The 144,179-nt window shown below is 43.4% G+C and overlaps 3 protein-coding genes across 3 annotated transcripts in view; 2 read left to right on the forward strand and 1 right to left on the reverse strand.

Annotated features, from left to right (window-relative positions):
* Positions 1–5,482, forward strand: part of ALDOB (aldolase, fructose-bisphosphate B) — a 9,976-nt gene extending 4,494 nt beyond the window's left edge. Inside the window, exons 2-9 of the mRNA XM_084277873.1 lie at positions 1,969–2,091; positions 2,375–2,586; positions 3,098–3,152; positions 3,307–3,467; positions 3,691–3,774; positions 4,241–4,415; positions 4,571–4,770; positions 4,981–5,482. Coding sequence (XP_084133999.1) covers positions 1,980–2,091; positions 2,375–2,586; positions 3,098–3,152; positions 3,307–3,467; positions 3,691–3,774; positions 4,241–4,415; positions 4,571–4,770; positions 4,981–5,076 — 1,095 coding nt within the window. The 5' untranslated portion in view covers positions 1,969–1,979 and the 3' untranslated portion in view covers positions 5,077–5,482. The remainder of the gene's footprint in view (positions 1–1,968; positions 2,092–2,374; positions 2,587–3,097; positions 3,153–3,306; positions 3,468–3,690; positions 3,775–4,240; positions 4,416–4,570; positions 4,771–4,980) is intronic.
* A 1,660-nt stretch (positions 5,483–7,142) lies between these two features.
* Positions 7,143–8,772, forward strand: MRPL50 (mitochondrial ribosomal protein L50). The gene is made up of 2 exons (XM_084278598.1): positions 7,143–7,397; positions 8,252–8,772. The coding sequence occupies exons 1-2, from the start codon at positions 7,306–7,308 to the stop codon at positions 8,640–8,642; spliced, it is 483 nt and encodes a 160-aa protein (XP_084134724.1). The 5' UTR covers positions 7,143–7,305; the 3' UTR covers positions 8,643–8,772.
* A 6,504-nt stretch (positions 8,773–15,276) lies between these two features.
* On the reverse strand, positions 15,277–89,567 carry PLPPR1 (phospholipid phosphatase related 1; the record flags this gene model as incomplete). Its single annotated transcript, XM_084278924.1, has 7 exons — positions 15,277–15,309; positions 17,160–17,291; positions 19,169–19,345; positions 25,730–25,980; positions 38,129–38,261; positions 50,904–51,092; positions 89,505–89,567. 7 exons carry the CDS (start codon positions 89,565–89,567, stop codon positions 15,277–15,279), a joined length of 978 nt encoding a protein of 325 aa, XP_084135050.1.
* Positions 89,568–144,179: the final 54,612 nt, after the last annotated feature.

Raw genomic sequence — 144,179 nt, forward strand, 5'->3', positions numbered from 1 at the left:
GAAATCCCACTGCTGATTTGGCAATCTGTTAGCTTTGACCTTGGGCAAGATCATGTTCTTGCCAGATGACAATTTCCCAGTATTTTCCAGAAAGACCATGAACTGCTGGAGTGATTCCTCATCATATTGCATTTTAATTTATTTAACACTGCTTTGGTTTTGGCTGAAGTGCTTACAACACCAACTATCATTACAGGAGTCATAATTTGTATCAAGCCCATTTCCTGTTTCTAAGAGACGTTATCAGGCACAGAAAGCAGCTGAGGGATCAGGCAGGTGACAGGCAAACTGAATTAGCTGCACAATACAAGCCACAGCTCTGCAAGTTCTTTCAGGCAGGCCAGACAGTGAGAGCTGGGAGTAATGGGGCTGTGGTCACCACTGTAGAAGGATGCTCACCACAGCCTGGCAGACGGAGAGAGGAGAGCAGCAAACCTGCTTCCCAGGAGCACAGCGAGGCCTTTCAGCACTTGCAGAAGGAGGGACCCCTCCTGCATCTGACACAGGCCTCATCATGTGCTCCTTCCAATTCCCTCTAACCCGAGAATGACTTGCTGTTGGTAAGCTGCATAGGAGTAATTCCAGTTTAAAGCAAGCAACAGGACACTGCATCTGACTGGTCTGTACTGGTAGAAAACACCACTGCAATCTTGAACAGTAATGTTACTGATGCCAAAATGCCTTCAATGATAAATCAGAGATGCAGATTTACAGCTGTCCCAGTCTTGTGATGGTACTGTTGCCAGAAAATTTTGGCACCATTTGGCAGGGTGCACAGAACTCCGTTACTCTATCATGAGTTGCAGCCAGGCTCCTAATCGTTTCTCCCCACTACACCCTTCAGCAGGGAGGGCAAGATCCCCTGGCAAGGCAGTATCTGTGTGCAGGGAAAGAAGATAGAGGACACAGCTGTGTATGAGCTTTCGTGGGAAAACATGATTGCTGGTCATCTCTGGCATGTGGTGAAATGGCACTTTCTCACTCCCCTTTATGGCTGAGTTTAGGAATAGAAAATGCAGACACAGCAGCCCCTCTGGACAAAAGCTTGTTACTGGACATCTTTTATGTTGTCTTTAATGAATCATCTTGTGGTTTTGCCTCTGGCTGATAAAACATTAGGTGCTGTTTTAGCTATAGCATATGATTAACAGAGGGAAGAGAGTGTTTATATCTCAGACTTACTGGCCTACATACATAGGGAAGTAACTTGCACTATTCAGATGATCTGAGAAACTGTAATTTAATGCCATACAATCAAAACTTTAATAAGGTCAAGCATTTTGTCAAAAGAAGACAGAGCCTGGATTTCATGTGCTGGGTATCTGCAGTTAGTAAGCCTCTGCCACAGCTGAAAAGACAGACATGGGTGGTAAACCCCTCCAAGCCCCCACGTCTCACAGAGTAAAGGATGCCCTCTTGTGCTGAAAAGCAGCTGGTGTGGGGAGGGGTCTGAGGAGGGGGGACAGAGAAGGAAGAGAATTACAAAACAAGGCAGGAGGGTGGGGATAGAAAGTCAACTAGACAAAGTAATCATTGCTGCCAACATAGGCCAAAGCATGTAAGAGGGTAAGCACTGTGATAACTGGCATTCTTCTGACTGGGACCAGAAAGTCGTTAAGTGCTTTGCAAAGAACTCTGCAGAGTGTGTAATCTGGAAGCTTGTTAGCAGGTTTTTATGGCAGACTGACCTGCCTTTAGTCTCTGTGCAAACCCATCTAAACCACCAAGCCTTTCCCACTTTGGTCCTAGCGTGAGGACGTGGCTCCTGCACATCTCTCTTCTGGTTTTGCCAGATGCCCCAAGCCAAGAAAAACTCCAATGGATTTCTGGGGTTGTGCCTATGATAACTTGGACCAGGCATGGAGAGCTCTCCAAGAGATACCCCAGTGGTGTCTGTCTGCGCAGTGTCTCTGGTTCACAGTTTGTGTATAGTCTCCCTCAGCTTCTAACAGTAATTCTCTTCCACAGGTAAAGTCAAGATGACCCACCAATTCCCAGCACTGTCTTCAGAGCAGAAGAAAGCTCTCTCAGACATTGCTCAGCGGATTGTGGCTTCAGGAAAGGGGATCTTAGCTGCAGATGAATCAGTGGGTGAGTTCTGAATATCAATCAATTAGAGGCACCAAAAACTTTAAATTTTTTTTCATCTTTGAATGAAAAGTGAATCAAAGTGTAAATTAAAGACACTGAAAAACTGTTGACTGAGCAGGAGCAGCACAGCCAGGCAGGGCTGTGTCTACAGCAACAAAAACTGAGAAACTGTGGGTTGCAAAAGGAAGCTCTGAACTGAAGCCCCAGTTATTGCTCCATACTGGGAACCTGGAGACCAGCCAAACCTAACACCTCTTTGTCTGACCTCCATCCACCTCACTAGGTACCATGGGGAACAGGCTGCAGAAGATCAATGTGGAGAACACAGAGGAGAATCGCCGGGCTTTTCGAGAGATCCTCTTCTCTTCAGATGCTTCCATCAACCAGAGCATTGGGGGAGTGATCCTCTTCCATGAGACCCTTTATCAGAAGGACAGCAGTGGAAAACCATTTCCAACCCTCATCAAAGAGAAAAACATTGTGGTGGGAATAAAGGTATCTGTACATGCCTGGCTGGGAGCATAATCTCAAAACCCCATTTCCAGTGAAAATTATGTATGGGTCTGCACTCTCTCTGGACACATTTTTTTTTGTCTTTTATTCTGCTTGGTTTTAAAATCACTACAGGATCTCTGCCACCAATCTCCACTTTGCTTTTGTACAACCAGGGGCACATTTGCATTTGATGCAAAAACCAACTCAAATCTATTTGCCATTCGCTGCAATTAAATTGCTGCATGCAGTGACCTAAATCTAGTCCCTTCTGCATCTAACAGAGCTTTTGAACCATTCCCTGCAGCCATCTCTACACATTACCTCTTCTTCCTACCCAGTTCACTCTTTTTCTTCCCCTTTACTCCAACATCTCCTTTGCACCCTTAGAATGTTCAGCCCCACACTTCACTGACAGTCAGTCTGCAAAGACAGTCTAGCTGTGGGTAAGAAGATAAGGATGAGACTGACCTCCACTTCTCTGTAACCCTTCCTCTTTTTCTGGTCTCCACAGCTGGATAAAGGCACAGCACCACTAGCAGGAACAAATGGAGAAACCACCATCCAAGGTAAGAAGAGATCCAAGAGGCCTAAGCCATGCATGGTGCAGCAGAAGCCATGGGGGGACTCACCTGAGTCCCAGTCTTGGCTGGTATCTGGGTACTTTTCAGAGCTATGCCCTGAAGAAGAGCACTCAGTGAAGCACTGTTCTTTCATCTGCAGGGCTGGATGGGCTGGCTGAGCGCTGTGCCCAGTACAAGAAGGACGGTGCTGACTTTGCCAAGTGGCGTGCCGTGCTGAAGATCACCCCCACCACACCCTCTCAACTTGCCATCCAAGAAAATGCCAACACACTGGCACGCTATGCCAGCATCTGCCAGCAGGTACCTATCCTCCAGAGACCTTTTCTGAGGTGCTGTTGCCCCTTCTCACTGATCCTGGTGATAACACACTAGGTAACTCGGAAAGCGGATCTTTGGGGGGGTTTTGGAAAAGTTGAGGAGGAGGGGCAGTGAAGCAGGAAGGAATACCACCAAAGTCAGGGTAGACACCAAGGACAGTTTTTATTCCACACCCCTAAAGACTTCCCTGATTTTCTTTCCTTAGCATGGCTTGGTGCCCATCGTGGAGCCAGAAATCTTGCCTGATGGAGACCACGATCTCCAGCGCTGTCAGTATGTCACAGAAAAGGTAAGAGATTTCTGACCCTCTCCTCCCAGTCTCAGATCACTAGTTAATCTTAGGCTTCATGAATCTCAAAGAGTTTTGACCCAAAAGGTACTCTGTAACTGCAACACAAAAACGAGTTGCTCAGTCAAGTAACAAGTTAGGAGCAAACGAAGAGCAGAATCCATGCTTTTGAATTTCCACTCAAACTGCCAAATAATAATTCTCAATCTCAGAACGATGAACAAAAGACACTTACCCCTCTTTCAGTATATCAGTTTGCAAGGACATGTCCCGCAAATATGAAGAGTGGTACCCCAGTAATCTCAAAAGCAGTGATGCCTGCAGGGCTGCAACCCTTGTGATAAATTTAATGAGAGAGCAAAGTTCAATTTGATGCTGTTGCACTGCCAGGCGATAAGCTGTCTTTCCACAGAAGGCTGAGGTGAAGATTTGAGCATGGGTCTGTATAAAACCCTCCTGTTTTCAGGTTCTGGCTGCTGTCTACAAGGCCCTGAACGACCATCATGTGTACCTGGAAGGGACACTGCTGAAACCCAACATGGTGACGGCCGGGCATGCCTGCCCCAAGAAGTACACCCCTCAGGATGTAGCTGTGGCAACTGTCACTACACTTCTCCGCACCGTTCCTGCTGCTGTTCCTGGTGATTCCCAATTCATTCCTAAGTGTCCCTGCACACTGCCACTCTTGCTGGCTTTGCTCCTACATCTGACACGCTCGCTCCTCTGACATGTAAAGGTCAGGGGTTGTGGTGGCTGAGGCACTTAGTTTCTGCAGCTCAAAATCTCTTTCTTGCAGGGATCTGCTTCCTGTCCGGAGGTCAGAGTGAAGAGGAGGCTTCTGTCAACCTGAACGCCATGAACCAGTTACCTCTGTCTAAACCTTGGAAACTGACCTTCTCATATGGGAGGGCCCTGCAAGCCTCTGCCCTGGCAGCATGGGTGGGCAAAAGTGAGAACAAGAAGGCTGCACAGGAGGCCTTCCGCAAGCGGGCACAGGTACAATGCTATCCCCACCCCTCAGTACAAAGAGGAGCTGCTTGCAATGAAGGGAGACATGCTGTCACCTTCCTAAGGCTCCTCTCCTTCCTGTCCCTCCTGTGCTCCATGTTGACAAGAGATGTCACTCTGTGATACAGGCCTTGCTGTCCTTCCATGTCTGTCTTACTCCGAGCTAACTGCTTTCTCTCCTTTTTCTTTCCTTTTCAGATTAACAGCCTGGCTTGCAGAGGACAGTATGTCATGTCTGGGAAGACTGACACAGCTGCCATGCAGTCACTTTTCACTGCCAGCTACACTTACTGAAAGTGCAGAAACCTTCCTTCTGACTCTCTTCACAAAGTGGAAGATGTTCAGAAATGCAAGCAAACAGATAAATCTAATTTCCCCTGCCCTGTACAAAACTGGAGATAAAATATATTAGCTTCCTTTCCACCCTTCAATCCTACAATTTAGTGAGGGAATATTCCTGTTTCACATGCACATTCCAAATAAAGGGGATTCTTTCCATACAACTAGCAGCTGCTAATGCATGTGAATCCATTTTCCCTCTGGTTTAAATTTAGCCCTCAGAATAGTAGGCAGATTAAGTAGTTCCCTAGCAATTCAAATACATACCCTTGCCCATCACCACATTTTGTAGCCAAAATCCCAAATTACGAAACCTGACTGTGTCTTCAATCATGGGAATAAAACAGTAATTGAACACTAATCGCCATCTCACAATTCTTTGTTCTGCATACACTTTACAGTCTCTTTCACACATCTGTGGTTTTCTGTAGCCTATGCAAAGATCAAGGGACAAAGTGTTACTGCTGGTGAGCACGGGAAACCCTGGGGAGATCAAAGGGAAAGTCCAGTAGTGATACAGCTGGAGATGTTACTCCTGCTGACTGAAGCCTGAGAGACACTGAGGAAACTTGAGAGATGTGTATGATGAGCGGTGCACTGGATTCAGGCCACAAATGGGTAACACTACCTTCAGAAGCTTCTCATGTCTCTGAGAAATCACTGTTGGTGTGATTTAGGGTTGCACAGGTTGAATTAGTGCTGTACAAAGACTGTTCTTCCAAAGGGCTTTAACAATGGCATTTTCCGCACTAACGACATAAGACAGGCAGGGAGGCACCTTGGTGTACTCTGTTGGCACGGCTTGAATAATTAGGCTTACGTTGAAGGCCCACAGTTTGACCTTTGATATGTTGCTATGTACCTGTTATAGAGACGTAAGCTTTGTTAGCTGAACAACAATTAGACAGATGTTAGGAAAAAAGGGCATAAATGGCAGAAATTGCAGAGTTAAAGTTATGCAAGAACATTAACCCAGCAACATGCTACACCAATCATCCAGCAACACCTTGGAGCAGCCCAGCAACCAGCAAAGACCACACAGCACGAAAGACATTCACAGCCACCTGGGACCCAGCCTGTGCTGCTGGAGCCACCCCACTTTGCAGGATGCTCCTCCCAGCCACAGGTACCCACTGCCCAGCCAGCCAGGAAAGGGAAAACAGGACAAATCATTGTCCTGCAACCTCCTCATGTCCTCTGCATTAGTACCTGCTCTTCCACACAGCCGTGCTCCTTCACAGGGATCCGACTGTTGCACAGCTAATGCACGCATTTACTCTGTCCTCAACCATGAATGAAGAGCACGTGGTCTGTCAAAACCCACTCCAGGGCCCAATCCTGGAGTCAGGAACAACACTTCTTGCCTGGTTTGGTTGTGGTTCTCTAGGTCTCCACGCACACACGTTGAAATAAAGCTGTGCTCCCTGTGAGAAGCACCCTACGGATCGACCGATCTAGGCAGATCTCCTCTTTAAAATGGGAGTGGGGAAAAAAGCTGGCAAAAGAAACCCTCTCAGGCTTTATAAAACCAGAGCTGTGGCTTTACTAAGTAACTCCCACTCCTCTGCGGGGCATGTGTCACACAGGCCGTGCTGACGGCGGCTCTGCCCAGGGCCCTTATGGAGCCTGAACAGAGGTGTTTGTGTCTGCTCATGGCACCGCCCTGAAGCAAAGCCAGACAGGTGAAGTGTTACTTCCCACTTTAAAAGGAATGAACATCCTTTGAAAAACACACAGAATAGGGAAAGCGAGACACCCACACAGCCGGGGGAGAGGCGTAGACGCCCAGTGCAAGCGGCCCGGCTGACACAGGCAGCCGCCCCGCCCCGGAGGCGGGACGCGAACCCGTGGCGGCAGCCGCCCGCCCACAGCCTTTGACTGCAAAGCCGCGGGCGGCGACATGCGTCCCTACCTCTCGTTGTCTTAGTGCCACACGCTCTGCCGCCCAACCTTCCCGCGGCCTCTGCCGTGCCCGCCCCGCGGCGTGCGGGGGGCAAGAGGAGGCGACGGCCACCCCCACACCTCCCGGGCTAAGCGGGGGCGGTGGTTCGGGGGGCGCGGCGGGCAGCGGCTGGGACCCTTCAGCCGTGGCGCAACGGGACTGCAGTTCCCGCCAGGCACTGCGGGCAGCGGCTGGGACCGCCTCCTCCGCCGGCTGCCGGGAAGGGCTGGCCGTCCCCCATCATGGCGGCGGTGGTAGGGTTGCAGGTGGCGGGTCGGCGGCTGGGTCTCGGCCTCGGCGCTCCGGCGCGCAGGGCGCTTTGGGGTGGCTTTAGGTAACGGCGCGGGGGGCTGCGGGGTGTCTTGGGGCCGATTCCCTGGGACGGGCAGGCACTGGCGGCTTCCGGCTGTTGCCTGGCCGTGCTGGGCCTGCGGCCGACCGGGGGAGCTGAGTCGGGAGGCTCGCCGGTCGTTCGGACCCGCCGTCCTCGGAGCTTTGGTGTCCGTGCTGCGGGCAAAGGCGAGTCGGGTGGCGGCCGTGGGGCCGTGCCGGCGGTGCCCTCGCCGCGTCCCCTGGCAGGCGGCGCGGCGCTGCCGTCAGGCGTGTGCTGCGCCTGCCCGCTCGGGCAGGAGCTTGCCGGGGTGGGGAGGGAGGCACGTCGGGCCCTGCACTGTGGGCATGAGAAACAGTCGCCTCTGCTCGACTTTCTTAGGTGAAGCCGTGCTTGTGGCGTGGGCTGTGTTGTGGGCAAGTCAGGTAACCTCGTTAGGATTCAGGTGAACCCATTTCAAATACCTAGGGGCACTGTTTGGTTGTTTTTTCTGTAGCAGCTGTTATTTTCTGTTACCCTTTATCTCCCAGCAGATTAGGGAATGGGGCTGTCACTGGGAAAGTAAGTCACTACACTGGCTAGAATACTGATTACACTCAGGCCAATACAATAAGCTAGGCGAGGGATTGCTGTGGAGAGACAGCCTGTGTGGTGAGCAGCGTTAGGGGGGAGAGCAAAGGTGTGGCCTGTGGGCCTTTGTTCCTGTATGTATAACAAACCTGCAGTGTCCATGGGATGTGTGAATTCTCTACAGGCTATGCCGAGCCCAATATTGAAAAGGCTATCAATAGAAATGTGCTCTGACTCCAGTCTGAAGTAGCCCGTGGGCTGAAAATGCTTCTGTTTGGTCTCAACAGGAAAAAGGAAAAAGAAGTAGAAGCAGACCAAGTAATTGTCGAAGAGAAGAGTGAGCCCAGCCTGATCTGCCCCCCACCACGCAGCCGAAACTATCTTCCTCCAGAGAATATACAGAGCCGCCTCGAGTTGTATGTCAAGGAGATTTTTGGACCCTCCCTTCCTGATAATTGGCAGCAGACACCCCTCAAGGAAAACAGGTTAAAGTATCGTCTCCTGGCTCAGCTGGCAGAAGAACTTGGTCACACTGTCCCCAATTCACAGCTCCACCTGATGTCCAGTGCTGGGGATGTGTTGAATTTCTACAGCACTCCTGTGAAGGATATGTCCAAGTTTGATGAACTTTCTGCTGCAGAACTACCCCCAAACCTGAAGATAGTCTGGAAGCAGTGAGTTGCACCATGAAGCATTGCTTTGCTTTGCTTGTGTTCTCGAGGAAGGACTACAGAGCAGAAGCAGAGCCCCTTCATTATGGTATCAAGCAAATATATAAGTATCACTAATAAAAGTTCATTTAATTGTCTTCAGGTTTCATTGTTTCTGTGTATTATATATGAAAAAAGACCAGAAGTGCTCCCTGTGAAACAGGGATGCAGTGTGGTCAGTGGCAGTACCAATGTATATGTTTTGGCCTTTACTGTGCTGCCCAGAAGTTGCAGGGTCCAGTGGGGATAAACGGAGGAAAGTAAGGCCCCAGCTTCTTCCCTGCACCTTGTAAACTTCTCTGGTTCTGAACTGTGTAATGGGCTTTTGCTAGTGCAACCTGGCCACAAAGGCTGGCAAACCTCAGGAAGAAAAGGGGACATAAGCCAACATCTTTTTTCTTTTTTCTTTTTTTTCTTTCCTTTCTTTTCCTCAAATTGAAAAGAAGGCCCTGTTATCGATTGTGTTTCTAAAAGCCATCACAGGTGCTGTCTTATATAAAACTCCAAAGTTTTATGTGAAGATAGATCTCAGAATTCCATCTGGCACTAAGTAGGTGATGGTGACCTGTCTCAACAGCCCTGTAAAAATTGCTGCCATCAAGGCAGCTTGTAAAGATTGTCCATGTCTGTCAAAGGGCCCCCTTTTTCTAAGTCCTTCTAATTGCTATCGGTCTTTCTTCTGTTAGGTATGCGTTATGGAGAAACATGTAATAGCTATATGTTCGTTTTTCTTGCCGTGTAACTGACAATGTAGGTTTGTTTTTAGTCAGAGCAGGCAAGTAGTGAAGTCAGGGGGACAGAATAACTGCTAAAGTCTGAGAAACCTGTATGGATTGTTCGCAAAGACCTCAGACCCTGTATATGTGGTATTTATGGGAATGATCCAGAAGTACCCCGGTTATACCACTTGTTCTGGTTTCTTTTATTTACAGGTACCTGAAGCATGCTTAGAAACTGCTGGCTCCCTGTCTTACAGTGATTGGTTTCGTTATTTGGTGGAGTCCTCAAGTGCCGCTTTCTTCTCGTAGCCCTGGAGAGATTTAAGAAACCCATTCTTTTCTCCTTCTGAGTCCTGGGGAATTGGGGAATAGCTTCAGTGTGCTACAGCGTGTTCCATTGCAGAGTGAACATGAGGGAACGGGATGTTTGGCCACTGCAGAAGGCTGGCTGTTCACAAATCCCTTCCCTGTAGTTTATGGGGAAAATACAGTGTGAAATAGACAAATCTATGTCATCCTGTCTGCTTCAGAGGCTATTTGGCATTGAGGAGCTGGAAGTGGGGTTTTTTTGTTAAATTCTCTCCTGCTTTCCATCAAAGGAGAGGTATTCACAGAATCACAAGGTTGGAAAAGACTTTTAAGATCATCAAGTCCAACCGTTCCTCTCCTATGCTAAACCATATCCCTAAGTACCTCATCTACCCTTTTTTTGAACACATCCAGGGATGGTGACTCAACCCTCTCCCTGGGCAGCCTGTTCCAGGCCCTGACAACTCTTTCAGTGAGGAACATTTTCCTGACATCTAATCTGACCCTACCCTGACATAGTTTGGTGCCATTTTTGGTCCTATCTTCAGGCTGAAGAGACCATTACCCACCTCTCTACAACCTCCCTTCAGGTAGTTGTGGGTGGTGATAAGGTCTCCCCTCAGCCTCCTCCAGGCTAAACATCCCCAGCTCCCTCAGCCGTTCCTCATAGGATTTACCCTCCAGCCCTTCCACCAGCCTGGTTGCCCTTCTCTGCACTCGCTCCAGGACCTCAATGTCCTTCTTATGGTGGGGAGCCCAGAACTGCACACAGTACTCGAGGTGTGGCCTCACCAATGCCGAGTACAGGGGCACAATCACTTCCCTAGACCTACTGGCCACACTGGTTTTGATAGAAGCCAGGATGCTGTTGGCTTTCCTGGCCACCTGGGTGTGGAGAATAGCGATGAGCAACACACGATTCAATATGAATTTTAGGTGAAGCCATCTTATTGGGTGAAATCACACAGATTATATATCTTTATTACTGCAAACGTGGCAAGCTAAAAAACTGCTAATTGGTTACATACACTGTTCATACCATACTGATTGCTTAGTGATTATAATGAGTTCTGATAAACATATCTTATAGCTAAATATCATTGGTTTACCTTTGATGCCTAAAAGCATCGGCACACCGGCTGTTTTGACCATCTTAACATGTTCTGTTACTCCCAAGTACCTTCCCATCACTGCTTCTTGGTTTAGGGTAGCCTGTACCCCTGTCATCAAGGCCGCTGTTTTGAGAATGTGATTATTAAGATCCTCTCAGCATGAGTAAATTTTCCTGTCTCATGGGAACAGGAGGATATTGTCAGGGCCTAAGTCTTGAGAGAAGAGAACTAGGCCGCTAGCAGGCCCGCTGTCTCCCCCAACACCTGGGCACACTGCTGACTCATATTCAGCCAGCAGCCAACCAACACCCCCCCAGGTATTTCCACCTCCTAGTTTCCTCTTAGTACCAATTATGCAACTTTCATAGTTCATGTAATACGATCAGGAGAGGGAGTGAAAAAAGACTGAAAAGTGGGAGGATAGGAGAGAAAGGAGCATGACAGCAGCCCCACCTGCTTTGCTCTGTCCAAGTTGCCTCAAATTCCCATTTCCTGAACCTCAGATACTTTGGTCTCTCAGAGGTCGAGTTCTCCTACTTCCATCAGCACACCTGTGCAAGAATCTGCAGGACTAACGTACAAAGATCAGACATGGTGTTTGAGACATGGAGCTTCTAACTGCTCACAACAAGCTGGAAAAGCATGTCTGCTTTGCATGTCTGGTCAAAGTCTTGCATAAAATACCTGTGCCATGGAAGGGCTCAGTCTTCTAGGTGTTTACATGATTGTGGTTTGGGGTTTGTTTTTTTTTTTAAATGCTTGGGCTTTCAGAATTACCTAATATCCATTTAATCCAATTATAAATAAAGCAAGCCCCACCCATGCATTCGCAAGAGGGCTGATGTTCGTTTGCTTTAGGCATAGCCAGTAGAAAAGATCAAAAAGTGTAAAGTAGCCAGGTGAGGCGAGGGTATCTCTTAACAGAGAGACTGGATGCCAGGCAGGAAGTCAGAAAGCTGTGGAGCCCTACAAAGAGGCTTCTGCCAGTGTGCAAGCAACGGTCTGAGGAGGCTGTCCTGCACCAGCAGTCAGCATCTTCGAGTTTGGGGGAGGATGCACAAACATTTTTGATGATGTGTCAACTTTCTGACCATACAGGAAGTCAAATAAGAGTGGGCAGGTTGTCCTGACCCTGGGAGTCACATTGCAGAGCCTTTGCACAAGCCCACAAGCAGGGAGTCAGGCACTGCTGCCAGTCTCATTCCTGAAGAGCTCATTCCTGAAGAGTGTGAACGTAAGAATGACATGGAGCTATTGGAGTGAGTCCAGATGAGGCCTCAAAGATGATCAGGGGGCTGGAGCACCTCTCCTGTGAACACAGGCTGAGAGTTGGGCATGTTCAGCTTGGAGAAGGCTCCAAGGGAACATACAGTGGCCTAACAATACATAAAAGGGGTTTACAGGTAAGATGGAGAAGGACTTTTTACAAGGGTGTGTAGTGACAGGACAAGGGGTAATGGACTTGAGCCGAAGGAGGGGAGATTTAGCCTAATTATTAGGAAGAAATTCTTCCCTGTGAGGGTGGTGAGGGTGGTGAGGCCCTGGCACAGGCTACCCAGAGAAGCTGTGGCTGCCCCTGGCTCTCTGGCAGTGTTCAAGGCCAGGTTGGATGGGGCTTTGGGCACCCTGGTCTAGTGAAGGTGTCCCTGCCCGTGGCAGGGGGGTTGGAATGAGATGGGCTTTGAGGTCCCTTCCAACCCAAACTGTTCTCTGATTCTATGAAAGCACACACAGCTCATAAAACCCTAAGATATGATCCAACTGCACCATGTTTATTTTACATTGTTTGTCATAACACTGGACTACAGAAGTCAGTGTTGGCTGTCTAAGCTCACTGTTCACAGCATGTTGAGAATGATGTGCCTCAGAACACGAACTAAAAAAAAAAAATTAAATCCAAAGACTAACTAAAGACTGATTTTCCACCAGGTCACAGATTCCAGGAGGTAGACACATGCTGATCCTGAAGGGAAAGGTATGTAGAAAAAGTAAATTGGGTTTTGCTATTAAGTTTAGACTTCCTGAAAAAGGCTGAGAGTACCATAAATCTAATATGGTAGCAAACACAGAACTTGCTAAAAGGAAATGCAGTCAATGTGTGTGATAGGTCTAACTTCACCTAACCAGTCATCCAAATCTTAGGCACTTGGAAACAGGCATGCCTGCCCCTGATGATCTGCAGCTACCTGCAGACCCCGCCTGGCTGTAGGCATGCCTATGCACCATGTCAGAGAAGACAGCAGGGTTCACTTGCTTTTTTCAGAGAAAAGAAGTCCTCTTACCATGCTGCACTGCAACTGGAAGTATAAAACTCCTTCAAGAAGTGGACAATTGAGATTCAAATCCTTCTTCAACTTGGGAGTTTGGGGAAGGAACACAAACCCGTATCTTCTGCTTTTAGAAAGACTGCTTGTGCCATCATGCCAGAGGGTAAGCAGGGGAGTATAATGTCACTACTAGTTCTGTGTAAGCTATTGACAGAGAATACCAAGGTTTGTGTTGTAGTAACAGCACACTGGGGAGGAACACAACCCCAGGGTCCACAGTTGCAACATCCAGGCTACAGAATATAAAGGTTTTATCTTCACATTCAATTCTCTGCTCACCCTTTGCAGGATCAGTGGACTTAGGTGCTGCCGACTGGGCATCTTGAATAGCTCAGTATGCATTGCTGACAAGCTTTCCTAACATTGCTCCTTTCCTAACACAGCAGAACTAGGACTAGTTCCACAGCAAAATTTACCCAGCAGAAATTTTCCCTGTGGAATTTGGATCAAAGTCGTTGTGAGGGACCTAGAACACTATTGATGGTTCCTCATGGTCACAGAAAGCCCAAGCCTGGTCCTTATGTTCCTAAGGCTGAAGCAGACCTAAGCAGAGTCAGAAGAAAAATAACAAGCTGGAAGAAACACCACAAGACCAGATACAAACAGACATCCCATTTTTTGTGTCACTGGCAAATGAGAGAGACCAGGCTACACAGTTTGGTTTTTTGATAATTTTTTTTTGCATTTGTTTTGGAAAAAATATACAAAAAAAAGCCAAGAAGAACCAACATGGAAATGTGAGGTAAACATTCCAGTAAAAGTACAGACAGAGGCTCCATTCCTTAAAGGAGACATACAGCAGTTATCACCATGCTAGAAGAATGAGATGCAGGAAAATCCTAGAAACAGTGAAAAGTCATGTAATGAAGCCTTTGCCCCAGTTGTAGCCATTATAAACGGGCTCAGTTTTGTTCTCCTCCCCACCCCACTTAACTGTCTTTTTACTCCTTAAACAAAGTTGTTAAATTGTAAAATAGCAGGTTTTCATATAAATTCCGTGCGGCAGAATTTACAAAAAAGCAGACTGCTACTGGCAGGTTTGGTTTTGTATTTTTTTTCTTTACTTCCCTTTTTTTGACTTGCCAAAGCCCCTCAGTGAAAAACAACACTGAGAGGGGTAAAATCAACTTCTTGGTTCTGCCAGTTGGCATGAGGAGTAACACCGCTCCTCTGAAGAAGTGGTGTCGCTTTTCCTTTGTTACCCCACATATCTATGATGAAATTATGAAACACTTAGAGCGCAGCCTCAGCTCCACAGTGGTGGCTGTATATCCCCATAGTCAATTCCTGAAGCCAGGTTTCACTGGGAGCTTTAGCTGGGCCTCAGGGAGGAACGAACGGAGATCTAGGGAGATGATATAGTCAGCTCACATGCTATCAGCTACTACTATAACTTCTCATGTCCAGTCCGTCTATACTGCAGACTGCGTACATTGTTTTAGTTATTCTTCAATAACCAGCACAATCACCCACACCAGAACAATCAGGCTTTGATTCAGTAAGCTGCTTAAGGATGTACTTCAGGTCTGCCAAGCAGTCTGCAAACTGGATGGCTTGCTGAAGTCCGTAATGCTAAGGAATGCTTGAGTAGCTCACTGAATCAAGGATGGATGCTTATAACTTGTTGATAGTATACTTTGGGTTAGATTCCTGATCACCATTATTTTAATCTCAGCCCAATATATGCAGTTACTTCAGATCTATGCTGAGCTTACTCAGATCAGAACCTGACCCACTGGTAGAAGCACTTCTCATGGTAAGAAAAGGTAAAAGTGATTTTTTGTCCCCCCCAAGATATATAAATTCAAAAATGAAAAAAAAAATCGTGTACAAATATCACATAACAACATCAACAATTCCATAAATTTAGTTCCTCAGTGCACACTTTAAACAAGAAAATGGTTTTTTTGTTCTTTTTTCCATTTTGCTTTTAAAGTCTGGCATAATAATATTAAAGCTGACAAAAAATCAGGGCAAGCTACATCACTTCCTCATACAAAAAAAGTACAAAACATTAGCCTCTAACTAGACATAACATAATACTGGTCATCACAGTTAGACGTTTAGTAACTGTGTGTCTTGGAGTATTGTACTGGAGGGTAATAAAAAATAGCTTCTGTTGCCAATCTTCCATCTCAGGTTACTTCAGTCATAGAGGCAGAGTGATTCTGCAAAGAGGAAAAGGCAAACACGTGAACATTTGTATCCATCTTGGCATTTACATATCCCAGGGTGTAAAAGGAATGAGAAAAACCTTCAGGAACAAAATCTGTTGCCTGGCTGATGCAGGACTCTAAAATGAGGAGCTCACTGCAAACGTGCTGCAGCCTATCCTGAGCTCAGAGTGGGAACTGCTGAAGTCAAGCCCTGCTCCTGGGCTGGGAACACTGTCAAACAGCCTTGAGAAACAAGGGGCTGCTCCTTCAGCAGGGACTTAGGGGACAGGCGGGACCCTGTCCGTAGGGACACGTCAGGACAGGCGCCTGGAGGAGCACAGGTTGGCTTCACGTGATGTGTGCTGGTAGATCCTACCCTGTTTGATCCTAGGAAATGTTAAGAGCCTCAGACCATACACAGATGGGATCATTATGCCAAAACTCATACAGGCACAGATATACAACACAGAAGTCCTCTTCAGGTGGGACCAGTGTTGAACAGTAACCTTTTTGGAAGCCAATGTCCAGGACTTCAGTGGCTGTACTGAATTGTCCTCGGATCATGCTGTATCTGCGGGGTTTGTGTGGGTGCAAGGCAGAACAAGAGTGGGAATGGATGCAGGAACTGCACAGAGGATGCTGCATCTCCTATATCCAAAGAAAAAATGAGCAGCCACTTTTGACTTGTTTATAATAGCTTCAGAATAGGATCACTTTCTTTTGCCAGCCTGCTCCTGCATGGTAGACGTATGATCATTTAGAGGCTGATACGCTGAATCAGAGGAAAGTATCTTGATTATAGTAGACATTAACAGATAAGGCCTAGTCCTTGCCTGCACTTCCACAGTCTAGAAGCTATAAATAGCTTGCTAAACAATGTTCTTCTCAGTGTCTATGAATATTTAAACCTGTCCAGCCCTTCTGTCATACACAGTGCAGTGTGGATATACAAGCAGCATTAGTTTCTGGACTGCAAGCCCATCAAGAAAACAGTTAATGCACACAGTTCTGCAGGTTTAGTTGAAAGTTTTCCAGCAAATTTTTGCCTAATTTAAAGTGACTTTTCAGTTAAGCAAAATATGTCCACGCGTTAGAAACAGTGTCTTTTCCTACTTTTAATTCCTATTTTTGTTTATTTAAAGAAAGGTTTAACAAACGTTACTACTGATTCTGCCACATCCCATGTGCACAAGAATGACAAAAATCAAATAAATTACACCAGGACATTTCAGATAACTGATAAACTACAGCTTCTTGTCGCTCACAGAAATTCTTGGCAAATGTAATTTGCTTTTCTGTTTTGAAAGGTCTGGGAATGATTCAGTTATGCCAACATAAGCCATGTGAAGTTAGCAGTTTAACAAAAGCCCATCAATGTTGATGGTCCCACCAGCCTGTTTTCTGCAAACTTGAGAGAATGCTATTAACTTCTCTTGTGGTGATTTAGATATAAAAACCAGGGTTTCTTCTTCTTATAGAAGATACTAGGCAGTAATAAGGATAAAAACCTAATCTCTGTAATATTTTTCTGGAGAGTATAATTTATCCTCAGGATTGTGAATGTCAAGACTAAATTTTTAAGACATCCCAAAAGCATTTCTAAGTGTAGTTAGATGGAATTATCTTTACTTTTTTTCTCAGTTTTCTATTGTTCTAAGCAAAAGGGGTGTTTTTATCAAACAACATGCAGACACATGTGAAATCCTACTGCTCTGCACAAGGGAAGATGATCTATGGTGTTTGGTAGTTTAAGGGATCGATGCCCCAAAACAAAGTCTCCCCAGCAAATTCACAGCTAGTTTTTACTCTGCCATAATGGAAAATGTGCTTGATGATGGTCTGATTGAAAGGATTTACAGTACCTGTGCACTCAATGTCTCCAGAGGACTTTCCACTCTTGGAAAAGCCATTAGTGGCATTCCTCGTGGGTCTTCAGGCTTCGGTTTAGAAGGAGCTCCATGAGTGCCTCTAAAGTTATGGACAACACATATCCCCTGTGTAATGCAGAAAAAAAAAAAACACCCAGGTGAGGTCAGCACATTCTGTCCCCAGGAAAAACTCACGGAATTACCATGACAGTGTTTCAAAGAACTTTACCTCTTTTGTTGTCCAGGCTATCATCTGTCTCATCCTGGGGCTACAGTGCAGTTACTGACATGTTGCCAAGTTACCTTGGCAAACAGGTTAATCTGGCCTCTAATCTGAGGTGATGAACCATTCTCAGCCTTTTTATATTTCACACAGCAGAGACTCCAATGTCTATTTTAGCACCACAGAACTATGGATTACACTGATGATACATTGGATGAATATTCCCATCAGACTCTGATCATTTCCAAACAGTGAAAAGAGCTCACTGGATGGCTGAATCTCCCTCACATCTGGGTGACATCAAGCTGATTTAGAATGATTCCTGTATACTTCCAGAACAACTGCTGTGGTATTTATCCTACAAACCCTTCCCTGTGCATGACCAGACTTATTGCATCTACACGGTGATGCTAGTAAGCACAAACACACCTGGCAGGTTGGGGCTTGTGAACATGTAGAAAAAAAGATGGGTGCTGTTGTGTCTAATGTCAGAGTGATTCCTGAAGCCGGCTCCTTGCTGGCTCTTAGCTGCTCTTCAGACCTAAGCATGGAACAGGGTGTAGTCTGGGCGAGTCTTGTGCTGGCAGCAAGAATCTCAGAGCACCTCTCCTCTCCAAGCTCCAGAGAGACCCCCTTCCACCACTCTGCAACCGAGATCAAGGCATTTGCAGCATGGCAGAAGGTCTGCAGGGCCAAATGTGTCTGGGAGCTGGCTGTCACTGCTATAAACAGGTACAAGGAGAACACAGATTGTCCTGACCAGATAAATGGGGTGACTGCCTCTTAAATTGCATGAGGTAGAATTAAACTGCCTTTCCTTGTGGGTATCAAACTACTTACATTAAAGCCAAGAAGATTCAGGTCAGAGGTTGCAGACATAATTTTATTTAAAGGGAAGTCAGGAATAAATGGTATGTGAAGGTTTGGTGGTGAAGGACAGAAGAGAAGCCTAACCCTCCTGATCACAGGGATAAAGTCCCCTTTGCCATGCAGTGGATAGTTCTGAAGCATATTTTAATTATGGAGCCAGGTACATTTCTTGGTAATAATTGGAACTGCCTTGACTGCTGAGAGGGTAAATCCTCAACAAGAGACCCCTCACCAAACAAAACACTTAAACCCCACAGACAACACAGGAGCACGTAACATTTGAAGTCCAGAGAGATGCTGCTCCCAGATTCTGTGGAAGGCCTTTGACACATTTTAATACCAATTGTAATACTTCAGATACTCATTTTATCCAGTGAGATGGCGAATAATTTCAGCTCAACTCCAAATGCTGCAGAAGGAGATAGACTTGTCTCCCAGGGAGTTTGTACTTCTTTCATGGTCTGAAACAAAGTGGGAAATCAGGGCCACTGCTTAGAGCTCCAGACCACACTCCATATCCCAGCTTTCTGCCAGATACTAGACAGTGTGGGTCTGCAACACAGGGGTGTCAGAGGAGAAGTCTCAAGCATGCCACCTGCAGATTGAAATCTACACCATCTTTAAAGCATTTTCCAGGACTGGTCAAATGAAAACATGTACAGTAATCAAAATAATCTCGAAATATACACAATACACAAATGCAATCGTATTAGCCTTATTAATTAGTATCAACCTGATTTCATATTAGGATTTTCTCCAATGGTACCTTGAATTATATGGGGCCAGAATTAGTTCGAAGCAACCGGATTAATCAGCTACAATAGGCCACAAGAGAATATTAGTTTTTTAATTTTTATTTTTTTTAGCAGAGGTCTTTTTGATGGGAATGTGGAAGGACTGATGGGCTTACCAGAAACAAAGCTACAGCACTCCCCAGGATGAAGCCTGCGATCACGTCCGAACAGTGGTTTCGATACTCAGAAACTCGGTTTAGCCCGGTGAGGAACGCAGCACACAGGGTACCCAGGCACAGCACTGGTTTGGCTAGCCTGCTACTCTTTGTTTTAATTGTGCTTGTGATGTACATCTGAAACAAAGATGAAAGCCAAAAATGAAAAGGGCCTCTCTCAGAAACGCATCTTTTTCCACCCCAACAAATCCAAAATCAGCAAGAACGTGACAGAACCCATGATTCATTAAAAAAAATGCACTGGGAAATGAAGGAAGAGGTTTAAGGTAATTCAGAGAACACTTTTAAGAGAACAAAGCAGAGAATAAAAAAGAGCAAAACCAAAACCTGTTAAATGCTGTTTCAGGATGTCAAATATCTCAGCTGCATTTACACAGTGGACATCTTCTGAGCTGCTATGTACGGGCTCACTTCTTGTGACTTCCTAACTTGTGCATGTCCTTGCTAATGTACTAGCAAACACTGACTCTGAATGTACATGGCTGAATGTTGGTAAAGGGAGTCAAGATGTTTATACTCACAGAATCCCACAATCACAGAATCATAGGGGTTGGAAGGGACCTCCTCCAGAGTTACTGAGTCCAACCCCCGCCAAAGCAGGTCCCTAGGACAGGTCGCACAGGTCGGTGTCCAGATGGGTCTGGAATATCTCCAGAGATGGAGACTCCACCACCTCCCTGGGCAGCTTGTCCCAGGGCTCTGTCACCCTCACTGGGAAAAAGTTCTTCCGCATGTTGGTGCAGAACTTCCTGTGCTCCAACTTGCAGCCATTGCCCCTTGGCCTGTCCCCACAGAGCACTGAAAAGGGACTGGCCATTTCCCCCTGCATCCCCTGCTTAAGATATTTATAAACATTAATAAGATCCCGAAGATCAAGCAAAGCAAGACTGATGGCAAACCAACTCAATAAAATCCTTTTCAGCAAGGAAGCATGGATGCCTCCATGATTCCCACAGCTTTGATAAGCAAAGCAAATGCATCAAACAAACACATTTGCCAGGAATGTCTCCAGATGACACACTGCCTCCCAAACAAACCTCATCTCTCTGTGAGATGACCTCATTTCTGGGAACAGGCGCTGCTGAGCACTCTGCCACGGGTGGCACTGAATCAGAGCAGGACTCTGCAGGGTGGTAGGGACCCGAGAGTCGTTCTGCGTTGTCACTGCTGCAGCAGCTGAAGACACCACGCTGGCTCCCCACTGCCCTTCTCTGGCCAAGGCTACAATAGCTTGGCTAGGGTGAGGGTTTTTTCCTGTGCCTGTGCTGAAGGAAGTCTGTGGGTGTTTGACTTGGTGCTTTCAATTGCAACTACCAGCTCAGCTTGCTTCACATTCCATGATTTGTTCGGCAACCGTGAGCAACTGTTTTACTGTATTTTAATGCCTGTCCCTTTCTTCATGACCCAGGTATACAGAAGTCATTGTGGCCTGGCACACAGTTTTGAGATCAAGAAACAGAGATCATATCCATTATCAAGGTCCTTCTGTTCATTGCCTTTAATATAGTCATTTATTCTGCTGTATTGTCGGTATTTTTTACTCTTAACTTTCTCCTTGTCCATCCTTCTTGTCCCTTCTCCCTGACCAGGCCATCAAATGTCCCTACAGCTGACTTTTCCTTACTGGCTGGTGTTAAAAATGTTAGCTCTAAACTCATTACAATACACAACTCTAGAATAAGGGAAGGGACACAGCATCCCTTGGAAGGGAAACTGGACAGCCCAGGGAAACTGACTGGGGACAGGCAGATCCGACTGCTTTTGGGCTTGTACACAGGCAAAATCATACCTCTACCTGAGCTGCTCTTTCAGCAGCTGCATTTGCCAGATCTCTGCCTGGGGAAGAGAAGTTTTCTTTCCTTGAATGTTCTGAATGTGCTTAAATTCATCATTTAAAGGTGAATTCACTTTATTAACTGGAACGCTGAGCTGTGTAACTGCACTGGGAACAGGGATAAGCTACTCGAGAGGTTCCTGCTTGCTTGCTTTCCCCAACCTAATGCCTGCAGCACATGCCTTGACATGAGAGCTGCCAGCTGAGCACTAGGCGGCAATATTGCCCCAGTCTTTGCTGGTCTGTTGAACTGCACCTATCGCCAAAGCTCACCTTAAGGTTCTTCTTCAGAAACAAAAGAAAAAAACCATCACTGAAGTGCCACTGTGTGAATAATTACTGCCCACCTTTTCATCCTGTGTATTTTTCTTGTGTTTTTCTTTAGCAGAATCCAACTCAAAACATCAACAGGGAGCTGGATTCTTTCCCCTTCCCCACCAAGGTACTACAGGTTTACAACATCCCAAGGAAAAAGCATCAGCTCTTTAATACAGCTGTGCAGTCCTGCTGGATCAATCAAAAATCTGACCTACAGAGAATAACCCAGGAGTGCTTGTTTTCTTACAGGGATGAGATGAAGAAAGATCTTTGGGTTACCCACATGGGAGAGTTCTTATTACAGATGGGAAATATCTAATATGTTTGAAGTTTCACACATCTCAGCAGGAAAATGTAAACTTGAAGTAATGAGAACACTTTTAGAAATGAGGGTAATTAACCATGTGAACAGATTGCCAAAGGAAATCTGTTGAACCCTCATGAGGGGGGTATAAAACAAGACAAACTGTTTTCCTAGAATATATGCTCCAGTTGGTCCATAAATCACGCACTGAGCTCAGAAATAACTGGGAGAGCTTCTCCATTCTGGTCAGACTTCTTGATCACTGCAGTCTGATCTTTATTGTCCTGGTCCCTAAAGCCAAGATATTTTATAAGATTCTCACAATGTAGTTTACCCTTCCAATTCCAGCATGTTTTCAAGGCCTTGAGAGAGTCAGCTACATTTTATTTCCTACACACAGCAGCTGCTGCTTTGAAAATTTCCCCCAATGATATTTATAGAGTACATTTACTTACAAAATTATAAATGTCAAACCCTCCCAGTTACTTGATGGGTGGGAGAGGAGTCAGAGAAGTGAATATAAAAAGATGTGAACAAACTAGAATAAATTGTATTAAAAATAAACTACCTATGATTTAACTATATAAATTATCTCTTCACCTCCTTTGCTGTGTGCTCGTATCAGTACAGTCAAGTAGTGTATTTAGCCATGTGCAATGTGTGATAGTAGTATTTATCCTGTGTGTAATTCCTCTCCCATCTTTTTCAGACAGACAAAAGCACAGGCAGTCAAGGAGGGTTTTTTGCTTGCAAGTTGGAAATAGACATACATGCATATATAGATAGATATAGGTGTAGATATATATATATATATATATAGATAGATAGATAGATAGATAGATATAGATATGTGCTCAAATATATGCTTGCATGTATTTAGAGTGTATGTTGTATTTATGATGAGAGAGGCAGAGTGGATGAAGTCTGTCCTGACCTTTCAGCAGGAAGTGGGGAGATTTATGACAGTTCTCAATTTCATACCAATATTGGAAAATTCTGTGTCCTACAGACTTTTTACAGACAATCTTTTACCACCAAGATTTCTACAGTAAGAGACAAGCAGAACTTTTGACAGTGGTGTGTGTCGTAGAACATGATGCAGTCTTGTATATGCCCAGGGCAGCTGCTCAAAGTGCCTTGAATTTCATTAATTAGTCTGGTAGATGTTAATGCAGAAATTAAATAAATTGTTGGTGTGGTCACAGTGACCTGGGTTGCAGATGGAATTTGCTCTAGTGTTCTTTGCTACTTAAAATTTCCCAAATGTTGGAAGTTTCATCTCCAGGTATATTGTATCATTCAAATCTAGTCAACAAGCAACATACCCAGGAGTAAATGACAGCTGCCAGGTCATGATCCAGAGTCACGAGCTAGAGTCTTCTAGCCAGGTGGAGGTGACAGAGAGCAATACTTGTGGATGCTGCTAGGGAAAAGCTTAGCTGAAGAATTCTTAAAACACTACTGCAGTCAGTGTAAGTGATTATCTGTATCTTTCAACCAGAGACACCCTGCTGTGACTGTGAAACAATTCTCCTTACTTTCACTCCAGAGGCAAAGAGAAGGATCAGCAAGGATCTTCCTTCTCTCCACAGTATGTGGTCCTGCAGTTGTGATGGCAAAACACTTTAATTCTTCATGCTGTGGTTAAACACTGCTACGCCCTTGTCATTCATTCCTCCACGACCTTCCTCAGAAGTGCATGAAGTAACTTGCTAAAAGATGATGTAACTGGGACACTCATATGCAACATATCATCTGGTTTTTGTTTTTTACCAGAAATGTTAATGAATAAAGGAGTATTTCTCACCTGTCACTTTCCCTTGGGAAAGGCAGCTGTGTCCTAACTGTACAGCAGCGTGTACTATGTACAGTGACTGCTATTTCTTCCTGCCATACTCTGGGGAGACTAATAAAACTCCATTAGGCACCATAGTAATTTTTGTGCAAGTAGGAAAGCCAAAGCTGCTGGCTGTTTTCTCTTTCCCCCACTTTAGGCAAGTGAGAGTCATCACTGCTTGCAGAGCTCACAAAAGCCATGCTTTCGGTTCTTCTCATCTTCTTTGACAGGTGACAAGAAAAAGCCTAGTTAATTAAACATAAACCCCAGATTATAAAATAAATGAACCAAAGAAAACACAGAGCCAATCCAACCACAGTAGGAGTACTTGTCTCTAGCAGACTAATGATCACATCAGTACAGAGACATCTGCAGAGGATGCTCAAAGTTCAGCAGTGGGAGGAGACTCCCAGGTCTCAACAGACATGTAGGTGATCAAAGACAATGTCTGTGCTGATTCCACTCTCCTGCACCCTCACATTCAAACCCTTTGGGTTTGGTGGCTCACATCTTCAGCTTTATGCAAAACACAGCTACTCCTAACCAACTGCTAAACCAATGTTTAGCAGCCCACATTACCACACCTATTAGAATCAACAAGATACTTCTCAAACAATCGCACACAGCACAGTTATTAATCAAAGTGAGATCTGAGCACTGCAGTTTTTGTGTAATGATCATGTTAATTCCAGCTGACAGGCAGAGAAAAGACAAATGACAACGCCTTTAGTGCTAGAGGGTGTCTTCAGGCAGAGAAATGGGCTAAAATTGGACTGCAGGCTGGAATGCCTTAAGGAAAGGCTTTTATGACCTTGTGGCTCAGAAATAACTCCACATCCTGGCTGCACCTGGCACCTGCCTACATGGGGAGATGTGCAGGCCCATCGCAGGTACTTTTGAAAGACTGTGGCTCAGAAGCACTGAACTACCAGGGACTTAAGCTCAGAAAGAAAAAGCAGTATTCCCCCTCAGGTGAATCATGCTGTTTGTAGAAAACTTGCCTTCCTAGGAAACAAGGGAGGTTGTAATCAGTTTAGGGCAGAACCAAGGCCAAGCTTGATCCTGGAGCTTCCATTTAAGGGTTTATCACAATGAAAAAAAAAAGCTGCTACAACAATGCCGAGTTCATTTGCAACTGCATTTCACACATCATTGCTTACTGTTCAGAAGTAATGCATGCAAAACACTGTGGGCTTTCCAAATGCTTCCCAACAAATCCTCATCAAAGGAGTTACCAATTTATATCTCCTGTCATTACTTGTGCAACCTTCAGAGCAAACAGTGGGTAGCCTCTTCATTTTATAGTAATAATGTGATGTTTTATTAATCTGCTACCAAGATCAGGGTAAAACAGTAAATATCCTGTCATTAGTAAGTTCAAGACTTTTCTCAAATGCTGACGACCTACAGACAGGCTCTGCCACTAATTTGAGTCAAGCTATTTTTGGGGAAAAAAGACCTAGTTAAATCATTTTGAGATCAGAGCCAGGTTAAGTCCCTGGATCTTAATGGAAAAAACACCAAGATTTCTATTTTCTGAGTAAGCTTTGTGAGTCACCTTCAAACATTACAGAAACTTTAGCCAGAGAACACAAAGGAACCACTGATTTGTTCCACTAGACTTTCAAAAAAAGATAATTTTCTTCCTGAGAGTTTAGCAGTGTTAACTCATCAAGATGTTAACTGGGGTTTGCTTCTCTATGACCACAGCAAAATTCTGACCCTGAATTTTATTACAACCTGCTCTGCATGGTGAATTCAGGTCCTAAACAAGGGGAGCAAAACAAAAAAATCCAGCCTAGTTCATCCTCCCACTGAAACAGGAGAACTTACATTTTATATGCCTAACAACCCATGGCACGTGAACAAAAGAAGCAGCAGTGATACAGGAGCCATTTAAGCATCAATTTCCTTTTCATGTTCATGAGACAGATGCAGGGAGAAGGAACTGACTGCACACACAAAGGCCTCTGAGAAAATCAGCAGCAAAGACAAGATTAGGACCTCATGCCTCCACATCACACATTCTATTTACTAGGACTGGTAAAACAGAGAGAGAAGGAGACTTTCCCCTAAAGATAAAGATGAATGCTCTCCCCAAAACGACCCTCTTTCTTCAAAAAAAAAAAACCCCGTGGTAAGAAAAGTGGCCCCATCCAGACACACATGCAGAAATCCCTCCAGTCAGCAGCCGTCGCTGGCACTCACCGTGGCATATAAAGCTGAGTAAATGCTCAAAGCAGCATGTTTGGATGGAAAGGACCTCCTTGCCTTTTCAATCACCTCCACGTCGCCAGTGCAGATGTTGCCGTTGTTTATGAACTGGTGGTGGGCCCGACAGTCGTTTCCAGTGTAGTTGGGTTTACAGACAGTCAGGAAGTAGGGAGCCAAGTTCCCAGTCACAACCTGCCCAGCGTTTACAAATATGTCAGTGGCAAAAAGTCCAAAGGCAAACACTCCTGTGAGGAAAGGTTAGAAACAGTAATTATTCAAACAGGTTTAAAAAAAAAAAAAAATCTGGTGCCTGAAAGGAAGAGACTTAATTATAGGTCAGGGACAAAAGCCTGAAGTTGTTGCCTGGACAAAGTCCCTGCTGACTCAGCAGAGTCCTGCATCGAAGGCATGACACAGTAAACTTCATGCTTAACTCTGACAGGTGCTTAACTCAGTGACTCCAGAAGGACAGAAACAGGCTGTAAACGATAACCATGTGCCCACACTATCTATTCCTGTACAGTTTCTACCCCAACAAAAGCTTACATTGTGAGTGTCACCAATACCTGCTGCAGCTGCTATGAACATGAGGATCTTTCACTTGCAGGAACTGTCCACATACCAAAGGAGCAGAAGAGCAAGCTTGGAGAAATGCCAAACTCACATGTTCCAAAAGACTAAATCAGGCTCCCCCTTCCCACCTTCTCATCACTAAGGTGGATTGAAGTGTCACAAAAAATTTAGAACAAATAAGTACTTTTGCTGTGGGAACACTGAGGGTCATATTTTTGTTTTCTCCCTCCAGTAGGTCTGTAAAACAAAAGTCATTCAAATTATAAACTAGCTGAGGTTGCTATGTCTTTAGATTTGATCAAGAGCTGGATCTCCAGGTAAAACATCTTTGGAGAGCTGTGACAAAATCTTAAGAGCTGGCACAACTATGGTTATAACAATTTCACTGCTTATCTGTACTGGTTAAAAAAATAATAAAAATCAGGTATATAGCAATATAGGACAGCAGAACATGCTTTACACCAAATTAACGAGAATCAAGTGTCCAAAACTAAAAATGTTCTAAAAACGTGCAGTGTGTCAAGTGGGGCTTGGCAGTGCCACTGGCTCACAGAGATGGTGTTGTGTGACTGATACAGCTGTGCCATGACTCAAATCCTTCACTGGGGTATGGATGCTCCTGGGGAGCAGCCTGGAGTGGCTGCAGGAGAACAGAATGGTTTGTCCTCACCATGCTCCCCCAAGGTTAGGAAGGAGCCTTGCCACAGTGAAGGTGACATGGGGGACTAAGTTTATATGCATTATATGAGTCTATTATTATTCATTATTAATGAACTGATGTTTGATTACAGAATTAAAAAGCCTGTAGGAGGTGGCCTTCCCCTGGCTCTAGATTGCAAGACTGGCCCCTGTCTTGTACCTGTCATGACAGTCTTTCCCCCATTTATCCTGCACAGTACCTGTGTTTAAAAGGGAAATGGAGAGAGCATGGACACTACCTCTTTATTTCCCTTATCCTTCTGCTAATATTTTAAAGCCATGGTTTTTCACAGCTGGCAGGAACTCCTCATCTACATCACCCAGTGCACAGGCAAGTTTGCAAGGAAAAAGGCAGTAAGAACCTTTTCAGCCTGGTGAAGCACTGAGTTATGCCAGAGATTAATCTTGTTTTATATACAGCTCTTTGGCTAAATTCTTAAGTTCTTTTGGCACACCTTGCTTTAAATGACATCTTTCTGATGTGCTGTGCAAATCACAGGCAATAGAGTGAGGTTATTACCCAGCACTTTACAATACTTAGAGGAAATCTAACAGCCAGGCAAATACTGCAGCCTGCCCCATGGCCTTTATCATGCAAGTACAAGTTAGGAACTGAGGTGTTTCTGAAAAATCTCATGGGCTTTACAAAGTTACTTCAATCTCCAAGCAGTGCAGAGGTACAGAGGTGGTCTGGTGTTTGCTTGGTTGTGCTTTTTTTTTTAAAAAAAAGAACTTCCAGCACCTGCATTTTCTCCATATTTAGTAACACTAGCAGTGCTGGCCCAGACTCAGCTGCTGAGGGCTGCAGGACTCAGCAAAGCAGAGGAACGACCCCTGGTTGAAGCCTTTATCATGCTCTGACTGTGATGCATATTGATCACTGTAATTCCCCCCTTGCCTCTCTGCCCAACTGTGCCTTGTGAAAATCATGGCTGTGTGCAGCAATGAATTCAGCAAGCAGGAGCTTAACCCTTGCAGACTGATTGCACATCATTTGCTCTCCGGAGACTTTGAGAGGGGGTTGGTGGTAATTGATTTAAAGGCTGCAACGCCAGTGAGCCTGGGTAGTGGTGGAGTGTCCCCTGATGGTTTTTGTACCTCAGGAATCCATCTATTCAATGGATTTGTTCAGTGACCTACAGCAGCTACACTAACTGGCCAGAGCACGCAAACACAGTGACGTGATTGTCAGGTTTTTAGAGGCAGACAAATTGCTGCTGAGAGGCTTCATGGGAAGGTCAACTAGCCCCAGCTCTTCAGGGTCATACAGAGAGAGAGAACATGTACCTCTTCCAGACTTTGAAACTCAGATGTAATGGGAGGTGATGTCATCCTGCTAAGGAGCAATCTGACTGGGGTCACTCTGGCTGAGAAATCTGGAAATGAACTTTAGTCCAGAACTTGGTATATGCTGAGAAAAGATGTAAATAGTGCAAGCCACATGGAAAGGTGACATGGAAAGAGGTACTTAATGCCTCTTTTACCTCAGTCTTTAGTAGTAATACCAGTTGGTCTTCTGATTCCCAGACCTCTGAGTGGAAAGATGGGGATGGGAAGTGGACCAAAGTCCCCATAGACCCAGGGGAATTTGTTAGCGACCTGCTCAGGCATTTAGATCCACGCAAGTTGATGGGTCCAGATGGGATTCACTCGAGGATACTGAAGGAGCTGGCACAAGTGCTTGCCAAGCCACTTTCCCTTATCTACCAGCAGTCCTGGCTGATCAGGGTGGTTCTGCTGGACTGGAAGCTGGCACATGTGACACCCATCTACAAGAAGCGCTGGAAGGAGGACCTGGGGAACTACAGGCCTGTCAGCCTGACCTCAGTGCTGGAGAAGGTGATGGAACAAATCATCTTGAGTACCATCACGCAACACATGCAGGACAACCAGGTGATTGGGCCCAGTCAGCATGGGTTTATGAAAGGCAGATTGTGCTTGACCAACCTGATCTCCTTCTACAACGAGGTGACTTGCTCAGGGCATGAGGAGAAGGCTGTAGGGCTTGTCTACCTGGACGTCAGTAAAGCTTTCGACGCTGTTCCCCACAGCATCCTCCTAGAGAAACTAGCTGCCCATGGAATAGATGTGTACACTCTTTGCTAGGTTAAAAACTGGCTGGAGAGATGGGCCCAGAGAGTTGTGGTGAATGCAGCTAAATCCAGCTGGTGTCAGGTCACAAGTGGTGTTCCCCAGGGCTCAGTGCTGGGGCTGGTCCTATTTAACATCTTCATTAATGATCTGGAAGAGGGGATCGAGTGCACCATCAGTAAGTTTGCAGGCAACACCAAATTATGTGGGAGTGTTGATCTGCTGGAAGGCAGGATGGCTCTGCAGAGGGACCTGGACAGGCTGGATCAATGGGCAGAGGCCAACTTCATGGGCTTCAAGAACTCCAAGTGCTGGGTTCTGCACTTTGGTCACAATAACCCCAGGCAGAGTTACAGGCTTGGGGCAGAGTGGCTGGAGAGCTCCCAGGAGGAGAAGGACCTGGGGGTGTTGGTGGACAGCCAGCTGAACATGAGCCAGCAGTGTGCCCAGGTGGCCAAGAAGACCCATGGCATCCTGGCCTGTATGAGGAACAGTGTGACCAGCAGGAGCAGGGAAGTGATAGTTCAGTTGTGCTTATCTCTGGTGAGGCCACATCTTGAATAGTGTGTCCAGTTTTGGGCCCTTCACTACAGGAAGGATGTTGAGATGCTGGAGTGTGTCCAGAGAAGGGCAACAAAGCTGGTGAAGGGTCTGGAGCACAAGTCCTATGAGGAACGGCTGAGGGAGCTGAAGCTTTTTAGTCTTGAGAAGAGGAGGCTGAGGGGAGACCTCATCACTCTCTACAGCTACCTGCAAGGAGGGTGTAGGAGAGCTGGGTTGGTCTCTTCTCATGGGTGACAAGTGATAGGATGAGAGGGAATGGCTTGAAATTGCACCAGGGGAGATTTAGGTTAGATATCAGGAAGAATTTCTCTCCTGAAAGGGTTGTCAATAATTGGAACAGGCTGCTCAGGGAGGTGGTGGAATCACCATCCCTGGAGATATTTAAAAGTCATGTAGATGAAGTGCTTAAGGATGTGATCTAGAGCTGGAATAGTCAGCCTTAGGCTGTCGTTGGACTGAGGGTCTCTTCCAACCCAGGTGATTCTGTGATTCTGTGACCTACATCCTCTACAGATGGTTACTAGCACAAAGCATGGAAAAGGGTTAATTTCATTTAAGTAAAGCCTCTCCTTCCCTTCATCCATGTGTCACACAGTCTGGACAAAGAGGCCTTAAAGAATGAGAAGAAGCTATTTCTGGGAAGGCTTCCTGACTTTTTGTCACTGTCCTGTCTCTCAGCTGTGCATTAGAAGCAGCCAGAAAGACTAGGCTAGAAGGCTAAGCAGTAAGGAGAATGTAGCTGGGAGAGAGACTAATTTAGGGCAGAGACAGAGGATATGCTATAGTCCCTGCCACTCTTGAGCTGTGCCAGAATCCAAGAAGAAGGAACTGAGGATCATATTTGAAGTATCTTTACCTCCAGTGAGAAAGATGTTAGACAAACTAAATGTGCAAACAAAAATAAAAGGACAAACAAGGAAAGTCCTGTTCAAAAATGATGAGGACAGACAACATGAACCCTAAATCTTTCCAGTTCCATTTCACCTGAACTAACACCTGCCTTGGCAGAAGAATTTAAATCTTCAGCATCTTCAATTTTGAATGCTTCAGTTTTAATTTCTGTACTTACACATCTCCAAAATCATTGCCAAAAAGTTCTCCAAGCACAAAGCCATAAATTCTCATCTCTCATTGAAGGGCTAGTCTAATGGTCTTTCTGACACCAAGCTCTCTGTGTGGCTGTTCCTCAGTGTTGCCACCTCTAGGTCTGTCTATTGCTTCTGCTAACAGAGACATCTGCCCTGAAGAAGAATCCATCTTTCCTTCCCTGAAGAAGAATCCATCTTTCCTTCATGCAACCCTATCTTCAGCCTGCAGCTCATGCTCAAGCTCTCTCTTCTTCCACCCAGAATCTCTCTTAACTGCAGCTGCTTGATGACTCTGTGGAAACTTTCTATGTTACAGACATCTAAAATGCCACTGATTTCATACACATAACCTCCCAAAGAAACAAAACATCAACCTAATTTGGCCAGAAAATATTCGTGTTACACACGCTCACTCACACGTCCCTTATCTCTTTCCCACCCCTAAATTTTTTAAAGATTAGAGTTTCAGTGGAGGAAGTCACTGGAAGGACTTATGGGTCTATGGAAATGCTGATCCCAGATCATGCTGATCCTCATCCCATCCATGAAGGTTTTGCTGTAATGGTCCTGTGCATCCAATAAAGCCACACATTTATAGTCCTGTGACTCATACTCTGCTAAACCACCATTCATCGCTGTATCTTAAAAGATGCTGTTAAAAATCTGTATCATTAATCTATTTAACAACTGGAGAGATGGGGTTGCAGGGAAATTTATTGTCTGTTGCCATGACATCAAGAACAGGCTCAAAAGCAAGCTTCTCCCAAGCACTCATTATCTGATCCCAGTGCTGGCTTTGATCTCCCAGTGAAGACCCCACAAAGCCCACTGCTCCAGACACCTACTGCCTCTCATGTGTGCCTGTTTCACCTGTGAGTTTCCTGCCTGGACACCACTCCCTGAAGATGTTAAAGGAAGACATATGGTCTAGGCATGCAAGAAGAAATTCAGCTCCCAGTGCACAAAGTGCTCTGGAGTCTCAAGACTCCTCCCCACAAACATGGGATTTTTCCTTCTTGTAGCTTCACAACCACCAGCTTCCCAGTCAGCTCAGAACCTGGCACAAAAGTGAACAGTAAGACTTAATTTATGCCCAACACGGAGACGATGTTTCTCATCATGGAGGTTCGTTAGTGGAAAGGAGACCTACTGATGCAGCAGTTTAGGTTAGAAGCAACACACCCAAATATAGCTTGAGCCCTGTTGAAAGGCAGGTAATAACAGAGCGTGCATTGTTTCACAGTGATCTTCAGATCCAAGGCAAACAGAAGGATAAGGTCAGGCAAATGGTGTCCTGCAGCTGCCTAGGGGATTGACATCAGAGGTCTGGGGTATATCTATCCTATTACAATAAACTCAATGTGTGTATAAATCTTGTAAACCTTTATTTGCTGAACTAAAGCCTTAATTTGGTGAAATAAAGCCCTAATTTCATTATTTAGCTGCCTCCTGTGAGGTGTCACTGTGCTTTAATTTAAGCTGTCAGAGGAAGCGGATCTTCGCCATTTGTTAGCGGCAAATTATTCAGCTCCAGAGTAAAAGCCACTGGTAATAAGTGCATGAAACACGTTGCATTTCTAAATATCTGGACTGGAGAGAGGCTACTTGCATGTTATCAGGGCTTTGCAGGTATACAACTTAATCACATGGATTAGAAACCCAATATAATGAAATGAGACACTATACACACTCCATTCACCCTGCCAGACTGCATCAGGGGGCTCTGAATACGTGATCCTGGGGGTATGATAGCAGCTGTGAATAAACAGACTAAATCCCTGATGAAACCATTCACTAAATAATGCTAAAAAAACTGTATAACCTCTATTTGCAATAAAAATGATGAAGTAGAACATGGAAGCAAATGCAAGACGTCAAGATGTTAACAAAGTACTGAATGGGAAATCACTAGAAGAAAGGGTGAATAAAATACAAAAGGCTGCGTGTACTAAACTTGGGAGACAGAAGAGGCAGAGGCCCAAGAAACAACTACTCTTCCACCCTTGTTTCTCAAAAGTCCAGCATGTAAAGGGTAAAATTTTGGCAGAAGAGTTTTTTAATAAAGCTGCTGAGACTGGTGAGGAAAGATTTAAGAACAGCAGTGAAGAACCAGTATTTTAGACACAAAGAACTGCTCTAAAGCAACTGCACACCACTTGTTTCACCTGAAAACCTTCAAAATAAATGTCTGCAGAAGTGGCTATAAAAGGTAAGGAGGAAGATGGAACAAATTGCAACATATATCAAAGCCTGATGTTTCCAAGCTGAGCCAGCTTTTTATCACTAAAAGGGACTTATTTTCTAAAAACAGGGAACACAGCAGGTTTCACCTATCTAGGCTGCAGCGAAGATTTGATGTACACAGGAGCAAGTCGAGATGCTGCCCTCCACAAGAGCAAATGTTTGCCAATGTGCAGAAGTCATGCCTGGGCCAGGAAGCAAGAAAAAAAATTGGTTCTGCTTCCTGTGGACAAGGGACCACGGAAGGATTTAAGACAAAGCTCAACATTCAAGGTCACTGCTAAACTTAGGAGAAGAGAATCCTGGGCAGCTGCTGAGGTCTTGGGATAAAACAAGGAGAGAGTATGCAGAGAGCATAGTAAGGAAGATAAGAAAAATCAAGCGAAAGAAACATGGGACTTTGCTAACATCCTAGAGGACTTGTGGGGTTTGGTTTTCATTAATTCTTTGTACCTTATCAAAGTGCAACAAAGTGCTTCATTCTGTATACGTTAAGAAAAAGCAAGAGAGGGAAAGCTCCACGTCTAGTAAATGAATCCAAAAGAGCCCATGTAGATAATATCACAAGAGTACTTACCTTTCACATCACTAAAAGATAGTCTGGAGTTTCCCTTTGTGCTTCTTTCTCCTTACCAAATCAAAGTGAATATTAAATAAATAATTTCTTAACTTCCTGCTTGTTTTATGGAAAGCACATTGAGGCTACTCCTCTCACCACGTCTCCCAGCAATTCTACTCACAGAGTCAGGGAGGGACAAATTGCCTCTCTCCTTTTCTAAAATTTGGGACCAGCAAAAATATCTCCCTGATGTGTCTTGCAGGGTGAGGAAGCAGCGTTCACTTTTCCTGACACATGAGCACCCAGAAACAGTGAAGAATTTTTTTTTCTCATCATTTTGAGTGATACCAGCTGCAATGACTTACAAGGCAATATAATATTTCAAGGAGTTCAATCACTACTTTGTGCAGGTATTCACAGAAGACTCCTGCTTACACATCTGGGTCAAAAGAGGTTACTGGATGTGGATGTCCCAAGATTAAATTGGCAGCAAAATTCTTTGCAACAATCACACAGAAACACCAAGAGACCAGCACAGATAAACAAGGAGCTCCTAGACAAGTAGAAGCAAAAGCAGGTAGCCTAGGAGGATTATAAACTGCCTGAGCAGCCACAGATCAGGTTAAGAAAGTAAGGAGGTGACTGGTGACAGCCAATATGGGGAAACCATACCTGACACATGTCCTGGCATTCTGTGATGGGGTTACAGTGTTGATGAGTAAGGGAAGAGCAACTGATGTCATCTACCTGGGCTTGTGCAAAGCATCTGACACTGTCCCACACATCCTTGTCTCTAAATTGGAGACATGTGGATTTGATGGATGGACCACTCAGCACATAAAGAATTGGCTGGGTAGTCACAAAGAGTTGCAGGCAACAGCTCAATGTTGAAGTAAGGAGTGGTGTCCCTCAGGGGCTAGTATTGGGGCTGGTGCTGTTTAACATCTTTGTCAGCAAGGTGGACTGTGGGATCAAGTGCACCCTCAGCAATTTTGCCAACAAACACCAAGGTGTGGTGTGGGGGATGCGCTAGAGGGAAGGGATGACACCCAGAGGGACCTTGACAGGTTTGAGAGGTCAGCCTGTGTGAACTGCATGAAATTAAACAAGGCCATGGAAGCCACGCTGGGGCAGTTCATGAAGAACTGAAGCCCCCTGGGAAGGACTCACACTTCATGGAGAACTGTCTCCCATGAGAGGGACCCCATGCTGGAGCAGGGGCAGAGTGTGAGGTGTCCCTCCCACAAGGAGGAAGGAGCAGCGGAGACAACTTGTGATGACCCCAGTATCTCTTCTCCCCTTGTGCCACCTGGGGGAAGGAGGAAGAGAAATCGTGAATAAAGTTGAGCCCAGGAAGGAGTGGGGGGAGGTGTTTTAAGACTTGGTTTTATTTCTCATTATGATACTCTGATTTGATTGGGTAGTAAGTTAGATTAACTTTATCCTTGCTGAGTGTGTTTTGCCTGTGATGGTAGCTGGTGAATGATCTCTCCCTGTTCTATCTCGACTCCTAAGCCTCTCTATATTTTGTCTTTTCCAACCTAGAAGGGGAGTGACAGAGAGACTTTGTAGGGCATCTGGCCTCCAGCCAGGATCAACCCACCACAAAGGTCCTGTACATGGGTCAGCAGCGTCCCAAGCACAACTACAGGCTGGGAAGAGAATGGACTGAGAGCAGCCCTGGGGAGAGGGACTTAGGGGTGTTGGTTGTGAAAAGCTCAACATAACCTGGCAATGCACGATCGCAGCCCAGAAAGACAAACCTTATCCTGGGCCACATCAAAACCAGTGTAACCAGTATGTGAAGGGAAGTGATTCTCCTACTCTACTCTACAATTCTGAGACACAGCCTGGGGGTACTGTGTCCAGCTCTGGGGTCACCAGTACAAGACAGACATGGACCTCTTGCACAAAGTCCAGAGGAGGCCACAAGGACGATCACAGGGCTGGAGCACCTCTCCTGTGAAGACATGCTGAAAGGCTGAGAGAATTCAGCCTGGAGAAGAAAACGCTCTGGGGAACCCTTACAGCAGCCTTCCAGAACCTAAAGCAGACGACAGGAAAGCTGGAGAGGGACTGCTCACAGGGACATGTAGTGATGTGACAAGGAGGAACGGCCTTAAGCTGAAGGAGGGGAAATTTAGATATTAGGAAGAAATTCTTCCCTGTGAGGGTGGTGACGCCCTGGCACAGGGTGCCCAGAGAAGCTGTGGCTGCCCCTGGCTACCTGGTAGTGTTCAAGGCCAAGTTGGATGGGGCTTTGGGTAGCCTGGGCCAGTGGAGGGTGTTCATGCACATGGCAGGGTGTTGGGACTAGATGCTTTGAGGTCCCTTCTAACCCAAACCATTCTGTGGTTGTATGATTCTATGAATCCAGACTGCTTGCTGGGATATCATTGAAGACAACCTATGTAATCAGCTGTGTAACTTGTGGCCATGATGTTTAGCAAGAGAGGATGCACACAGGGAAATCTGTGTCTGAGCAACCTGGTAGTCTCTACAGAGCCTAGATGTAAGATGATCCAAGTAGGCTCTCTCTGGAGTAAGCAGCTGCATGGTGCTAATGTCCCTCATCACCCAGTACGGACTACAGCTGCTCAGTCCATGTCATGTTTGCAGATGGAAAGTCAATGAAAAATGTGTGGTTATTTTTAGTTTCTTCCATAAATTATTTTAGCCACTTTTCAACAAACTCTGCTTCTCTGGTTTTCCTGCAGAGGCAGGGAGAAGGTTTCAGAAGAAAGCAAGCAAATAGTCAGTGTAGTTTAAGATGGATCAAACACTTTAAGCCATTTCTATTAATGTTAACATAATTTTTCTCAGGAAAACAAATACAGCTTCAAAGCCAAGCCAGATTTCTCTACCAGGGTTCATATCCTACTACTTTCTTAATAGTCAACTATACCATTGTTACCCCCCTTCTTTTCCACCAGAAGAGAAACAATAGCATAAGTACTTAAGAATGAAGCTAACTATAGGAAAACATATAGAGCAAGTGCTTAACCTCCATGCCTAAACTCTTTTAGTGATGACCCCACAGGCGAGATTATTTGATTAGGACTTTGCAACATGCTGAAATGTGCTGGAACAGTGAAACAGCCCTAAGTGGCCCTGTGGACTCCAGTACCCTGCTTCGCTCTTAATGGCAGTTTACTATCCATCAATATATCCTAGAGGTTATCTGATGTTCAAGGGTATTTTACTTTTAACTACATTCCTGTGTCTTCTATTTTGATGAGCAGCATACAGGCCAGACCTGAGTACTGAACCACAGGTGGTGGCTCTTATTCCTTTGCAGCTTGTATTTGCTGCTGCTGAAAACCTTAACATATGGTAAGTCTTTCAGCTCCATGCTCTGAGATATATCCCTGCCTGCTGCCAGGGTTGTGCTCCATGGAAGCAATACAACCCTTGCCACAGACACAGCAGACTTTTTTCTTCCAGATAAAGGTCGAAAATTCAGCAGTGACAGGGAAGAAGCAATCCTGGTATTTTAAGCTTTTTGTTCTTTCACGTCATTTAACTCAGACTCAATTCAGAGGCAGCTCTTTGTAAGATGCTATGTGTAAGGATGCCTTATCTTTAAGAGTATACATGGATGGAGGTGCCATGATGTTCTGCTGGCATTGCCTCCCCTGGTCAGTGGCAAGCTGTACTTACTAGTGGTGCATGCCAGCAGTGAGACAAGCCATCCCATCCCAAGCATGGACCTGGGACTTCTCATGAACAAATAAGAAGGAAGGAAGCTAGAGATCCAGAGACACGTGCAGTTCAGAGCTGCCCTCTTCCTGCTTAGCTGCTACAAGCAAATAGTAAGTGAGCAAACAGCCCTCCCTAGGGGCTCCGTTTGCCTTAAATGCCTATGAATTTGGGAGACTTCAGAGGACTATACTGTCAGTGCCACAGCAAAATGCACGCTGCAATGCTGTTCCTCTTCTCACTCCAAAAGAACCATGGGATGGTCCCCTCAGTAAAGGTCTTGCAAGCATGTTTTTCCACTATTCAACACTGTGAAAAAGTTAGTAGCAGTGTGCAAGCACCATATAAAGCATCCATGTTTAGTGATGAAACTTCTTCACTGTTTCTGAATGATTAAGTCAATGAAAGCTCTATCAAATACAATAAAATAAGAACATGATTTTGAAGTGGGCTCTGGGCATTTTTACCCTGTGCTCAGCTGCACATTACGTGGCAGAACTACGTATGTTAAAATTACAGCTGAAAGGAGAAATGTCAGAGATGGGGTGGTGAGGACCAATTTGTAAGTAAAATGGATAGCTTGTACAGAATAGCAATGGTGGAATTATCCATGTAAGGATTTGATTGGCATAACCTTTCTTCCAGGGTCCAGAAGCAGCATTAAGCTCAGCAGAATAAGACATAAACTTAGGTCCAGACAGCACGATATGGCACATTTGGAACATTACCTTGCAAATCCCAAGGGCAACTGCCTCTCTAAGGTGGAAGACGCTTGCAAAGATTCCACATCTTTATTAATTTTGTGGTGTAGATTATGTGGATGTTTCTTTCTGTTTTGGTGCAAGCAGGGACTAAACTTGCAGTGTGTAAGATGCTTACCTATAAAACGTATTATTCTTCGAAGCAGTGGGTTCAGGTAGCAGCACTCTCCAGTCAAAATAGTTTTCTCTTGAATAATTAGGGTTTCTCGGGTTGACTTTATGAAATACATGGATATCTCCCCAATAAAAATCTGCCAGGAAAGGGAAAGAAAAGGCAGGTTAAAAATGACATGAGCAAACATTAGAACATGGTTATCTGATTCCAGTCCACAGAAACTACTACAGAGCAGTGTGTCTTTGGGACATTGCACCTCCACAGTGAGGATACATTTATTCACTTGAGATGCACTTGGACACAGCTCCCCACCAAAAAAGGTATCATCTGTCATTCTCACACTCGGTGGCAAGACACAGCAAGTTTTATGCCTTCTTCCAGTAACTCCTGGGAACCAGAGGGCAAACAGGGCTTGATGATTACTATGCATGACAGAAGCTCCCATTTCTTACTGTGATTGGCATGGAATTTGTCATGCTCTGCTATGATCATTCAAAATTTACGGACAGTATAGACTTCACGGCTAGAAGACTTCTGCCCATCCCAGAAGTGGAAAGCAATGCTGCAGACTTCCATCCCAACGTTCTACCAGCAAGCCTCAGCAATACTGGATGCTTCCTGCAGCCACCACACCTTCTCAAACTTAAATTCATCCAAGTCCGCGAGATAACAGGATACAGACCCCCTGATGACTTTGAAAAGAAATTTAGATGACAGACATCCCTGCAATGGAAACTGAGCTGAAGTGACACAACCTTTGGGGAGGTCAGTGAAAATTCTGGGCAACCACATCGTATTTGTAGGAATGATGTAAAAAGTGCCAGGGTATGGGAGCAGCACAGCCAATCAGCTGTGCTGCTTCATTGCTGTCATGGTCCTTGCTACAGCTTGGCATGATGCCTCAGAAAATGCCTGGCGTAAGTCCTGGGAGGAAAGCTGTGTGCAGCCACTGCTACTGTCATTGAAGAAGTGTAGCCATTTGGCCACAGTGCCATGCCAGCTAGTCTTGGAGCCAAAGGATGACTTATAGCCCATTTGATTTACTAAATGTTCTGTTCCATTGATTAAAACATTGAAATTGAAGTTTCCAGGGATCCATTGATCTTGATGTTAGCTGTGCTTATGTATTACTTATACTTATGATGAGAACATTCATGTTTTCTCAAAAAATGGTTAACTGCTTCCCGTAGGAGTACAATCAGTCTTTACTCAGCACTCAGACTTAATTTAAATCTGTGGCCCAAAGGTCTATCTGCCCTAGCTAAAGCTGGACAAAATTTGATCACCAGCTTTAGAGGCAAAGATGGTCCACTCACAGCGAGCACTTCTGAAAACCCCACCTATCATTTGTCAGCAGGCACGGAGTTGGTAATGAAAGTCTTTAGAAAAATAAAAGAGGCCAGCCTGAAGAGGAAGAAATGGGTTCTTAAAACAGGAGCACTCATAGAAATAAATTTAATACCTTTTTGTAAGACACGGGAGAGGAATGCATGATGTCAGGGAACAGAAGTGTGTGCCCCCCCCCCCACACACATGCACACAGACACAGAGCCAGTGCAAATATCAAGGAACTAGTCTTTGTTCACTCTGACTGATGGAATGGTATGTTTTTTCAAGGGCAACAATTCATCCTTATTAAGCCAAATGAGCATTCTTATTGATTATTGACATTCAAGCCAAGTATGCTCAACCTCTTTATAATTCCAGCCGCCGATGGCGAGAGATGTGGAGCTGTAAAATGTGTGTCAATAATGGTATCTAAGGGCGGGAGCCAGTGCATGGCAGCCGCAGTGAAATATTGCCTTTATCCCGTTTCACTCCATCTGCTCTTAACAGAATTGGCAAGCAGTTCAATAAGCTCAGCTCACTAAGTATGGGGCTGGGAATTAAGAAAAAGACCATCTGCACAAAAGCAGTTTAAAAGTGACACTCTGTTTCAAGCCGTTTATTATTTGAATTATGATAATGCTCGGACGTTTGAGTTAGTGCTTTGGCTCTCTCTGCCTGGGGCTACGTGTACACGTTGAGAGGCAATTCACACCGTGAGGAAATTCTATTCTGTGAAGACATGGGTTAGTGGACTTGGAGAAACCCAAACTTTTCAAAGAAGAGAGGCTTAGATATAAAACACATTAATATTCCTCCTTTAACAACACATCCATTTTTTAAGTTCCTTTGCATCAGAAGTTAACTGAAAGTTTTCCTGCTTCGATTCCCATCTTTATTTCTATATATCCAGCTGTCTGGCATGCTCATAGCAACTCCCGTGTGGATAGGTTACTTCCACTTAGGTTTAGGGGTAAATTTTGCCAGGTTGTAAATCTGTTCAATTCCATTTCACTAATTTAAGCAGAGATATCCCAGTTTTCCTATAGCATAACAGAACAAAATGTGATTTATTTTTAAAGTGAACAGTGCCATCAGTGCAACACACACTTTAGGTGCACAGTAGTAATGCTGGATTTGTGAGGCAATACGATTCAGCATAACTGGCCTGTTCTTCGGAGGCTGTCTCCGGCACTGAATTTAGTTGACTGAATTTGAGGATTTTGTTTCCTTGTATGTTTGATGTGGGGTTTAAAAAGTGAGCTTTGCAGTTCTATAAAAATTCAATGGGGGTCTGGGAACCTCATTCTGATAGCTAAGCTAGCTGAGCAAAATGGAATGCAGTTTGAATTTCTCCTCAAAAACGTGACTTATTTTCTTCTCCAGGCATTTTTGAAGCCAACTAACTCCGCTGATTCTCATGATTTAAAACCTGATGATTCTGCATGAGCAAGGTCCACATCCAGCCAAGCTGTCCAGCTGGCATTCCAAAATCAATCACTGACACTGTTAAGTACCTTAGCTTCTGCCAGAACAGAATTAGCACCCCAGGAACTGGTAAATTTCAGTTCTAAATCTGAAATCTAAATATAGATACACAGATATGTGTGGAAAAAGAAAACAGCAAGCAAACTACTTATTTCTCTGGGAAAACAGAGCAAGGTTAATGAACTGTTGTATCATACTGGCTTAATTAGGTAGTGGAAATGGCAGGAAAATGGCATTGGAAGTGGAGACCTGAAGGCTCAGGTGATCTGCTATCTGAGGTGAGGCAGGCAATAGGGAAGCAAAGGCAGTGCCCTGGATGTAATTTTGTTCTTGGTTTCCTGAATGTAATAAAAGCCCAACTACACTGAGGTTATGTTGCTTGGACACTCCTGCTCACATTCTTATTCATATTAGCTAAGTAAAAATACTGTGAAGATGACCCAACCCCCTAGTATGAATTAAGAAGTACCTACCCAGCAGTCATTTTTCCTTTGCTGCTTTCAACCTGTTCATTGAGAAAGTTTCCTCAATTTTCCCTGCCTTCCCATTACTGTCAGCATCACCAAATACTTACTCCTCAACATTCAGATCTACAAAACTCCACTGTGCATATTCTGCTTATTTCCTGGCTGCTCAAACACAAAGAGATGGAAAAAATGATCTGTCCCATTTTCTTCTTCAACAGCCTTTTGTTCACAGCAGATTTGGAAATTATAGTGCTTGAACTTGTGAAGTGACATTTTCAGGCAGTGAAATACCATGTCTTCTCCTTTCAAGTTCTCAGCAGAACATAAGCATCCAATACTCCCTGCACTACCAACAGTTTGTTAATTTAATTATCAATTTAATCAACAAAACAATGTAACTTTTGCTTTCCATGGACATGAAATCTTTATCTTTTATTGGTGGGGTTTTTTTTCCTATAATACTTTCTAATAAGCTTACAGTACCCTTGCCAAATGATTCTGAACAACTGCATTCTAAAAATAGATCAGGGTAAACATCAAGAAGAGCTGTTTCTGTAAAGATAAGCTAAGATAGACCATCCAGGAATGAATCTGGGTTACAACCCGGAGGTTGCAGAAGAGTGGTATCCTAGAGCAGCGCTCCTACAAGAACTGTGCAGTGGGGTGAGTGCGAGGGGCAGCCTCGAAGAGTTAGATTCAATTTAGAAAAATAACTACTAATGATGCTAACAGACAAATATGTGTCCAGCTTTAAGACTTTTGTTTCTTTTACTAGCTTCTCTCATTCAGAACATTAGCCTTGTCCCTCAACTCCTCTAGCAAAGCTGAAAGCTACACCCCTGCCACGCCATGGCTTAGCTCTCCTCCAGCAGCCAAAATAATCTTCCCTAGTTATGTCCCTCCAAACTCCTGTGCATGCACAGTCCCAGTGTCTGGTTCCTATGCATAAACTAGATTGTCACAAGTCACACTGCCTCACTTCTTCCTTGGCTGCCTTTGAAAACTCACTATAGATTCACTGCAACATAGTCAAATTGCTCACCCCTCTTCTCCAACAAGGTCTGGCCTGACTGAGTCCCACATGGCTGCTGGAGAGGCTGCTTCAGAACCACTCTCCTGCCCCTCATTCACTCACTCAGGGGCGACAAACAGGAAAACTCTATTGTTCTATTTTTTTTTCACACTTCCACTGAACACTGGGGTTGTATGAAAGTTGCTGCAAGCAGTTTTCATTTCAGCTGCAATTTCACACAGATAAAGCAGGAGGAACGTCAACCAGGGTGCACAGAAGAGATGCAGGAAGCACAGCTGTGCCCACAGCCTGGGATGGTCTGAAGTCTCCCTGTAAGACCACATCCTCCTGCTGCTTTCCAAGAAAAAGTGTAGCTGATGGCACTTCTGATCACAGCAAGATGATGGAGATTCGATGTTGGGAAGAATTATGCCAAGTACAGACAGGACCTGTCTTTTCTATGCATTACCTTTATATTATTCTGATTTCTGTGAGTTTTTAAATCTTTCAACTTACTCTAACAGCACCCCTGTGACAAAGACAATCCTTACTAAGACCATTTTAGACATAGAAACCACAACCTGAAACATGCTATTACTCGCACAGATCTCTGGCAGTAAACAAAACTGAACTTGGGTCTTGGGACATCATCAGTCTGTTCTGCACAGGTTTCAGCAAGCTGTGTCCCATTTCCTGAAACGTCTGTTAAGAATGTAGACATTTTTATAAAACTCTATAAAAGTGTGGCTGCATTTTTAATGCCCAGATAGAAAGAACTAAATTAATCAAGTCCGCAGCATTCAAAGAGCAGTCAAGGGGAGAGCCAGATATGAGGAAAACGCTGGCTGTGAGGCAAGCTATGTGCGGAGTACTCAGAAGCAGAGAATACAGGCAAATGAGGGTTATGGAGCTTTCAACTGCAATCAGCCAGTGTCAAAGTGATTCCACACAACCCTCCATGGGATAAGGCGGCCTGTCCACCACAAGGTGACCTGTGCGAAGTGCTCCAGCAGGTGTGTGATCAGCGTGGGCCTACGTCAGGCCGAAAGCAATTCTGCCCTTTTGCATCACCGTGTATCTGAGGGCTGCAGGAGCACAGCTGTCTGTCAGGCTCTGCATGGGAGCTCATGGCTCCACTCATCTGTCATTAGCTAAATAGCAGAAAAAATTCTGTAGCATTACAAAACGCAGAGGTGCAGAATCACACACTGATTTATCTGGCAAGGGGTCCCAGAGGCCTTCAGTCCAAGCCCCAGGGCCAGCACAGAGCACAGCCCTGAGCTGTTGTGGTACAAATATCTTCAAGAACAGCAATCCCACAGCCTCAAGGGAAGCATTATTTCAGTGTTTGACTGCTATAATTATAAAAAGATTTTCCCTCATATTTACCCAGTTTGCCTTCCTGCAGCTTCTGTCCTTTGCAGGGTTGTCTCTCGTGCTTTGAACGGTCTGTCTCTGTCTTACCTATAGTCCCCATTAAGAACAGGGCTCATATTGACTTTCAGTTAATGTTGTTAGCTCCTTAATTCCTTACATGTCCCTCACAGTTAGCCTTCGGCCCTGGGAGTTATTAACCTGCCATCCTACCTGCTACTTACAGGGCCAAACATCGACATCGCACAGCTGCGATTCCACAGCCAAACCCAGGCAGCAAACACGAGAGCAACACTCACATGAGAAAAGACAGCTTGGGAGGCAAGCAGTCACTGAGGTCTGCTGTGGCACCCTCTCCATGACACAGTATTTCTGCTGTGATCTGCAGTCAGGACCCTGACCCAAGGCTCCCTGGGATGGCAGAAATTTTCCCAGGTAATGCCAGTACCATCGTGGCTCATGAGGACCTAGAGATCAGGTGAGGTTTTTCTTGCTCTCTGATCTTTGCCATCACGATCCAGACAGGTCTTCTCTAGCCCACAGGAACCAATGCTGCATTTTGTGTAAGAGGAAATAAAGCAATGTCTTCAGGTGAAAACTGCAAAGCCAGCTCAACCATAATCTTCTGAGGACAAAAACTTAAATCTACCTTCAGTTACTTATTACCTCATTCTGGGTGATTTTTTTTGTTGTTGTTTTTCAGTGAAAACAACAGCAAAGAAAATTTAGAAGTCCTTTCCCTCACCCTCCAAAAAATAAAATTGGTTTCTTTTTTCCAAGTCAAAAGGACTGAAACACACAATTTGGATTCTAGCCTGCCCAAAACCAAAATTGGCTTACCACTGTGCTCAAAAGAAAAATTTCCTGTGGTAAAACTGTCTAAAAGAACTACATTGAAGTTCTAATCAGGAGAAGAAATTTACTACAGCTTTGCATTGTTCCTGAGATAGATGCACCTGAAAGTGTTACAGCAAACACTATGTCTGTGCAGAGAAGCTGTGGCTGCCCCTGGATCCCTGGCAGTGTTCAATGGGGCTTTGGGCTGTCTGGGCTAGTGGAGGCTGTCCCTGCTCATGACAAAGGGTGTGGAACTAGATGGGCTTTGAGATCCCTTCCAACCCAAACCATTCTCTGATTCTATGAAACAAACAAGGCGTATTTATTATTTCCCCAAATGGTGTGTAAATACCAGAACATAAACATTCACAAAGGGCAGGGGGTACACCTTGCCTCACTCCTAAGGATCCCAGCTTGACATTCATCACTTCACAAGCTGAGTCCTTGTCAGACCTCAGAAAGATGGAGACAAGACACGACTCCCAGAGAACACCTGACGAGCAGCAGGTTTCTTCCTCCAGCCTTGGCCTGTGAGCAATCCCAGCGCCATTTCCCAGCAATCAAAGGAAGGTCTAACCAAAGGCCCTGGAGTCAGAACCCCCATCTGGGACCAAGCTGAAACAGAAGCCAGCCCTGGAAGCCAGGACCACGTGAGTGCCATGTGTGGTACATGACCTTGGAAAATGGATGTGTCCTTCCTTAACAAGAAGTAAGAGACACCCCAGGCTGTTGACACTGATCTCTGCTGCTCACTGCTGCCCAGCTTGCCATGCCAGCACAGGGGTGAAGCATGGCAGGTTGGACACTAGTATAGGAATTGTTGTGCTCTTGCAGCACTGTTACCAGCAAAGCCTAGGGATTTCTGCTTGAAAAAAGATGGAGAAAAGTTAGTGCAACAAAGCTCTGAGCTGCATTAACCACTCTTGGTTTTCCAGGCATCTGCTGCTGAGCAGCCACAGGGAAATCAGCCAACAGAGGCAGCAATTCCCTGTCTTCCCTTCTAGAAATAAATCATTGTAATAGCATGTCTGTACTAAGCCCAAGTCAAAGAAGCAAGGTGAGAGAGGAAAACCATCTAGAAGAATGATGTTTCTGAAGCTTAGAAGGTAAGTGCAAATTCTTGAAAAAAGTCTGAACAGTTTCTTCTTCAAATAAATATGCTTAACACTGTAATTCATCTTCTAACTAATAATCAGATGAGTTTGGTTTGACAGATTTCAACATTCCCTGAAAACAAACACTTTGCATGAATTAATAGCACCGTTCATTTACCAATTACACGAGGGCTGCCACTTTCTCCCTAAAAATGGAAGGAAATAAACTGAATATCATGTGAAAACAATAGTGGCACTTTCTATTCTACTTTAAGGAAGCAAAGAGCAGTGCCCTCGAAGCTTTCTGATGCTGTTCAGTATTCATTTCAGCAAGCTGGCTCTGTTCCTGAGCCTCTCTGCTTCTCTGGTTGGTGCAGTGCAGGCAGCAGCTCTGAACTCTGTAAGGATTGTTTAGTACCAGCTGGGGAATTGTCCAATTTGCAGTAATCTTGTAACAGGGAAAGCAAGTCTTGAGAGACAGTAATGAAGGTGGTGGAGTCATCCCCAAATATTTTTAAGGAAATAGCTTGAAAATTTCATGTTCTGCAAAGCAACTTGTTCCACTTTAAACACTGTTTTCATCAAGTTCTCATACTGACAACAATTAAAAGAATCATTATTTGTTATCCCTCCCCCATCCAGGCTCTGCATAACATGCTGCGGAAGGACAGGTCACTTTTAAATTCACCAGACCTGTGATGCCACTGTGATCATGGACCTCAGACTCCAGTGCTTATGCTTTCAGGCTGCTCTTAATTTTTTTTACATTCCATAGCACTGGAAAAACAGCTCAGTAAAATACCTACACTATATTTACCTCCAGAAAAAGGTTTTTCATTATAAGAGTTCCAACTCTGAAAAAATCCCCGCAATTATTTTCTGGCTAATTTCACCTTTCCTTTAGTACCTAAATGGGGGTGGTGGGTGGTGGTGGTGATGCTCTGTGATGCAGAAATCAGCTATTCAAACATGGAGACATGTTGCTGTAGGCCATCCAAAGCCCAAGACAAAAGGGGGGTTTAGAAAGTTGGGAAAAGTTTGATCCTTTGCAACGCGGTGGAGGCAAAGATGGAAGTTCTGTGTTATTCTTGTAAGGACACAGAGACACACACCCCTTTCTCATTCCCCTTCCCTTCCCCATGAAACAGTAGGTACACTACCTAAGTACTTGCCACGACTGTCAAAGATGGTACGTTCCTGACTACAGAAATTAAACCCACAGCATCTACCTTACTGTGGGACAAGCTGAAAGCATTCCTATGCCCACCTCACAGCCTGACAACAGCAATGCTGGAAATTCAGCTGTTGTTCAGTAACCAACCACCAACAATGCCAGTACAGCTGAAATCAGCCTGCAAGGAGGAGAAAGTCTGAGAGACAACAATACATTAGAAACAGCTGGCATGAAATGAAGATGAAATTATACATATCTTATGAAGCAATTTGTGGCACCAGAACCTACAGATCCATGCTTCAGGAGATAAAATCACTACATCTGAACTAAAATTGTTGGGTTTTTACAGTTGTTTCTTTACAAAGAACGATTTTTGCTTATATAGATGGAATTTATTGCTAAAGTCACCAGAACCTACTACTTTGCTGCAAATATACTAGTGCCACTACACTCAGAAAATTAAAAATTAATAAGGCAGATGAAAGCCTTTGACCTATCCCTCTGTGGAACATTTGGGAGAAAAATGCATTTCACAGAATGGAGTCAGGCATACATGATTTTCATTTATTTAACAGCATCATCATGAGATTCAGGCATCTCCCCATGCAAGAAACTCTCATTATCAGAGACTAAGAGGTTATCAGGAGGAGCATTAAAGGACTTCTGTAGTTCTTGTGTATGATGATTAACTACCCAGTGTAGCAGGAAGAAAAATGGTTAAACAGAGTCAGTGGCATCACATGTTTCAAGAACAACAAAAACTGCAGAAAACAAGGTTGGCCTCATTTATTTTCCCACTAAAAGTGCAGGGAAATGAAAATACAGTGGTACCAACTCACAACAGCACTTGAGAAGCACTGTCAGTGAAGAAATAAAATACAGGCATTCATTTTCCCCATGGCCACTGTCATAGCCAAATAACACAAAGATATTCCATTAAATTCACAGAGATGTTCCCTTTTGGTGTGCAAGCATTGTAACATCTCAGAGCTAAGCTGAAATCAGGGCTTTGAGTCCTCTCCAGTACAGTTCCCACAGGACTGCACTTAAATACTGCTTGTGCCTCAGACCAGGGATCATGTGCAGACTCCCAGACTGTTTTCCATAGCTCCAGAAACACTGCTAACTGGTACCATGACTGCTCCTTAATTGCTTCTGGGTTCCACCCCTCCAACAATAATCGCTGCCCTCATACGTGAGGTGTCAGGACAGTGGCAATATGCAGGCAACACAGAGAGATCAGATTTGCTACTGTAAATCCACTTAGCAAAACCAACTAATTTGCTGTCAGAAAGCGAAGCAACGAGTGTCTTCCAGAGGAGAAAGAAGTAATTGTTAAGGAGGGACTGGAATTACCTTTGACGTAAGTAATTTCTCCAGCGTGGAGCTTCAGGATGTCAGTGATTATTCCTGAGAGCAAAGTGTAGACAGCGAAGCTTCAACTTAACCCGCAGTACATGCAGGCAGCGCTCCCTCCCACTAAGCACAGCTGTGTGGGTTCTTTTGTTTCTAGAGGGGTTTTTTTGGTTGTTTTTTTTGTTTGGCTGGGTGTTGTTCTGAGCGTGTGCAATCATCACAGTATAAATAGAAACGTCTGCACTTGTTCCTTTCACTGACACCCCTGGGAGATTCAAAGGAATCAAACATCTGTTCCCAGACTGCAGCAATCTGAATGATGGGCAGAACCCACTCAGGTACTGGATGACAGCCATTGATACTCACACTCTAAGTGGCCTGGCCAGCAGCAGAATGCAAGGACAGAGTTTAGGGTGACTGAGCTCACTTTCTGTCTCCTTTACTAGCTTTCTATTAATGACTGTTGGCAAAACTCAGTCTGCAGAATCAGTTACTAGCTGAAGCGTAAGTCTGAAATGAGCCTGCAAGGAGAGAAAAGTCTCTTGGAAAAAAGATGGGAATGAGAAATAAAATGAAATTACTTATATAAAACCATTGTGTCTGGAGGACAGAAAAAGATCCCTCTGACACATGCTCTGGTTGAAGCTTAGCCCAGTGTGAAGCCCAGTGTGAAGCAGTAATACATCAAATACTGTATTAATAACACAATAAAATAACACAAATAATGAAAATAATGCATAAATGCATATTGCATTAAAAAATTAAAAGAAGAATGTCCTTCCAGGAAAGTCTGACCTAATGTTTCCTTGAGGTTGTACACAGAGATCACAATGAAGCATAGTGCCAAAAGCCCTGTGTGGTCTCCGACCGTGTCTTTTCTAGCAGAAGCGGTCTAGGCAGTGTAACTTTACAGCACAACCCAAGAAGAAAAGCTTACTAGTTTATATCCAGCACTGGATCCAGTAATGTAGGGTGATTACTGTACTTCTGGACCCAGGTTAGCACTTCTGCACAGCTCGCACTGCATGAGAGAGCCACACCAGTTGACACAGTACTAAGCTGAAGGTCTCTTCAGCACCCAAAAACCTTTATCTGATACTCACTACAGTCTTTCATTCCTTGTGTTTAACATGGGCTATAAGAAACTACAAAAATAGCCCAGTTCATTTCTCAAAGAAAACTCGCTTTTCATAAATTAGAGTAACTACAAAAAACTTCTTGGGTCACTGAAAAGAAAATGCTGATCCAGTGGAGCAATACCTGAAAGGTTTGCACCAAACTTTGCCAGAGCAAGGATTTAAATGGAAGATCCAAATAAGGAGCAACATTCTTACTACCACTAGCTTATATAATTGAATCAAGGGATGAACCTCCCACTAACTTCACTGTCTGGGCATGAAGTCATGGTAGTGACACTCAGCCTCTCTCTACAAAGTGTGAAAGTTATTTCCCTAAGCAATGGCACTATGCTTATGGGTAGCTGGAGCGACATAGTATGTATTTTTTCATTTGAAAATCACTGTCACTGCAGCACAAAGTAAAATGAAACTCTTAACATTCAACTGAGTACCAATACAGAAAATAACACGGCAGAGGATTTTCATAAATTCATGATGTGATCCGTGATCAAAACCCTCTCTTTTCTGCAGAAAGCATCCTGGACAAAAAAACTAGAGCCACTTACATTTCTTACCATGTTATGTGTTACACTCTTGCATGCATTAAAATTACTGCAGAACAAAACTGCACCTACCAAATGTTCCTAGGTGCAGCAGCCAGCTATCGTAGGTACATACGTGATGTACAGCTTTAAACAATTTTTGACAGTGATGCAAAGTAAAGTTGATATAAGAAAGAAATACTAAAGATAAAGAAATAAGGAACACAAAATGAAAAATAGCAAAGTACACAAAAACACAGTCTGATAGTAATTCATCAATGTAATTGATGTGCAGGAAAGCTGGCTATTTGTGAAATTTGCAAATTTCTGCTCAGAAAATAGAAAAGGGACAAACTTCTGTTAATTGGTGGCTGCAATAATCTGCTGGGACTTGGATGTACTCAGATAATATTTTCGCCTACTCAGAACAGCTACATCACACCTTACTGCACGGATTGTAAAGAAAATCAGGTAAAGGTAAATGGATGTGCCAGAAGTAAAGAGATTATAAATAAAAAGGAAACACCATTCATATCTTTTTCTTTGTATCGAGCATCCTTCTGCTCATCTAAACCTCTTACAGCCCTCCAACAGCCCTTTTAATACAGCAGCAAATAAACCTGGATATACTGCATGTCCGACCCAGGTTCTACTTCAGCTTTACCCTGTTTTCTTATTTCTAGCAATGCATCACCTTTGCTTCAGAGCCTCTCCGGAGCCCAGGCAATTCACAACTAATCAATGAAGTAAGCAAGCTCCTGTAAAAGGCTTAAAAAGCATTACCCTTCAATCTTGCATTGTGATTACCTCAGAATAATTACTTCTGGAGATAACTGATGAAGATCATATTAGTCTAAGGCAAAACTGAGACCTGGCTAAGTGTAAATCAATTACAGCTGAAAAGAGAGGAGAGGGGACAAAGATATTATAGGGCTATTGCTATTATTTACTGAGCAGCCATGGAGAATTCAAATGATTTCTTGTACTTACAATAGCTGTCGGAGTGGAAGCCAGCACACAGTAGAGCACAAGAGGGGAAATGAAGCTCTCATCCTCGGTTCCAGGGTACGGTTTCATCAAATTGCCATCCTGACAGAAGAAACCTTGGATATGCACCTGGAAAGTATCAGTGCACTCGAAGTAGTAGGCGAGCAGAACAGTCCCAGCCATGATGACAAGCTGAAAATACAGCATGGTCACACAGAGACGTTAGTTGCTTTTTTAACAGACGCAGCTCTGCCTTTGAGGCACTCTAGTCCTGCCGACCATCCTCCCTTTATCGTCACCCCGACAGCCCTGGCAGTGAGGGTGTGTGAGCGCCTGTGTGTGTTCCGGCGCGCCCGCTCGGTAACATCTGTTACATAAACGTTTTGGCAGTGAACGTCTGGGGTAGGAGTGGGTCCCTAGCACGGCTGGTAGAGGGACGGGAGCTCTGACAGCTACTTCATCAAAGGGCATGTGAGTGTCAGTGGCAGCAGCGGTCAATGAAAGCTAGCAGGACGAGGGGCAGCGCTACAGGAGCCAACAGCGACGAGCTAACAACCTGTGCACAGCGGCGGGGAGCTGGAAAGGGTTACTGCAGAGGATAAAGGAACCTGAAGCCAAAATAAGTCCCTGATGCAGCTGTGAGGCCATGCTTGGGAACCTGGAGCCTGTGCTGCACCACAAGAGCCCAGATGTGTGTCCCAGATGAAGACTGATCCTGAGGGAAGCCTGTCTTCTGCCACTCTCCCTTCCCTGGAGCCTCTGTTCGCAAGTAACGCTTCAGGAGTTAACTCAGAAATCCCAACTCCCAAGTAACCAACTGGGGCAACTGGGCACTGCCCAGCTTCCCCACTCCACCATGACTGCTTTTGGAAAAGATTCTGGCTCGAGTCTGGATCTTCATCTTTACACATATAAACTGCAAGGACCCCTCCTTGTCCTTTTTTATTTGGTAGTTTATTGCTGGCTAAATGGGCTGGCTGGAAAACCTCAGCTATCAACCTTTTTTGTATATACCCATTTATTGCACATAAGCTACTGTCCATGTCTGTGTTAGCTTCCCATGCTGCTTCAACAACTGATCTCAAAACAATCTCATGAAGGTTGTCACAACACACCTCATGAAATTAGCAGGTACACCAGTTCACTGTTCTTGTTCCCCCTCTGCCAGACCACACGAAAAGAAATCTCACGTCACAATCCTCATAATTTACACAATTAGCAATATTGATTTGGAAATTATGACAATTACAGGATCTGATTATAGAGACTATGCCTCTTCCCAGTATTACAAGAGTTGTCACATACACAAGCTATCTTGTCACACCATAGAAAATAACAAAGTGAAATAACCCACAGAGTGGCTTGGTTTCAGTATTTTACCTTCAATATTTATGCATCAAAACTGTGAAATCAGAGGAATCACTGATGGAAGTATCATAGAATCACAGATTGGTTTGGTTTGGAAGGGACCTCAAAGCCCATCTCGTTCCAACCCCCCTGCCATGTGCAGGGATACCCCCCACTAGCCCAGGCTGCCCAAAGCCCCATCCAGACTGGCCTTGAACACCGCCAGGGAAACAGGGGCAGCCACAGCTTCTCTGGGCAGCCTGTGCCAGGGCCTCACTGCCCTCACAGGGAAGAATTTCTTCCTAAGCTAAATCCACCCTCTTTCAGTTTAAATCCACTTCCCCTTTTCTTATCAGCTTTAGATGGAACTGCTAGAGTATGCAATTTCTTAAACATATAGCCGAAAAAGTCCTTATTTTTTCAACTTTCTTTGCTTATCCTTACATTTTCAAGAACCCCCCCCTTTTTTTTAACAAACATAAAGTAATATTCTGCCATTTGTGTATTCCCCAGAGACTTTTACAGCATCCTGGATGAACCTATGGAAGTCCATACAAACAAATACAATCCTATACTTAAGGACTTAAAACCTGAATTTAACTCCTTGAGCAGCTATAGATTTCCTGATCAAACCTGGGCAACTCAGTTTTATAAATTAACATCAGAGGAAGACATTGCCAACATCACTACTCTACCTGGCATGCCCAGATAAATACATTTGAGTTTACAGTATGTCTGGATATAGAGGATATAGTTCCAGCACCTCATATGCACAACTAACTTTGACCATTGCCAAATGCTGCCACAGTGCTGCTTGAAAATCTCTCCCACACATAAAATGCAGCTCTAGTCTGACGTGCCCACCATTCCTGACCTATAACACCATAGATACCTCAACAATAAACCCAATCCTGGTCACACTTCAGTTTCTGTGTTTTGTTCTTTTGAGAAGGAAAAAAAACAGCATCTGCAAAAAAAAAAAGATCTGAATTGTGAAAAGATCAGATCCCCTTGGTTATGCCTATCACAGCAACAGCAGACATCAGAAATTAGACTTCTAGCTCAACAGTCCCTCCTACAGTCCCATGATGACAGGGGATGATGTGAGATACAGAAAGGACAGTCCAGCTATTGCCACGGATAGAAGAAAAATTTTTGCTGTTTTACAGTCAGTGAAGACCACATCTGTGTGGCATGTTCCTGTACCTCATGTTGAGTATTCACAGCTCTAGGCAGCTTCTCAGCAAAAGGCAAACAAGATGGAGAATGTATTTTCCTTGTCCCTTCCCTTTTCCCTTTTCTTTCCTCCCCTTTCCCCATTTCCCCCTTCCCTTCCCTTCCCTTCCCTTCCCTTCCCTTCCCTTCCCTTCCCTTCCCTTCCCTTCCCTTCCCTTCCCTTCCCTTCCCTTCCCTTCCCTTCCCTTCCCTTCCCTTCCCTTCCCTTCCCTTCCCTTCCCTTCCCTTCCCTTCCCTTCCCTTCCCTTCCCTTCCCTTCCCTTCCCTTCCCTTCCCTTCCCTTCCCTTCCCTTCCCTTCCCTTCCCTTCCCTTCCCTTCCCTTCCCTTCCCTTCCCTTCCCTTCCCTTCCCTTCCCTTCCCTTCCCTTCCCTTCCCTTCCCTTCCTTCCCTTTCCCCTCCCCTCCCCTCCCCCTCCCCCATTCCCATCCTTTTCCCCTTCCCCTTCCCTCCCTCTCTCTGTGACTGAGCAATGATGTGCCATGGCAGACACCAAGGCACAACTGCAATACAGGGTCAAACCGGCTGGCAGCAGGGGTGCCAGCAGCAGGAGCCCCTTCAAGGGAGTGAAGTTTCCCTTGGTGATGAGGCACCAAACAGCTGCAGTGTGGCCTTGTGGCCATTCTGGAATGGCAGAGCTCAGGAGCCCAAGTTCAGAGACGAAAATGGGGCTGAGGTGACCCCATGCATCTGCTCTTGGGATCGGTCCTGATGCATCTCTGCAGACACCGTGTAGAACCACATATGGCAATAAAATTGTGACCATTATTTTTTTCTTTAATATTTAATCACAGATGTATGTTTAATCTCCCTTGGTGGGTACTGTAAAGCTCCCCAAACATTGGTTTTGAATCACTGGTCACAGATGCCTCCATCACCTTTAGTCCACTTAACCTCTTCTGATTTCTAAAGCCTGGACCTAAAATGAGACATGCACCAGCCCCTGATTTCTGTAGCTGCAGTCAGTTTCTGGCAGATAAGCTGCTTCTCCCTCTTTTCAGGTTTACAGTCATTGAAGGAAGCAGTGAAGAAGAGCAGGTTCGTTGACTTAAGATAAAGACACAAAACACCCAGATGCATAATTCAGAAGACACAATGCAGTTTGACATTTTCCAGGGTTTGTTTATCCTTATCATTTCATTGACTTTACTTGGGAAAAATTAAAAAAGCTCAGTAATTCACTTTAGAAAAATGGCCAATGAATAGAAGTGTCTGAGGTGCTTAATGGCCTCCATTACCACAGTATTTAACTATGTCATAATCCTTAATATTTATCATCACTACTCCATTTTAAGATAAGAAAATGCTCTTATCACCATTTTACAGAGCAGGGACAAAAGCAGAGGAGATAAAATGACTGCCCTTAGGTCACACTAGAGGCTGTGGCACAGCCAAGATTTACCTTTCTTCCAGACCAGATTTTGCTGGATTAGTCAATAATCTGCACATGAAAAAACCCTCAATGATACACCCTTAGGTCCTGATTCTGCAGCAGCTCATTCCTGACAGCGTTAAGACAACACACTGTATGTCTGGTTCAGCCCCATTTAAAAACTCCTGCTTGATTTTAAATCAAGCTTGACCGTCTGGACTCAAACAACTGGTGTGTGTGGTTTTTTTCCACAAAGCCAGCTATTTAAATGGATTAATTTAAATAGCTTAACACCTGCCCCTCCCCACAGCATTAAATTCTGTACCACTCTGCAAGCCCACACTGATTCTGTCCTTGCAGACCTCTCTATCACTGCTCTTGCTCCTCTTTAAACCGTGTTCTCTGCAATCAAAAAATTACTTTCCTAAATATCCAAGAAGTATGAAGCAAGTCTTGCAATCTTCTTTGGGCAGTTGGTAATTGTTTTCTGAGGATGCTGACCAGGTATTAGTGTAAGATTGTGTCCTAACTGTGAAGAATATTCAAAGTAAGCAGTATAATTCAGACACACTAACAGCAGAGCTACTGAGATGCATCCAGAAATCCTCCCCTTTGCCTTAATACTCTGACAGCACAACTCAGAGACAGCTGCACATCCAAACCAAAATTATAACCACAGCAGATACTGGGACTCAGGTTCCAGACTACACACAGTCTCTTTATTCATGGCAAAGCACTTCCCAACAGCACTTCCCTGTTGTCCCCTTAACAACACTCAAGATGAATTTTGGGGTTTTTTTTTTTTACTGTTACCTACAGAAAGGAGGCGACTGTTTTCCAAATAAGAAAACAAGAGGCCAACTCCATTTGGGAAAGGGACATAAAGCTGTAGAAGAGAGATATGGATGTTAAAAGACAGTAGACACAGTGGGAGGCAGAGCTTTTCAATCAGCCTATAGTGAAGACTCCCCAGAGTTCTTAATGGTGGAGCAAGAAATTGAGGAAGGAAAGGAAGAAGCTGTAAAAATTTCTCATGTGCTCTGCAGTCATGTAAATTCTTAAGACAGACACATGACCACTGCAAAAATCTCCTTTTGCTGTGTGTTTTGTCACTCATATAAATCATAATTAAAATCCTTATGAATGAACTTGAAAAGCCCCAAGTACTGCTGGTATTTATACACAAATAAGGAAATTCTTGCAGCTTATCAGCCTTCCCACATGCTACTGATAATATATCTTGCAGTGTCTTTAATGTGCATGACTGATAATTGGAAAATTGTTCTTGCACACAAATTACAACATAAAAGACTACATTTTTATTCCTTCTGAAAGAAACCAATCCAATATTTTGCATGAAGCATTCCTTAGCCAATAGTCAATGAGATGCCTGTTGGTACCCTTGCCCAGTTTGTTTCCAGCAAGATGGGTTTAAGTTCATGGGCTGAAACTGTCACAATTTCCTAAGCAGAGCAGTATAAGCCTGCACCACCATCTTCAACACTCAGCACTCATGCTGTGGCTCACACTTCCACCCATTTTGATCAGGCTTCCACCTTCCCCTCTGAATAAACTTTAGTGAGGAATTGTTATGCAAAGCCACTGGGTGATGGGAGCCTGACTCCTGGAATAGACTCACTGGATCATTCAACAATCTTTGTGCATGTGTGCCATGAGAACAGACTGGTTAGCTATGCATTGCTCAGGCATGGGTCCAGGTCCCTCTCTGTGGAGGAAGCCAGGTTCTTTTTCCTTGGAGATGGGAACTCTAGTCTTGCAGGTAGCAGCACAGCATGTTGGAAGAAAGCACATGGGTTGTTAAATTTCACCACACACTTTTACCTTTTTTTTTAAAAGCAGATCAAACCTCTACCAAAAAATTACTGAGGCTGTTCCCTGAAATATCCTGATTACAGAGAGGGCTCAGTAACTCCTGCAGTTCAGGGATCAAGAATTCTTTGCATTTTCTGTGTTTATTTGTGGCCAAACCACCTACTAAATCATCCATCACCTGATGCAGATTTCTTAACACTAGTGTTTGTACCTGACACAAATAGAGAAAGAAAACATGTCATTAGTTACATTTGGCTTTCTTCAACAGCCAAACTTTCTTCAAATACTGGCAGAAGAATTACAGGCTCAAGGAAAACACTATTTTTGGATCACTACACGACAATTTTACTTAAAAGGGTTACTTTGACAACCTTTTTTCAGTATGTTTCTGGAAAACTTTATCAGGACTCCTGAAACTGTCTATGCTGAAACCCCAACTATAACTTCTTAAGATAGGTCTACATTTTCATATTGTGGAGCAGTCAGGTGGTAAGAAAAACATTAAAGAACCCTCAGACAAGCCTATTCTTACAAATAACAAAGAAGATGGAAACCACAATTAATTAGAAGTCCATCTGATCCAGATGTGGTAGCAGCTAAAGGCAAATTTTCACATTGAGGTACATATACTGTACATAGAATCCTAACTCCTGTTAGCACTAAAGGGAGTAACCAGTGTGAATTCTCAGGGTACCAACAAAAATGTCAGTCTCTACAGTTTATTAAATTTCTGTTTTGTACCATTTTATCACAACTGACATCCCTTACAAGGTTTCACCCTCACACTTGTGTAGCATATCCAGGTTTGTAGAAAAAGGATGAGCATGTCAGGCAGAAAAGGCTCTTAAGAGTCTCTGACTGCAGTGAATTAATGTTAATGGATAGTAAGGATCTGGCTGACTGTGTAATCCTTTAGGTTGGCAAGGGATTTAATGCAGCAAATGATCTAATTTTTATGAAAATATTAAAAAAAAAAAAACAAAAAAGATGTGGCAGCTAGAGGAATGTGTAATGAACAAATACTTCACTTTGAGACAGTGAGAAGAATAACCTGTTTTGGACTTCCACTTAATGGTAAAATAATTCCAAGTGAACAAGTTTTATTTTGTTGAATAACCACGTATTGTACACTGTCAGAACAAATATGAAAGCCAGTGATCTTCCCAAGCTATGCCTCTTCAGAAATATTTTCTCTCTCTCACCTGAATCAACTGACTTTACAATCTGATTCTGAAGCCAGTCTCCCTAACCAACTGCAGCACACAAAAGTCATGGTCCATTCTGAGAGCATGCCCCAGGACGTGGCTTTAGAGGAGTTTTTCAGTCCTGTTAGCATGGTGGCACAACCTGGACAGCAACTTGGAAGCAGAGAGGGCTTATTGGCACACGCAGGCTTTTGAAGCTGGACGTTTGTAGAAATCAGAGGGGTCTCTGCAGGACTTTCTTCCTAAGGCACTTGCTTCAGAAAAAAAAGTCTTGTAAAAGTATCACTGCCTCAAAAAATTCTGACATCTGGTTAAAAACTGTTTCAGCTTCTTTTTTAAATGCAATAATCCTTGAAGAATTTCTATGTGCTACACTACATAAACTTAACATTACTTAAGAGCTCATCCATATACAGAAGTCAGGTTTCTCCAGCTCTGGCCATGGAGTTAAAATTCTCATGAGGGCAACAGAGACATAAAGGCATAGAAGTGCTGCAACCAGTACAACTTTTTCATATGTTGGAAATGAAAAAAATAACAGAACGAGGCACCTTGATTATCAGGTGTAATGCAATCCACTCTACACACTGCTCCAATTCCTTTGGTTTAAAGCAACATCTTTCAACCTTTTAATTTGTAGATCCTTCAAATTTCACCAGTGACTCATGTAATAAATGCAAGCTTGCTTTCTTTGAGTGGCAACTGTGACCCACAGATCACGCAGGGTGAAACTGTCAGCCTGAAGGAAGGAAGGATGCATACCCACATGTTGTGCTGTGTATTACAGCAGCGCGGTAGATTTTGGCTAAGATCTGAGTATAAAAATGAATCAAGACCAAAGCATTAGAGACAAATATCCTTGCATTTGCTCAGGTACTTGTGTAGGCTAGGAATAATCAGAGATTCTGCATCCAGTTTGCTGAAAGCAGTATTTGTTAGAAAACTGATGTAGAGCTGGTGGATTTTAAAACTCCACTTGCAGGGGTCCATGACAAGCTTTAATTCTCTGGTACTCCTATTAATTAAAAAGATATTTTTCCTCTGGTACTATCTTTTAAAACTTACTAATTCTCCATATTGACACAGAAATCTAAGCTGCATGTGACTGTCACTATTATCTTTGTTAACACTAGAGATGGAATTGCTTGGAATGGATTTTGTTTCTGTCTCCTTTATTGGACCTGTAAGTAGATGGAGGACCATCTTCATAGTCATAGGATACTGGGAATGGTGATGCTAACTTGCCTGTTGATGAGCCACCATAGGAAACAATGTATGTTGCAGACCTGATAATTACCCTCTTTGCTCCTACATCCAGCTAAGTGTGAGGTGTGTACTTCCCAACTGGTCCTGCCTTCCTCTTAATTCCTCATGTTAGTGACTTAAGTACTAGAAGCCCTAGACATCTCTGTAACTCAAGGTCTGCACTTCAGCTGTTTTGTAGTTGTTCAAATCACAGGCTGATATATGATGTGTACTGGATCTTGTCACAGATGCACCCAAGTTAGGGGTCAGGTAGCATTCCTAGTTCTGTTTCTGTGTTAAGGCTGCAACACCATTGAACGATGCTCTGCACTCTCACTGATAAAAATCAGGGCTTTAATGCTACAGAATTCGCTGGCCTTTTCTCACATCCTCCATTAACATTCCAGTACTATGGCTGTCCTGTTTCAGATGAGACAGAGTTGATTTTCTTCACAGATGAACCGTGTTCACACAGGGCTGAGGCTGTTTCTGCTCCTCACCCCACCAGTGAGTGGGCTGGGGGTGCACAACGAGAGGGGAGGGGGGACCGCCAGGACAGCTGACCCCAACTGACTGCAGGGATACCCCAGACCATATGATGTCATGCTCAGAATATAAGGGACTGGGGAAGAGGAAGGAGGGGGGCAGGTTTGGAGTGATGGTGTTTGTCTCCCCAAGTCACAGTTACACGTGGCGGGGCCCTGCTTTCCTGGAGAAGGAATTCCTTGGTTTGTTTTGCTTGGGTGGCTTCTGCTTCACCTGTGGAACTGTGATGTCAACCCAGGAGTTTTCTCACTTTCACTCTTCAGCAATCTCAGGGTGGGGAGGGGAGTGAGAGCAGCTGTGTGGTGTTAAGCTGCTGTCTGGGGTCAAAGCACGGCAATGACACGTGTGCAGAGGTGTACCCCGTGCATGACACTGCTGCATTAAATGCCACATGGCTGTGAGCAGCAACAGTCTTTCTCCCTTCACAGTCCCCCTGGATTCCTGCTGAAAGGCAAAAATGCCCAACTCTCTGCATTCAAAGGCAGTATCTGTACGAGGTATTGGTGACTGGGAGTCACCCCCTGGGGGTCTGTGGGCCGAATACTCTGTCTTGTTACAGTCTCACCCTGCTCCCAATGCACTCTTGGCTGATGGCTGGACTGCCTGGGACAGCCTCTTTCCATCAGCTCTGCCTGGGAAGGCTAACCTCACTCTTCTCTGATGCCTGAAAGGGACAACACACATCTCCTCACTCTCTTCACAGGGTATGAGGGTATGACACAAAGGGGTAGAAGTCCCTACAAGAATAGATGGTCAACCAACCCTACAGACAGTTGCACAGGGTTTTATGTTCCCCAGAGAGGCAGGGGATGAATGGACAAGGAGGAGAGACTCAACAGCACAGGTACTGGAAACTGGGAAAAAGACAGTAGTGTCTTTTTATCACTACCAGCAAAGGAAAAGCATTTCACCCTTGCTTGAAGACAGAGGAAATTAATCCCTGGCACTCTCACGGATTCAGGTAATACCTGTGTTGCCATATGCTAGAGAGCCTCTGCAAAAATCAATACCAATGATATCTCTTCTTTAGGTAGAAAATAGATAATAACTGCTGAAAAAAGGCCTATCACTTAGCTCCCTCTATTATAGCCCTGAACAGCAATACATCTGTTCAACCTCTTGCAATTTCTCTCTTTTGGCAAGCTATATTTCATTATAATAACCTGCTTCCTTTAGAAAATTTTCAAGATTCCTTCTCTCCTTTGTGATTTAGTTCCTACACAGTCATGCTATACCACTTTGTCCCTTTTACTAAACAAAGAGCAGAAAGAATTCATGTGTGACATATTTAAGGATTTTTTTTTTTTTTGTGACAGCCCAGGCCTTTTTATGGAGCAGACTTAAAAGAAACGTGATTTATTTAGCATGAATCCAGTAATGGTGAGATATATGCTGGGAATTTTTGTTAATTTTATTTTTTTTTAATTTAGGGGAAGTATTGATGCACAGTACTATTAAATACTGGGCTTGATCCAAAGTAGACCTTTGAAGGCTTATCAGCAGGGGGCATTAATGCGACATTAAATTCCAAATGCCAAACTACAAACCAACCGTGCAGAGTCTGTAGTGTTTTATGTTTTTAATATGCTTGGTTTCTCCCCTCTATTTTTCACAAGACCATCTCATTTTTTAAAGTAGAGCTGGAATTCCAGGCCATTTGCTGACAGCTGCCATTTGTTTAATAACCTATTGCAGGCTTCATCCTGACGTTAAAAAGAAGTCTTTGTTCCTGCTTTATGCTGTTTAAAAAAGGAGAGGCTGATTTTATGATCAGTAAATTTGCAGCCAGCTATTTCAAAGGGGATTATCTCCAGCAGGAGGGATAGGTGGGTACCTGTCCTTACACTTGCATTGGGTATTTGGTCACAAGAATCAGTTTCTCCTTGACAGCAGATCATGCACATTTGAAGAAAAGACTGGCAACACCCCAGTTTCCTGTGGTTGCACTCTGACAGTAGCTACTGACCTGGAGAAGAGAGGTATTTCCAGCAGACAATTTTTAAATAGCACCATTTTCCCCTCAAAGTGCCCATTTCACTGTCCACTGACTCTGAGAGAAAAGTAACCACACACTGATAATTTAAACCATCTGTCACATATCTAGGTGTTCATGTCAGCAGGATTTTGTCTTGTGTTAGCTCTCCTACACCAAACAACAGAAGGAACACACTCTTTTCCCTAAACATTATTGAAGGCAATCGTCAAAGCTCCTCTGTCAGAAAGTCGATCTAGCAGCAAGCTGATGCCTTGAAGGGGTCAAAGTCAGATGAAGAGAGGAGATAACCTGAAGAGGTAACTGCTGCATTGGCTCTGCTCCTTGGTCTTTTACACAGGGTTGATCCTTACCCCTTGCACTCCATAATCTTGTTCTTACTTTGTTCACTGTTAACATAAAAGTTACTGAATCTTGTTTGATCTTCCTGTATTAAAATCTGTATGTCACTTACAATAATCCATCATTTGTCCATGTGTGCAGCATAAAGAGATATTAATTTAACATTTTGACAGGAATTATAATCCTTGGGCTAACACTGTATTTTTTTTCTCCATAATAAAAAGCTGGAAATTTAGATAATGTTTATAAACTAAAGTTGAGATTGTACATTATTACCTGACTCCAGGAGAGGAATTCCTAAAAATAAAATGAAGAACAGTTTTAAATACACAGTAACACTGGGACTTTAGATGCCATTTAGAATGTGGATCATTAAGCTATTTGTCTGCTACAGTAACAAACTACTCACTAAAATGACTTAACTTGCTTTCAGGTCCAGACCTTCTAGATTTGGCTCCAGTATCTGGGACAGCATGGTATGTACCACACTTTTTGTGTCTCTCATATACACTAAAATCCACTTAACATATTGTCCTCAGGTACATGCGAACTGCTGCCTCCATTGTTGTTATGGCACAACCCAGTTAATGCAGTAATAAACCAAAATGTGTTCTGCAAACAGCTGTAGTAATAAAGGCCTTCTGAACTTCCTGAGAAATTGATGGCTACCTTCTGTATGTGAAAATAAAAGACTCCTCTCTTAGTAATATCTGATGCTTATACTACAATTTCCCTTTAAGATCTCCAAAAAATGGAGTAATTTTGGATCTGACATCCCTGCTGATATATCAGGATGAGGTTTACACAAGAGAGGGAAGAACAGAATTAAACTTCCATCTGTCAATAGGGAGGTTTTTTTTCATACATGGAAAATGTTATCACTGTTACCAAGTGTTATTAAAATGCCCAAGCCCCAAATATAGAAGATACAAACTATGTATCTTCCTTTGAGTAGCTTCCACAAGGCTTTTCAACAGGTGGCATTAATGCTCTATCCAGTTCCAACAGGCACACAGCCAGAAAACTGCTGCTTCCAGCATTTAACACCTTTAAATGATCAACAAACTATGACAGAGTAATTTTCTGAGGAGAAAAAGGCTGCATTAAAACGGCATCTGTTCTGTATGATTTCTTTTAGCAACAGAAGCAGAACATAGACAAATTTTGACTACTCCAATATTAAATTAGAAGAAATCAAGGGCTTCTCTGCTCTTCCTTGTCTCTCTCTCCTTCTCCCATCCTGTCCTGTCCTGTCCTGTCCTGTCCTCTCTCCCCATCAAGGCATCTGCAGAATCAGCATTTAATCATCACGGAACGTTTTAGTGTTCAGATGTGTACCAGCATCAAGAATACCTACACAGCACCTCCAATGACAAGAACAGGTGCTTTTTTATTAAAAAAAAAACAAAACAACTAACAGCCTATATAGGTTTTCTGAAGCTTAAAGTCTTGCTGTTGCAACTAACAGAGGAACGGGAGAGGTACTGAGCTGGCAGATACATGTGACTACTTGGGCTGGTTATCCTGCATATCTAGGGTTTGCCCAAAGCAAACAGTATGAAATACTGGGATCATCTTTGGGACTTGTTAAGGGAGCTCTCACTGATTCCATGAAATCCCCCATGTAACACATTAGTGAAAACTTCCATGTTTCAAGCACCATATGACCAGACACTCCTTGGAAGAGGTGCTTTGGAAGAGCTTGTTTGGTAGGAGGATGTGGAACGTTTCTTGCTCATTCGTCTAAGGGCAGGGTGAGTTCTTTGCATCTCAGGAAACTGCCCACTGGAGAGTTAGGAAATAGAAAACAGTCAGAATGTCCTCAAAGAACTGCTCCCCAAACTGTGCTTCAATGGATTCGGGATTTGCTTCTCTGAAAAATACGATTCTCTTCTAAAATGCAATAGATTGACACCTAGCACTGAGCCAAACAAGGCTTTTCCCTTCTGATCTAACAATGTCCTATCCCAGCCTTCCAGTGGAAAGTCCAGTACCTCAACAGTCACTACACTGAACTGCCCCCTGAGGAGTGCATCCTGGCACTGGGTATGTGTTATGCTGGTGTTTTAGTGGTGTAGGGCTAATGGTTGGACTTGATGATCTTGAAGGCCTTTTCCAGCCTCGATGACTCTATGATTTTATGATTCTATTCAGAGAGCAGATCTTCCCCCAGTTATCTGACTTATAATGGATTTCAGTCTGCCTCTTCTGAGCTTAGGGCAGATTTGACAGTGACTGTAATGCAGAGAGCATTCTGCACTGCAATGAAGACAAGCAACACTCCTATGACTACAGGGATCACCTGGAGCAAAACAGGGCTTTGGGTGATGCACCAGCAACCAAATTAGATACATGCACACTGGGGGCTAGACTGGAAAGGCCAGGATGGACAGCTGTCCTCTCATGACATCTTCGTACAGTGTGAGACGCTTTTATGAAACAGTACTTTAGCCATAAACAAGACATTGTATTCAGGAAAAGCTTTTCTGGCTCAAGTTCTGCAGCTTGCTTTTCACTGGACCTGCTTAATGGTCTGGTTCCAGCCTGAGAAGTATCTGAATTAATGAAATTTCTTGGAATACTTCAGTATTACAAGACAGCAATATAACAAAGGACCTATAAAACTCAGAACAACTTCAAAAAGTTCAGTGAGAACTTGGTGTCGAATTTTGTCCTTCTAACTTGAAACTAGACGTGTCCTTCCATGAAAGGGTTGTTTTCAGTTCGATTCTTTCTGACAGCAGTTCTCAACCCAGACCATACTGATGAGTCATTCAGTGCATCACAAATATAGCAAAATCTTGTCAGAGTTCATTATCTGCCTAATTTCAGCAACCAAAACACAAAATTGCACCTTGTTTAGTTTTTAAGTACCACGCAAAATGCAGATTTGATTGGCACACGTACATTTTATTTGCCTGAGGTTGTGTGCTTCAGAAGTGTCCAATACAAGGAGTGCCCTGGAAAGTTGAAATGCTTTGCTCTGCTAAAATAACTTCCAAGTTGCTGTGCAACCCTGAGAATGGTTCACTGACGGATGGTGTTTCACTGTACAAATGGCTCATAAAAGCTGTTAAATCCGTCATGCACTCTAACGGCATTCTAATCTAAGGACTGTTTTCACTTATGTAGAAGTTGTCAGGAAAATCTATTCCTCAAATGATAAGAAGCAACAGATCCTGACAAGACACAGGATTCTGGCACAACAGACTAATACATCTTTCCAGTAGGCTTTTCATGATTGCTCTGTGGTATCTTCATGTGGTATCTTTAAGCAAAGCTATTCACAGATGTTTTGATTTCTGATGTGCCCTTGTAAGTAGAAAGCAAGCATCTTTCTGAAGAGTGAAGGTACTGACAACGGGATAATCAGATGAAAAGGAGAACTAGGATAAAGCAAAATACAAAAGGAACAAAGACCTGAAGAAAATGAAAGCCAAACCACACCAAAACACAATCTTTACTTTCCCTGTACTTCTTTTCCGACCTTAAACTTAAAAGTTAATGATGGATTGGGTGACAATTTTAGCAACACATTTGAGGAAAGTTCAAGGGAAAACATAACCAAGAGGGGACTTTTTCCCACCATGAACAGCTTTCTCTATAGTAGTGCATACTCTCTGTTGGATTAATTCTTGTTTATTCTTGTCCTCTCTGCATCCTTCTTTTCCTGAAGATCATTCTCAGCCTGTTAGTAAGAAGGAGCTACCTTCTTGCAGACAGCTGCCATGGCGTCCACAGGCCATTGCCTCATCCACACATTACTCTTTCAGGAAGACCAAAGAGGCTATTAAAAAGCTACCCATCAGGCTGCTGGGATCATATCTGGCCAAAGGAAAAGGAAGCACATGCAGCATCCCTGCCTGGCAGGCTCATGGAAGCACCTCTCCAGGGAAGGACACCTTACAATAGTCCTAGTTTGGAAGAGGAGCTCATCAGAGAGCCTATCCTCTCATCTTCCTCACACTGAAAATTCTTTCCAAATCTGCTTTCTCCTTGGACATTTCTGCCTGTACTTTCATCTCTATTCTTCTGGAAGGGGTGTGGTTAGTAGGATGAGAGGTCCTTCTCCCCCTCTCCTCTGCCCCGGTGAGACTGGACCTGGAATATTGTGCCCAGTTCTGGGCCCCTCACTTCAAGAAGGACATGGAACTCCTGGGAAGAGTCCAGCGCAGGGCCACCAAGATGATGAAGCGAGTGGAACACCTTCCTTATGAGGACAGGCTGAGGGAGCTGGGCCCACTTAGCCTGGAGAAGAGGAGACTGAGGGGTGACCTTATTAATGTTTATAAAGATATAAAGGGTGAGAGTCAGGAGGATGGAGCCAGGCTCTTCTCAGTGATGTCCAGAGATAGGACAAGGGGCAATGGGTGCAAGCTTGAGCAGAGGAAGTTCCATGTGAATATAAGCAGAAACTTTTTCACTGTGAGGGTGACAGAGCACTGGGACGGGCTGCCCAGAGAGGTTGTGGAGTCTCCTTCTCTGGAGACATTCAAAACCCACCTGGATGTATTCCTGTGTGATTTAGTCTTAGTGATCCTGCTCTGGCAGGGGGGTTGGACTAGATGATTTTTCAAGGTTCCTTCCAACTCCTAATCTTTTGTGATTCTGTGAAGCCTAACTTCAAAGCAAATCACATTTTTATTTCTGTGAACACTGCATGTAGACTGATAAGTTGGAGAGCTGTGAGACTTTAAAAAACAGCAATAACTTCTACCATGTTCTTAGATGGAAAAGAACTACTGCCCTACAATACTCCTCACTAGAGAAAATACGATGGTAAATGTAAAGCCTCAAAGAAGCCAAACACCTAGAGAATGTACATACATGGGCCTCTTTCTGCTGCCTTTGAAACAAACCATAAAGCTGCCATTTATTTTGAAAGATGTTAACAGATGACACTTTCTGTGGAAGTTTCATTAATTACGGCAGTGCACTGGGTAGATGTTTGGGGTTAGAAATGGGCAAATAATTCTGCAGCAGTAAACACAGAAACAACAGACTGCAGTCAGACCCTTTGCCATGGCTATCTTTCTGCAGCAGGGACTCCTACAAGACCCTCCACCACACTGGTGGTAACTCCATGTTGCAGTTTGTATGGTGGGGTTCTGGTGGAGAGGGAAGAGCTGCAGGGGTGGCTTCTGCAAGAAGCAGCCAGAAGCTCTCTGCAGGCCCAACAGAACAAACACCAGCCAGGTCAAGGCCGGAGTCATTGTTGACCAAGGCTGAGCCCATCAGTGGTGGTCACAGTGCCTCTGGGAACCACATTTAGGAGAAAAAACACACAAGCAACTGCATTTTGCCCCCAGAGAAGGGAGTGAGAAGATGTGAGAAACTGTGCAGGCACCAAGGCCAGGGGAGCGGGGAATGAGGTGCCTCAGGTGACGGAGAGAAAGAGGCCCCTGCAGCTCATGGAGAAACCCATAGTGGAGCGGGTGTCCCCCTGCAGCCCATGGAAAGGCTGAGACCCCACCTGCGGCCTGTGGAGAGGCCCCATGCTGGAGCAGGGGGAGACAGACAGGAGACGGTGTGACCCATGTTGGAGCAAGACTCTGCCAGCACTTGCAGCCCATGGAGAGAGACAGAGACACAGAGATGAGACAGAGAGAGGCCCATGCTGAACAAAGTTTACGGGGGGACTTATGACCCAGTGGAGGACTAGGTTGGAGCAGCCTGGGCTTGAGAGACTGAGAAACATTCATGATTTATGACTGCACCCATAGCAGTGACCCACGCTGGGGCAGCTGGGGAAGAGCTGAAGCCCTGTGGGAAAGGACTCACATTGGAGAAGTTCATGAAGGACTGACTCCTGTGGGTGGGACCCCACAGTGCAGCAGGGAAAGGGTGTGAGGAATGCCTCCTTGGCTAAGAAGGAAAACAATTCATGAGGAATGGACCCCCAAACCCCCTTTCCCCACTCCCTGCCCCAACCTGTGCTGTGATGTTGGGAGAAGGGAGTGAAATCCTGCCTAAAGTGAAGTCAGCTAAGAAGAGAGGGGTGGAGGGAAGGTGCTTTAAGATCTGGTTGCACTTCTCATTACCCAACTCTGGTGTCACTGGGTGTGCAGGGCAGTGTCATCCATTAGAGTTTTCTTTCCTTTATTCCACATTGAGTCTCTTTTGCCCATGACACTGATCGCAGAATGATCTCTCCCTGTCTTTATCTTGACTCCTAAGCTTCTCAATATAAACTTTCTCCCCTGTCCAGCTGAAAAGGAGAGTGATAGAGCGACTTTGGTGGGTGTCTGGCCGCCAGCCAGGCTCAAATTTCCACACTCCACAAGCCACCTGAGCACACACCAAAAAGTGGCACATTTTATCCCTCTTTTGCTGTACTCAAACTACAGTTCTGTTAGGAACATTTTGATAGGCGTTCAGATCTTCAGTTGCCTTACAGTCAAGAGAGCGCTTACCTGTGTTTGCTTGGATGGTTCCTTCCGTTCATAAATGATGCTCTGAGAGTTTCATCAATTACGACCAATGACAATTTTAAATTCTTTGCCCTGATGCCTAGTTCCTAATTTATTAGCTACTTCTTTCATCAGTCTATCTAAAGTTCTTCCCTTTCCTATAGTGGCATGGCACTCTAACTTATTTTGAGCTTCTGTTTAATCACCCTCCTTTTCCCATATGTATGAAAAAACTGTATCACATTTTTAAATGACTAATGCTTCAATATTCCTATTCTGCTATCTGCTGAGGGAAAGAGGAAAGTAAAAAACTGAGTAATTGTATTTCAGAGACAGCAGCTTTACAGATGACTGTATTTATTACTAAAATAAATTTTAAAATGTTGTGCCAGTGCAGTGGAGCTATTACTTGATAAATGCTTACTTCTAAGAGAAAACTACTTCTTCTAACTATGAAAAATTCTGTTGACAGTTCAAGCTATTAAAGAAAGAAAAGACAGAGGTGAGTCTAGCAGCTGCTAAAATGCATCCAGGTTTTCTCAGACAAATCTGAGACAGTCTGATCTCAGACTGATGCAAAAGACAGGAAAAGACTTCATATGCAGATGCTGAGATCTTAACCCTAGTCAAAGGAATAACTGCAGACAAGTCATTCTGTGCCTCACTTTACCCATCCATAAAACTGAAACACAGGTCCCCTTACAACCCACATGTTACAGTCATTATATTGGTATCCAGGAGACCTGGCAAACTAAAGAATAATTGTATGGAGCCACCAGCTACAAACACATTTGAACGAGGTGTCAGGCTGTCAACTGTGGTTCACTGATTGTTTGGGTTGGTTTGCACCTCTGGACACAACCTGGTCGAATGCCCTGTCTCAAAGCAGGGTCAGTTAGTTCCACATGCCCAGTCCACATCCAGTCAGGTGTTAAATATCATCAGGGACAGAGACTCCACAACCTCTGAGGCCTACAAGAAAGCTGGGGAGGGACGTTGTAGAAGGGCATGTAGTGATAGGGTGAGGGGGAATGGTTTTAAATTGGAAGGGTGTAGATTTAGATTAGATATTAGGAAAAAATTCTTCACTACGAATGTGGTGAGACCCTGGCACAGGGTGCCCAGAGAAGCTGTGGATGGATGTCCCCTCCCTGGAAGTGTTCAAGGCCAGGCTGGATGGGGCTTTGGGCAACCTGGGCTAGTGAGAACTGTCCCTGCCCTGTCTTCCAGCCCTAACCATTCCATGATTCTCCCTGCACCATTTGTCCTGGTGTTCAATCATCCTTAAAAATAGAAAGGTTTTTATGCTGTTAAATGCAATTTCCTGTTTCAGTTTGTGCCTGCTGCTTTTCATCTTTTCACTGGGTACTACAGAGAAGAGTGCCTCTTGTACTGGGGAGCCAGCACAGCTGAGATACAGATGGATCTCACCAGTACTGAGCAGAGGGGAAGGATGACCTCTGCTGACCTGTTGGCAATGCTCCTCCTGATGCAACCCAAAACATTGTTGACCTCCTCTGCTACAACAGCACATTGCTGTATCATGTTCAATTTGTCTACCAGCATCCCCAGTTTGTCCCTTGTCCTCACAGGCAAGTGAGGAGATCAGTCACCATGCCAAATACTTCCAATCACTTTCTTGACCTTCATGTGCTTAGAAACAGTTTCCAGGAGTATTTATTTCATTGCTTTACCAAGGATTGAGAAGAGGCTGGACAGCCCGTAGTTCCCCAGACCACCCTTCTTTCCCTTCCTGAAGATAGGAGTGACATTTGTCTTCTTGCAGTCCTCACCATGACCACTGAAGGACTCTCAAGGGTGGTTTGCACTGACAGCAGCCAACAACTCCACATGCATCCTGTGAGGTCCACAGACTTGTATGGGTCCAGTGTGTCTACATGTTTCCTAACCTGATCCTCTCCACTGAGGGCGTCTTCCCTAATCCAGATTCTCCCACCAGTCTAAAGGGTTTGGGATTCCTGCAAACCAATCAGTATGGCATGGAAAGCGCTGAGTACCTCTCAAACTTTTCTGTATCCTTTGTCACTAGGTTTCCTAAAGCACTTAGGAGTGAGACAGAATTTTCTTTAATCTTTCCTTTGCTGCTGATGTTTGTGTTGAAACCTTGTTGCCACCCTCCATATTCCTCATCTGAATCAACTCCATGTGAGTTTTGACTTTCTGTACTACACACCTGCATGCTCAGACAGTGCCTCTGTATTTCTCCTGGGTCACCTCTCCCTGCTGCTGTCTCTTCTGTACTTTGAGATTAGTAAGGAGCTACTTTTCATCCACACAGACCACTACTGCCTTTGGTTGATTTTCTGCTCATCAGAATGGATTAACCATGAGCTTAGAGGATGCGATCCTTGAAAGTCAACCAGCTCTGCTGGATGTTTCATCTATGCTGGGATGTATCTCATAGGATTCTTCCCAACAGTTCCTCTAACAGACCTAATTCTGCTCTCCTGGAAATCAAGACCTGTGACCCTGCTTTTTTCACTTGCTCCCTCTTCTCACAATCCTGAACTCTACCATCTCATAGCACTGCTGCCAAGGATGCCCCTGACTTTTACATCCCTGAGCTTCACATCACAGACAAATTCTACCTTGTTTGTAAGCATAAAGTCTAGTAGAGCATGTTACACTAGCAATTTTACCCCCACACCCTGTCAGGAAGTTGTCATCACTGCATTCCAGAAACCTCCTGGGTTGCTTGAGCTCTGCTTTTTTGTCTCTTCAGCAAATATCAAGGAGGCCAAGTCCTGCATGAAGATCAGGTTTGTGAAAGTGAGGATTCTTCCCCGTGTCTGGCTACCTCATCCCCTGCTTCCTGATGAAATGGTCTATAGCAGACATCCACAGTAATGTCACCTATTTGCTCTACCAGCTAATTCTGACTCACAGTCTCTCTGCTGACTCATCACCCATGCCAAGGCAGATATGTGACATGTCCCAGCTGCTCCCTTATGTAAAGAGTAACTTCCACTTCTTGCTGACCCAGCCTGTCCTTCCTGAAAAAGCCTGTCTATCTGTGGCAGCCCTCCAGTCGTGTGAGCTATAGAATCATAGAATTACTGAAAGTGTTAGGTAGGAAGGGACCTTTAAAGGTCCTCTAGTCCAACCACCCTGCAGTAAACAGGGACACTTTTAACTAGATGAGGTCAGAGCTTCATCAAGCCCGACCTTGAATATCTCCAGGGATTAGGCCTCCACTACCTCTCTGGGCAACCTGTGCCAGTGATCCACCACCCTCATATTGAAGGATATTTTCCCAACATCTAACTTAAATCTCCCCTTTCCTGGTGTAAAACCATTACCCCTTGTCCTACTGCTACATGCTCTTGGGAGCAGCTCTTCCCCAGCTTTCTTATAGGCACCTTTCAGCTATCCCATGACATCACTGTGACACCAAGGATATCACAGTCCTGCAAATGCACACATGCCTCTAATTCCTCTCATTTCCTTCCCACAGCATGTGCATTAGTGTACAGGCACTTCAGAGAGTGTGACCACGTCCCTTGTCTTGCATATTGTCAAACCTTGGTTGCACATGTCACCCAAACTCATCAGCTGTGAAAGCTGGTCTCAAGCTGCAACACTGATTCCAATAATTAAATGCCATTTGCTGGAAAAAAACACCTGCCAGCAAGCTAGACATGCAAAACCTGTTATAGGTATAACCTGCACTACCTACCAAGAAACCAGCTGTAAATATGACCTTGCTTTGTTAACCCTTTGTGCTGGGAACATGCTGCCGATGGGTAGACTGGAGGAGCTCCAATTACCCAAAAATTGCTTGAGAACATTCTCTGTCCTTTGCTTAGGTGTTTATGCTCAGTGTGGTCCCATTTCAGGTGTTTTGTCAATTAGTGTCCCTCCTGTTCACATCATGTTGTGTCCATTGCTCAGTCCTGGTCTTTCACTGGTCCCTCCATCCTGCTCCTTTACATCCTCAAGACTGCTGGTCATTATCTACCTCCCCTGTCTCTATTAGTCCAAGCTCCTCTCTCCAGGTTGGCTGGCCTCTAGGAAAAGATGCTTTTGCTCAGTTTGGTCATGTACAACCAACTGCTGACCCACCGGATCCAGACAGGCCTCTTCAGACCCTCTTCCTCCTTACTGGCAGTATTAATATCACTGATGGACTCCCATGCCCTCAACCACTGCATCCAGAGCCAGATAGTCATGCTTGGTATTTCCCAGGTCACTACCAACAGTATCACTGGTGTCCAGGTAAAGAAATTCAGGGAGTAACAGTCTGAGCATTGAAACAGTCTTTCCACAACATCCCACTCCTGATGATTGCTAGCAAGCAGCAACATTTTCCAGACAGTAAGTCAGATTGGCAGTTGGCTTTCACTGCCCACAAGCAGGGAGTCTCCCAGCAACATCATTCACCATTTCCTCTTGCCACATGGTTCAGGTTCAGCTGGCTCGAATGCTTCACTGGACAGAGCTCTCAGCCAGGGAGCTGCCACAGTACTGAATCTATTTCACAGTTAGAGATCTGTATGTGGAGCAGGAAGGAGCCTTCCTCCGGGCCAGAAACCACCAGCTTCCAGCCTTCACCACCATGGGAGTTTCCACTTTCCAACGTGATGCACAGCGACTCTGCCTGACCTCTGCTGCAGCTGAAGGTTCAGGCTTTCAACGTTGCAGCTCTCAGAATGGACCTGGTTGATCATGTCATCTGTGATGCTGTAGAGTCTACTGACCTGCCCTAACAGCTCATTTACTTGGTGACACAGATTCTCAATGAGAACAACCCTCCTGATAGCTAAAAGGCCATTATCATTCTCAAAGTCACAGCAAGAAGATCCAGGGGATTTTGCTGCCTGAGACCTGCAAAGCTTCATCCCCCTTTTTCAGCTCTATGTGTCAGTCAAGGCCTCTGTTGCTATATGGAAAATTGTTCTAGTGGCTGATGGAGACCAGACCCTGTCACCATTGTAACTGAGGACATGGGTGCTGGTGTGAGCAGAGTTACTAGCTCCCTTCTGTGCTAACTGCTGTATAAACAGCTGCCACTGGGAGCTGTACTCTGGGCCAGAACTTAGAGAGGCCTCTGCATCATCCCTTCTGGAGAAGAGCTTTACCTTTCTTGAGCAGGAAATATATCTGCAAGCCCAGAGTTACCTTTGATCACAGCTGGCAGAGCTTATTAGAAGCCGATGGAGCTTACTACCAGCCACAGACTCATCTAGCTGTCCGCACTGACACCCGAATGTTCTTCCAAGTGTTCCCAGGACTCCCCTGACCACCCCAGAAGTTGTTCCCAGAAGATCAAGAAAGTTTCAAAGCAGACTAGAAACACAGCAGAACTAGCAACTGCTGTGTAAACAGTGTCTGTTGACCAGAGGTGCAGGTAAACAGGGAAGATTGCAGTGATTTTAGCTATTAGATGAAGAAGACTTAAAATGAAGCTATCAGACGACATAAAAACACACATGGCATAGGTAAACTGTAAAACTCCCTGAAATAGGAATCTTCTGAGCTGGAAGGGACCCATAAGGGTCATCAAGTCCAACTCCTGGCTCCACACAGGACCAGACAAGTCAGAGCATGGGACTGAGTGCATCGTCCAGGCTCTTCTTGAACTCAGCCAAGCTGGGTGCTGTGACCCCTTCCCTGGGGAACCTGTTCCAGTGCGCAACCACCTGCTCCTTCCTAATCTCCAACCTAAGCCTCCTGTCACAGTTTCATCCTGTTTCCTTGGCTTCTATCACTGGTCTCCAAAGAGAGGAGATCAGCACCTACCCCTTTGCTCCCCCTCATCAGGAAGCCACAGACCATGATGAGGTCTCCCTTCAGCCTCCTCTTCTCAGCCTGTACAAACCAAGGGATTTCGGCTTCTCATAAGACTTCCCCTCCAGACCCTTCCCCATCCTTGTTGCTCTCCTCTGGACACTCTCCAGTATACTGTGGCACCCGAAACTGCACACAGTGCTCAAAGGGAAGCATTTGCCCTTTTTAAACTTCACACTGATGGTGACTACCCAGCTCTCCGATCTGTCCAGGTCTCTCTGTAAGGCTTTTCCACCCTCCACAGAGGAATCAGCTCCCCCCAGTTTGGTGTCATCTGAAAATTTACTTAACACACCCTCTAGTCCTGAGTCCAGGTCATTTATGAAAATGCTAAAAAGAACTGGGCCTACAATGGAGCCCTGGGGAACCCCACCAGCCAGATGTAACCCCATTTACTCTCTGGGCCCCACTCATCAGCCAGCTGCCCACCCAATGCATTATGGCTTTGTCTAGCTGTGTGCTGGACATTTTGTCCAGCAAGATACTGTGAGACACAGTATTGAAAGCCTTGCTGAAATCCAGAAAATAACCTCAACTTGGAAATTACTGGTTGCTAGAAATGTACAGTGCTAGGAGTTACCACTGCTAGCAATTTACAAGGGCTCAAAAAGCAACCATAGAAAAAAGGAAGAAAAATCCATCCCAAGCTCTTAAGAACCATGACACTCCCTCTGAGCAGGGGAAGTACTGTGTCAGAGACAGTCGCCATACGACAGTCTATACCCTTTTCCTGGCTATCTCCTGCTTACCACAGAGGTTCAGAGGCCTGCTGTGAAGATACACTTTCAATCTGGCTCACATTATATTTTACTGGTGAAAAATATCATCCTCCTGAGTCCAAGGGTAGCTTGGGCTGGGAACAATGCAGGTCTTTTCCTCTATCTTCTAAATCAGCTCAGTGTCCTCTTACTAGCTGTGGGGCACTTGGGTGTCTTTAGATGAAAGATCTCCAGTGGTACTATGCAAACAAAGCACAGTATAATTAGCAACATCAGAGCAATGCAGAGAAGGTTATGAGTCAGTGGTCAGCATAGGCATGTGATTAGCCTTGTTGTCTATTTGATTTTCATAAAAGAACAGCAGACATGTGAGAAAACCACAGGGAAACCAGCACAGGACACCTGTGTCTCAGGTCTTGCTGGTGGTCCATCCCCTCAGCACATGTACAGCACATGTTGTCCTCCCTTTGCCCTGTCAATGCCTGATTACAGAAATGCAGCAACGATTTCGCACTGCTGGTGTCTCACAGCTTCAGAAAAAAATCTGCTTGCTGATGGTACTTTACATCCTAACCCAGATACTACCAAAGCAGTTCATGCTGAAAGGCAAAATCTGCAAATTTAAAGTAAAACAAAACAAAAGAAAAGAATTTCAACTACAAAGCTTTCAAGCTATGTGCTTCTTCTGAAATGTTATGTCTTTGAAATCTCTCTGTGACTGAAGAGCCTGCAAGGCTCGCTGTTGCTATCTCCAAGGAGCTGATCTGCCTCAGACCATTACAGATACAGACCCTGCAAGCCTACCTGCCCAGTATGCTCTCCCTGTTTACTTCAAGAAATCAAGCCTCAAGTCTTGCAGAGGCCCTTTTCTAGAAAGGGTGGAACACCTGGAAGGCTGAAGCACATCTCTTCTGACAACAGGCTGAAAGACTTAGGGTTGTCCAGCTCTAGGGAGACCTTACAGGAGCCTGACAGTATCTGGACTACAGGAAAACTGGAGAGGGACCGTTCATAAGGGCACACAGTGATGTGACAAGGAGGAATGGGGAGATTTAGCCTAGTTATTAGGAAGAAATTCTTCCCTGTGAAGGTGGTAATGCCCTGGCACAGGGTGCCCAGAGAAGCTGTGGCTGCCCCTGGCTCTCTGGGAGGGTTCAAGGCCAGGTTGGATGGGGCTTTGGGCAACCTGGGCCAGTGGACGGTGTCCCTGCCTGTGGCAGGGGGTTGGAAATAACAAACTTTGGCTTTGAGGTCCCTTCCAACCCAAACCATTCTAGGATTCTATGATCTTGGAGAAGGGTTGAAGGTTAAAATACCTTGGCAGGAACAGCCTTGGGAAATTTATGGGATTTGTACCAAGCTGTGCTACAAGAGTAAGTTTTAAAAATCCACCTCTAGATGCCTTCTAAGTGAGCTAGTGGAACAACATGGTATCTACAATCAGAGTTTCAGCTAATACAACAGATCACAGACTCATCAAATCACAGAATGCTTTGGGTTGGAAGGGACCTCAGAGATCACCTAGTTCTAATCCCCCCATACCATGGGCAGGGACACCCTCTACTGTATCAGGTTGCCCAAAGCCCCATCCAACCTGGCCTTAAATGCCTCCAGGGATGAGACTTCCAAAACCTCTCTGGACAATCTGTGCCAGTGCCTCACCACCCTCACAGTACAGAATTTTTTTCCTAACATCCAACCTAACCCTGCCCTCTTTCAGCTTGAAGCTACTGCCCCTTGTCCTATCTCTGCACTCCCTGGTGAACAGTCCCTCTCCCACATTCCTGTAGGATCCCTTTAGGGTCGCAATCAGGTGTCCCCAGAGCCTCCTCTTCTCCAGGCTGAACAAGCCCAACTCTCTCAGCCTGTCTTCACAGGAGAGGTGCTCCAGCCCCTCTTTGTGGCCTCCTCTGGACTCTCTCCAATAGTTCTAGGTCTTTCCTGTACTGGAGACCCCAGAGCTGGATGCAGTACTGCAGGTGGGGTCTCATGAGAGTGGAGTAGGGAGGCAGAATCACCTCTCTTGACCTGCTGGCCATGCTGGTCTTGATACAGCCCAGGACACAGGTGGCTTTCTGAGCTGGTAGCACACTCTGCCAGCTCATGTTGAGTTTGTCATCCACCAGCACCTCCAAGTCCTTCTCCTCAGGGCTCCTCACAATCCATTCTCTGCCCAGCCTGAAGCAGGACATGGGATTATGCTGACTCACACACAGGGCCTTGCACTTGGCCTCACTGAACTTCATGCAGTCTGCCTGGGCCCATCTCTCCACCCTTACAAAGTCCCCCTGGGTGCCATCCCTTCCCTCCAGTGTGTTGACCTCACCACACAGCTTGCTGTCCTCAGCAAACTTGCTGGCAGTGCACTCGATCCCACTGTCCATGTCACTGACAAAGATGTTGAATAGTGTTGGTCCCAGTACTTGGGGTCTTTCCCAACCCACCCCATTCTATGATTCTATGATTTCTTCCAGGTACAAAGGCTGCCCTGGTGTGCCTTTTTTATTAATACAACAGCACTCACTAAAATTCATATAACTTGCCTGTGCTTCCAGACCGAAGCTATGCAATGGAGTAGTCTGAGTTGACAGTCATTAGACATTGATGAACACAGCAGAGTTACTGCTAAAAAAACTTCCTGCTGACATCCAGATGGCAGGACTCTTAAGACCAATCATAAGAATCAAATAGAGACAATGTTTTAAATTAAAATTAAGTAGAAAACTACCAAAGACATTTTACTTCAACTAAATGGACACAGTCTTAATTACAAGTGCAATGCATTATAAGATTTATTTTATTTCCTCCCAACATTTTCCCATCTGAGCAGGAAGCTTTTAAAACAACAGTTACCTTATCACTTTGAATCTCATTTTCTGCTTGCAAGTCGTGTTGTGTCTGAGCCAATCCTTTCATACAAATCTTTATCACTGGTAGGCAGTCATTATTGAAAAATTAATAATGGCCTCTTCATTTTCCAGAACTTGTAATTGTCTTACCACATAATTGTGAATGGAAGGCAGGGAAAAAGGAAGACTGAGGTGGAAATGCTTAAAAATAGGAAGCTTTATCTATCATGGTGGGATCTGCTACAAGGAATGTGGACAAAGAAATCAACACACTCACTACTGGTAATCACCACACATTTTCATACTGGGCAAGCAAATACCTAAGTGAAATTACTGCAAGGGGCTGCAAAGACAGAACTGGTCACAAGGTTCCAATTACACATACCCACAATTTCAGGAGGATTTGTATGTGTTTCATTCCTTCAATGCTTTCCTTTACCCACCCTCTTTTTTGTTGTATCCTACCTTCTCTTTTCACTGCTGTTGGGCCTAGATTTTTTTTCCTTCACATCAGGTTACACCATTTTACTAGAAAGAATATTAGGATACGTGTTTTTCCTATGAGCATATAAAAAAAAAAAAAATAGGCAGTTGCCTAGTAAGGTAATAGGAAAACTCAACTGGACAAACAAGGCCCAGAGGAACTTAATCCAGCTGCTGCTGTTCTGACCCGTGCTGTGCCTAGAGACACCCAGAGATCCTTTCCCAGCTAATTTATTCTGTGAGTCTATGACCTTTCTTTTAACTCAAATATCTACAGACTTGGGTTTCTTACTGACTTGGTTGACCCTGGCTGCCTTTCTTGTTCAAATCATATCTACTCCAAGTTCTTTCCAAATCCCCAAACATTTTTCTCCTTTCTCTCTACATAAAGACACTTGCAATAAGAATGAAAACCCTGAAACTCATAAGCTAACACTGGAACATATTCAAATTAAAACAATGCTGCACAAAGTACTCTGTTCCCAGAGTTTCATCAGCTTGAGAGTTTCTGTATGCTTCCTACCATCATAACAGAGCTGCAATAATTTTTGCTTTGGCTTGTTTAAATAAGATCATAAAGATCCCTGATGACTACTGAATAACTGGCTCCAAGTCAAAGATTAGCAGAACTATAAAACGAATAAAAGTGCAATCTGCTATCCAATCCATTTGAAACCTTAATTCACTCCATTATAACTGGAATCATATTGGTCAGGCACTGATAAGAAACTAGCTTGTGACGCACATTTACATTTTGCTGTAATTTAAAAAACAGTATTGATTAGAGACTCCAATAAGTTAAATAGGAATTTGATCAATAGTTCCACTATGAAAAACAAAGTATCACAAACTATTTTGAGAACGGGCTTAAAGGCCAACCCTCGTCCCCTCCATGAAGCATGCAATAGTCACAATGAAACTTGAAAAATCAAGCAGCCTGTTACCAATGGTTTAATCTACATAAAAGGGGCATGGATTCAATAATGCTGTACATCTGCACAAAATGATCACACACTAAATTTCTGTGTTTTAACAAAGTATATGACAAGCATTGTATTATTATTTCTATTATTATTATTATTATTATTATTATTATTATTATTATTATTATTATTGCTACTCATTCCAGGTATGTAAAGTCTACACACCAGAAATAAGCCATTACTCACAACAATAGATTATTGATTTTTAGAAATCATGAAGCATTTAATAACTGGAGAAGGAAATACAGGGATAATTCAGCCATTGCATGATCAAATGTAGCTGTGCTGTAAATTATAGAATCCACCCTAATGAAGTCACAGCAAAACTGACAGTAACTCCAGTAATAACTGCATCATTATTTCCAAGATGCTTTAATCTTAATGTGGCATAATTTTGGTAGACCCCCATCAATAATTACTGTAGAATCATAAAAAGTTAATAATGCCACAGAATCATGAAAAGTTAATAAATGATTCAAACTTAAACTAGTAAAAGCCCACCCCTCTCATGTTTTCTTACTTGGGTTCTCCCATTCATCTGCTCGTGTGATCAGGTTGTAAAGGAAACTACATAAGAAGTGTACAGCAGGGTTTTAGGGTATGCTTTGAAAATGTTGGGCAAAACAGCCTGGCTCTTGGTGCTGACTCTCTGCAAGCATGCAGTGTCTTTGCTGCAAGGCTACCAGAGACCACAGCCAGCCACGGGATTCTAGGTATGTCCAGTCTGATGCAGATCTTAATCCAATCCCAGTGAGTACAATAAACACATCACCCAGAAGTAAGAGGATAAAGACCATTACGAACAACCATTTGGTTTCTTAAACTGTGTAACAGCTCCTTAAAAATTGACTATGTGCTTAGTAAAATATTGATTAATCATTTGTCTAACAACCATTTCTAAAAATCTATCTGCAAGAGAAATCTTGACCACTATATCAGTCTGCTTCAAGACAAAGATGCATCTTTATTCCTGACTCTTTGACTTGAAACTGCAGTGTTCCAGGAAGAGCTAATACAGTTTATCATTGTATATTTATTCCGAAGTCACAGATATCCCAAATCTTACAAAGCCTGAACTTCTGAATCAAAAGTATTGTTTAGGCATGGGATCAAGCTGAAAGATAATCTGTGAAGATTCACAAACTCCTAAAATTGAGGGTCAATCTTTAACCATTGCTGCAAGCAATCACCATCATTTAATGTGTGTCAAGACCCCAATGCCCATTTTTCACCATGTGCACAAGATAAAACAACTTTCAAAACATTTACTCCCTGAAATAAGTATTTCTTGCAAACGCATCTGCATAGGGGCAGCTTTCAAAGTTCCTTCAACAGCCCCACTGAGTTCACAGCATGTATGTGATGTGCAAAGTTACTTGTGTAAAAGAATATATGATCTGACTTTAAGAAGGTGATCTGAGAATTACTTGTACTATATCAAACATCAGAGAAATTCCTGGTGAAATAAATCACTGGAGTGCAGTGTGACTGGAAGAGAAAAAATGCTTACTGCTAAAATGCTGGGATGCAGAGGTGGACTGATGGGGGCCTCCCTTCGTACTGCCCTAGAAGTCACAAAATAAATCATGAAACCTGAAGTGAGTCAGAAATATGGAAACACAGAGCATCACTTCTCCATAAGGTAGGGTTTTATTTCATTTACTACCATGTCCTGCTTCATTCATAATAGCTTGATTTATTTTGTGGTACTCTGGTGCTGGTAGCTGGATTATCTGTTTGTGGTACCACAATTTAGAAACTATTTGCTTCTCACACGAGGGCACCCAAATGTTCTGTCAGCAGCTGGGGAAATTCCAGGTTGGTGCAATACCATAGATTTGTAAAGGAAGAACACAACTTGGCTGACTGGTTCCTAGAGCTGGACTTTTTAACTGTGTTGGAATTTCTAGAGAGCAGGAAACGCCAATATTCTTTAAAAGCTCAATTGCTTGTATGAATCTGTTCACTGTCAGACTGATCTCAATGACTCCATCCTGGTAACACTGCTAAAACAAAACCCTCTTTTTCAACGTCTGGAGTGTCTGGTCAGGAGCCAGAAGTCAAGTCCTTTGCAAGCCTGATTAAACTGGACACGATGCTCAAAGAGATCTATTTTACTTTAAAAAATTCTCCTGATGTCAAAACGGGTTGGATGTTACAAAATATGCTTTTGACATCTTGCTTTACCCTGACATTTCTCAGATCCTTCCTACTGAAGTTCTGGGAAGGACTGATCGTTGCATTTGGGGTTATTTAGTATGGATTTGTGAGTCACTATGAATTCCTTCCCACGCCTTTTTAAAACTTAATGTAACTTATGCAAATTAAGTATCATGATAAATAAACTCAGGCATATTCCTACAGTCCAAACAAAAAAATGTGTGTTCACAGATGCAGACCAGAGGAAATGGTGCAACTGTGTGACAGAGAAGTCCACAGTATGATAGTGCACCACACCTGCAACGATCTCCAAATTTGCATATATCGCAGCAAATATATAGCTCAACATTTCCAGGAGGAGAATCAGCTTTATAAAAGGGTAGCTAATGGCAGGACAAGGGGGAATGGATTGAAGCTAAAGGAGGGAAGGTTTAGATTAGATATTAGGGGGAAGTTCTTTGCAGAAAGAGTGGTGAGGTGCTGGAACAGGCTGTCCAGAGAGGTGGTGGCTGCCCCGTCCCTGGAGGTGTTCAAGGCCAGGTTGGATGGGGCCCTGGGCAACCTTGTGTAGATCCAGGCCTGGAGGTTGGTGGCCCTGCCTGTGGCAGGGAGGTTGGAACTGTGTGATCCTTGGGGTCCCTTCCAACCCAGACTATTCTTTGATTCTATGAACATTGTGTGCTGGGGTGAGAAAATACGAAAAACCCTCAGGTCTTTGAAGTATGGAAAGAAACAACAAGGAAGTACCACATCAACTGCTCTAACATAATCCACAAGAAACTTACAAATCTAAGTATACTTCTGAGAAGGAGAGGACACATTCAACTGCTACATTCACTGATAGTATCGCTCAGCTCTCATAAGGAGAGTGTGACCCATGTTACCTGTAGTGTCACATGTATTTACACATTGTTATTTTAAGCCAAATTAAAGTTGCCAAGCCTTTGCTGGAAATACCTTCTACCACGAGGTGTAGAGTTCTGCGCATATAATACAGACAACCAGCACGAATGGCACCTGGTTTCATAACCTATTTTCTTAAAATCTCTACCCAACCAATTCTTAATACAGGATTTTCTAGCCATAATCTATTACAGCTATGGGGGGTTGTGTGTTTAAATTTATGAATTGGTAAAATGCATTTCTACTTAAAAAAAAAAAAAAAAAAAAGGAAATTCAATCTCTCTAAGTGCTGCATAATTAAAAAACCACAATTCTTTCTTTGACAAACCTGGTTATATAGGAAATTGAAGTAATTTTCAAAACTGTCAGCTTCTTTCAGGACACGGTGACACAGTTAAAGCTGTATGTTCACAGCATTTTTCTTCATTGCCAAATGCATATTTTGTTGCTCATAAAGACAAAGAATTTTTGGTATCTTTAATCTCTTCCTTGAAAACTGCACTGAATTCACTGATGTAAGCCCTAAGACGTTATTCAGGCTGTCAAAGGGATTATTTGTGATGGGAAATTTTCAGGATAAAGAGGGAGGATACAAAATAGGCTTGCTGTGTCTGCAAGTGACAACACAATCCTTCTTTCATTTATGTTTTAAAGAAAAATAAAGTAGCTAATCCCTCTTGAGCAAACCCGTAATGTTAAAGATGTCCTCAAGAAGCTAAGGACTATCAAAGAGTAATCTGCTTGTTTTTTTTCCAGCGTGCCCAGTTTTGGCCATGAGTTATCTGTGCTATTGGCCTAGTAGTGAAGCATCTAGGAGGCCAGCAATTCAAGAAAGCTAATTCAGGAGACACCTATTCTCTGAGAGAGATTAAACCAATTTTACAATATGGAGTCTGGAACAAAGGAGGTAAGTGGTGGAGAGACAAAGAAAGCAAACTGTAAGGAATGACAGGCAAAGAGGGAACATAAAGGGACACTTAGAAAGAGCAGCAACGAGGGACAGATACAAGTGCTGAGTGAATAAAACAAGCAGCAATGAATCCCACGAAACAGAAGTGACTGAAGCGTGGGGATTATGCAGAAACATCACCCTGCTACGAGAGGAGCTCCCCCGCGTTGGCACAGCATCTGTCAGCATCAATTCACACAGGCGGTCTAACTGGAGGGTCTAATGACAGGCAGTTTATACAACACCAGCACATGACACGTTCCCCAGGGCGCTCTGTCCTCGCAGCATCCCGGCGTAGCCGCGCACGGCACGGCTGCTTGCGCGGCACCAGCGGGGGAAGAAGGCACAGGGCTTGGAACAGTCATAGGTAACACACCTACAGCAAGGGCAAGGACTGAGCTGGCACACTTGAACTGCTGGAAAATCCTCCTTTTCTGCCTCAGCAGGGATCAAAACGTGAAGTTCCACTCTGTGGACACTGTACACTGCTGCAGACCAGAGGCACTGGTCGCTGTGGGTATTTGGAAGCTAGTTCAGCACAGGGTGCCTTTCTAGTCAATATTTGTATTAAAATCTGCCTGGAATTTTTTGTCATTTTCTAGGAGAACTGGACATCACCTTGCCAAAATTAAAGCCTCTATCCAAAACTGAGATCCTACGTTCACATGCCCTTCATGCAATTTTAATAGTGTCATTAAAGCTCTAAGACAATCATCATTTTTTCTGAGACAAGTGACTTTTTTCAAAGAAATACAAAGAGAAAGGCACTTCCACTACATTCACTATCTCTTACAAATGCTGCTTTGAGGACCACAGCACACAGAAAAAGAGCAACTTCATACTCCTCAAACACTTCTCAAAATTAGAGGGCAGTAACCAATGCTCCCAAATACGCAAAAATCTTTTTCAGTTTTCAGGAAAAAAAAAAAGAATTAAAATGTGCCACATAATTCTAAATTCACTTATTTTTCATAGCTCCCTAAATCCCATTGTGATTCTGATGACAAACAGGAGTTCAAAAGGCACCTGTCTCGCTTGATTTCAGTATTGCAAAAATCCTCCTGCTAAAGAGTAGCTCAGCTGTTGGCTTGACCACATGCCATACTGGTAGGAAATTGTAGTCAGGCAAAGAGAGGAGAATGCTTTCCTTCTGTGCTTCTGTAAGTTCAAACTTTAAGGAAAAAATATTAAATTTGAACTGCTATTTAAATATTCCATCTGTCTAAAACTAAAGCACCAAAAACTAAAGGAAAACTTACCTCACTGCAGAAACAGAAATCCTACAGTTCAAATTAGAGTTTGCATCAGATAGATCTGAGACTACAGCACTGAATTTTTTAGCATTTTTCATTTTATTCATGGTGGGGGGAAAGGGAGAAGAGATTTGTTGTACAAAATCTTCAGTTCTTTGCAATGCACTATACATCGAGTTGTCAACAAAAAAGTTTCCACTCTGCCTGCAAAAGCTTTCCTGGGGGCAGAATAATGGATTTAGCATGAAAAAGAAGGATTTTCAGATCAGAGAATTTGAAAGATGTCCAATGTTTTAGTTTTAATGGTGTTGCTTATTTGAGTCTGCCCCTACTACCTTGTCAATGTCAAGATTACAATAATTTACAATAAAGCACAATGTGGCAGATACATCAGTCATATTAAAGTCACATGGTGATCAGTAACTCTTTAATCAGTTTAAGACAATTTAATTAAATCTGGTGCTAGAAAGTGGCTGTGTTTTCATGTGCAATAACACACACACCTCAGACAGATCTGATTCCACTAGAAGTAACCGTACTTGGAAACAAGTGTGAGAAAGAGGCGGAAAAAGGAAATAGGTAGTGCCACATCAGCAGAAATGCCAGAATAAACGTCTCCTTTAATTATCTAGAGACTCATTATTGTAATAACTGCTGTTGAGTCAGAAGAGATGGGAGAAGGATTACTCTGGAGGAAAAAGAAGCATGGTTCGCTTATTACTTCTCTCAAAAACACCATTCAGACACAAGGGCTCAAAAGCTGTTCCCATGCTTTCCCTCTGAAGTCACAGTTGTGGGGATGCTATTTACTCACAGTGTGCAACTATCCTTCCCAAATCTATTAGAAAATGCAATTACCACACCACATTACAGTTCCTGTCACTAATGATAAGCATCAAACACGATGCAAAAGCAAGTATAATCACTTTGACCCACCAAACTCAAAGCCAGCTTGCACTCAGCATCCCCACAATCCCTAGCACAAATTTTGTCCCAGAAAGCAAACAACTGAAATAGGATGAAGACAGAGAAAGACCACAACACGTAGAAAGCACTGACAGATCTAGACCTCAGGGCAGTTCAACAGTTCCCTAAGAAGAAAACTAGGATTCACCATGCTCTGCACTTCTCCAACTTCTACACCTCACCTTGCTTAGACCTGAGGGAGCTTAGTTCTTTTGACAATTCATTCCCTGCCTGCAGGAAATTGTGCCACTGTATGCAAAACACACCTCCACCAGTTCTGATTTTACCTATCCCCACCTTCAACCAGCACACATAATGTAGAAAGATGTTAAGGATGCACTCTTTGAACCAAATCTTGCAAAGCAGAGTTGAAAAATAATGAGACAGCTGTGCTGAAGCATCATTAAAGATGTTCTGACAGCACTTTGTCAGGTATGTCCCAGCAGGTGAAGAAAAGAAGAGGCAGTCCAGAGTTTGGTAATAAATGCCATCATAAGCCACAAGTATGTGAAAAAGTATGTTAGAAACTTTTTCCTGTCATCCCAGATGCTGTTTCTTGTACTTTCTCTCACGGTTGCCTACAATCCATAAGACCACTTTAGTGATCAGGCCTGGGCATCAATAAATCCTCAAGCAGGCTGTTGTGCACTGTTTGCACTTGCTGGGATAGATCCGGGGCATACCAACAGCTACAAGCTCTGCAACCCAACATCTCTGCTGTTCTCAGCCCATCATTGACTCCAAAAGGCTCTGGAAGCTCCTGGAGTGGGACATCCTGCTGTCAGCACTTCTGTTTAACAAATGTCAGCAGCTAGCAGCACTGGTCCTCATCGACCAGGTAACTCAACCAGGTACCCAAAGCAGTGACACATGTCAGCAGGAGATACAAAATTGGTCTTGTAAGCCAAGGCTGGATGAGAGCCTCCTGAAGGCTCCTTTCACTGATGCTGGCTGTAAACTGTTCTGCAAAGGGGGACAAGGAGAATATTAGTCTCCTGTACTTGATAATTAATTATTTATGTGTTCAAAAAAATGTAATATACCAAATCTTCATAGATACTTGGTGATAAATACCAGACTATAATGTTGCCTCTTAATAATATAATAAAGAACGTCCTAGATAGGCCAGGTTGGATGGGGCCCTGGGCAACCTTGCTTAGATCCAGGCTGGAGGTTGGTGGCCCTGCCTGTGGCAGGGGGGTTGGAGCTCTGTGATCCTTGGAGTCCCTTCCAACCTAGACCATTCTATGATTCTGTGATTACAAGAGAGCTGCTTGCATTATTTGGGAGAGGGACTTGGACTTGAAAAGTAGCTAAAAATTAGTTTAATGATTCCCTGTTTAGCCTTTTAATCTACTCCTAATGTGACACTGTGTTTCTAATTAGGGAAATGTTGACTTAACACTTCTGTCATTACAGATTAGACATCCCATGCTACCTCTCTATTATTAAAAAGTTCATATTTTGAACATAAAAAGGAATTTGTAGAATCAGCACAGGGTTTAAGTTTTTATAATGAGGCAGGTTTCATAAAGTAATATGAGTGTGAGGAAAATTAAATGGAACGAAACGGAAACGCAGTTAAGCCACTGAAATCCTAAGTGTCACGTCCATACAGACTGAAGCACAATGGTATTTAAAATGTCCAAACCATCTGTGATACCTTGTTTCCAGTCTTGAAAGTAAATACCTCAAAACTTTTAATCACAGGACCACATTTCATGGAAGACAGCTGGAGCAGGCAGCACCTTCTGGGGAACAGACCTATAATAATATTTAACTGACCATCTCTTTTCCTACTCATGATCACCTAATATGTCTGCTGCCAGATTATTTTTGCATGGAAAAATGTTATCAGGAAACCAGGCAACATGTTTTCAGCTGTCCTGTGTGCACCTTTAACAACTGCAGACATATGTCCCACAACAAATAAACTTTCATGGTTGCTTCATCTACAAAATAGACCTGACCCATTCCAACCAGCACAGGGCTTGGTATCTGGGACAGCTCATCTACAAACCACTTCCTTCAGCCTCAGAATCACAGCAGTAGGAGAAGAAAAAAAACCCTTCAGTGGTCTTTAAGATTTACGGGGGCTTTTCAGACTGAACGGCTGCTATCAATCATCTCTGCACTCCCAGCAGGAAATTAGATTTCCCGTTGTTTAATGCTACAAGGCTTGACATAAGTCTGTGAATTTGTAGTTCCAGTAGTGCTATATTAGAAAGCTATACTGTGGACAAAGAGGGGAAGAAATGTGTTTTTATGAAATGTAGCGGAGAGGATGCCTTCTCAGATACTACCTCTCTGCTTTTGGCTGATTTTTAATTTAAAATTGTGTTTTAATCAGCAAATTACATGGAAGGACAGCAAAAGTACATTTATGGGGCAAAAATTTCTTTTCTCTTCCTCCTTTAAAAAGATTTATTCTTATATTCATTTCAGTCCTGTATACAGGAAGAACAATTTCTGTCTCTGTCATAGGCTGACAACCAAGCTCACCATTCATACATTTACAGGTCTAAAAATCTTCACAGCTGCTTGCTTCATGCAATCCATTTGAAACACAATTGTTCCTGGTAGTGTTTATTTGGTTTCTTCTGAGGTTATTGCTGGTTTTTCCTCATTTTTACCCTTTCTGTATCTGATGGGACAAAACAGTGACCCATTTTCTCAGTCGTAACAGCTCCTCAGTTTCCCCAGGGAGCAGAGAGGGAGATTAGGAAGCTGGGCATTTTATCAGTGACACATCCTTGTGAAAGGCTGCAAGGCCCATCTACCTTCCTGCACTGCTGCCTGCCACAGCTGCAGCTGGGAAGGCCCTGTGCCAAGCTTTACTAGTGGTTTTACTATGCTTTTTCTCTGTTCTGATCTCCTGCAAGAAAGGCCCATTCAAGTCAAAAGGAAAAACTACTGCTTACATTAGATTAAGCACCCAGGGATCATCTGATTGTGTTTTGGGTGCTAAGCTGGTAGCACAGAAAGTAGGGAGTGCATGTAAGGGAACTGAATCTCTTAGCTGGAGAAGACACAGTGAAAAGGGTGAGTAAGGGTTAGAGAGGCCCTGGAGGAACCCACATCCAGGATGTGGATCCCACAGTGCTCAGGAACTCTTGAGAGCAACCATTCAGAGTGCCCATTACACCTGCTGCTGAAGCACTCTCAAACCTTTCACAGATTTCAGTGGAAGGCTTACACAACACCCAGCATTACAGTCATTATTTTGACTGTTCTTAGTATTTCTCTTGTGGAAGAGCACAAGTCACCTCATAATTTGGGCCAAAGAATGAGCATTGCATCCAAGTTACATTAGACAGGGGGATTTAAAGACGGTCAGTCACAGGTAATTATCTCCTTTTCACCGTCTAAATTTGATAGAAGCTTTCATCCTCCTTGGAAACCCAGAGCTGAACCCCTTTGCCATGAAAACTGTAGAAGCCTTATATGCACCCGTTAAACAACCTGGGAGCAACCACTCCTACTGCTGGTCATCTCACACCCCCTGTGCTAGGCAAGCTCTTTGATCACACTGACAGGATAGCTGTGCCTCACCTAAATTTTATGTTCCACCTGAACAGAAATCAGAGCTGAGTGTTGCACTCTAAGCCTGCGAAGCATTAGGCTGTGAGATCAGACATCACATTCAGCAAAGCCTAACCCTTGCGATACGAAACATCAGGAGATGTGATCACTGGCTGCTGACCTACATCTGCAGCTACTGCCTATTCTTTACTAAATACCACAGGACCAGGTAGCAAATCAGGTAGAGGCAAGTTTTGAAAACACAGCATCTCGTTACTCTTGTATGCTTGTACCTAAGATCTGGTTAATCACACAGGACTGTTTTCAGGGGAACTCGACGGCACCGAGTATGAAGATGGGTATTAATGTTGCCAAGTAAGAAAGCATTCTTCCTGAAAAATAATATGGTCAACAAATGACTTAACTCCTACAGGGGCAGAGCTGCCTTCTATGTAGGCTTGGCAACTGAATGCTGCACTCACCTCAACAAAGATGAAGCAGGGGATAATGGAGTAACTTCTCTGGGTATTGTTTCCTAAAGCCATTTCTCATCACACTTCTTGGGGAGGCACTGTTCGAAACTTTATTATCCTGAAAAAGAAAAGACAAAGGTATTTCAGTACGTTTCACTTTTTTGCAAACTTCAGATTTAATGCAATGAAGTTCCTAACATTGAGCACTGACATACTGGACCAGGGATAAAGACTAAAAAGATCAGGGTCCAACTTGTGGTTGTACACAGTACCCTGAGAAGGTAGTCTCTTTACAGAACAAAAACATGAGACAGACACAGGTTACGAGATACATCACCTACAGAACAAAGAGTGACAAGGAGTACAGCCATTTTCCTCAATCACAAGGAAAGCCTTTGTCCCCAGCACTGTAAACCTGGATTTTCAGTACAATGTCCGCCTTACAGTGTGTTTGAAACCAAGAGGTTTTGGTGATCAACCTCTGAAATTGTACTTTAAAAGACACATTTATATTACATTAATAATACACATGATCAAAATGTTAATCTGTACGCAGTGTGACCTGCACCAAGACAGCATGTCATCTGCACAAAAAAACCCTAAACCATAAAACAAAATCCCAAAGAGAAAACACAACAAAAATGGAATTAACAACGTGGGCCTTGTTGCAGAGCCTTTCTAGCCTGCTACAAATTCATACATTAACTCACAACCCCCATGCATTTATCATTACTTTGTGCTACTGGCTATTCTAATTAACATAACCGTGTTAATGCTCTGTGATAAAGCGCCTAATCTCTTTATAGCACAAAAAAGCAGGAAAGGAGAGAACAGAAGACTAACACGTAGAATTTTTTACTGAGAGTGTGTGTGATTTTCTGCATGCATGAGGTAACACATCGAGAAGCTAAGTCTGGCTTAAATGATTTTAGAGAGAGGAATAGGCTACCAGGGAAGAGGGGGTTGGATAAGCAGCATGTAGCTCAGGGCTGCCAGGTGCAGGCTTGCACAGAGCATTAGGCACAGAAAATGGAAATACTTCGCTACCAATTTTAACATGAGCATATCAAGCAAGAGCACAGATCAAGGTAGGCCTGAGCTCACTTCCAACTCTCACACAGAAACCCTGCCCTGATCATAAGCATCTCCACAGGCCAGGGCCAGGGGAGAGGAAGGGCGTGAAAGTTTGTGTGTTTTCCAGAAGATGCTTTACACAGTATCTTCCCCCAGCTCTCTGACCTCACTGGCATCTGAGTGGCAATTCAGGCCTTGGCATATGGAGACTGTGAGGTTCATGAAGGGGTCAGTGCTTTCTCACCAGCTCTCAGTAGTGTTACTGAAGAAATATTATCAGAGCACTGAGTTCAGCAGAGGTTACGAAGCCTGACTGAAGAGCTGGATCAGCAGGCAGTGCTTGACACTGGCGCCATGATACAGGCTCTTGCTTTGCCACCTGTCTGCTGCTTAATGTATTTCTTACCTCAGCTCTTCAGAATTTGACCTAGAGCTATAAAATACACAATATATACGATGGTCTTGGTAATGTATTTCTAGGCACAGCACAGCTATAGTGACTCCAGTGAAGCCATATCTCATTTCACGAAGGCTTCTGAACTGTCAACCACTAAAAACTGCAGTTCCAGGTCAAACAAAATGCTGATGAAATGCTACCTGTGATACACTTCAGACACTGCCGTCCTACACTGTATCCCTATTGAGGGTTTGCATGGAAAGCTTTCGGTGGTGGTGAGTGCTGCAAGGGTGGCTTCTGCAAGAAGCAGTGAGAAGCTTCCCACAGGCCCAACAGAATAAATAGCAGCTGGGCTCAAAGCTGGACCCACTGCTAACCAAGGCCAAACCCATCAGTGACAGTATTAGTGCCTCAGGGGTAATATAGTTAAGAAGGGGGGCGAGGAGGGGAGGAAAGCAAGCAGTGGTTTCTGCCTCCAGAGAAAGGAAAAGATGTAAGAAACTGTGCAGACACCTAGGTCAGTGAAGAAGGTGTGGGGAGGAGGCACTACAGGCCCCAGAGAGAAGGATGCCCCTACAGTCCATGGAGAAGACCATGGTGAAGTGGGTGTCCCCCTGCAGCCCATGGAAGATGATGGGGAGCAGAGATCCCACCTGCAGCCCATGGAGAATACCACGTCAGAACAGGTAGAGATGTATGAATGATGCTGTGACCCCCATGGGAAGCCCAGATTGGAGCAAGCTTCTGGCAGGGCCTGCAGCCTGTGGAGAGAGGGGTCCACACCAGAGCAGGTTTTGCTGGAGGGACTTGTGACCCCACTGGGGACCAGGCTGAAGCAGTCTGGTCTTGAAGGCCTGCACACCATGGAAACCATACTGGAGCAGTTTGTGAATAACGAAGCCCCTGTGGGAAGGAGTCATGTTGGAGAAGTTGGTGGAAGGCTGTCTGCCGTGGGTGGGACCCCAGGCTTGAGTAGGGATAGAGTGTGAGAGTCCTCTCCTGAGGACAATGAAGCGTTGGAGACAATGCATGATCAACTGACCCCAACACCGATTCTCCATCCCCCTGTACTTCTGGTGGGGGAGGGAGAGAAATCATGAATAAAGTTGAGCCCAGGAAGAAGGAAGGAGTCAGGGAAGGCGTTTTACGACTTGCGTTTATTTCTCATTATCCTAGTCTGTTTTGATTGTGTAATAAATTAGACACATTTTATTCCACGTTGAGTCTGTTTTGCCCGTGATATTGATTGCGGAATGATCTCTCCCTGTCCTTATCTCTACTCCTGAGGCTCTCAATATATATTTTCTCCTCTGTCCAGCTTAAAAGAGGAGTAACAGAGTGACTTTGGCGGGCGTCTGGCCTCCAGCCAGGGTCAAACCACCACAGTCCCAGTTATGAAATACAAATATTCTGGATTTTCAAAATGCCTGTTTTCCCAAACATACTTCAACTTTACTTAGAAGATAAAATGGGGTTTATCTTAGAAGTTACTGCTACACCTTTTACAAAAAGACAAGCTAATTTGTACTGTGGAAAACATCTCCACTTACCCATGTTTTAACAATATTTTTCATACCACCAGCTCTTCTGCCATGTGGCTCTTCCTTTAACTTGGCAAACACATGGTGTCTGGGAGAATAGTAGGTTAAAGAGTTAGAACAGCTTACAGAGCATTATTTCACTAAACTCTTCTTGTATCCTGGAGATACACTGTCAGCATGTTTTTTGCAAATCCCGTTTTTCTAAAGGCTTAGTGCAAAGATGTTAATATCCTGGCACCTTCATGAATGTTTCACTAGATCAAGCTTAGAAACAACTAAGATTTACACTGTCCTGTAACTTTGAGCTGTGCTTTCTGTTCCAACTGACTGCTGATTGCTCCTAATCAAAGATTGTTCCTAACCAAACCAAGTATTTATGAAATGTTCTCCACAGACAACTGGAAGCAACTGCACAGACTAGCAAAGTAGCTGAGAGTTCTTTGTCGTCATATAAAACTGCCTAATGTAATGCTAGAGGAATCCTAACATCATAAATACGTATCACTGTGTTGTTCTTTTAAGCTTACTGTGCACCATTGGTTTAAAAAAACTGCATTGCCTGTGGGAAAACATTTTACATGTCAGCTTCTCTCCTATGTGGTGACGCGTTTGTGTCAGACATAAGTAGTAAGAGACCTAACAGTTGCCTGATCAGGCCAGCTAACTCCCAGATTGTGGGAAAAAGCCTCAGCTAGCCCGTGCTTGTCAAGCTGGTCTTTTCATCAGTTCACTTGACACAAGAGAAAAAGGGAGGAACTGCATGATCTTGGTGGGAGGAGCACCATTCTTTTTCTTCCTCCAGCTGGCAATGAGTCGTCTATGGACATAGACAGCAAAACACAGATTACAGCAATCCCTAGCTGTTTCAGTCTGCAGAGCACTCAGGGATAACCCACTTTTGCTGAGGAATCAGGGAATCATAAGAAGATGTAAAACAAGTGTTTAGTGGCAGTCCTGTTTTATAATCCACTAAGATCCCTTTGCGCTAGAACAGATTTTCATAGCACAAAGCCTCTGAACAATGCAAAGGGAAATAACAACTACAATATCAGCATCTGGTATTGCCTTCTCAATTTTTAATTTTCATTTTTATCAGTTTGACTCAGTTTTTGAGGAACTCATGTTAGCAAAACGTTAAGAGGCTTTTAGATACCCCTAGCTGTGACCTTTTTAAGGCCTGGTATGTAAGCCCTGCATGAGAGAATTGGTCAGACTTCTCTATCTAATTAAGGACCACTGCAGAGGGGATATTAACAATCTGGAGCTCTGGTATTATGAGGTGCTTCTACCCTTTAAATAATATATATATATATATATATAATTGTGTAATACAATATTTGTGAATTAATTAGCATTAGTCAGTTCTCATCTTGCTCAATTTAACCCACATGCCGTTTCAGAAAGCCCCTGAACTACACTGTAGGAGGTTACTGTCTGACATCTCCTGGGAGAACAAGCAGAGACATGGAGTATACGTAAGGGAACTGAAAATTAACTGGAAAAGACAGCAAAGAAAAAAGAATTCAAGCTGAAGAGATTTTCTTGCCGCGGGGATCAATCCAAGAGAAAAGAAGAAGAACGAGAGTCAAAAAGTGAAGGAAGGAAGAATGTTCTAAAAAAAGGCATTTTCTTACAGGTTACTAACCAGTAGAAGAATTTCTAAAAGCCCCATTCAGGTATGTTCTAAAGCTTTTTATGCGAGCATGTGGCAGAGAGCAAGAAGGACGTATCTAGGACAAACTAGCATTTGCTGAGCCTTCATAGTTTAGCTCCTGCAGCAGCATACAGCTGATCACTGCCCTGTGCTACCTGTGCTCAAACCAAACCATCGCTTGTCCGTTCCTCTGGAAACAGTGGTCACCCTTATGCTTCTTAAAGGATGTCCTGCACAGGTGAGGGGAGATGGACATTATGGCTTTTACGTATCACTGCAGTGGATATCTGGGCATCTGTGGGCAATACTGAAACCCAGAAGAGCTAACAGGCACTGTTTATCACAGCTTCCAATGCGTGTTTCATTAGCTCAGAGACTGCCAGCCTGAAATGCATTAAGGGCAGCAGCATCGCCACCGCCACACATGGGACATCACTCCGCTGCAGAAGCCTAAGCCTGCTCAGACCAGAGCTGTGGAGGGCAACCACTGACCATTTGGTACCATGACGTTATGCTAGCACAAAACAAAGAAAGAAAGAAAGATTTTCTTTCCTTTCCCTTTTCATCTAGACAGATTCATTATCTTTTCAGCAGCATATAACATGCTGTTCCTAAATAAAATGTAGGAGGAACGCAATCCTGGTATTTCTGTAACAATGTTAAATATAGTTAAAACATAAGCATTTCCCCATTTGTAAATTAATTTAACTTTCCATTAACAATTTGCAACCTCTGATGGCAACTGGCTTCCAATAATGGAGGTCTTTATTCTCATTAAAATAAGAATTCTGTTTACAAAAATCACTAAAATTTCCGCACCAGTCTACCAAGGGTCAATTTGCCTAACTGAAATATGAAACTGTATACGTCAAAACTCCATTTAATTAAGAAAAAAAAGTCAAACTAAAGCCACTGCTGAAGATGATTATCCAAGCTTTTGCAGAGAACAGCATCATTAAAACCATTATTTATCACACTGCCTCTTACAGATCTCATTCTGAAGCAGAGTCATCTATTTCCTGTGAGAGAAACAGCACCAGAAAGAGTTGAAGCGATCTGCCAGACACCACACAAGGACTCAAATGTCTAGGCTGAAGAAAGATGTATTATTCTCTGATTTCTCTCAAGTGCTCTATCCACTTGGCTACACAATCTCTACACTTGAAATGGACTTGCACAAGAACTATGCAGTTCTGATTGCACATTTAAGTAATAGAGATTCCCCTTATCTTGCTGCTGAAACCACAACAGAGCCCACATCACAACTCCTCACAAGCACCAATCAAACACACAAGATGTGACTGCCTTGTACCCTCTCCATGCAGCTTTAACCCTGGCATCTCTAACAGTACCTCATTATCCCAATAGAACCATGGTTGCAACAGGATAATAAATAGAAGGTTAAAATGTCTTTCCCAAAACTTGTCTACATAAAGCTAACCAATGTGTGCAAAAGAGCCTAAGGAATCAACGGTAAGATCTCCCTATAAAAGACAGTCATGGCTATTTGATGTTTTCCTGGCTAAAGTACAGAAATTTTTAGTGTTTTCAAAGTAATCAGAAACACTGAGGTGATGGCCTGAATCATTCAAAAATCATTCAAAAAAAAGTAAAATCACATTGCAGCACAAAGACCTGTTTGTGAATCGGTTAGCAGGCTTCGCGTCCAAACTCAACACAGACTGTTGGTTTCATGTTATTGCATAAAAATAGTGAAACTAAGAAAACAGTACCTACCATTAGAAGGTACTGGACAACTGGCACTCAGTTATCTCAATGAGCCAGAACACCCCGGCTTTGACCTACGAATGAGAAGGTTATCCTTTGGATCAAGTTGCCCTTGATCTGTGGGAAAGTGCTCACAAAACAAATTGGGAGCTTGGTCAAGAGGGAAGATGCTCACTTTGCTCTGGCTTCCCGTCATCAAAGAACTCTTTAGCCCTGTCCTGGTTTCAGCTAGGATAGAGTTAATTATCTTTCTAGCAGCTGGTGGAATGCCCTGTCTGAGAGTTAGAATGAGAGCAGTGCTGGTCACACACTGGTGTTTTAGCTGTTGCCAGTCAGGGACTTTTCAGTAGTTCACAGTGCCCAGCTAATGAGAAGGGGGTGTGCCCAGGAAGCTGGGAGGGGACACAGCCAGGACAGGTGACCCAAACTGGCCAAAGAGGGTATCCCATGCTCAGCATAGAGAGGGGCTGGGGGAGAGAGGAGTGCAGAGCTCCAGGACACTCAGTTTTTGGGGACGGTACAGCTTTGGGACAGCTCTGAGCTGTATATCCTGAGCTGTGCTCTTCGGTAAGACACCGCATTGTGCATCACCAGTTTCATGTATTTTTGCTATGAAGTGCTGCTGTTGTTAAATCTCTCTCTGCTGTCCCAGTAAAATATCCTTACTCTAATCCACAAGGTTTGCATTTGGTTTTCTTTCCTTTTCCCCTTCCTCTTCTCCCCCCTGCCCCCCCATCCCTGAGAGAAAGCAGCTGCGTGGTGCTCTGCTCCCAGCTGCGGGCAGAACCACAACAAACCCATCCACCCTAAACTGAGCAGCAAAAACCCACCAGCACCACGGTCACCAGATCAATAACGTGGTGTCATGCTGATGAGGTTGCATGTCCAAACCTAAACGTGTTTGAGTCACACTTGGTTTTTAGTTGTTAAATGAGAAATTGCCTAGTAGGTCATAAACAAGTGTGTGCCCTAAGTCTCAAGACCTGCCTGGTGTCTGCCTCCCGGAGCACTCCTGCACCAGCAGCACGACTGCTTTGCAAGAACCTTGCAAAGAGCCCTGGGGATGAAGCAGGAGCTCAGTTTACTGGATCTAAACTTCACCATAGAATAATTTTTTTTATAAACTTTCTTAATAGCACAAATGCCTGGTTCCTGCTTAACCTACAGCCATTGAAGGAATTGGCCTGTCGGAGAAAGTACTTCTCAAATGTGTCCCCAGAGACTCCATGACAAGACTCTGGCTACCTATCATTCACAGTAAGTAAAAGAACAAACACCCAACAATATACAAAATAAGCCCATGCATGTTTACCATCACAATAAACATTTTTGCAGCATTTGAGTCAGAAAAATGCTTTCTCTGGTGAGAGTTCTGACCCTTTCCTGCTAGCAGAAGTAACATTTCAATATTTCTGCACTCATGCTAGCAAACCATTTTACAGCAAACGATAATATAGTTCACAATACAATTGCACAGTTCACAGCATATCTGAAATGATGATCCTTTGTATAAAATCCACTTTGTTACGGAGAACACTACATGAAGAGCTATTTGAATTCCTAAACTATTCATCTCCTCAAGGTGGTAAAGCAAGGTTGGATCCGCAGAAAAACCTGATGCCAGAGATTTCAGGAATTCTGAAAGGAATCATAGAATCACAGAACTTACTGAGTTGGAAGGAATGCATTAGGATGTTTTCCCTTGCCACTAGATTCAGGTAGAAAATTTTCTAGTCACTGAGTGATAAGCAGTAATATAAAAATCTATAGATAGGCAGCCTGATAAGGGATCTGCTCCACTTGTATCTTCAAGAGTGTTCAAGTGTTATGTCAGCACAGCAGAGGCCATGTAACAACTTTTCACTGCAGGGAGGCAAGTGAAATCCTAGTGCCACAGCTGGTAGTGACAAAATTTTCATTGATGTCACCTGGACAGAATTCCACAGATTTTGTCTAAATGGAACCCAAAACATAATTGTGTAAAGAGCAAATGTATGCATATTAATATGCAGGAAGCCAAATAGAAAGGGCACAAGCTTTATTTTGAACTCTCTGACACCTGCAACCTTTCCATGCTCTGCAGCTCTGAAAGCGTTTACATGGTTGATCTGCTTTGTGTGGCAAGGCATTGAATTCCTTGCAGGAATGTTCAGTTTATCACCTCGTGTTGCTTTGAATGACACTCAATAAAATGTGGTGTCACATAGGCAATATCATACGAATAAAAAAGTTTAACCTGCTACAGCTGATAATGCTTCTTTCTTTCTTCCTTGCAAAAGGATTAGCGCTGTATGATAAATGAAGTAAGAACCTGACAACAAAATTCATTAGGAAATTCTAAAAAAAACCCACCCAGCAAGCAGTCCCTGAAAAAAAACCAAAATAAACCCCCAAACACTGAATTTATCCATGCAATTAACGAGACTGTTCTTGCTTTTCACTTAATTCAAAATCCCTAATTGTTCTAGCTCTCTTTTCATCCCTTCAGACTTCAAAGTGAATTTAAATCAAATAGCTGTGCATTATTGTGTTGGCAAAAAAAAACCCAGAGAGAGATTACTTCAGGCCTTTACTCATCCACCTGGACGCATATCACCTTGATTTAGACTAATTAATTTGCCTTGTGAGCTCCTCCAAACAAAAGCAAAAGGCAATTGGTCATTTCTTCTACTTGTAACAGGTTAGAAGTCCTTGAATTTTGAAGGACATTTATAGCAATAAACTGGCAGGTTTTCTCAGCAATAAAGTTAACAGTTCATAGACATAAGGGACTCTGAATTCCACAGGTGGGTAATAGGACTAGCTTAATAAAGCTACAGCAGCATGTAGTTCCTAAAGTAACATACTCGTGATCCAGAACTGCAACTGATTGAATTGGTTAACCATGGGCTTGAGACATGGGTACTCTGTTTAACTCTATGATAAATAACCAGCTTTAAAATATTGTATAGAGTTCTGAACTCACCTCTCCATTTGCATAACCTACAAAGAAAACAGTCAAGGTTCTTTTCTATCTACTGCTGGCAGTCTTGCAAGGCTTGGGCTGGGAACAAAATATGAAAGTATAATGTCCCTGGTACATGGAATACTCTCAGAAAGGGCTTGTGACTGAATTTCCTGGAATCACAGAATCTGTCATAGAATCACCTGGGCTGGAAGAGACCCTCAAGGTCATTGAGTCCAACCACAGCCTAACCCTGCCTAGTCCAGCTCTAGATCACGTCCTTAAGCACTTCATCTACATGCCTTTTAAATGCCTCCAGGGATGGTGACTCCACTACCTCCCTGGGCAGCCTGTTCCAAGGCTTGACAGCCATTTCAGGAAAGAAATTCTTCCTGAAATTTCACCCTTTGAAACCAAATCTACTTCGTTTGGTGGCTCTTCATGCAAAGTACTGGCAGGCACTGAGGAAACTGGGCAGTTCCAACAGGAGAAAGACTGAGCAGCCTTCTCAGCCTGTCATCACAATTAACTGGTGGGAAAGGACAAAGATACAGAGGGTAACTGTGCAACAGTACAGGGGAGAAAAAAATTGAGTGAGCTATTGAAAAACTGCTACAGGAAGGAGGACAGGTGATGAAAACAGATCAGGTTTTGCCTATGATGTGAAACCAAAAGACTGAAAATTTTGTCTACTCTAATAAAGGGGTACAGCACAACAGATACTAGAAAACACTTCTTTTTCCTCCTAAATTTATCAGGGTTTTGCAAAAAATATTTTCATATTATTTAAAATAATTTTATTTTAAAATCAATTTTAAATATTTGAGTAATTAATTTTAATACTAAAAAGTGTCCAAAGAAATTTCCCTCATTCAGCTGAAAACTCCAGAAAACAGGCAATGCTGCTTTGCTTTCTTCTTTTCAAAACATACTCAGTCAACAGTTCTAACAAAATGCATTGAGCTACTAAACCCAAAATTTCTCTCTTATGTGTCAGCAAGAATACAAAGCAGTGGGTTTTTATTTGTAATGGAGTTTCACAGCTATGCCTGATTTTGGGACCCTGATATTAAAGCCGTATTTCAGAAACGTTATGTCGCGTAGTCCTTTGTATGCCATCCCTGCTGATCCGAGTCCAAGCAAGACACTGACTGACTGGTATGTCTGAGTGCAACCACGGAGTTAAGCTCTCACTACCTGCAGAGGAACTGAGCAGTTACAACCTCACGTTCACTAGCCAGCAGGATTGCCTGGTGCCACGTGTGGCTTGCACTGAAAGAGATCTAGCCCAACCGATCTGCCCCTCCTCCTGCACTGCCACACATCTGCTCCCTGCCACTCCCCAAGGGCATACAACCAACCCAGCTGACAGAGATGAAAGAAAAGCTTATGGGATGCTCTGACTTGCAACTGAACTGAGAAAAATATGCATGGCCCTTTCACACCTCTCCTCGCTGAGCAATGGTATATATCATAGAATCATAGACTGCTCTGGGTTGGAAAGGACCCCAAAGATCATAGAGCTCCAACCCCCTGCCGTAGGCAGGGCCACCAACCTCCAGGCCTGGATGTACACAGGGTTGCTCACGGACCCATCCAGCCTGGCCTTGAACACCTCCAGGGACAAAGGATGAAGACAAGACTAGGGTTCTTAATGCTGCCTTTGCCTCAGCCTTTAATAGTAAGACACCAGTTGTTCTCTGGGCACCCAGTCCCCTGAGCTGGAAGACTGGGATGGGGAGCAGAGTGAAGCCCCAGTAATCCAAAGGGAAATGGTTAGTGGCCTGCTACAACACCCAGATACACACAAGTCTATAGGGCTGGATGGGATCCACCCAAGGGTGCCCACCAAGCCACTTCTCGTAATTTCTCAGCAGTCCTGGTTAACCAGGAAGGACAAGAGGAAATGGCCTCAAGTTTTGCCAGGGGAGGTTTAAATTGTATATTAGGAGACATTTCTTCACCAGAAGAGTTGTCAAGCACTAGAACAGGCTGCCCAGGGAAGTGGTGGAGTCACCATCCCTGGAAGTATTTAAAACACACAGAGATGGGGTGGAGAAGGATATGGTTAATGGTGAACTTGGTAGTGCCAGGTTAACAGTTGGATCTGATGGTCCTAAATGTCTTTTCCAACCAAAATGATAATACGATGTTATATTCTCCTCCTTCATTTGGAGAAGAGGCTTTAGCAAAGTCCCAGCTACTGTCACTGGATATCTCCAGTGAAATTCCCAGATCGTCCCCTCCCATTTTCCTGCTACAACTACTTAGGAAGTGTTGTGGTTTTACCTCGGCTGAGAGACGAGATCCACGCAACTGCCTGCTCTTTAAAGGAAAAGAGGAGGGGGAGAAGAAGGGGGGGGGGGGGGTGAGAGGCAAGAGAAGGGAAAAGGAAGGGGCAAATAACTACCCCAAAACCAAGAAACCAAAAGCCTGTGGGTTGGGTTAAGGATAGTTTAAGATAAAATATAACAATGCTAACAGGACTTTAGAGCAAAAAATATATGAAGCTGTTGATACACAATGCAGTTTCTCACCGAACCCACAGCTCAGGCCGTGCCACCCAGAGCCATCCCGGAACCCGATTGTCCCCCAAAAACAGCACGTCCTGGAGCCGCCCCTGCTCTTCCTCCCATCAGCCCCCCTTTGTACTGAACATGATGTAATTGGCATGGAATACTCTCTTTGGCCAGTTTGGGTCACCTGTCCTGGCTTCATCCCCTCCTTTCTCATTAGTAGGGAAATATGGAGAACTGAAAAAGTCCTTGAGTGTCTGACAGCAACTAAAACCATCAGGGTGTTATCAGCACTGCTTTCACTTTAACTCCCAAACACAGCATTCCATCCGCTGCTACAAAAGAAGTTAACTCCATCCTGACTGAAACCAGGACAGGAAGCCAGCATTTTTGGAGAGTGTTCATACAGGTCACAGCATGAAGATAAAATTGAGGTAATATTGAGATGAGCTCAGGACTGAACAGAGCACAGACGTGTTAGACAGGGTGAGGGGAAGAAAACTGAGTAATACGTTTCTATTTATTTCTGTGTTTTTTTACAGGAGATGAATGCTGCATTGAAAATTTCAACTCAAAATCACGGTGAGCTAATAGTAAATACCAGGCAACAGGCCCAAGCCAGCGTACAGAAAAAAAATGCATTCATGTTGTTCCCCCAGGGCCAAGCAAGCAAAACTGTGTGAGTACAAACTGCAAGCTGTAATATTATGAAAGCAAACAAGCAACTGCCTCACCACACTGAAGCCTTTGGTGATGAGATCCCAGGCACAGCCTCTTGCTGCTCTGTGCAGAGGACTTCTGGCATACCTGCTCTGTTCCCTCACAAAAACCACTATGGTAGAAACTCTCCTTAAGAGCAAAAAAATAAAAAAAGAAGGGGGAGAAGAAAAATGGCAGTTTCCTCTTTTAATATTTTGTGTCCATTATGTGTCCAAGAGAAGCAAGTATAACCCCTAAAAGCTGAATATTGTAATTTGTCCACTTCTAAGGACAGTCATGTAACATAACTCATGCAATTTATGTGAGTCTCAGAAATACAATCTTGATGGAGAGTCAAGGGCACAAGAATTTACTGCTAGAGTACCTGACATCTTAACAGTTTTATAAAATAACCGGGTTTGGTCCAGACCTACTTATTAACTTAAAAAAAAATAAAATCAGCAGACTGTAACAAAACTGTTTCAAAACAGTAACAAAATCTTTTCAAGTTTGTCATACCTCTCTGTTCTCTACGGTGTTCTGCTCATCACAAACACCTCCCTGAGCCCTGTGGCTGACGGCTTTCTTCTGGGATGAGAGAGGGTTACGACAAGCTGTCAGTGTCCTGAGCATTTCTCTGAGAGCAAGGCATCAATGCTGATGGTCAGAACTTATTCCTCTTCAATCCAGGACCCAACTTGTCTTATTTTTATACATTTTCTAACACACTTTACACCCTGCTTGCTCGACATTCTTCTGCAATTCCACATCACATTAAAATTTGCTGTATGTGGCATACTTTACATACTGCTTCTTTGCTGTCTTTGTAACACTCAAAACCAGCCTGACCCAGCCCATGACTGCATTCCTTCACTGGCCAGTGCCTGGCTGTTGGTGGGCTGGGTGGTTGTAGCTCTGTTGGCTCTGGTACCTCCTTGTGCCCACAATTTTAAGACCTCTGCTATTACCCTCCCAATACCTGCTCTCCAACATGCTGTGTTTTTATTCTCGGCCCAGATGGTTCATTTTGCATGGGGCAGTCACTTGTTAGTTCTACCTATTAGGTAGAAAAATGATTAAAATTATTGTAAAAATATACAATCCTATAAAAGTAAGCTAAAGCTAAAACTGATCAGGTAACAGCTACCCTGTTTTAGACAACCACTGTTACAAAGACCAGAACAATGCTGCAGGAAGGCCAAGACAAGCCTGACCATGCAGATCTGACAAAACCTAGTCCTCACAGAATTAGTTCTGAACTTGTGTTCTGTTACTAGAAAAAACAATATAGCATTTGTCTGGCCACAGGGCCGTAACTCCACCCCCCCCCAGATTTTGAAAGAATGCAAAGCATAGGCTTTCATCTGTGAAAATCCAGCAAGGATGTTGCAAACCCTTCTACTGGAGTTAAGCTTTTGGTTATGACCACATACAGGTCTTCTCAGAGGTCTGTGCTCTTCCTCTGTGATTTTGTCTCATGACACCTATACAGGTCCCAGAGGAGCTTGTGTGGCCATTGTCTGACCTCTTAAGAAGCTGATTTTCAAAGCCAATATGGTTTGCACAAAATAGCATACAAAGCCAAATTCTGAAATTCCAGTAGCTGAGACCATAATGTTACTTCTAAGAGTGTGGTGTGATCAAAATCACATTATTTAACAGCATTTTCACAAGATGTACACCTACTACCTGGTAAATCATACTCAGAAAGTTAGCTTGTAGTATTTTGTTGATACTTCCATGTGTATGTCGGTGCATTCATATACACTTGAACACAACCGGAGGCTACAAGCTGCATGACACATGATGACTGGAAACAAACAGAACAATTTCATAATCAAAATTGGTCAAAGCACAATTAAACAGTCATTTAAACACTAAAAGCTGACCTAGGCATACACACATCCTCATCTTGCCCTGTGTTGTTTGCTGCCATCCTTCTAAGAAGATGGTCAGGAACACTGTGTTTTGCTTAACAGCCCTTCATTGCTGAGGCACAGCTCTCATCTCTAAAACAGTACTGCTCTAATTTTCAAAAATTACCTGATCAGCTCTTTGAAATGAAAAACAAAAAAAAATCCCTTCCAGCAAGTTGGTGCAGAACTGCATATCATACACAGCACTCTGCATAACAGAAGAAACTAGTTCTTAACATCCATTTTCTGCCTGAGAGCCTCTGATCTATACACTGCTTTTTTAAAGTATCCCAAGCGCAATCTTAGACAAAGGTGCAGTCACCACATTCACAGTGCTGTAAAGCTATACTTATGCAATCTGTCAAACTCATTTTATCACAGGAAACAGCTCTAGACTTAGGTGCTCTACAGTCACTGCCTGTAGTGCTCAAAACATCACATTCTATAAGTGCACACACTGGCATTTCTTTAGAGATGTACAGAGACACACATTTACATGCCTTTATTATTTTTTTTATTGCATACTGAAACACTGCATTTGTATTTTACTAGTTAAGCATGATCACTATTAATAATAGGAAGTTTATCTATTCTCACAGATAATCTTTTCCTGTTTTAGTGATTAACATGCTTTTAAATTTGATATTTTTTTCTGCCTCAGTTAGTTTGCTCCTATTTTTTCTTTCACCTCAGCCATGATAACTGACCTGTAAGAAAAGTATATAGTTCTGTTCACATGTACATATATATAACAACACAAATGAAACAAAACCAGTGAAAGCAAAGCTAAGAAATGCCAAGTTAACAATATCCATAGCAATGAATGGATTACATATTTTTCTGTACTGTGGAAGACAAAACAGTAAAAAACCCAGAGAATGTAAATTCTTTATTTTCCTATTGATGCCACTGGTAATTGCTCTGCTTGATTCCACTGTTTTAGCTTAGTTCCTTTATCTCTGAAAACAGTCAGATATTCTTTGTAAGTGTTTCTGCCTTTTCTTCCAAAACATTCTGTGAGTCACACTAGAGAAGATACAGAGCCACAAACGCCACACTTCTTACTCCTTGCTGCCCTGCACGCCAGGCTCGCACCACGATGGAGACTCCTGCTTTCACTCTGCTCCACAGCCTGCCCTCTCAGCAGCAGCCCCTGCTCCCACAAGCCCCTGGCTAGTGCCTGCTTCAGACTGAACAGATTTCAGTGTAATGCCCACCACCTGCTTCCTCGCTGTGCTTCCAGGCTGCTTCTCAGAGTCAGGCGTGACCCTGCAGCTGTACCTCACCAATCACAGCACCTTGGCTCTTCTGCATGCATCTCTTCTTTCTTTGCTTCTGCTGTGACCAAGCCCCTCGTTCTCTTCATAGAATGATAGAATCATAGAATCACAGAATCATAAAATCATAGAATCATAGAATGGTCTGGGTTGGAAGGGACCCCAAGGATCACAGAGCTCCAACCCCCCCTGCCACAGGCAGGGACACCAACCTCCAGGCCTGGATCTACACAAGGCTGCCCAGGGCCCCATCCAACCTGGCCTTGAACACCTCCAGGGACGGGGAATCCACTACCTCTCTGGGCAGCCTGTTCCAGCACCTCACCACTCTTTCTGTAAAAAACTTCCCCCTAATATCTAATCTAAACCTTCTCTTTGACTATATCTGCTTACTTAGAATAGCTATTATAACTGCAGATACCTCACTCTGCACCTGATAATCCAGTATTTTCTGTTGTATCAATAGATCTAAAAGAAAACAGCAGCTGCTATGTATTTTAAATCCTGAACAACCCTTCTACCAGAATTGTGGGTGTTCCCCAGTCTCCACATTTTAACTCTGCACCAGAACAGGAGAGATGTCTGTAAGCTTAGACAGATGGGCCGACTCCTTTGCTCAAACTGATCTGCACTAAGAGGCCCAGTGTGACTCTTCCTGACACACTGCCCCACTGCTTCACTTTGGCCTGTGAACTGCATGCTAAGCAAAGGTACCAGCCAATGCAGGCACACACTGGCAGTCTGCACTGTCCCTTTGTGCTATCTAGTCCTAGGATTCCTCTTTAGCTTACAATCATTTGTCTTCCTCAGGGACACTCCTGTTTCTCTTGACAGGGCCCTGCCTCAGGACATGTAGTTCACATATTCATAGGCCCTAAAACTAGATGCCCTCCTAGGCAAGACCACTCCCCACAGGTGGCTGTTCTACAGGCAGCCTGGTCAATAGGCAGATCTTGTCACGGAACCATAGAACTATATGAATAAATTAAGTAAACTATAAAACGTAAGGAAAAATGCCCTAAAGTTCAAAAAAACCCCTGTTCTAGGAGTTTATTGCTGTTTCAAAAATATTTTCTTCCACACCCTAATGGGCTGTCTTTATGCACCCCTTGCATTGTGCACACCCAAATTTGGACACCACTAGTTTAGACCACAGACAGAGCCTGACAATCTCTTCTGACCTAAATACACTTTTACTTTGCGCATACTCTTTGCTCCAATGTAACTTTTCATCTTTTGATATTCCTCTTAGAGCTTGCAGAAGTTAGTGCACCTCCTCAGGATGACGATTCCTGGCTGCAGGGGATACATCTAACCCAGCTTTTACAGCCACCCACTGAGAAGCTGCAGTGGAAGCTCACACAGCATTTTCTCATTCCACCATTGGTAAGGCAAACACTACCCATTTAAGAAGTCATTCAGTGCACCTATTTTTTATTTAAAGGGCCTAATTTTGCAGCCAACCCTGTTTTAAGATTCTGAAGTCAGCTCAGTAGTTTTTTAACAACTTGGTAAGTCTCTGATTGCCTGTTTTCCTTTCTACTTTCTTCCTTAACCTCCTCATTTTACAGCACTAAAGGGTGATCCAAAATTCACTTTGAAGATTCCCACTATCTCATTAACATGATCACTGATACTTGTCATCCTCTACTCCTCTGAGTGAAGGATGGGGTTGAATTAGGTCAAACCTTAGGTCTTTGTCCACCCCATCACTCCTTTTGGAAGGTGCTTCAATGAAAGATGTGATAAGGCATTGCATGGCTGTCCTCTTCCACCTCAGGGTCCCAGTCTCAGCAGTGTGCACCCTTCTCTTTCAGGATTCACACCTTCTACACCACTATTTAACCAAATTCAGCTAAGGCTGGGCTTCTGTCTGGCTCCACCTTATTCAGACTCTCACCTATTTTTGTCAAACATTATCAGCTCATACTGCATAGGCTGACATTAACTAAACCCAGCCTTGTTCCAAACAGATTAAGACAAGGAGACAAAGACCATCTTTTCCATCCTCTGTGTTTCTCCTGTGATTCTTTATCACCTTTATTATCCAAAAATAGGTTACTACATCTTAAGAGGTAGGGACAAAATTTCTGTAGTAACAGGGTTCAGAAGCAGCTCAGACTATGTCTGTGTCACTAAAAGTTCAGTTTCTGTCCCCCACTACTTGGATCAAGGCTTCCAGAACTGTGTGTCTCAATGCATTGCTCAGGTACTAAGCATAGCTGTGATGGAGAATTATTAAAAGGAAGATCAATGGTTAACTACATTTACAGTCTGTGTTCTGAATTAAGCATTGCCTGTCCCCTTACAGCTGCCAAAAAGCCACAGAAAAGCCAGATTGTCCATTCAGCAAATTCAGCAGAATCACAGCCACAGGTTCACCACCTTACCCAGCTAAATTTACCACTGCTAGCAAGCCACAGTGCACTGATTGGGCATTAATGAGTGTGCAACCACTCTCTCAGTGCTGACGAATAGGAACTAGACCCAGAGGACTTCTCCCTGTATATGGTATATGAACATTTTTACCTGCTTCTACTGACAAAACTGGAATGTGTCCAAAACCCACCTCCCTGTACATACTGGCACAAAGGAGAAAAAAAAAAACAGCAGGAAATTGACAGGGAGATGGATGACGGTGGGGAGGAGGAGATCCACTGTAATGAGTTTGGTCCCATGGAGCAAAGCTCACAGTAATAATGATTGGCATAAAAGAGTCCCAAGATAAGCAATACAACAATTATAACAACAGGAGGTATTTGCTCATAAGAGAATGGCTGTGACAGCTAAACATAGCCAGCTTCCCCAAACAATGAGGAACATATGATAGTGCTTTTCAAGTATTTTGGAAGTATGAATGACTTTACACTATTGTTATCTTGGGGGTTACTTTCAAAAGGATCTTTTCATTTCAGAATCTGTTTGCAAAGAGGTATTTGAGCCCTGAGATGCAAAACAATGTGTCTCCTCTAAAGAAGGAATGGGCATATTTAGTCTGCTGGTGGTAAGGACAAGAAGCAGGACAGAATCTGTATAAAGTATTAAATTTAATACTTCACATATGGAAAACTTCAGAAAGATTTCAGCACACTTGTAACTGGTGCATCTAGCCAATCATACCAAACATACAGCACCAGAGCAATTGCTACAAATGAGTAAAAGCCTTTTCCCACCTTTTAACCTGACTGATCAGAAAAGTAGTGAGACACTTATTCAAATTCCAGTGGACAAAGAAGTAACCATGCTATCATCTCTCTTAGAAAGCCAAAAGGGTTATCAACCCTTTCTGCATACTGCTTTCACCATGGTAGCATCCACATAAATTACAACACAAAATAAGTCCCACAACTCCTACAACCCACCTGCAGATTCACTGTCCAAATGAACACTTGACACTGCTTTTTCAAATGATCACTCTCTCTCAGAGCTGATCTGTGAACATTGCAGACTTAACAAAAAACCAGAAAACATTAAAATGTGTGTGTAAGAACAAGCTCCACTCCTTTTGCATCAATACCAGGACAATCTCACTTCAGCTGGGTGAGATTTCATGAAGACACTGCTATCAGACAAAGAAATCATTCCACTGTTCCCTTCCTGGCAAGGTTCTGTAAGAGACAATCAATTTATGTATCTCTCTATCCAGGACTCTTCTTGGAGGACATCCTACCCTGTATGATCCAGAAAGCATGAGACAAGAATCAAACACTTGCTTATCTATCAGTGTTTTAGAAGGGCTCCTCACAGACCTTGACAATTTTATCTCAGCATTCTCATGCTAAAACATCATCAAAAAATCAACTACTGATACTATCAGGATGCGTTCCTTTTAACAATACCTCAGGTTCTGAAGTTTGCAGTCTGAACAAGCCAGACATCGCAGGTACACACACCTTCACCCTTAGGCCACATCTAAATCATCCTTTGTGGTGCCATCTATACAGTCACAGCAATGAAACTGAACTATTACTGATACAAACATGCCAGAAAGATAACACAGGGTATAAAGATGAAGCCCCCTCTATGGCCATAGATGTTTTTCTGCCACCATGGTTGAATTTGCTTGTCAGTTATTAAGTATATATGCAAGGGCAATTGGAATAAAATATAATCAGCAGTTTGGGTCTTTCTGAGTACTTTATTTTCCATGGAAAAATCTAGCAGACTGTTGCCAGTCCAGGTAATCCACCAAAATAATCAGAAAACAAATTAAGTTATTGAAGCTTTTTAAAAAACATTCACCTGTCTGCTAACAGAGAATCTGTCTGTCCTCTACACTATCACCAACTCAAATTAAATTAGCAGCACTCAGGGAGGCACAGGGACTGACGGCACATTTTTACTGAAGAAAGAGCTGAATCTTAAAAGCTAAACCATGAGTGAGCTCTGGGTTAGTGTAGAAAGTAATGGATTTAACAGTTATTTGGAACACTTGAGCCTGTTCGATTCTTCTGACACTAACATAATCTCTGGGCAATTAGAGGCCTGTCAGCAGACAACTGTTTTCAGAAAAATTAGTGTTGCAACAGAGCAATTAAGATTTGTATAAGGACAGTATGAATGTAAGTCAGTGAAAGGAAGAGGGAGGCAGACAGGGAAAGAGCTAGTAGAAACAGAAGCTGCGTTAAAAGGAAAGGCACTGCAGTAATTGCCACAGAGCACTGTAAGCATGGTGTCACTGAACCAGAAAAGATAAATCGCCAACAGCGTGAAGAGCATATCTGGAGACATAAAATACCCAGGTATGGAAAATATGAGACCTGTGAAATTCAAGGACTTTGCCCAAGACTTGTAAGAAGTATAACATCTTCTGTAATTTTTGGAATGGGACAAGTTAAGCTGGATGCATTTCCAAAGACCCTTAGGTGACAAACTGTATGAAGGCATTCTACAATCATGAGAATGATGCTTGTAATTGACAGTATGACAATATGACAGTACTTGAAAAAATGTAACTTTTTATCTAACACTCTTTGAGTCCTCTTTTCCTATGTTTTTGAGTGTTTCTTGGAAAGCATTGTGCTTAGGACTTAAATAACAAGCAAGAGAGAAAGAGGGATTATGTAACTGGACACTGGGAGCAAATGCTTTGAGACAAGCAGAAGTGTAATTCAGCAAAGCCATTTTGTAGGACGTTATCACCAACACAAGATGTTACACACATGCACCTTGGAGGCTAGAAGAAGAATGGAAATGATTTTGTTCTCTTCCAGAAGGTCGTAGGTCTCTGCCTGTCCTTCAGTGGATGCCACACAAAAAGACTTTTTTGTTTTTTAGGCATAGTAGTGGAATCAGATTGTTGCTCAGTCCCCCTCCCAAGTTCAGTGCTGGTGCATGCATAGAAGCATGGCTGTTTAACACTACTTTCACAAATGACATTTTGTTTTGAGACACTGCAGAAGACAGCTCAGGATACGAGCTGCCAAGAACAGGCTGTCTAACTGATTTAAAACCACTGGAGTGAATCATGGCTATGATGCTGTTTATCTCCATACAAGCCTTCATCCTCTCATCTGCATTTACTAAAACTGCACCTGCCTAACCAAACCTGCTGTCCTCCAGGTACGGTGATAATCACGAAGGTCTAACTGCGAGGAGAGGCGTGGGAGGAGAGTATCAGTCCAACCTGCTAGTGCGATACTGCAGTAGAACAGAAGATGGAAAATAACTCCCATTAACCAGAGAGTCTTATAAAATCATCTTTTATTTACACACAGACCAACAAACCTATGAAGGGAAAATTATCTAGTTCAGATCTGTGCAAGTTTCAGGGAACAGATGCCTTTTGTTTCACACCTTCAGTTTAGATAAACATACCCTGGTTTATGAAGTGCTGTTTTCCAAGCCAAAAGAAACAAAAGGCACACAGAAATGAGCCTGTTACTACCAGCCTGTTACTACCAGCCTGTACCAAAGAAGCTTCTCAGGCTGAAGACACTGATCTCTGTTCCTTAAGGTAATGAGCTAAGCAGTGCTGTTCAAATAGCTGCCTCCTACACTGGCAATGAAAAAAAAACTGTGACAGAAACTGGCTGTCAATCTCAAACTTGTAGCAGGTACGTTTTCTATGAATTCCTTCTTTTTGTCTTTTCAGGTGCAAGCACAGAATGTATGTGTGTGGGCTTGCATCTGGTAGGCTGCATAACACCCTTTCTCCCAACGGCCGTGAGGAAATCTCACCTGAAATTAAGGTGAAACAGCATAGAACGTGCTGCAATTACACAGTGCCACTAAAGTTAGGAAGAATTTACATCTGAAAAAGCATTATTTTCAAAAACATAACTTTTCAACAGATAGCTATCTGAACTTTTTAAAGTATTTTTATTATCCTGAGCTGACAGAGAACATGCTTTGTGTGAGTGCTTGTCCGAGAAAAGAAGAGAGGGAAGAAGTCAGAGTCAGAAGGAACTCAACCTCTTTGAAGTATCTGGTTTAAAAATGGTCATTTTAATTAATAAGAAAAAAACCCCGAAACAAAACACCTCAACCAAAAAAACCTTAAAGACTGAAAAAACTCACACTATGAGACTAAATTTACAGGCAAAGTTTTTCTCTCTCTCTCTGCCTCTTGACAGTTTAGGCATGTAATCCGTGGATCAACAGGGTTTTCTGAATACATAAAATAGCAATTTTTTCACATTTCCCTTAATCTCTTTTTGTTTAATTATTTAGGCCTTCACAGGTTCTCAATAATAAGCAAAAGCTCAGTAAACCTTTAGTTGGGTTGGTGAATGTGCCTTCTGTCTACATTTAGCATGAATATTTTATGATTCCTATTCACTTTGGTTCTAGGAAGCAGAGGGAGGCCTGTTAAAATCAAATAAACCCTAGGATCACATTCTGAAAGAGTAAGTTGTTTTGCAGAGGCAGCTTTGACTAATGCTTTGACTGGTTGATATTTGCAAGCCTCTTGCCTTGCCTCAAGACTCAGTGAAAAAGACTCCTTCATTCAGCTGCTGTGCACTATGGCAAACACAGAAAACAACCCCCTCCTCCCCAAACATCGGCTATTCCCCCTTGCTGTCCCCTGAGGAGAGGCATGGAGGCTGTATACTGCCGGGACCAGGTTTTAATTCTGTGCTTATTTTACTCCTGTTACAGTTCCCCTTGGAGAATTTGATTTGTAACTGCCAGCAAGTGAAATGCTTTAACAAAAACATACAAAGCCAAAACAAATGAAAAAAAATTCACATATTCCATATATCCTGGTCTTTCTAAATACTCTTTGCATTAATGTAAAGATCGTCTATTTAGTCCTATTAACATTACTCCTCTCTCACTCAGGACCACGCTTCTTCCCTCTTTCTTCTGGCTTTTCCTTCCTCCCTGTCTCCCTTCATCCCACCCCTCCACCACCTTTCCTTATTTTATTCCAACTGAACAAGCGAGGCACCAGCCTGCCCCACGTCAAGGCAGTTCCCAGATTTGGCACGTACAAACAGAAACCATAAAACCCCAACCCTCTTTGCCCACCCACCCTCTTTGGCAGAGGGATGACCCCAGCTGGCTGCCATCCCTGCCTCAGAGATTGTTACTGACAAGCTAAAATCCACATCAGTCCCCAAGAGATGGGGATAAGGTTGTCTTCCTCATTTTTCAGTGCTGCAGTTACCAGCAGCCTGATTTAAGATTTCTGAATCCTAAGGGTACTGGCACATCTCTTTACTCATGTTTTGGAAAATGCTCTCCCAATGCTTGAAAACTAGAAACCCTTTAAAAGCAGTTGCTGCCCCTGCCTGATGATCAATTGGCAGGAAACACACCAACACATTTTGTAGCCTATCAATCCCAGAATTCTGGTTTTCTTTAGAACTCAAAGCTGAACAATGCATTAGTCCTAATTCCGCCTTAGTTACACTCAAAGCCAAATTACCATCAGATTCAGTAAAAGCCCAGCTTTGCATCCTTTTCAAATTTATATAGTTTGCAGCAGTAGAAAAGACATCTAAATACATTTCCCATATGAATAACCACTGTATTAAGTATGCTCCTTTTTTGTTGGGTTTTTTTTTGATTGTGTTGTTGTTGTGTTATGCAGGTTTCTGTTGCATAAAGTCACATATCCATCACCTTGAGGGCACATTCACAGGGGTGGTGATGTAACTTACTCCAGGGTGCAAGGAACCCAGATAACAACAATTTTAACACCTACTATGATCCTGACTGTCAGCAACATGGAGCTGAACACCTTTATAAAGAGCCAGTCTTGTCTGTCACACTAAACTCCATCCCCCTGCCCCAAGACAGACAGAAATAGTGGACTTGATGGTAAGCGAATACATCCTCAAACCCAGTATTTTGAAAACTAAAACTAAAACCTTTTAAGCCAGAATCTCACATATGATTCTCGTTTTCTGAAGCCATGCTGTAAATCCCAGGAGTTCATTTAGCCAAGGTAGCATAAACCAAATGCTGGGCCATGTGGTGTGAACAGACGGGCACTGAGGCAATGCCAGGAGAACCTGCAGGAGCTCAGCATCACTTCAGCTCTAATCCTCAGTACGAAATAAAGCCTCCTTCAAGCAAAGAAAGAACCATTGCTGCCAGACCTTAGACCAGATCAGACCTGTAATCAAATAATAATTGTAAAAATAAAATTGCAAAACTTGCAGGAAAAGGAAACTGGGACCTACTAGTCTTTCACTTTCTCTGATTTTCCTAATCGTTGTCAGATGTTCCAAGGTGAAATACTTGGGCATAGAAGGTTGGATTCTTTACACTTGCTGGACTTAAAACGTATCTGATTTGGTCTCAGAGAGGCTAAGATCTTTCTTCAATGAACTATCAACTATGAAGCCTGCTTTTGCAGGAATAAAGGTTAAGACTGTGCAAATTAAGCTGAGACAAAGTTACTTGAGGTCAGTAATATTTGCTCAGTCTCAGGAGTAACTGAAAAGGCAAGAAAGCAATTATAAACAAAGGAATTAGAATATTAATGTGTGTTTAACAGCAGATTTCAGAAAACCAGTACAGAGGCTCACTTCTATGATTCTATGATTCTTTAATGAACTACATAATGTCAGATGCTACTGAGCAATGGAAATTAGATTAAAGAAAATGTTAATAGACTCCTAGGCGTAAGTTTCACTTTTAAGAACTGCACACAGACAAGCTCCCATATGCTTCTTTGGAGAACATATATGGTCTTCTGCTTTTTCTCCATGTCTCTTTGCACAACTCAATTACGAAGTCCTTCAAACACAACAAAGTCCTGATTATAAAAAGGCAGGGTGCTTTTTTAAAGTGTTTGCCACCACAGTGAAGAATTAAATAGTAATCCAGGATTTTGTTGGAGTGTTGCTTCCAAACATCATTTATTTGCCTGTCACCTGCAATAGAATTTGTTTTCCAAATACTTTTTTTCATTACCAGGTAATCATTTGTCAGACTTGCCTCCATCAGTACTAATGATTTCTGCATCTAGCATGTGTATTCAGAGAGTGCACAAGTGTTTTCCTGAAGGCAGAAATCCTTGAGCTAGTATCAAATGCACAGACTGCATTCCAGATACCTCCTCAGCTCTACCTGCTTTAAACAGAGGCACACAAATCCTGACAAGTGTAAGACCTGCTCTTAATTCTTGCTTTTAACCATCACATTGTTCACTGAAGTCAAAAACACAGCTTAGTCTCTCCATGTGAACTGTGGTATCATTGCAGCCTCTGTCCAGTAGATGTAATTCAGACCAGCCTTACACAGCTGCACAAGGTGTGAGGGCACATCTACAGCTCGGGTGTGTTGCCACCAATGGACTGAAGGAACAGGCTGTAGTGTACCTATAATGCCACAAATGGCCCGAAGAGATTAGGTGTTACCTGTGATAAAGTAGGCCTTTCTACACCCTGTCACACACTAATGAAAGTGACATGAGCTTTCTTTGACCATGAGCTGCCATCCCAAGTTTCGACACAAAGCAATATGCAGTGTCCCTAAGCAAGTTTCTCCTGTCTTTCTTTGCCTTGATTTTTGCTGGGACCGTGCTAAATCCTGCTTGCTGCACTGCTGGTCTGTGGCAGTCACAAGGACATGGTGAAGGCCCCAGATGATTTCAGACTTCAATCTTTAAACAGCAAGCCTTCCATCTATGGGACATGTACTTAAAAGACCCTTAAGGCAGTATTTAGCCTTCTCATGCAAGCTCACTTGTAGCAGAGGCTTCATCACTCTGGAAGTTACCAGAATGAAATGCAGCATGTATGTTCATGGGAGTACTGTAAATATTCAGTAAGATCAGCTCTTACCCATATGTTCCAAACATTTAGCCTGCACTTAAACTAAGAATCCCCTCCCCCAAAAAAACCCAACAAAATACCACTCAACAAAAACTCCAACCCAAAACTTCTTGAACTCAGCATTAAGACTTCATTTTCTAAAAGCATTCACTTTATTAAGGAAATGAGAAAAACAATCCATAAAATCTTGTTTCTAAGATGGAAAGAAATTCCCTGAAACAAATGAAGACACAAAGTAGAAATAAGGTACATCTCCAAGAGGGTCACCCTGCAGAAACGCTCTGTCTCACCAAATGATTAGCAACTTGCAAAGACTTTCATGAAGCAGCCATTTTATAATCAAATAGCAAACAAAAGTGCTTGAGCAGATGAAGTGTTTCAGGTGAAGTGTTTCTCTCCTCATTTTACAGACTCTTGAGAAACACAGCAGATCACTATAGTAACAAGTGCAGTTCTTAATTTTTGAACAGCAGTTCCTATGAGCAGATGAGCAGCATAGCATCCAGTATTCCAGCATTACACTACCATGACAATTAGACAAGAAAAAAATAAGGGAAACCTATTTCTAAATGTCTTCACCATTTCTTGTGTTCTGCTAAAGTGCAGCACACATTCCTGTAAATTAAAATGTAGATACTTCAGAAGTCAGAGATGTAAAATGCTTTTAGAGCTGTAGGCATAGCACTCTGCACAAATTACCACATTCTGGAAAGGTCTCCTGGAAAAGGATTTGCCATGAGGAAAAAGTGAGAGGGAGGAAACAACCTACTTAATGCTCTGATTTATAAAAGTTTGAGAAACAGTGCAGTAATTAGTGTGCTGACAGAGCTGTGGGAAAGCCAGCAGGACTGGACGTAGCTGGATGTGTAACAGAAGCATTAAGGCTGCTTTAAATGATTTAAGTATATAAAAGTGTGTGTCTGGACACACAGCAACAAACAGGAGACCCTGTCTTGGTAAGAATGGACATGAATTCCAGAAGCTGAAGTGGGCCTCACATTGCTTTGGCCAAGCCCAGAAGGTTGCACCCTGACACATCCACAGCACCAATGACCAGCATCACCACATCAGGAAGATGGCAACAGTATCATCTATACCATTTCTTCAATAACTAGAGCATTTCCTTCTAATATCCTGCCACAGAAACAAAGACTCCAAACGAACAAAGGAAAACAGACAAGCAGCAACCCTGTTTGAGATTAATGAAACCATGAGAACCTTATAGCAGCCCTCCAGTACCTGGAAGGGGCCTGTGAGAAAGCTGGGGAAGAACTGTTCCCAAGGGCAGTGAGCAATAGGACAAGGGATGATGGTTTTAAACTAGAAAAGGGGAGATTTAGGTTGGATATTAGGAAAAAGTTCTTCAGTATGAAGGTGGTGGATCACTGGCAGAGTTTGCCCACAGAAGTACTGGAGGCCCCATTCCTGGAGATACTCAAAGTTGAGGGGGCTCTGAGCAGCTTGATCTGATGTCCCTGCTTACTGCAGGGGGGGTTGGACTAGAGGACCTTTAAAGGTCCTTTCCAAACCAACGCATTCTATGACTCTGTGAAGTCAATTACTGATGCTCAGCACATTTCCATAGAAGTGTAGCCTAAAGGTTATGAAAGCCCCGTCCCAAACCTACTGTGCTGTCTCCAGTTCAGAAGGATCCCATGCAGCGTCAGACACTGGCTGTCCTTGTCCTGTGCACTGCACACAAGTGGTGCTGGTCTCGGTGCCTGCAAATAGGTGTGTGTGTAAGAATGTGGGTAAATGTAAACTATGAGAGAATGAACATACAGAAAATCAACTCACCCAGAGGGTTTGTAAATAAATACAGCCTTTCACTTCTGCAAGATCTCCCACAGAGTTTTCTCACACTTACATCCAACAAATACCAGATTCATACAGGTATATGTTGAGTTGCCAGCTTGGGGGTGGCAACTGGATGAACTCAATGCTCCTCTTTCCCAGTGCCCGCTCTGGTACAATGTTAATCTTCTAGTTATCTTTACTTTCTGACTAACGGTTTGTATGGCTCAAATATTATCCAGAAAGTATTCCAAAGAAAAAGATGGGAAGGAAAGAATTTGTAACACACTTTTCCCCTCATTTTTTTCATCAGAAATTTGAAAGCCTGCCATGTTTTGCTGGTGTGGAAAAAATATTTACATTTTGGGCACTTTTTACCAAATAATGTTGCAAAAAAATGTCTTTCACTTGCCAACTTTTTGTTTAATCTTTTCCACCGATAACGTGCATTCTTTCACTAAATCCCAGGTGTCTACTAAAAGGTAACAGTGGAAATAAACCAATAAATACAGTGACAGTAAAACAATCCCCATGAAAAATCAAAACAGATTGAATGTCATTCCAAGATTTTTCTCATTTCAGGTAAAATTACAAAGGTTTCAAACAAGTTGGTATCCTTGTTATACGTTAATGTAAAAACGCTAGCTGCCATGCCATCCCATCCCATGTCTTCTTATTGCTGACTTGCTTCTGACAGTTGTAACTATGCAGTTATAAGGAAATAATAATTTTATACATATTGCTTCATTACAATGAAGACATGAGATTTTTTTGCCTTAAAGATTCATTTATCATGTCAAGTCAATTTCAAATATGGTTGTTAGTCAACTAAATGACCACTAATATCATAAATCTTTCAAATAACTATTTGCATTTATAGACATACTGCACAGTTCCCTCTCTTCCTAAACAGGTGGTGTGATAAGCAAGTTTATACTGGTCAGGTACTAGAGCTTAAGAATGGAAAAGAAAAAGAGGACATTTTTACTTCTGGCAGCTATGCTTTCAGTCAGCTTATGAAGCACTGGACACAGTAATTAGATGCAGTGGAGTCCATCAATCTTTATTAATGTTTTCTATAAAAAAGAGAGCAATTGCATAACTACATTCACATACCTGGTAAATCACTTCTGAAAACAGCAACATGCTGCCCACTTACGTATTTTTTTTAAGCCACTCCATTTTGAAAAGTTATGTAATTGTTTCCACATGGAATTTCTGAACAACAAACCTATTCTCTTCTATTAGTTATGCAACTACAATTACAATTAGAACACAAACAATGTTTTTTTCAGGTCTGAAAAAAATGCTTACATTTTGAAGAAGATGCCATTGATTGTACAGGTCATGACACAACAGATATTTCCTGAGCCTGCTGAAATCAGTTGGAAAAACAGCTATCACAACAGGACTATATTCAGCACAGCAATGCTGGTTCCTTTGTAGAAAATACCTGTCAGCTGATGGCACTGTACATGATCAACCACATCCAGTAAAATCCTAAATAACCTCAATTCCACAAAGAACTGTTTCTGGCATTCCCAGCAGTAAACATGGAAATGCTGAGAACACAATCTTTTTAAGTATCTGACAACTAGAACCCACACTTTCCAGCTTCAGTACAATGCTCAATCCTCAGGTGTGGGGTGACTTTACAGGTGCATTACTCAGAACTAAAATAACAGCTTTTCACTCCTCACCCGGGTAACATAGGATTGAACTCAAACGACGGGATGAAAATGTGTAGACCAAGAAAATTTTGTTATTAATTCTTATGCACGACTGCAGGATTTTCACATCCTTAGGGAGGTTAGGAAGGTTGATGCTTTTTTTAATTTTCAGTTGCACTCAAAGAGCCTGGAAAGACTATCAGAATTATCATTTCACTTTATAGATTAATAATTCCAACTAAGAGCTGTCAGTCCAAGACCTCTATGTATATTTTCTGTTTATATTTAGTTTTTTAATTACTCCAGGAAGTTTTGTCACATTATGATATTGGCACACAAAGTTTGTGTAATAGCTTTGTTCCATATTGTGCTTTCTCACCCTTTCTATAATAAAAGATCCTCTGTATCAAATCAGGATTCCTCTTCCCTCAATAGCACAACAGAGGTAAGGTAGCTAAGATTCTCTAATATCTATGCACTTGATCAAGAAACAGAACTGCCAAAGGATCTACTGTACCCTGGAAAAAAAGCCAGTAGAAATTTATTTTAATTCTACAAGCAGAAAAACAGCCTCAGCTTTCCTGAGAGATGTCTTTTCCACACATGAAAAGAAAAGCCAGTAGAATTAATACTAGTTTTCAGATTTCCATGTTCCCTTACAACACAAAGAAGTGTCGATCTCTTTAGAAAAACACAGGTCTACCTTTGACAAAGGAAAATGAACAATCCATCAGCTCTACATGTTTGATACTTGATGAAGAAGTTCTCGAACACATTTATTTGCTAGTCCCACTTGTTACAGTAGGGTCTCTGTTTACTGACTTGTTTGGCGCTCCATGAAAATGGCTGAGCTGGCACATTTTCTGTAATGCATTCAAGTAAAAACCCCCAACCAGCAAACCACATAACAAATTATCTCCAGGCCTACACCTGTTGGTGTTGCTCATCCAGCAACGGCGATGTCTGGGAGTCCTTGCCTGCCTTGAATGTTCCTGTATTACTGGACAACTCATGCTGCTAAGGAAGCAAATTAATGCACAAAACCTTCACCTCTGCAGGTAGAGGTCAGTGCTCTCAAAATCACTGCTATGTGCTTTTTATAAAAAGCCTGCTCTTTCCATGCATCTGAGACTTGACACCTGGACTGTTCCTACCCCTGGCAATACACTGACAGATGAGTGACTTCCAGCAAGTCGCTTCATCTCTGAGCTTTGTGACATTTTATTTTCCATAATTGAGCATTTGTAATTGTAAAAAAAAACCCAACCTTGTCTCAAGAATTCTGTGCTCTAGCTACTACACTACTATCTCTCAGATGAAAAGGAAAAACACAACAACTAGGCTATGACTACTCAACTCCCATAAAGCTAAGTACAGCCAAGTGGCTGTGTGTGTTTTGGCATACTAAAAACTATCAAACACTTTTTCTTCATTGCAGACCTTTTAGAGAATGCTAAGATGCTTTTTTTCCCCAAGCTACTTTAGTAGAAAATTCATAGCAGTCAACAACATTACTGCAGCACAAGGCTTCTTGTGACCCATTGCAGGGGTTACAGTGCTGCAAAAAAAAAAAAAAAAAAAAACCCAAAAAAAACCCCCCAGAATAGAGAAAGCAAGTCCTTTGCAGCCATGCTTGTGTGACTGCTCCTGTCTTGTCTGTCACACTGGAGACAGCCGCCAAAGCTGAAAGGGTAAGTTGTGACAGCACGAAGAGAAACTCTCACTCAAGCTGAAAAAAATGTGTACCACACTAAGAAACATGGATATGCAGCACATAACTCTGTATTGTACCAGCCTTTAAATTGCAGATAGAATTAATAATAAAAAAAAAAAAAACAAAGCAAAAACCCAAAAACATAGACTGTCTTCTTTCCAAAATGCCTGGAAAAAAAACTTTGGGGGGGATGGCAGGGAGTGGACTACATGCCAAAAATACCCCACACAACTGCAAAGAAAACCCCACCCTGTACAGCTACTCCCTCTTTCTCTGGTCAAGATAAGTGTACCCCTCTGCTTGGATCAGTAACTTGTTTGTCCAGCTCATGAACAGCACCGTTTTCTGCATGTTCCTCCTCAGTTACACAATCAGAACCCATCCTGCCACTACTGAACTAAAGGCAATTGACAGTGCAGGAACAGTTACACTGTTATCAAGGGGTGAAATACCTATTTCACTGCATTCCTAATTTATTGTCAACCCCCCACCTAAACTGGTAAGGGCCAGACTGGGACATCCTGAGTAAAACTGGACTCTTGGAACCCCTGCCAAAAGTGACTAAGATAGATAATATCAACGCATTTGCTTAAATCACTTGGGACCCATTTGCTCAGATACTTTCCCAGGTATTTAAACAAAACTCAGTTCCTTCATGCCCTGTGCAAGTTGTCTTTCTGTATTTCTATCAAAGAAAGGTAAATACAGCTTTCCAAAGTGTGCACTACAAAAAGACACTGACTACTCACATGAACAGTTAGTTCAGATTAACTGTAACCAACAACTGCCATACTGAAGCTAGTGAATGCTCTTCCCACAAGGAGCACCCAGATCATGCACTATTCTGGTTCATTTTCAAATGTCAGGATCTTTCTGCATTCTAAACAAACAAACAAACAAACAAAACGTAAATCCTGTAAATGGTAAAGAATGTAAAACCCCATTCTAGTTAAAAGCAAAAACAAGCCATGTTTCCCCTAAGCTATTATAATGACCAAGTGAAACTGCTGATTTTTAATCAGTGTACTCTAGCCTGTCCTATTTCAATTCATGGCCCTATTAAGCCACCTGTTAGTTCACTGGTGTGAGACGTGGCTTTTCTCTCTACACAGACCCATTAGTAACAATAAACCGCCTTTTTTTCCCATAAGGCATTTCAAAGACAGTCTGCAACGAGCTTATCATCAGCAAATGTTTTTGTACAATTTAATACTATAAACTGTAGTATTATATTCAAATAACAACACATATTAAATTTCATTTGGCATGTGGGAAAATAAAATGAAAGGATGACTTCTGAAGCATAAACAGGATAAATAGATAGGATTCCACTTCATCATATTGAATAATTGCACCCTGGCACAGTGCCCAAAGCATATTCATCATGAAGAGGCTACAGTGTACAGCACGCTGCCAAAATGTAACTTCCCCAGACAAAGGCTAGACGACTCTGACAAATCAGAAGTTGTAACAGATTTGCTGACTATTGCTGCATTACAGGTTCCCAGAAATTAATTTGAACTGCAATTCATCATTATAGTTTCATTAACAAGGTCCATAAATATAAGAGCTGTTAATTACACCTGCATTGTTCAAGTGTTCACATCGCACTGATTGCATTCCTTACATCTCCCAGCTTGCAATGGGTTCCCTTCCAGTACTGCCCTGCAGCCTGCTTTAAGAACTGGAGAAGGCTGTAATCACAGTAACAACCCCAACAACACTACAGGCCTGGGGCAGAGCGCCTGGAAAGCTGCCTGGCAGAAAAGGACCTGGGGGTGCTGGTTGACAGCTGGCTGAATATGAGCCAGCAGTGTGCCCAGGTGGCCAGGAAGGCCAGTGGCATCCTGGCCTGTATCAGCAGTTTAGGGCAGAATCATCCTCCCTGTATCTGGCACTGGTAAGAGGCCACATCTTGAACCCTGTGTTCAGTTTTGGGTCCCTCACTACAAGAAGGACATTGAGGTGCTGGAGTCTGTTAAAAGATGGACAGTGAAGCTGGTGAAGGGTTTAGAGAACAAGCCCTGTGAGGAGCAGCTGAGGGAACTGGGGTTGCTTAGCCTGGAGAAAGAGGCTGAGGGGACACCTTACTGCTGTCTACAACTACCTTAACGGGGTGGTAGCCAGGGCGTGTTGGTCTCTTCTCCCAAGGAACAAGGGACAGAACAATAAGAAATGGCATCAAATATTGCCAGGGGGAGTGCAGATTGGGTATTCGCAAAAATTTCTTCACCAAAAGGGTTGTCAAGAACTTGGAACACGCTGCCCAGGGAAGTGGTGGAGTCACCATCCCTGGAGGCATTTCAAAGACATGTAAAAGTGGTGCCTATGGACATGGTTTAGGGGGGGTTAGGTTAATGGTTGGACTCAATAATCTTAAGGGTCTTTTCCAACCCAAATGACTGTATGATTCTGTGATTGTTTGCACTGCAAGGAAACGGTATTGTTCCCATCCTGCTGCTGCTGTGAGGCTGGGCAGACCTCTGTCTTCTGCTGGCTTTTGCTTTACTTCTAGCATTGTCTAAACTGCTGTATTCTGGTCTACAGGAAGCACTCCCAATACTCTACAGTCTTAAAATTAAAAAGCACCAGACCCCTAAGTCACACATCATAAAAGGATTCAGGTCGTGGTTGCAAAAAGCTCATTGTCAGTCCTGCAGCAGATGCCATTGTTGGCTGCATTTGCTTGCCCTGCAGAGTCGCCAAAGAGGGTATCAAGTCAAATTTGTCATTTAAAATTTTTTGTTTGTTTGTTTTCTCTGAACAGGCATTCTGCTGCATGTTATCCTCCTGCCATAATATCATTTATCCACCACATCAAAGGTAATTTTACCCAACTGTTAGGTAATACCCAGCAAAGTACTATTCACAAGATCCAGTGTAGTATGTCCAAATGAAACATATAAAATTTATAAGCTGCTTAGGAATATTGCATTTGAATATGCTTTCAACCAAATCAGTGGGATAAGAGTCTCCATTTCATAAAATGAAGGTAACATGGCCTATGTGGATTTTTTTTCTTACTGAAGTAAAACATGAAAGACTAAGTTAACCACACACAACTATATAAAATCCTCTTTCCTCCTTTTTTCATTTGAACAGCATTGGCTCACTATTGCACTGCTTAAACCTGAGCATGAGAAGCAACGCCAAGTTAAAATCCATTTCTCCTCCAGTGCAGAAGCAAGACCAAAAGCATTAGGTTAAAGCTTGGACTTGATGATCTTAAGGGTGTTTTCCAACTGAAATGGTTCCATGATAATACTCCAGGCAGTAGTCATCAAGTAATTGCACTGGCCTGCAAGAATCATAGAAATGGCTCAAGACCAATTATCTATCCAGCCCTACTAGGTCCTGCATTAAACCATGTCACCAAGTACAACATCTACACTTCTTTTAAACACATCCAGGGATGGTGACTCAACCACCTCCCTGGGCAGCCTGTTCCAATACCTGACAACGCTTTCAGTAAAGAATTTTTTCCTAATATCCAACCTGAACTTCCCCTGACAATTTAAGACTATTTCCCCTTGTACTGTCACTAGCTAACAGGGAGAAGAGACCAACCCCCACCTCACTACAACCGCCTTTCAGGCAGTTGCAGAGAACCATGAGGTCTCCCTTCAATCTCCTTTTCTCCAAACAATCCCAGCTGCCTCGGCTGTTTCTCATAAGATTTGTCTTCCAAACATTTCACCAGCTTTGTAGCCCTTCTCTGGACACACTCAAGCATCTCGATGTCCTTCTTGTAGTGAGAGGCCTGAGAGTGCTGAACCCAGCACTCCAGGTGCGGCCTCACCAACACTGAGTACAGGGGAAGGATCACTTCCCTACTCTGGCTGGAGGTTAGTTAGCCAGGACCTGCCCTTCCTGAATCCACGCTGGCTGGAAGAACCTATCCCTGAGACCAGAAGCCAGCGAGAGGTGGGCATAAGGAAAAGGGGTTTACACTACATTTCCTGGGGGAGAGTGTTAGCACTAAATGTGTTTGGAGATGTTCTTTCCCTTTGTGGTACTCTAGGCAAAGCAGTGCCACCAAGCCACAAAGGGTGCAACAGGGCAGCTGGGGCTGAAATCAAGGGCTGGAGAAAGTCACAAAACAGGATTTCCTTTAGCAGAGGTGAGGGCAAATCTCATGTCTGCAAATGATTCATTACTTCATAGGCCTTGGAGAAATTTCTTGTGTAAGTCCTGTCCTGAGAGGGAGCAGGCAGAAGTGATCTGTTTCTCCGTTGTTTCATTTCCAAAGGGAAGATGAAAAAAGCCATTTCAGGCCAGCCTGCCTCTTTCTCAATCACAAGCAATTTCTCCTGTAGGAACGTCCACAGAGCATGTAGCTTTTCCCTTGCTTCTTACTGATGCTCAAGGACATTTTTTACTGTGATTATTCATTCTGAAGTTTAGCACTGTAAGCACACTGAAAATTATATGGCCAGCTTGGAAAAAATGAGGGTCTCAAAGTCAATATACAGAAGGCTCCAAGCTGTCATTCATATTACAAGAACTGCAAACATAAAGGAGTAAGAAGACCATTGTCAGTTAAAAAATCCCATTCCATCTTGGCTGATTTAGTCCTCGCATAGAAAAATATCTAAATTGCAAGTGCAGCTTTATGCTAGGTGCACTGCATCTCTTCCATAACACACAATAAGAAGTTTCCCTTTATAAGAAAATCAGGAAGAGACATAAGAAGCACGAGTCTCTGAAGGACTAGAAGATACAGCTGTGGATCCATTCACCACGTGGACTTTTAAGTTCAAAAGGTTTTCTACCTTAACAAATTCTTCATGTGACAAACCTAAGCAAGAAGAAACCACTTTGCCTGTTTTAAGACAAAGCAAAGATAAAAGTCAAAACACCGAAATTAACTGGACATTTGCATTACTTTGCTTTTGTTTAGATGGGACCTGAACTCAAACCTGAACCAATTAGTCAGCTGCTGTTCTGACCTGAGACAAGATTGACAGGTCTGGCACTGAGCTTTTTAGAGGCACCCTAAATCAGGCAACTATCTACACCTAGCCATAGCATGACTTTAGCTCATTCTTTCCAGGTCACATACTTTGAATTACTGTACAAAACACCAACTAAAACCATTGACAGCTTCACAAAAATAACTGGAGTTATACCTGTATCTCTTAGCACATAAACGGAAGGTTGAGGCTCTGTTTGGTTCAGTTTAGAACAATCTCCAGTACGTTTTAGTGTTCACTGAAAGGGAAAAAAAAGTTTATTGAAGATAACACAATTCTGTAAAAAATATTTTTGGAAAGGGCAGACTGATCTTAAAACTGTTTTTATATTAATGCCCTTTTATGGAGGATCTGAAAGTAGTCTGTGGAGGGTTTTTTCCTGTTAAGTCTGAACAAAAGCAGTACAATGGGAATACTATGCTTTACATGCTATGTATACAGACTTGCACATTTCTCAAAGTCAGAAGTATCTATTCTGCATGGAAATAAAGCTAGAAAGAAATGCTAATATTAAAATGAAGAACACATTGAATTACTATTAATGTTAAGAATAAAAAAAGTCAGTTCTCTACCACCTTGAAGACACAATAATGCTTGTTCCTACCCTGGCATTCTGCATTACTCCTTCCCAATAGAAAATAAAATCCCCACAACACTACATGATTGAGTGGATAACTGTAACAGCAGTTGACTGTAACTGTCTTTCTTGTTGTCACTCAACAATGATGACAGTTCTTGCCATACTTCTACAGAAATTCTCGACTCTATTGGAGCATGCTGAAATATGACTGAAATACGAACACAAAGAGACCCTTAATGTGCTGTGCTGGTGTCCAAATATAACTACAAAACTGAAAATAGTTTTGACATCCCACTTTGATTTCGTCTTCTCAGACAGATGCAAAAACTTCTCCACCTGCAGCCATGCTTTCTCTTAACAACAGAGGGTTAGAGGCAGGTGCCCAACTTCACATTTGAAGGCAAGCAAAGTCTGGAAATAAAGAGTGACCCACTTAAAGGATGTTCCACTTTAGATTTGAGAAGGCAATACCGCACTGTAACAGCAGGGGATCTGTTTTGAAATGTGTAATTGCTTTATCTTTAGCTGACCAGAGGTAATGAGATGAAAGGGATTAGAGACCTGAGCTGTGATTGAGACTAGAATAAATTACTGTTTATTAGCAGCTTAAGAAGACAGCAATACCCTAGTGCTATTTTTTTACAACATCACTTAAATTTACAGCAGTTCTGGTCTTTTTTTTTTTTTGTCTCAGTGAAAATGTTTCTCTTACTCTGTTTAAAGGGAGATTGCTGAGAGATGTTTAGCAGTCCTGTTTGAATCCTCTCTTGACTGAAACACTGTTGTTGCTGTCAGCTGTCAAGAAACTTTGTACCTCTTCTGGAAATGTACTTTGGTAGAGGCTGTTAGTGGATTTGTGCCTCTGGGTGCACGCTGAAACTGCATATTCCAAAGGGTGACACACTAGCAATACAGACTGTGACAGCTGGTTTGTAGGTGACCATACAGACAGGTGCTTGGCAGGAGACCCACACCTCTCACTGGGATTACATACTGCTTCTACTTCCACCTGCAAGCTCTGAGGAACTGCCTGTAATTGACATTGCAAAAGGACACGCTGCGGCACCGCCAAAGGGTAAATGGGAGAGACCGCAGAGCCTACACTTAGACATGCATCACTGCCTGAATGAAGATCTATTTACAGGCCTCCCGTGGGTGCAGAGTAACACTGTCATTACAGTGTCTGTCTGGTGTTCTCTAGCACAGATAAGAGTACAGAGCTTGCCCTCTAACCAGGACTCAATGGCAGATCCTTGGGGGGCAAAAATTAATTGCTTTGAGCAAGTCTGTCTTTAAAAAGTCGCTGCTTACTTTGTGCCTAACCCTGCATTATAAAAGGGTAAAATCTGTATTTAAAAGTCTCCTCATTTAAGAGTATTTTTCTTGTTAGTTGGATTCTTGCATGCCTAGAAAGGCTCTTTTTCTTTAAAAAAAACCCCAAACAAGCAAGAAAAAGTAGTAATGCCTAATCCACGAATCTGCTACACCAGTGCCATTTTCCAGATGTTAGGAGGGAGCTGAAGGGATTTCACTGAGGCAGGTATGTCTGGTCAACATGGCCAGCACATTCCTGAGAGTCACCTCATAACCAGAATAACTTGGCAACTGCTTCTTGTTTGGGAAAAGGAACTGTATTTTTGCTTCTGTAGTCCCAGCATTTACAGAATCATGAAGCACTTCTGAGGAAGAGTCTCACATAAATCAGTAACAACAAGCCTTTTTTTTCCCCTGAAGACCCAGGCAGCCTTCATCTGCGTTTTTCTGAGCAGCCACCAGTCAGCCAGGGCAGATGAGTGAGAGCAGCACCCCTGCCTTTGTTCACACAGCTGAGGAGAGAACTGTATCCCATGGGTCTTGCATAGTGATTCGGCAGGTTTTTGGCTTGGCTGAGATTGTATTTTTTGGGCTGCTAAGGAAAAATTGAAATCATGTTTTTATAGAGCCCTAACAGAGCCCCTAATAATGAGAGAGATAGACATTTATTTGGAGAGTTAACCGCACTTCCTTCCTTGACAGAGTGTTGTGGTGGGCTAACCTTGGCCAAAGGTGACATTCCCATCCATTTTCTCAATCACACCACCTCCTCAGCAGGACAGGGGGAGAAAATAGGATGAGAAACCTTGTGGGTCAAGGCAAAGACAAGAAGATTGAGTAGCAATTACAGTGGTGGGCAAAACAGACTGGGTGGAGCAGGGGGAATTACTTTTCCAGGCTCAGGTAAGGAGAAACAAAGACAACCAAACCAACACATTCTCCACCTCCACCTCTCCTTCCTGCTCACACTTTCCCCCTGGTCGGGGGTCTCCCTCCTGCAGTTCCTGTCAGGAAAACTGCCTTGTGTGGGCTTTCTGCAGGAGGCAGGGGCAGACCTGCTCCAGTCCCCTGGATGCTACTTGGTGCCACCTGCCCCACCTTGTCCCTCCTTTTTCCTCACTCCTCTGGTCCTCCAGCATTTTCACCCTTTCTTCATACATTTTGGCAGCCACATGTCTAACTGGGGTCTGGGCTAGTCCTGGCTACCTCCAGACCACCGCCAGGTCCAGAGCCAGATGGAGAACTCTCGAGCCAGCCATGACCAGCTCTGGGCATCCCCCAACAGAGACAATGACATTGATCTCTCTTCAGCAGAGATCTGGAAACCTAGCTGAGACTGACACAGATTATTTAGATAATACAAAGGATATGATTGAGGGGAAGAGGGGAAGGGAAAAAATCAAGCTTACTGTTGCAAGATTTGTTTGCAAGGGGGCATTACTGTATTTCTGTCAGCGAAGGCACACAGCTACTTGCACTCAGGTCAGATCTCAGTAGGAAGGGAATAATCAGCAGTTCTGACCTACTCACTCCCTGGCCTTAGATTTCAAAGGCATTGATTCATGACTGTCCTCCCTGCCAGGGCTCAGAGGTGAGAAGGGCAGGCAGCCTTCTCCCACTGCCGCCCCAGCACTTTGCCTAGCACTGTGACCCTTCTCCCATTCACCATCCCCAGAAATCTTTCCCAAAGCTGGAAATGGGACAGGATGACAACCTCCTGGGTCTTTTCCAGCTCAGCAAGACTGAATAGGACTACCCCTGAATATGCAGAAATGGGTGACATCTTCAAGGCACAGAGAGAACCACCATTTTCATCCTGCTGATGCTGAAGACACAATATGCTGAGTTCCAGCTATATTCAACAGAGAAGAATGAACAGCTACAAAGTTATGTCACTGTAATTTCCTTAGGTCACTGTACCATTGTTGGATTTGACATAAACGATGCCAGTACGAGACGGTAGGTAAACGGGGGCTGCAGAATTGCATGAGAAGGTAGAACTGGTCAAAATAAGGGCTGTGGCCACAGAGGCAGCTGCTCTGCCTGACCTGTACTCATGGAGGCTTGTGATGCCTGTGCTGCCCTAATGAGGACTGCAGAGGATTCTGCTTTTGGCCTCATTCATTGCCTTCAAGGGAATCAGGGTCTCCTGTGCAGGATTCTCTTTGCAGCAGGCTGCTTTCTCACCTCCTAACAAGCACTTACTTGAAAAGCCAAGAAATGGAGTAACATTGTGTCTCTATTCACAGAAGACTGGTGTGGTATTAAAGGCAAGATGATTGCAATACAAGTACATGGAGCACCTGGACAGATCCCAATAGTCTGACTACAATGACTACTGCATTTATGTTGACCTGAAGAACTCTTCATTCAAACCAAATCCAATTTTCAGCCACAGCTAGAGATAATTAATATATATATATATATAAAAGACTGTCAAGTGTTAACTCTCAAAGAAAAGGCAGTTAAAACTAACAGAAGGTGTTAGCACTCTTCTGGATTTGCTATCACTGCTAATTACAAAGGTCGTAATTCAAGAAACAAACACTGGTTTGATGCATATATTTACATCCAGTGACACCATCACAAAGTTTGGAGTTAGGATATGTTCAAGTAGTTTTGTTAAATTTGATATATTGGTAGCGTCTCAATATGCCATACTCTGAGCACCATATTTCATGCTCTCACTTGACAGTGAATACCTTTTGTCAGAGGTCTTTCTTTTGACAATACTGTGCTGGCAATTGCATTTACTGCACAGGGATCTCAGGCACTCTCTCTTCACACTTATTGCTGTAATGTCTGAGCACTTAGTTCAGCCTTCCCTTACAGATGGTTAAGAATCAGACAGTCTAATATGGCAGGGACAATGCTTGCCCATTGTGACAGCACTTCTCTAGATAGGATTTGTTACAGCGCTAAACTCTTTGTGCACTGGCATCCATATAAATTGTACCAGCAGTTGCTATGCAAGGAAGGTCAGGCCAAGGCTTCAGAAAACGTTGTGCATGACGCTGCACATGTTCAAGTGAGTATGTTCAAGTGTGCAATGAGTAGAAATACATATCCCAAAGCACTCTTTTGCCAAAAAGAGTATAGACACTCATGTGGTTGTGAGTCTGCAGCAGAGATTCTAAATAAATTTCAGCTTTCATCTTTTAATTTGAAAGGCCTGGCTTTAAACATGACTGATTTATAGGTTTTTTCAGACATATTATGTCTGAATAGGAGAGAAGAAAACTTTTTCACCCTGTTACAATTGCAAATGCAAGCCAGAAACTGGTTGGAGATAAAACCAGAATAACCAGTGCTCCACTCCGGGAGTTTGGCCTTTGGCTGTAAATCAGGCTGGCCACAAATCATTTGTGATTTGTTAAGGACATGCCTGTCATGATCTCAAGTACAAGGTGAGAGTGGCAATTAGATCTCCATAGTGCTGAAGAGCCCAGTGTAAGCACACAAAACACCAGATATCGAAACCACTTTCATGCCTGCAAAGATTCTCCACAGAACCTTAAGGTCACTGAACCTAACAGATCACCCAGGTAGGCAGCTCCACAACCCTACAATGGACATTTTGGTCTCCCTGCCTTCCCTGAATAGTGCCCAGGAGGGAGGAAACAGCATGCCCTCTGCCTTGAGACCAAAGATGTCCAATTCTTGTTACTCCTGCTGTGCCACCATGCAAATAACACACAAAGCCACACCTCTCTCTCATCACTGAATTTGCACATAAGGTTGCTCTTCTTAACCTAGATCCCAGCTAAGACCTATGGTAGTTTGACCCTGGCTGGAGGCCAGACACCCACCAAAGCTGCTCTATCATTCCACTTTTCAGCTGGACGGGGGAGAAAATATGTATTGAGAGGCTTAGGAGTCGAGATAAGGACAGAGAGAGATCATTCTGCAATCAGCATCACAGGCAAAACAGACTCAATACGGAATAAAAAAAACCCAGTCAGGCAACGAGAAGTGCGACCAGATTTTAAAACACCTCACCTACCACCCCTCCCTTCTTAGCAGACTTCACTTTAGTCAGGGTTTCGCTCCCTTCTCCTAACATCACGGCACAGGGAGAGGCAGGGAATGGGGGAATGGGGGTTTTGGGTCCATTCCTCAATAACTGTTTTCCTTCTTGGCTTAGGCTGGGGAGGCATTTGTCACGACCTTCCCCTGCTCCAGCATGGGGCCCCACCCACGGGACACAGTCCTTCACAAACTTCTCCAATGTGAGTCCTTTCCCATGTGGCTTCAGCTCTTCCCCAGCTGCCCCAGCATGGGCCACTGCTATGGGGTATAGTCATAAATCACAGAATGTCTCTGTTTCTCAAGTCCTGACTGCTCCAGCCTGGTCCTCCATGGGGTCACAAGCCTGCTCCAGCATGGGTGTCTCCCTCTCTTTTGTGTCTCTGTCTCTCTCCATGGGCTGCAAGTGCTGGCAGGGGCTTGCTCCAGCACAGGTCACAGCATCTCCTGCATGTCTCCACCTGCTCCAGCATGGAGCCTCTCCACAGGCCTCTCCACAGGCTGCAGGCGGGGCCTCAGACTTTTCCATGGGCTGCAGGGGCATCTTTCTCTCTGGCACCTGGGGCACCTCCTCCTCACCTTCACTGGCCTCAGTGTCTTCAGTTTCTTACATCTCACTCCCTTCTCTGGGGGCAAAAAGTGGCTGCTTGTTTTTTTTTTTCTCCTAAATGTGATTCCCACAGGTGCTGTGACCATCACTGACGAGCCTGGCCTTGGTCAGCAGCTGGTCCAGCAGCAGGTCCGGCCTTGAGCCCAGATGGTGTTTGTCGGACCTAGGGGAAGCTGCTGCTAGCTGCTTCTAGCTGCTTCTTGCAGGAGCCACCCCTGCCAGACCCCCTTCTTCACCAGAACCCAGCCATGCAAAACCAAAACAGAGCACAGACCAGTCCTTTGCCTGCATGTCAGGCATTTGCAACCTGTCTGCCTCTTCTGCCACTGGAAATATTAGCAGCTGCTTATCACACACGACTCCTTAGCAAGATAATATTAACATCTTGTGAGCAGGAGGTGCTTCCTTTATTGCCAGGGTTAAAACCCTCTGTTGACAGCCTTCCTTCCCTGTCTACAGCAAGCAAACCTTCAGAACAGGGATAAAACATTAAGCCCATATCCTCATTAGTATTTCTTAACATAGAGCAAAAGGTTTCCCACAGAACCTTTTAGTTGTGATTAATGCTGTGAACACATTGGTAGGCAAAGCTTGGCCAGGCAAAAAAAAAAAAGGCATAAAACATTTTTCATGGATGTCACCTCCAATTTGAAGACAAATTTGCCTTAGCTATTGCCCTGTCTCTCCCTGCTCATGTGGCTTCCCCTCCAGTGAATTAAAACCTACTAAAAATATACTTGCTTTTTTCCTTCGTACACAGAAATCACATCCAACTTGGGAAGTCCTTGGACTGACGTGGCTGGAGGTGAAATAATGATATAAAGAGCTACTTATATGTGCCAGTCCAAGGAAGCATGGGTCCCTATATTGGATGCCTCACTGCATTACATGGATGCAGTCTGGCTAATAACCCTGAACCAACGAAAAAAGCAAGTGCTGCTCTAGATGGAAATTTTTTTCACATGGTCAGATTGTAAACAACAGAAAGCTTTCTATAGAAAACATTTCTCCTCCAAAAACCCATTACATAAACCCCAGGTTTTACATTAGAAAGGCTGACTTTGTACTTTTTAATAGTTTAGAATACTCATCAGTGTTCATTAAAAAAAAAAAAAACTGCACTTAGTATTTTTATTTCAACAGCTAAACACATGAGCTTTGTGTATGAGGTTTCTGGAAGCAAGAAGCAGAGGGACAAGAAGGAATGGTAAGACAGAGCAATAGCACCAACAAAAGCCAAGTCGTCAGATCAGCCAGCAGCATTATTTAACTTTTATCTGCATCTTGTGTGGGGGATGGTCATCTATTTGCTAGGATAAAAGAAAATCATAAAGCAGGAGAAAATCCAACTTGTGATGGGTTCTTTTGGTCTGTGCATGTCTCCATCAGTGGCACTCTCAGCTGATGACACTTGTAATCTCACCTTCTGCCACCTGTGTTGCAACTGCCTTCCAATTTCACATATGATACAGTACTTAAATCTGGCTGCTTCTAACAGGTATAGCTATTGGATTCACGTGTTTAAATTAACCTTCCTAATAGTAACAAGTTCTCTAACTCACAGCTGCAGATAACAGAATGCTCAGTAAAGCCCCAGAGAATGTGAAACACAAAGCCAAAGAATGCCCAGCCATGAAAAAAAGGACTCTCTGCTAACTCCTAAGTCCCCAGTGCAAAACCTAGCAGCTGTAAGCTACAATACATCAATGCTAACAAGTCTATGCAGATAAAATTCAATACCTGCATCTTCCTTACTGTAGAGTATGAGGACTTCCTCCTTTTTGTGTGTCTTCATGACTGTTTGCAAGCTAAGGCAGTGGTAGTAACTCCATTTTTCGGAGGCCAAAACCAATGAAGATAGCTCTCAACTGCCATCAAAAGTCTAGGACACCCTCAGCTTTGCAAGGTCAGAGGCAGCCTCAGTAGCTGAGTCTGTATTTCTGAAGTTGTAGGGCATTATATTGACCACATCTATTCTTCCTTCCCCCAGAGAGATACAGATCACGGTTCCCTGAGATCTCCTTTCAGTTCAACCACACCAAGTATGAATGAGGGAATGGAGGGGCATTACAAGATGTAGTTTTCTGCTAAACTGGTCTCTTGTACCATATCACAGGTCTATCTGGACACAACTGGGGAATAGGAAACACAGGCTAGGCTACCTCTACACTATGCAAGTCACCAGAGCTTGTAGCATTCTCTTCTCATGTCTCAATTTCTTTGCAATTGAGAATATAGTTTTAAGGAGTTCCTTAAATAAGGTTTAAAAAATAAGATTAAAAAAACCCCAAATCACAAACAAACAAACCCCAGAACCAACCAAAATGACAAAACCACTGAGAAGTTAGAGGAAAATAACAGCAGGTGAAAATAGCTCCCTACTGTTTATGTGTGATTGTATGTTTGGTTTTGATAAATCCATGCAGTCAAGACTCGGTATGCATGGAAGACAACGGGAATTTACCTAAGCTTGGTATCCAGAGATTAACATGACATGTTATGGACTCTTGAAAGCGTAATATATTTCATCATAAACATAATGCAGAATACATAGTGGAAATGAAATTCAGCCCTGCTGGGAACAGGAAGCAATCCCAATTCAGCCAATGTAAAACAAATTTCAGCAGCAGAGCACTGGAATGGAGACTATAAACCAGCTGGACCGTAGAATAAGGCAGTTAGGTGGATCTAATGAGTCTGATGGATGGTTAGAAGAATAAAGAGGACAACAGGACAGGGACTAAGATACTGAATCTCTGAAATGGAATTCATATGGAGACTGAAAACAGCCCAACTGCATACCATTGCTGTCAGGCATCATTAACCTGAGTGAAGGAACCAGTGCATCAAATACAGGGCCCCAAATGGCATCTTATCACCCAGTGCCCTGTGTGAGTCAGTGGTCTAATCTCAATCACCATAAATCTGGCTGGATCAAATCTTTGCTTTCCTCTCCCTTTGGTTTTCCTAGCTTATCTTCTTACACAGCAGAAGGCTTCATCTGATGTTAATGCTTGTATTTCACATAGAAACACAATGTTTTTTTCCCCTCTTGACAGCTGGCTCTACAAACACGCCACCCAATAACAAACAACACTTCTGGTTTAAACCACTGCTTTAAACCCTGCATGTTATTGAAGATGGCTGAACATGGAGCAGCAGCTTTCAGAAAGACACTGAATTTCTGGCAGACACAATTTTAAATGACAGTCAAAGATTAAGTTACATTCAAATCCAAGATTGTATTACTACCTATGTATTTAAAAGTGAGTGCTGTGCTGCCTATTTCTGTCTTGCTCAGACAACACAGAAACTTCCAAAATAATTAGCTAAATGAACAACCTCATTCAAGAAATAAGATATTTAAAGAATTTATTAAATCAAGCAGTTATTCCTTGGGGACTGATGAGAGAGAGGATAGCAAGTAATTTACCCTACAACATAAGCCTTCCTCACAAACCCTCTCACTCCCTCTCACCAAAGTATTGCATACCCATTTTCTTCTTCTTCACAAACTTGTTATAGCAAGGGACAGCTCTTGGATTCTGACAGCTGTACACTCTACTGGTTAAACTGGCAGAGCTTCAGTGAAGCCAGGGATTTGGTCCTGACTGAAATCTGTGCCTTTATCAATTAAATGAAAAATTTCAAAACCTTGCCAAGGAACAAAATTAGCTACATCTCCTTTCAATGATCTTCATCGTGGATCTAGCAAACCACCTGCTTTTCTACTTACTAGCTTGCAAAGCAATGTGAAGCTTTCCAAAGAGGAGGAAACATTCCATTACACGTTAAGAAAACATAATGGATTAAAGTCTGTGACACAGTCCAAGGTGTGATGAATTGTAAGCCAAATGTTGGTCTCCAACATCCAGCCATGCCATCACTGTCAAATAAGAAAATTGGTCAGAAATGGCACTTGATGACCTTCAAGGGCTGCTGTACCAAACTGCTGACTGGTGAAACGATGACACAGTGTTTGACAAAATTCTGAGTGACTGGCTTCTGTCTTCATCAGGCTCTTGGGCAAGTCTTCTGCTAAGTGTCTGGGGTCTACTTCTTGACTTTGACATTTCAAAACTTGTTCTTAGCTATGACACAGCCCGATGGATTCCCATTCCTACAAACACCTGCATTTCCTGGGCAGATGCATTTAGAGCTCTAGGGCTGAGGCTGCTTTCAGCAGTACCCTCAAACTAGTTCTGCCTGATGATAAGGGCCAAAGACTTAGGGACAGGCTCACAGCACACTGAAGCTGCAAGAGGAGCTGACAAAGGGTTCTGGAGACATGACTGCTCTGTGTTTCCACATCAGATCACACGCTGCATGCTGCCTTTGCTCGAGATGATCTGTATTCAAGGCAGTGTCAGGCAGGTGGTTTCAGCTCCGTTATAGCGGATACTCAACTCAGTGGCAGGGCCACAGAAAAGGTCACTGGTTGAGTTCAACCATCAGCTTTTCACTAGTGATACTGCCTGTCCAGGGAAACGTAACTACTGTGTTCCCAAGCTCGCATGGCTTTGCATGGCACCACATCGCATGGCGCAGCACAGGCTGCCTGCACATCAACTGCCACAGCAACTGCAGCCCTCACACAGGCACCTGAAGCACAGCTGAGCTACCTCCTGGGATGCAACCAGAACCACCCAAGCAGCAGGGTGAATACTCTTTAATTTTGAGCCTTCTGCTAGTGCTATGAGGGGCTAATTCCACCTGAGCTGGCTGCTGGGAGCTGGGGTGAAACAGGAGGCTCTTCTTTCCAAGAGGCTTTGTGGGGACAGTGGTCATGGAGGAACAGAGCACAGTAATATAAAGTAGAAGGAGGGGAGAACAGTATAAACCCACTCCTATATATTAATCCTTCTCTGTTCTTTATAGTGAACTTACCCAAGCACAGAGAAATTAATAGAAACTGTAATCCAGAAATTTAAACTCCAAAAAACTGCATTTCTAAAACCAATAATCCCACCTCTTAGCTTCTCGCTGGCTGCAGAAATATTTCCTGAGAAATGGAGTTTAGGGGTGATGAAAAGGGTGAAGAAGCACTACTGCTGTTTACACTAGGATCACTGTACATCACTTGGGTCACTTTCTCCCCTTTGGGCTTAGGAAAGCAAAGGGCACTGTGGAAGCAACCCTTGCTTTGCCTGACTCCTACAGACCACCCCACTGTGACTGTGGTGAAATAGAAATGTTTCACAATGTGCGAGAGTGATGTTACAGACATTAGCTTTGCTATCACTCCAAAAGAAGAACAATGCCAGTAAATTTATATGGTGAAGCCAGAAGGACAGAAGACGTTAGCTTTAATGCCTTTCCAGAGAGAGTCAAAGTAAGAGGGTAGAAGGCAAGAGAAGCCAGAGGGTTCAGGGTGAGGTTGTAACAGAGACAGAATGAATCCCATGGCACAAGAAAGTGAATCCCATTAGAGAATGCAAAAGGCTAAGTTCTGCTCTTCTCTAACAAGACTTCAAATACATTACACAGATGCAAGTATCAACAGAGCATGGGCCAGTGTGTCCAGCTGGGCTTGTGCCCAGCTGTGGCTGGAGAAGGTGGATCTTGATTGGCAGCAGAAAACAACATTCACAGAGCGAGCCCTTGTGGGGCTGCTGGAGAAAGGTCAAAGAGCAGCCTTTCAGACGAAAAAAAAAAAAGGAAAACACATCCTCAACAGGAACAGCAAAGATGATGAAAAAACTTGAGCATCAAGATATTCTCCCACCTTTTATCCAAAGATCACAGGCCTTCAAGAGGAGAAGCAGTTTAGCTGCCACTGGTCAATACTTCAAGTATGTGTTCATGTGAAGAGTGGTGTGACAAGAATGTCCACTAATGCAACAGCTTTATAATAAAAAACAGAAATCTGCTATTTAGGAACCCTTCTGTTGGAGAAATTCTGATGGAAAACTGTATGTTAAATGATCAAATTTCACATAATACCCATTTTAAAAATAAATTCTAAATTCTTACAATGTCTTCCTTTTCATCATGCATAGAAAGGGCTTACATTTCAGTTGAATGTACTGCATTTAAAAATACATGGATTAAAAGCATACTAAAATTGGTGGTTTCTCCCATTTTTCACTTTGACCACGGTAATTGTCCTTTCCTCAAAACCTATTTTTCAAAACCATTATAAAAAGGAGTATAGCTTCTTTTTAAAATAAAAGACAAAGCAATTGACCTTTAAATTTTCCCCCTACAGTGTTGAGAAAGAAAACATCTGTAATTGGCATATCTCATTAACAAACTCAGCTACAATAGTAACAAGTGGGTAGCGAAGTGAAACTAACATTTTAATTAAGTACTTTTCAATATAAGCTAATTTTCTTTATATTACATGAACCTTTGATGGTTACAGAAGCCTGTTCTATGGAAAAAGGCATACTAATAAAAACCCCTTTCCTCAGCCAGATCTCTCTCAGTTACATGCCTCCTGCTTTTGTTTGGAGCACTTCAACTCTTTTATCCAGTCTCTCCCCTTATATCTGCACCCAGCTAAAACATACCACTTGCAGCAACCCATCTCAAGGTTCTGGCTTCTTCAAGCTCAGAAAGACTGTATTATCATTGAGTTTCTCAGGCACCCTCTTCAGGATGATACTTATTAGGTAGGTAGCTTGGCCGCCTGATTTGTATCCTCCACTCAGCAGCACATAAGCTGTGCTTCTGACCACAGGTGTTAGGACCACTATAAAGGCATCAGAGCAGTCACATACCACACTTCATATCCCACCTGACAGCAAGGGCCTCCAGGTGCTCAGGGGGTGTTAGCAGACTGCACGGTAATAAACAAACCTACAGCTTCTTAGAATCATAGAATGACTTAGGTTGGAAGAGACCTTTAGGATTATTCAGTCCAACCACAGCCTAACCTTACCTAGTCCAGCTCTAGACCAATGTCCTCAAGCACAACATCTACACACCTTTTAAATACCTCCAAGGAAGGTGATTCCACCACTTCCCTGGGCAGCCTGTCCCAATGCTTGACTACCCTTTCAGTAAAGAAATTCTTCCTGATATCTGACCTAAATCTCCCCTGGTGCCAACTTCAAGCCATTTCCTCTCATCCTATTGCTTGGCACCTGAGAGAAGAGACCAACCCAGCTCTCCTACACCCTCCTTGCAGGTAGCTGTAGAGAGCGATGTGGTCTCCCCTCAGCCTCCTCTTCTCAAGACTAAAAAGCCCCAGATCCCTCAGCCGTTCCTCACAGGACTTGTGCTCCAGACCCTTCACCAGCTTTGTTGCCCTTCTCTGGACAAACTCCAGCATCTCAACATCCTTCCTGGAGTGAGGGGCTCAAAACTGGTCACAGTACTCGAGATGTGGCCTCACCAGAGCTGAGCACAACATAAAAATCACTGCCCTGCTCCTGCTGGTCACACTGTTCCTGATACAGGCCAGGATGTTGTCGGCCTTCTTGGCCACACTGCTGGCTCATGTTCAGCTGGCTGTCCACCAACACCCCCAGGTCCTTCTCCTCCTGGGAGCTCTCCAGCCACTCTGCCCCAAGCCTGTAACACTGCCTGGGGTTACTGTGACCAAAGTGTAGGACCCATTACCTGTCCTTGTTGAACCCCATGAAGTTGGCCACTGCCCACCTATCCAGCCTGCTCCCTGGACAGACAGGTAAAGGCTTTTGACCTAAATGCATCAGAGTACCTATCCTTGCAATTTCTGTCAAGTTAATTTATATCCCCACCATTTGCTTTCTTGCCAAGCCATCGAGAAGTGAAACTTCCCAAAGAAGTCTCTTTCAGCTCTTCAGCATAAGGCTACGCATTTGGGAAAGCTCCAGGTTGGGGTTTTTTTTGTGTGTGCATGTCAGAGAACTTATCTTGATTTCGCTGCCTTTCTGTTAGGTTGTGAGACTGAGAGACAAGGCTAGCAAAGCAGAGCTGAAGGTGACAGGCAAAAAGAGTTGAGCATATACTGACTCAAACAGCCAAACACCTGTGGCTGAAAGACAAACGTGTTAACAAATCAGTGCTCACTGCATGTCAGCATGCACAACCTCAGGGATTAAAAACAAACAGAAGAACTATACTGTTAAACTCTCCCCTGGAAGGTATTTGAAACCAAGGCAAGATACTCCATTAATGTTTTAGGCATTTTTATGAAAGCAATCTAAAACCTAAGTGGTGGTGTGTCTGTGTGTGTGTTGTGACAGTACTTGCAAACACCGGGTCCAACCTTGATCCTACTGAATGAGTAAAAGCTTTGCCATTAAGTTCAAGAAAATCAAAGACCTATCAAATTCTACAATAAACACCATGACACAGAAATCTCTTGCAGCTTCTTCAGAATGTAAGTTGACATCAAAAGACCTGGCATTTTTATTGAAACATGGACACCTAAAGATTTCAGTCTGCAGTTTATTTTTTGCCTCTGTATCATTTTCAAGGCTCTAACAACGGCCAAGATGGAAGTTGAGACTTCATTAGTGGGATGAAGATTTCTAAAAAATGAAGAATCTTTAAGTAATACAGCTATCAGTTTCTGTGCCTGTATCAACCGCTGCTTAACCTCAGAAAATCAGAAATGAGAGAAAAATTCAAATCACTCTTCTCCTTGGCTTAATTTCACCCCATTCAATCCAACTAATGCTCTGTGGTACATAAAACTTGGGTTACTTGCACAGGGTTGTATTTCACTTTTCACATGGCACACATCACATCCTCTGCTATAAATCTGTGCAAACTACGCTGGCTGCAACAAACCAGGCTATCCACCATGCATGACCCACCTGCACCGTCATGCACAGTCAGAAAGAGTGGGGAAAGAAACATGTGCTTCTCTGGAAGATACTTGTAAAGCTTAGATGACTTCTTAGATAGAGAATGTTAAGACAAGATACATATTACGCTGCTTAAAAGACCAGTCAATGAAAGTCCTTGCTTGTTTGCACAGGTCAAAGCAAGAGCACATTCTGGGTGCAGAGGAAGAGCAGAGGAGAGCTCTGTGTGCTGTAGACTCACTAGTAAGAAGCTGTATGGCCTTAATCCTGAAAAAAAAAAAAGCTCTGCAGACTGATTTAGAGATAGGAAGTTCTATGTTAACATATGCATGAGTACATACCCCAAGACAAGTGTCTGGTTAGCCTAGAAGGTATAAAGAGAACAGGATGGCAACAGAGACCAAGCCTCATTCCCGTAAAACTTGCCAACAACTGATGCTCACAGAGCCACTACTGTTTGTACAATTTCATTCCCTTCTTTCTCCACCTCCACTCTGTATTGTATCACCTGTCTTCTGCCTTCCCAGTGAAGTCCAGATACAGCTGTGCTGACTCACGTGTGTCACACGCTGATACACTGTGCAGACACTGAATCTGAAGTTTCACTGTTCACAGCAAACTGATAAAACAGGGGCTGAGCTGCTTCTGCTACACAAGTGCAGAGGGAGAGCGAAGTTCTGAAAAATGGTTCCCACCCGTCACTCCCCTGAACTGAAATATTCCCATTACCTCCTTCACTCTGCAATGTATCTGCAAAAACTTTCAGCAAAATTGTTTGAAGGCTTAAAAGCAAGTAATTTTTAAAAGTACCAATCTTGAATCACCGATGATTTGACCAAAACTTTGAGTGTCTGACAATGTCAAGGTTTAAAACAAATTCAAAACTGCAATTACTTCCAATGGTGGCTTAACTGGTCCTTGAAGTAATCTCAGTTTACTTTCCCAACATACTGCAGTTACTGAGGAAAACTCAGTGTCCTCCTTCTATCTTCACCATAGGTAGATAAAATAAAAACTGACAAAAGTAAATAAGGATTCAAAAGACCAGTATATTATGGAAGGCCAAGGCTGGACACCCAAGGAAGGTTGGAGAATAGGACTCCGCAGGTAACCAAGCTGGAAACAAACCTTAACAGGACCCAACTCTTGCCAGACAGGTTGTTGAAGACATTGCCACTGGATACGTAGGAGTAAACAAACCCCAGAAGAGCTGCCTGACTCACAGAATCACACCAAAGCAGTCATACAAAGCAGAAAAAGCTTGCAGTCGAGATACATGAAATGTTGTTGAGAAGGAAGGAGATGGACATGACTGGTTTGTGTTCCAAGATGAACACCTCACACATCTGGCTTCAGTGCAAAGGGCACGGACTGAGAAGAGAAAATAACTTTTCCTATGAGAAGCGGATGGAGATGTGACAAGGGACAAAGCACCTCATGAAGAAAATGAACTGGCCTCAAGTCTAGGAGGACTCAAGTATCCTGACTTCCTATCAATTCCTTCTCTCTGCCCGTGGAGCTATCCAATGCCATTCAAAATCCATTTCAATACTGACAATACCTCTTCACTGAAGCCCAGAATGCAAAAATGTGCTTTTCTGGCTCAAAATGTGCTTTTCTGTCCTGTCTTTTGATGTAGGATTTACTTGAACCCCTCACTGTGCTCTCTCTGTTTCGATTAACGTACCATTTACTGCCTGACTCATTCACCTCTCCTTGCAAAACAGTGTAGATTTCATTCCTGCCTTTCTATTTCCCTTGCTGAATGCTTTATAATAGAGATAAATACTTTTCCTTTTTTATTTTTTTTTATTACCTGCATCACTGAATGGCATCTGTTGAAGATCACCAAGCTAAATGAAATTCTACAAGCAGTAACACTTTGAATTCTACTATGGCTATCTATCCCTGCCTTCTACAGTGATTGCTTTCCATTGTTCCACCACACAGTAACATTTTTAAAAATCATTCCACAACACATCCTTGCAAATAGCAAGTGTGGTCTCCATGCACTCCATGGTAACATCCAGTATGAAACCTGTGTAATGGGATTTAAAGCTGAACATCTGTTTTCCTAGCCCTCTATATACTAGGGCAAACATCTTGGAATCAGGAATCAGCATGATCTCAGCAGGAATTTAGGAGTCATACAAATACACATCAGAAGAATAATGAGAAAAAAAAAGAATAAAGAAAAGAATAATAATAATCTAGTCAACAAATCATTCTGTTCTTTCAACATTACCATTTCTGAAGTTCTCCTGTCTTTGGAGCTCATGTTGTTCACACTGACACACATATTTTCCTGTTCCATGAAAGGAGCAATACAACCAAACATCTGCTCTCTGGTACATGCATTTTAGATCTGTGAAGCCATTTCATCTGAGTTATTCAGCCAAGAACCCCATGAATAACTTCGGACCAGATTAAGTAATCTTTAAGGACTGTGAGATACATCCATCAGACTAAGTATCTGACAGCAGCAGAAATTGTCTCTACTGTATAAATGAAGCCAGGGGAGGAATTCTTCTTAAGATAAATGAAGCCTTACCATTATAAAAGCATGGCAACATTAATAATTTAAGAAAGTGTTATGAAGATGTTAGTTTCCCAAGAAGCAATGACTGAGGACAGGGTTGCATGCTAGCCAAGGTGAGTTCCAGTATGCAAATGAAAACTTGCAGAAAAACAGCCAAAACATGCTTGTCCTAAAACACTAGTCAAGCCATTTCTAGCATCAAAAAATAAATTCTCACACTACTTTAAAAATAATTGCAAATTTAGTTGGAAATTTCCTTCCTGATAATGCTGAAGTTTACAGGGGACAACTTCAGTCACTGGGTGTGACTGTCCCCTGTATCATCATCCTCAATGCCACACTCTCCTAAGGGAAGCAGCATATTCTTCCATTTGGCTGACAGTCTCCGTGCAATGCTACATCCATCAGCCAGAGACCAAAAAGGGTCTCTGTCCTAAAAGGGCACTGAAATTGTGGACTAATGCCTTCAGCTACTGCCAGGAGTGAGGCAACAAGCAACACAGTAATTTTCAAAGCTCTATCTCGCACAGCCAAGTTCAGCAGTGTAAGTTAGGGTAATGGTCTATGCACTGATGGTATCCTGGGCATGGATGAGAAATGCAAATTTCAAAGTCAGGTGCTGAAGGAACAACATATTCCTTCTTCTGTCCTAACTCCAGATCACTAAGAATGGTACTACCATCCATCCCTAAATCAACTTTGTCTAAGCTGAGACAGAGAACAGTTTATGTCAACTATTAATACT

This window comes from Gallinula chloropus (assembly GCF_964237585.1).
Source record: "Gallinula chloropus genome assembly, chromosome: Z".
In the NCBI taxonomy this organism is placed as follows: domain Eukaryota; kingdom Metazoa; phylum Chordata; class Aves; order Gruiformes; family Rallidae; genus Gallinula; species Gallinula chloropus.

What these genes read in the sequence shown, in the direction of transcription:
- MRPL50 (XM_084278598.1), top strand. Translation starts at nt 7,306, where the DNA reads ATGGCGGCGGTGGTAGGGTTGCAGGTGGCGGGTCGGCGGCTGGGTCTC. An exon ending in GCGCTTTGGGGTGGCTTTAG is followed by an intron (nt 7,398 to 8,251) that starts GTAACGGCGCGG and finishes TGGTCTCAACAG; the next exon opens with GAAAAAGGAAAAAGAAGTAG.